The sequence below is a fragment of the Schistosoma haematobium genome, chromosome 6, assembly GCF_000699445.3.
Source record: "Schistosoma haematobium chromosome 6, whole genome shotgun sequence".
NCBI classification, from domain to species: domain Eukaryota; kingdom Metazoa; phylum Platyhelminthes; class Trematoda; order Strigeidida; family Schistosomatidae; genus Schistosoma; species Schistosoma haematobium.
The window spans coordinates 12670909-12784924 of record NC_067201.1 but is presented as its reverse complement, the minus strand read 5'-3'; the positions used below and the strand labels follow the sequence as shown (position 1 = coordinate 12784924).

At 33.0% G+C, this 114016-nt stretch overlaps 4 protein-coding genes across 4 annotated transcripts; 3 read left to right on the top strand and 1 right to left on the bottom strand.

Moving 5' to 3' along the window:
* Nucleotides 1-15054: 15054 nt before the first annotated feature.
* MS3_00011051 (uncharacterized protein) lies at nt 15055-21901 on the top strand (the record flags this gene model as incomplete). Its single annotated transcript, XM_012943720.3, has 2 exons — nt 15055-16504; nt 20976-21901. The coding sequence occupies 2 exons, from the start codon at nt 15055-15057 to the stop codon at nt 21899-21901; spliced, it is 2376 nt and encodes a 791-aa protein (XP_012799174.3).
* A 284-nt stretch (nt 21902-22185) lies between these two features.
* Nucleotides 22186-48751, top strand: MS3_00011050 (uncharacterized protein; the record flags this gene model as incomplete). The annotated part of the gene is made up of 3 exons (XM_051219457.1): nt 22186-22233; nt 44444-44617; nt 47561-48751. 3 exons carry the CDS (start codon nt 22186-22188, stop codon nt 48749-48751), a joined length of 1413 nt encoding a protein of 470 aa, XP_051065502.1.
* Nucleotides 48752-55885: 7134 nt separating this feature from the next.
* Nucleotides 55886-80680, top strand: DESI1 (Desumoylating isopeptidase 1). The gene is made up of 10 exons (XM_051216874.1): nt 55886-56106; nt 56145-56236; nt 58378-58487; nt 65944-66158; nt 66213-66274; nt 68225-68381; nt 72385-72581; nt 74419-74673; nt 77536-77623; nt 78827-80680. Exons 1-10 carry the CDS (start codon nt 56034-56036, stop codon nt 79186-79188), a joined length of 1611 nt encoding a protein of 536 aa, XP_051065501.1. The 5' UTR covers nt 55886-56033; the 3' UTR covers nt 79189-80680.
* A 2009-nt stretch (nt 80681-82689) lies between these two features.
* Nucleotides 82690-113318, bottom strand: MS3_00008542 (uncharacterized protein). Its single transcript, XM_051216873.1, has 6 exons — nt 113288-113318; nt 111718-112203; nt 98335-98435; nt 87105-87560; nt 84735-84951; nt 82690-83722 (listed from the first exon to the last, which is right to left on the bottom strand). The coding sequence occupies exons 2-6, from the start codon at nt 112043-112045 to the stop codon at nt 83511-83513; spliced, it is 1314 nt and encodes a 437-aa protein (XP_051065500.1). The 5' UTR covers nt 112046-112203; nt 113288-113318; the 3' UTR covers nt 82690-83510.
* Between the last annotated feature and the right edge of the window lie 698 nt (nt 113319-114016).

Here is a 114016-nt window from a genome sequence, read left to right as displayed (position 1 = left end):
GATCAAAATTATTAAAACGTTGAAAGTTAGTTCACTAATTAGTACAAAATTATTTGAGTTAGTATCTTGAAATAATAAAAACAATCAAATTAAGTTTATCAATATTGGGTTGAGGAGATGATTAAGATTTTGATTGAGATCATGAACCGATTGATGTTAGACCGCCATTGAAAGCCTAGAAGCACTGGACGGCCGTTTCGTCCTATTGTGGGACTCCTCAGCATCGCGCATCCACAATCGCGGTCGTGGGATTCAAACACAGGACCTATCGGTCTCGTGAGCAAACGCTTAACCTACTTGACCGCTGAGCCGGCATCCATCGGTTTTAATGTCTAGCCTCAACTAATCCACGAAATTACGCGGCCATCTTCTATTGTACTGAGATAGATGCCTATCTCTACCAGACACGAATTGGACTCGATTGCTCACAGCTTCTCTCTAGAACTCCGAGGATTCCCTCACGAAGCTAGTCACATGATAGATATCAGTATAGGGTTGTGGAGATTACTAAGTTTTTGATTGAGGTCATGAACCGATTGATGATGAGTCCCACTGCAGGACGAAACGGCCGTCCAGTGCTTCCAGGTTTTCAATGGTGGTCTAACATCAATTGGTTCATGATCTCAATCAAATTAAATTTTGCTGGAAGACAGGAATTAATTGTACTTGATAAGGAGAACGAACTAACTGCCCAATTTTCCTGATTTTAATTTATACGCCAAATATGACTAATCTACAAAGAGCACAGATAACAAGTTAAATCAGTCTCCATAAAATCATTTCAGCTAGAGGGTAATTGTCAACTCAATAATGAATTACATCAAAGTAATTCTGAGTTTCTAGTAAAAAGTCGTGACTGGTGGAGTTCAGACATGTCTTAGATATAGTCAATATCGTTAGTGGGATTGAATGATAGCCACTGGTACTCGTACTGTACAACTGGACATCAACTCAATGGTTATGATGGTTTAAGGTTCGTTGTGAGACCCAACTGTCTTGATTTCGTGAGTTCTCGAAACAAAGAAATTGTAAACGATGACAAAGCAGCTGTTCTGTGCTTTCTGGTTTTCAATAGTATTCCAACTAAGATTAATCTAGAATGAAATAAATTTATTTGTTAAAAGAATTCAGTATAGATTCTATTTTGCAATGATATTTGCTAGAAAAATAACTGAAAATTAACTTCGAGAATATTAAAATTTATTACCTAACAGATTATGATATATCACAATGTGTACAATTCAACCGTGTCACTATTGTTTATTTAAATTAAAACATGTTATTTAAACATTTTAAGCAAAGATGGATGGTGGCTAGTGGTGGAATTCAGGAAGCGCGTTTTGTCCTATTTGGGACTCGTCACCTGGATATATCTGCATCCCAGAGTTGATATTTATTCCAGAGCTCGAACCCAGTACCGTCCACTCCAATGTCGAGTCAATACGTACAGTATACGCATATGCCAATAAAAGACTGATCAATTGCAGTTTTAAATATCAATGGGAAGATTCAAGCAAACAATACCAAGTTAAGTTATTTAAGGTTGGAAATGTGAACATTTAGCAATCAAAATAAATCGTTTAAAATATGGTGTTCAACATAAAGTCTGTAAGTAGTTAGTGTGGTCATTGTCATGACTTCCTAAATATCTACTAGTACTTAGTCACAAATTGTGATGAACTATCTGTCATATGTTACCTGGTTTCTAAGATAGTTTACATCTGTGACAAAATTTTTTCATTCAGAATGAATGACTCTTAATTTCACTTTCATAATACTGAATATTCATCTTTTCATTCAAAGTACATAATATTTCGAACTTATGGTTTCTAAGACTTATAAGATCAAATAGAATTATATTTTTATACAAATATTTCTATACAATACTTTACCATTACCAAATAAATCTCTAATACTTATAGAAATAGAATTATACTACTTATAAGTAGCATGATATCATCAGTTTGTCATTTTAAATTATTGTTAACTGTTAACGAACAATTTTACTGTCTTATCTGTTTTATTGTTTATACAGAAAAGGTTTATTGTATGAATATTCCGCGTTAGGATTGATTCATATTTTTTGTTTAAGTAAAAATTTAATATCAAATAGGTTTTTTGTGGAGATTCTAGCAATTTCAATGGTTAAGATCATGAGTCAGTTGAAGCTAGACCACCATGGAAAACCTGGAAGCACTGGACGGCCGTTTCATCCTATTGTGGGACTCCTCAGCCTTTATGATGCATTACTTTATACCGATTGAAAAATTAATACTAAACACTATAGGGTGTTATTGAGTGTCATTAAACATGCTGCAATTTAGTCATTAGTACAAGTAATTCGACATCATGTGAAGTGTATTAGATGATTGAAATCAGTCAGTAGAATACTGACTATGTAGTTGGGAGATTCTAGCAGTGTTAATCATGAATTTGGAAAGAAATTGATTAACTACATAAGATATAAACTCAAATTGGTTAGTGACTAGGATCCGATTAGGATCAAGAATTATAAAAATACACGTTGTAGACTGATATTAATTGATCTATCCGCGTAACTATTTCAGTTATACAGTAGACCAGTTATGTTTCAAATAACTCTCTATGTAAACCAATCTCATACTATGATACAGAGTGATACGATTCTAACTCAGCAGATATTGGTTACCTTGATATTTCAAAACGCATTTTTCCTAAAAGGAGCAATCATCACTAAATCTTATGCAAGAATGTATCCTCTTAAATACTACTTTGAAATTTGGTTTATAGTGAAAAAAATTTCATACATTTAAATCCTTAAATTCGGTTTGTCATTTAATGAATGACTGATAACGACAAATGATTACTACAAAGTATGAGGATGAGATTCTTCATTCTTATGTATTTGGCTGTTTGGAGCAGCTAATTGATCTGAAGGACTATAATTGATCAATCTCTTTCGGAATACGTAGATCTCGTGTGGATTACCTCGATATTACCATTATGACACAATCATTTACAGCAGAAACAAACGATAGCTATCTATAGAGTCCTGGACGGGCATTTTGTTCTACTTAGGATTCAATAGCTGATTGCCACTGACTCATTACAGACGTTCATTCCGGGAGTCGAACTCAGCATCTCCCGCATCAAGCGCATTGGCGTTATACACTTAGCTACTGAGTCTTTCTCTACCTAAGATGTTTGTAACCTAATGTCAATATTGAGGTAATCCACACGAGATCTACGTATTCCGAAAGAGACTGATCAATTTTAGTCCTACACATTAATGGGCAGATCCAAACACTAAATATATATGAATTAAAACTAACTCCATTGCGCAAGTTGGTGGTTATCTGGACTTAGTAGTTAAGTGGATAATACCACGGCGTTTAAAATGAACGATACTCGGGTCGATTCCCGGAGTATTGGAATGTAGGCACATCCAGCTGATGGGTCGAACAGAGGATGAAACGCTCCTCCTGGATTCTATTGCTAGCCATCATTCATCTTTGCTTCAAATGAGCTTCTCCAGTATCAGGACACGTTGAATTGAATATCAATATTGTTTCAGTTTATCAGTACTATTCAAAGAAGAAATTAAAATGAAATTAATATTATTATATGATCTTGTAGTGCATCTTCTCAGTGTTCAGTGTATGTTTTTTCGTTCATTCAAGTGGTGAATGTTACATATAGGATCATTTCATTTGAAGTTTTAACTTTCATTGTATTTGTTTTTCATCCTGTAAATTAAAATGCACTACTGAGTAGCATATTCATAGAAAACACATAGAAATGATCTTAGATGATTGAACTGAAATATCGAGTAGAAATTATGCTTTCATATGCAGTACACTTTCATTAAATAAGCGGAAAATGTCCTCGAATATGCTTGAACACTAAGTCAGTCAGTCAGCTACAACGTAGGACCAGGCACATAGGTCCAAGTTGCCATACGTTATTAACACAACAAGATGAGCACCAAATCCATAGGAGTGGTTACTTCAATGATAGTAATGTATAAAAGAAAGATTGTGTATAAGAATATAATACAGGAAGAAAGAATTACTTCGTAGAAATAAAGGTACAAATTAATTTTAATCTCACAGTTTAAGGGAAGACAAAGTGTGTATACACCTACCGCATTGTCATCTATTCTGATCCATGTCACCCAAAGTCTCCAACCATTGGTTACGAGAGTCATGCAGATCCCAACCAAGTAGTATACATTTAACAACATGGTTTGAACAATAAAAGAAAAACAAAAGAATGATCATCCTCACTGTATCATTATTATGATTTGATTAGTGAATTTATTTACCTAAATAATAAAAAAAGAGAAAAAAAACCTGAGTTTTTGGAATATTTTGCTAATTTTTCTTGGGAATCAATAAAAAATAAGTCTAAAAATAGTAATTAATTTGCATTAGAATTACTTAAAATTATTATCTGGCAATGTCTTACTACTTGAATACTGTACTGAAACGATCATCATTTGTACCGCTGTAGTGTAATGATATGATCTCTGAATGCGTTTATATATATCTGTTAATGTTCTTTTCTTACTTTGTTCTCTTACATTACCTTTATTCAACCATCTTGTTTGTTATTAGTATATAGAGTTTTCAAGATTGTCTAACTTTAAGGTTTATATGATAGATGAATATTAATTAGACAATCAATGAAAATCTGAGATTACTGAATAATTATTTCGTCATAACGTGAAATTCCTCAACGGTTCAAATTCCCGATACCATTGAGGTTAGAAATGAACGTGTTAATATTTTGCCTCGAATGCCTAACTATTAGATTATTTAGTTGATATTTAACGATTTACATGATCAGTGGGGTTAAATATTAATAAAATTTACAATGTAAAGTTCTTTCTTAAACAGAGTACATAATTTGGATAAAGTTGTTTATTTGTTGCTTTCTTCCTGTTTCTGACTTATTATTTATTGAAGATATCAATTATATTGACTTAATATCATAGGAATTAACTCTTTCCATTATTTGCAAACACCCTTTAATGTTTCAGTAAAACGTTCAGTTTAAAATGTAACTGATTTGATTTCGGTTCATTTTGTTTAATACACACTATAAAATAGGTATTAATTAGTCATAAGCAACATTTCATGAAGTCATCAGTTATGCTTCAACGCTTTCAAAACCCAGAATTGAACGGCAATTTCCTTTCATATCTTGGCTGTCTCCAGATCTAATTGTGGAATAAGACTCATTCAATCTGATGTGCTCAGTTTCGTAATGTAAAGTTACCGAACAACTTTATCTCATTCGATTTTACGCTTATATGGTAAGAAAATATTAAGAATAATTAATTAGTATTTATATTTATTTATTTCTTTAGACACATAAACATTGGTACAAGGAGGAACCAAATAGATATGCTCCACATAAATCATTCGATTTGTGTGAGGGCTGGGATACTACGAAGGCTACACCCGGGGCCCTTGACCTAAAGGTCCGATCCACAAGGCAGAGGAGCAACGTCAGGAGATGCAGTTTCATGGTAGCGGTTAATCAATAGTTTGTTTATACACCATTTGTCCCTTCAGGATCTTGGAGTTCATGTGCACCATTGGTTTGGAATCAGGGATTTCCAACTCCCTTAGGTGAACTCTCCGTGTGCAACAGCTAATTATTATGGTGGAGTTCACTCATTAGTTGGTTAAAAGATTGATCGATCTGTGTTGACTAACCAATATGTATCGTCATTATGGAATTGTGAGGATTGTTAATTTTCATTGAAGTCACAATGCGATCTAAGTTAGACAGTCATTGAAAGCTACAAACGATTAGAAGTCTGCCTGGTCCTAATGTAGGACTTCTCAACAACACGCATTTATGACTCTGTAGCCAGGAGTCAAGCAAAGAACCTTCATTCTTGTGTGTAAATACCAAACGTCTAGACGGTTGAGCCGGGATTCAGCGGTGTACATCTAAATTTAATCATTTCAAAATGTTGTGCGACCATATTTTACTGCCTTCAGTGAATAGCTATCTCAAACTCGACATGGTTTAACACAACTGATCACGGTTTCTCAGTAGGATTCTAAAAATTGCCTCTCAAAGTTAGTCGCTAATGAGCACATGAAGTTCCAAATAAAATTTAACAAACTTCACAATCCTATACTGAATAACATTTTATTATTCAGCTTCTCCTTTGCATAGCAATCAGTTGTTTTTTCCATTTCTTTTGTGAATTATGAGTCATTATTAACTTGGGGAAAAAACTACTTTTTTAAATCCCTGTAGGGATAAGGTTTTCACCAGAGTTGACTAATGTCTACTATCGCAATGAAGAAAACATATTTCGTCCTATTTGTAATTCATTAGCTGAATATGCCTAGATCGTAGTTTTGATATTCATATTACTATTCAAACCTTGAGCTTTTCTCTTCAAACAGCCAATATATTGTGCATTGAGCTACTTAATCCAAATAACCACTAGCTTATGCAACGGGGATGAATTTTATTTTAATTGGTAGGATTTGTGTTTTTGTTTTTACTGTCAATGTTAAGAGCTGCAAGGTTCATTCTAAGCTGATGGCCTCGATAATACAATCAAGTCAAATTCTCTTAGGGTGTACATATGCTGAAACGGAATGATCAATCATCTGAGCAGTCCCACAATAGGACGAAACGGCCGTCTAGTGATTCCAGGTTTTCAATAGTGGTCTAACATCAATCGGTTCATGATCCCAATCAAAAACTTATTAATCTCCACAACCCCTAAACTGATAGTTTCTAGTATCAAAAACAAGAAAATATCAATTCTTCTATATACTCTCAAGAAAAAGCTCTATACAAAGTCAGTAATACCACAGTTCAATGTGAATAGTATCAATTTCCAATTATAAATATGAACTGCAAATTAACGACATCCAATTAATATTGATTTTTCCAAATGATGGAGATACTCCTTTCATAATAATTGACAGATTATTGAATCTTATGAAAAATATTTAAAGAAATTTCTCATATGAGAAACTTCTATGGATATAAATATAAACATAGAAAATGTTACCATTTTCAATTATTGATTACATTTTGGAAACATTTACATTTTATTTTGTAGTTCGTATGGAAAACTATATTATGGGTGAAATTTTAGAAGAGACCAACTGATCAGATTGCTTTGTGTATACTTTTCAATGAACTTTAGTCTTGATTTAAATCTATGAATCAAATTTCTTAGTATCGACCGCTAGTCGAAGTAATTCAATACTGAATGCATGATGCTAAAACGTTAAGTGATTAAAGGCAGTAGATATGAAATCTTACCAGATTTAGATTTTGTTCCATTTGGTATTCTTCAATTTAGTGTATCTTTAATCTTGATTGAAATGATTCCTCCGTGATTGATCCGATTTCTCTTTACTCAGCTTAACAGTTACAGTTTCTATCAGTGAATTATACAAGTCACAATTGACCTATTGCAAAGTAAACAATACAAAAGCATGAAAATGAAATTCTTTCAAATAAATATTTTGTCCACTAATTAGAAATATCTTCTTTTTCTTCTTCATTCATATTTCGAATTATTCATCGTTTTCTTTTTTCCTCTCTCTTTCTCTTTGTAACAGATTTTGGATGACACAGTTAAAATTCTATTTGGGAGAAATAATATCAATTAGACAGGTATGACATTCTTCATAGAAATAAAAAGGTTAATTTTGATATTGTAATTTACAAAATACAAATAAATGCAAATAGTTTGTTTTTTTTTTAAAAAAAAATATATATCTATTTTCATATGTATATCTCATTATCCAATCGAATGTTTGTACGCTGTTGTTGTAGGCGTTGATGTTGTTGTTGTTGTTAGTGGTGGTGATGTTGTTTTCTTTCGGTACCGTATGAAATATGGGTTTTCAATGTTTCAATACAATATGTTTTGTTTTACTGAATCAATCACATATATAAATATACATGTTTGTGTTTACTATTTGGAAACAAAAACATATAGCAGGTTAAACTATCTGCTTGTAGTTTTTATTCCAAGATTGTCTTAATCTGAGATTTGTGTTATTTCTGATTATTATCAATCATTTTCATTGTGTGCGCTTACTAGGTTGTTGACTAATGTTTTTTTCCGGACTTCCTCATCCATGTTACTCTGCGTACTCTTCTAGTACACAAAGTACCTTTTTGCTAGACGTGAGTTTATGCCTGTCAATTGGAAAAAAAATTAACGACATTCACATTTCTATATATGATATTTTGGATTGGCTTCCGAGAACTACGACGGAGTGTCCAGAGGCCCTAAAGGAACCGAAGAGTTTTCATCCAGTCAGAACATGATGGAGCTTTCTAGAATATCAACGTGGCATTCTACTGTCGGATAGCAACATGACATACCTCTTTGCGGACTGGTTGAATTATAATGCTGATATAACAAACGCTAATACCCATGATTTTCTGTACATTTCGATTTTTACCTAACAAGAACTTTCCAGTCTTCTTCTGTCATCTGATTTACGACTATGGGGGGTTCTATATGTTCGAATGCCGTAGTTGTATATCGTATTCTGCGGTAATGAAGTAGCGAACTTAACATGATATTCGTCCAATTAGGTTTAGTGTTAAGATGGGTGATTAAGTTTACAGTACGTGATTAGAGATAAAGTTTTACTTTACTTTTAAGATTCAGATAAAGGTTAGATGCTTAGGTTAGAAATCATCGACATGTTATATATTATCTAAATAGAAACATGTAAACATATGTTAAGTTTAAAATGACAATTTTTACACCGTAATTACAAAACTTAATATTACTTAATAATTTTTAATGTTTTAACCATAGCACTTCTCTTAAATTCATTTTCTTAATTCTGTTTGATTTAGCCTTATACTATAATTAAACTATGTGAGTAACTAATTGAGATGATATGGGAAGATTTGTAGTTCAGGTGGATGTTTTTGATGGTGTTTTGTTCTCTGAGCTGGATGATTTGGTTGTGAGTAACTAATTATAATCATAAATCTAGCTATACATTACGAAGTATTACAATTGAGAACCATTGTCAGATAAGAATGAAATTTCGTCTTCTGTACCGATAAATCAATAATCGATAGTTGTTTTTCAAGTTTATTTTCATTAAGATTCTGATATGACATTCCCCTATGAAGTATATTGTTTACATAAGGTCATAGATACAGTTTTTGAGGACGGGTTATTTCAGCTAAATGAAACAAATTTCCTTATGTTTATTTTCATTTATAAACACTACAACAATGACCAGTGATTGTTAGTTAGTCAATTTATTGAGGATATTAACACTTTTAAAGCCATATCTTTGACTAAATGAAGTCATATTTTAATTAAAGTATTTAGAATATTAGAAACTTATAATGTAAGTTTGTATTATGCTTAGTCATCAGCTTAATATTACTGTATTCATACTGATATCAGTGAACAATAATTTGTTAACTTAAAGATTTTAGTCCTTCAAATGTATTTTAGGACTATTTACACTCATTAATTTTCTTAAGGTAACTTGTGTGATTCTTCTTTGTCCGTTGTAAAATTTCTTACTTAATCACCGACTAGACAGAAACATAAGGTAGTAACAAAGAAAAGAGAATTTCGTTATGATTATAAATTCCGCAAAAAGCCTTAGATAATTCAATTATATATATATGTATACTCACCTATTCTTTACTTATTAATCGTCTTTTGGAATCCGTGTGTTGGTTGTCGTTTTTTTAGTGTTCAATCGTTCAGTTTAATGTGAAATAACTTTATATTAGATATGTTTATCATTTTGTCAGGAAAACAACACAAGTTGTAACCATACTTAACTATCTTTTCTCTACAAGGAAGCTGACTTTAAACCGTAATCCTCAGTTTGATAAATAGTAAAGTTCCATGATACATGGTTGGAGGTAGTATTTAGATAACCTTCCAACAAAATCTATGAGATTCAATAAAAAGAATAGATGAGTATGATGTTGTCCAGTTGCCTCTAGAACTCCATGTCTGTCAAGTTCAAAATAATTCTGTAAGCTCAAAACAAGGCTGTTAATAACACTGAACCTAACCAGTGATCCCGCTAACCAAACTACTAAACGAAAGAAAAACTATCATTTGGAATGGTGGGAAAGTTTAAGATTTGATTGATATTTGTATTTCATTACTCAATTACTATAAACTCAGATCAATTTTTCGAATTGTACCTAATGCCGATAACTAAACTACATAGTTATCCTTTAAACTTCAATCAATCTTTATACAAAGATAATTTCATATCATTGAATCAATCTGGATTAGTATCATTAATTCCATTTTCCATCGTACTTGTACAAATCCTTAGAGTTAGAGACTTAACTTTATACCGTTTGAATAAGTTTATGAGGTTTATGGTTAACAAGTCAAGTAGATAAATGTCTTACATATTGGAAATGACAATCATTGGGTTTGAGGATCACTGATAATATAAACACTAGGCTGTAGATTTATCAAGTTGACGAACCAAAAATGGAAAGCATCACATTCTAAATTCTACAGATATGTATAAAAAACATTGTTTTTGTTTTAACCTTTTGACAGAAGTAACTATCAAATTGCTTTATTTTTAGAAAGAAACAACTATTACAATTAACGGTTGATAATTATTGTTCTTTTAGTTTATTCTAAGTAGAATTGATGTTAGAGTTGAATTTTGACCAATATTCAAGTAGCTTAATGGAGCTTATAGAAGTTGTTTAATTTTATAAAAGCACTGGACAGTTATTTTGTCTTAATATATAACCCATGAACAGCGTTCATTCATGAATTTACAGGTTGATCTAACCAAATATATACTCAAGTCTCTCAACGAGCGCTTAACCTATAACTCACTGAGCTGGAACCTAATGTTTTATATCCTTAGGTACAACATTCAAAAATATCTGTGCGATAACGCAAACTGATTGAATTCAAATATACAAATCATGTAATGTTGTCTCAGTGGTCTATAGGCTAAGTGATCACCTCAAGACTCAAAGGTTTAGGCTTAGATCCGTATTCAACTTGTGAATGTGCACTAATAGATGATCTCATACTAGAATGAAACAACTCCCTGATGCCTCTTAATTTTAATGAATGTTTAATTCGTAAAATTTACTTGATTTTTTTTGGTTATGTGAAATTTATATTCCTCATATTACTAAATTTAATTACCTAGAATCGAATTAATAACACATGAACAATGCAATATACCAATAGAGTTTATCGCTATTCATTGAAATTTCATCCAATCTGTCAGGTAAACTTATATAAGATTGTGAGTGAAAAACGGTTGGAACATCTTAAAGTTGGACAAAACTCTTATCTGATTTACTCAAGTTATCTAAATTGAATGAAAATTTAACAAGTAATCATTTACTTATTAATTATTCATTTATATTTCATCCTGTCTTAACGTGACGTAGAGTAATTTATTCAGTTAACAAGGGGAAATTGGAAATCTTCAGTTATTTTTACATTGACTATTGTTATTATTTCACGTCATTACAAGATACGTTTTTAATTAGTTAATAACTGTATTATTTTGAGTTCAGTTAGCTAATTATTCATATGTATATAAACACTCTTCGTGGAGGAGCATAGAATGCACACTAGAATTCTCCATCGAACTTTGTACGGTGCAGTCCTTTCTAGTTGTTCCCAGTTGCTATTCATTCCTTTGATATCTGGCTCCGATTTCCGACGTAATATGTTCCGTGCTCTTCCCCTTTTCCTCTTCCCTTCAGGATTTCAAGATAGCGCTTGCCTCGTCATGCAGTTTGATGTTTCCCACAATATGTGTACTATCCATTCCCAACTTCTTTTCCTTATTTCCTCCTCAGCTGGAAGTTGGTTTACTCTCTCTCACAATAGGCCGTGACTGATTGTATCCGGTCAACGGACATTCACTATATGCGGAGACAACTTTTTATAAATACTCGAGTCCTTTTGATGATGGTTGTGGTAATTATTCACGTTTCACCTCCATACAATAGAAGCAACTGACTTGACGTTCGTATTGAAGATTCTAACTTTGATGTTGGTTGACAGTTGTTTTGAGTTCCATATGTTCTTCAACTGTAGGGATGCTACCCTTGCTTCGCCATTCCTCGCCCTTACATCTGCATCAGATCGTCCTTGTTTGTAGATGATACTCACTAGGTACGTACAACTTCCCATTACTTTCAGAGCCTGTACATCAAGTGTGATTGGTTTGGTGCTCTATGTATTGAATTTCCGGATCCCACTTTTTCTCTTGTGTACGATGAGACCTGGTGTTTCAGAGTTTGCTGCTACACTGGCTGTCTTTTCCTGAATTTGTTGGTGTGTATGTGTTAGAAGAGCCAGGTCATCAAGTCTAAATCGTCTAGTTGCATGAAAGCTGTTCATTGCTTTCTGTGCTTCCCATCAGATGTGGAGGTCTTCATAATCCAGTCTACCACCAGAAGACAGAGAAAAGGAGAGTTAGCAGCGTTGTCTAACATCAGTCCTTACTTGGAATGCGTCAGCTGTCAGCTGTCCTCCATACACGACTTTGCATTGTAGTCTGTCGTATGAATTCCGGATACATACATACATATAAATAATGCTGTTATTTTTCAAGAAATTCGCTATCACTTGTTTTTATCAAAATAAATAACTTTCCTTTGATAAACGTTTAAAGTATTGATTACATTTAAAGGTTGTTAGCATATAAAGAATTATTTAGAGATACCTTTCAGGCAGGAAACAACAACCCGATATATAGAAAAAAATGGATTTTGAATAGCAGCGGAATCCAGGACACGATCTTCATCCTATTTAGAATTCGTCAGCTTGATATAATTACATCCTAGCTTTGATAGACACATCTGTACTCGAATTCAACATATCTCACGTTAAATGCCGACACGTCATCTACTCAGCTTCTGAGTTAAGATATTCATTTACCTGCTTAACGGGCATGATATTTATATGATTATCAGTGAGGATATAAGTTATCCGATACTTGATATTCAAAGACCGAATTTCTGTCAATCTAGTTCTCGGAACCATACTACTAATAAAAAAATAATACAGACTAAAAAGGTACTAAGAAAGTATGGTCTAATAACATTTTAGTAAATTATTATTATTGTTAGTATGATATTTTTTTAAAACAGACTACACGCTTATTACTGCCTTGATGTCAAGGAATAAAGCATTGATCACACGCACATTTCTCTGTAATCAGAACTCCTCAATCGAATGTATTGTTGTTGTTCTAAATGTAGTTCTAATCCAGTACCAATCACATTAAATGTAAGCGCTTTATGAATAAGCTGCTGAGTCCAGTTAATCACTGGCTTATTCATTAGATCTGAGAATTCTCCAATTTGAACGAAGCGGGCATCCTAAATTCTACCGCTATCCATAATAAAAAAATATAAAAAGTTCTCTGTAGTTTTTAAGGGAATAAATATACCCTAACCATATATAATATATTCTATTGTTACTATCTGCATTACTTCATCTAGTATTATAATCTCTTTATTACAACATCATCTCAATTCATTGTTCGTTTGTCCTCATGGAATTAATAGAAAAATTCATACAAATATATACGATTCTACAGCTTGATAATAAATTCATTGAACAGAGATTCCTTTGCTGAATTTTACGTTTTCATATTGCTTAAATGTTGACTTTTATAAAATTTTCGAAGTATTGATGATGAGGTAGATACAATTGGATAATGTTGATTTTAGATAACAGCTTTGTTCAAATTATGAAATTTTAATTATTGCTGAGAAATTTGTTTTGATTAATAAAAATTTTAATATTTGAATTGATGAATCAACTCATGAATTTAACCATTAAAATTATACCAATCTTCACAAAACCCATTCTAATAATCATCATTATCATATGCTCACTAGTGACTGGTTTCAACATGTACTTCCTGAAGTTCTAGTGAGAATCCATGATCAATGGAGTCTAAACCGTTTCGGGTAGAGACAGTTATCTATCTCATATAATGGATGAATAAATGAGCAACAATTCATAGATCGATTGAATTTGGACATTAACACCGTTGGATGCTGATTCAGTGGTCTAGACGTTAAGCGTTCACAAATAAGATCGAAGGTGCTGAGTTTGAGTCCCTTTGGTAAGTGATCATGTTTGCTCATTAGTGGGGAGTTTCATACTAGGACAAACTAGGCCTTTCAGTACTTCCAGATTTTTAATGATGGTCTAGCTTATATCAACTCATGAATTCAACTATATTAATATCACTATAATCTCCATAAAACCCATTGTGATCACAAGAAAAATTTAGCTAATAATTCTTTTTAGAAACATCTATCTATCTACCTATATCTTTAAGAAAATATTCTATCAAGTTATTATAACGATTCTTTCGAAAAAAAATGAAACAATAACAAACTTCATAGTTCTCATATGTTATAATTATCTTTTCCATGATACTCTTTTCCACCCACTGTATACATTTCAAATAAAATAATAATAATGAACCAATAAGAATAAAAATTGATAGATTAGTTGAATTCATTCAAATAGATAATAGAGATCATTTCTATCAACCAATCATAATTCACGGGTCAAGGTTATATCGTAAAATTCAACGAATCATTGATAAATATAGGGAAAATTGATTGGGAAAAAAATCTTGTTCGTATTGAGTTATATATATATATATATCTATATCTCATTAATATATAAAGTACATTTGAGTAGTTTTTATCTCTTAAATGAATAAAAACAAAAGTAAAAAAAAATGATAAAAAGATTATTTATGATTATCATTTTTTAAAATTTTATTTGTTTTATTTATCAACATTGAACAATTTCATTTGTTTCCTAATAAAATCTATGAAACATTTAAACAATATATATGAATCATTTTAAGGACAAATATATCGGTATATACATGTATATAAACACACACACATACATACATACATACATACACATATATACACCCAGAGACTAATAACAACAATGTTGTCAAATTTATCTAAAAATTGACACCGAAAAATAAAATTATCTCAACAAAAAAATATTGAAAAGTTTACTTAAATATGAAAGATTTTAAAACTGATTATAAATTACCAACTAATTTACCTTATTCAACATCATCTTCATCTTCATCCTCAACCTCATCCTCGTCAACGACATCATCATCGTCATCATCATCGATATCATCATCTTCATCACCATCATCAGTAATGTATATAAACAATAAATTATCAGATAATACATTAAAACATTCATTTTATATCACTGATCATAATCAAAATAATAATAATAATAATAATAATACTAATTGTAATACCATTGAACGTAAATTAAAAACAAGATTAGAATCATTTCCAAAAATGTATAGTATCCAAGAGAACATTGATTATGAATTCGGTATAAAATTACCAAAAATGATTACAAATTATCATAATAAACAAACAAAATATTATTTAAATTTAAATTATAATAAATTTTATAAAAAACGTAAAACATTTAATTTAATGAATTATACAACATATAAACCAATATTGAATTATTCTTATAATAATGAAGAGAATGAAATAAATAAAGGAAATAATAAATTATCATTACAACGTTCACTTGTAACTAGTTGTACGAATACTACTATTACTACTACCACTACTACTACTGCTAATACTACTTATAACAATAATAGTAATCATAATAATAATAATACAAATAGTACATTTTATAAACGTTCTGATTATGGACGATTTAAACGTAGTAAAGATTGTGGACCATCTTTATCTGATGTTCCAATGAATGTTGATTTTAATACATTAAATCCATCATGTACATCAAATCGTTATCATATATTTAATTTTGAACAAGTGAAATATTTAGATGAAATAATGAATTCATTTATAAGTATTTCACCAAAGCCTTTGTATCAAAATTTTTTAGGTACAAATAATATTATATCAACATCATCATCATCATCATCATCATCATCATCATCATTAACAACTACATCATTACCAACAATCATTAGTAAACCATGTTCATGTTTCTGTACAATTGATCCAATTATTTATGATTTTATGAAACAAACATATACAAAACATTCAGATCATTTATCATCTGATTGTTTGATTAATTCGACTAATTTTAACAATACGGAAAATCGTTATAATATTGATAAAGTAATCTCTTCATCCGTTCCAACTACGGTACCAGTATCAAAAGGAAATAATTTAGTAACATCCATTCCTGACGTCTCTTCCAATAGTGAAATCAATAACACAAGCAATGATAATAACATAAATAATGCTTATCAACATCTAACAAATGATTCTTGCTTACCTAATCATCACAATACAATTTCACATTCTCCTATTCCGTTTACATTACAACAACCACTGAAACTACCAACTATTCGTACACAATTAAAGAAACTTATTAGAACAATACGCGATGGATTACTGAAAGAATCAATACCAGTTAAAGAGATACGCTTAAATGGTGAAGTTGCAAGTTCTATTATTATTGGTAAGTTTCAAACAATCATTTGTGTGTCTCTTGTCCTTAAGAATTGTTGTCCTAATGTCTATCTTGCTGATTTCACAATTTTCTTTTATAAAAGTGCGAACAATTACTTGTGAATGACTATATGAGATGATAGTAATAATAAAAAAAGATGTGGCTTATCACTCAAATCACGAACCGGTCAAAGCTAGACAATCATTGAAAAACTAAAATCCTGGTATGGAGTTACTTCATAGTGCGCATCCACGACTCCACAAACGTGTATCAAACCCAGAAAATTCGGTCTCGAGCGTGAACACCTAACCTCTAGACCACCGAGTAGCTATGCGACGATGTTGATATATAACATCAATTAATCTACAAACTCGATAACTTGTCGATGAAAATTGTCATGTGCTCGTTATTGTCTGGCTTCGAGAGGAAATATCCGGAGTCCCAGTGAGGAGTCGTGATCAGTGGATCTAAACAGTGTCGTGTATGAGGCAATTATCGACTAAGAACAATGAAAGATGGTCGGACTGATTGAATTTATGCTTGTAAAGCATTGGGTCCCAGCTCATTGGTCATGAGACTAAGCGTTCGCGAGCGCGACCGGAGGTCCTAGATTCGACTCTCATTTTAGGGGTCGTAGGTAAGCATTACTTAACAATTTCATATTAAGGCGGAATGACTATCCTCTCCTTCCATGTCTTTAACGGCCATTTCTCTTCGATCGGCTTGTGATCGTAATAAAATTTGACAATCTGCGCAATCCCATAATGACATCTGCGGTTTAATATGATTATTAGCGTTTGCTTTATTATAAGTAAACAAATTTTCATACCTCTCAATTTTGTAGTTCATAAACTTCTGGCCTAATAATATCAACAATTTTACAAATGATGGGATCGGTTATTATTATTTTAAGATTTATATAAATGCCAATAATTTATGCGATTATTTTTAATAACAGTGACCTCTAGTCAACACGCTATCTCTAATTTAGATTCAAATTTTTCGAACATGATTAAAGCCAGAGATAATTTGTTTCTCAGAATGATATATTTCTATGCATATTTTGGTGAAGAAAAACCACTCAGCTGAACATATTAAGCATATAATTCGATTACACTTAAACCAATTAATCTATATGGTATAATCCTGAACAAAATGAAATATAAAGAATTTGTTTAAACATGCAAATAGTGTCATCCATTTACCGAGTTTAGTAACCGGCAGAGATTTATTACATGTGTTTGTAAATATCAGTTGACAACAGTATAATAGAAATCTAATAATTACAAATGAGCCACATCTGGTGATTTCTAAACAAAACAAACAACATTTATATTATGTACCTGTTGAAATTTAGATCCAGTGGAACGGTCCAACGCAGTTTCATGCACTTGAGTACTGAACCAAAGTAGAGATCAACAGATATTGAACACAATGCAAAATTCATTCCATACTGCATTATGTCTGATTTGAGTTTAATTTATATCTAATATACTTATGCAATAAATGTTAGTATTATTTTAAGACATAATTGTTATCCTCAGTTTAAATTTTAGAATAACCTTAGCCAGACCACCATTGAAAACCTGGAAGCACTGAACAGATGTCTAATTGTAGTACGGAGTTACTTAAACACAATACGCAACCATGACCCTGGACTCAGAAATAGAACCCCAGATCATCAGTATTGTGTGCGAATGCTTGATTACAAGATCACTAGCCCAGGAAATAAAGCTGAATATATCTAACCTCAGTCAGTGTATGATTTAATCTATGAAAATTGTACAATCTTTTCAAAATAGCCCTCTATTATTATTAGGTTTTATTGTTACAAAATACAAACTATCTGAATGGTTATTGAGATCAATTTAATCAACAATTTACTAGACTATTCAATCAGTGATCAACCACTTTTTAGTGTAAAAATGTTTTGTTGGAGATTGTTTAATTGTATATTACATTGTTGAATGATTTTAGTCAAAAAATATTCAAGAACCAATGAGCATTAAATAATGGTCTCATCATAGTATAGAACCTAGCAATGAACACCCTCAGCAGTAGGAGGTAGCAAACTTTGAACTTTTGCTAAGTGTAAATCATCAGATGTCAGCTCTCAAAAAACCTGAAAGTCTTTGGCACGATTCTTTATGAAATCAACGATATACACTAAAAGTTATGAATGAGCATTGTTAATAAGTTCAGCATTTGTATAGTTGATTGAAATCTATGAGTTACTGACATACTTATTGCTGAGTCAATAATCTACCAATGATGTTGTATAGGAGCAAATAACTTACTGATTTTTGAATCAGTGGTTTGATTATCATTTAGAAAATCTATAGTTAAAACCTATAAAATTTCATCAGTTTATCATAATGAAAAGTGTCATCCTATAATGAAATGATTGTTTGATGTTAGACACTAACATAATTGGATGCCGGCTCATTGGTTCAGTTGGTTAGGCGTTCGCGCGCGAGACTGAAGGCCCTGGATTCGAATCCTGTGAGCGGGATCGTGGATGCGCGCTGCTGAGAAGTCCCATGATAGGACGAAACGGCCATTCAGTGCTTCCGGGTTTTCAATGGCTGTCTAACATTAATCGCTTCAAGATCTCAATCAAAAACTTAGTAATCTCGACAACCCCTATACGTATAATGAAGTGATTAGAGTTATTTTGTGAAAAGAACATTTCATAACATGACTTTCAGTTATAATTCAGATTAAATTGACGGTATATTCAATAAATAGGAAGTGATAATGTATCATGTGATTAGTTTAGCCCTTAGACATAATATTATCATCAAAATCATCAAATAAATGTACTGCCTTTTTGTAAAGAATACAATTGACGAAAATTTTTTTTCAATAGTTGAAATCATGAGTCAGTTGAAGCTAGAACACTATGGAAAACCTGGAAGCACTGGACGGCCGTTTCTTCCTAGTATGAGACTCTTCAGCAGTGCGCATCCACTCATGATTTCAACTATTGAAATTACTAAAATCTCCACAAAACCCCTTCTGATAAAAAATTTTTTGTTTATTTATACTTAAGTATATTTTTAAAATTGATCAGTTTATTCGTTTGTGTAGTCGAGAATGTACCATAATATGGGATTCCTATACTAGAACGAAACAAATGACTAATTCTTCTCTATTTTCAATGGTTATCAGACTAAAATTAGTTTCAGTATTCAATCGAGCTGAGATAGATATAAATAGATCCCGAATTAAAAGGTTGTAAGGTGATTTAAAAGTTAATTAAAAATTGGGAGATATAAATAATTTACTACGTAGTTTTTAAAATACGAAATCCAAGACCATTAAATACTCAATATTGAAGCAATTCATTAACTCTGTGCATATTTCTTCCGTCAGATATTTCAAAAAAATTCACATGAATATATGAATAGAATCCAATGGAGATTTAAAATCTTATTTAATCAAATTTTTATTAAATCACTAAAATTTCATCTTTATTTTATATTATAGTCAGCGTCTAGGCTTCTTGCTTTTACTGAGATCACGAACTAGTCTACACAGTGGTTGAAAACCAGAATGCATTATTCATTTCATGTTTCTTTCTAATGCGGGACTACTTACTAGTAGTATATATCCATAACCCTGTCACTGAGGTTGAAACTCAAGAGCTTTAGTCTTACGCATGAACGTTTAACCTGATTGTCTAATTTAAAACGGTTTATAACCTCATTTTTATAAGAATATGATCAATACTATGAAATAACTATTTATACTGATTACTTGGCTCGATAATGTTGAAAGAAATAATTATCATGAGCGAAGTAACCAATAAAATATTTATTAACCATCTTTATAATATACAAATTCAAGGGTGACTTTCAATAATTGAGATCAAGAGTCAATTGAAGCTAGACCATCATGGGAAACTTAGAAGAATTGGACGGGTGTTTCGTTCTATTGTGAGACTCTTCATCAGTGTGCACCCGTGACCTCGCCTTACGGGGTTCGAACTCACTTACTTACTTACGCCTGTTACTACTCGTGAAGGGGCATAGGCCGCTTACCAGCATTTCCCATCTAACTCTATCCTGTGCAGTCCTTTTCAGCTCCTTCCAGTTGTTATTCATGCTTTTCATATCTGCTTCTATTTCACAAAGTAATTTGTTCTTTGGCATTCCATTTTTCTGCTTCTCTCCAGGATCCCAAGTAAGAACTCGCCTCGTGATGTAGTTTGGTGGTTTGCGTAATGTATGTCCTATCCATTTCTATCATCTTTTCCTAATTTCTTCTTCAGCTGGAGGCTGGTTTGCTCTTTCCCAGAGAAGGGTTCGAACCCGAGACCTATTTATTATGTATCAATGAATGATAGAGTTAAACATTTCACCAAATACACTTCATTTCTGAATGATATACAATTAATCTTTACTGTATCATTATTCAATTGAATTAACCTTATATTAAAACGTATTGTTTAATGATGATATTATTTTCTCTTTTACAGGTTCAGAAAATAAACAAACATTTCATGATATAGAATTATTATTTTATGTTGATTTATCTAATTCTACAACATGTACAAAAATTAAATCAGTAATATATTCATGTATTGAAAATATTTTAAAAGATACAATTATTTTAGAAAATTTATCAAATATTACAAATCATTGTATATTTTGTTATCATTCTACATTACCATTGAATATATCAACAATACAAACAACACAGAATCCATCATCATCATCTTTATCATATAAGTGTAAATATTGTTCATATTATAAATTGAATCCATTCAATATACCGGTTCATTTAAATAAAGAAAATGTAGAAAATTTAAATCAACAAAAAATCAATAAAAATCAATTAACTAATTTCTATTTTCCTATCAATCAATCATTTATTCATCGTCAACCCTTACATGAAAATCAATTCAATACTATATCATATAATAATAATAATATTATAAAAGAGAATCCATCTAAATATTCTATGTTAAACAATAAACAAACAATAAATAATAATAATAATAATGATTATTATAAATTAAATCATTCATTATGTCATTATCATTCATTATTATCATCTATAGAATGTCCAAAATGTTCAACATGTTCAAGATTATTGAATCCATTCAATCAACATAGCAATATAAATTATAATAATAATAATAAAAGTAATAATAATAATATTATGATTATTAAACAATATATACAAAAAATAATACGCATCTACAAACCAACAAATACTACTTATGAGTCATGGTTACTATTTATTATTGGTTATCATACAATTAATAAATCGAATGAAAAAATTATAAAAATTAAATTTATTGATCGTATATCACGTGAATATGAATTTACAATTGATAGTTTTCATATAATAATTAATAATTTAATAAAATTTTATGATTTAAAAAAAAAAAAAAAATAAAAAATAAAAAAAATCAATAAAAATTATTATCCAATTATAGTAATTAAATCAGTAGCATGTAGTTATATAGAAGCATTAAAACATTTAAATAATAATATTATAGTGATATATAAACCAGAAGAAATATATGGTGGTGGATTATTAAAATATTGTAAATTATTAATAAATGGTTATAAACCATGTAAAATGATTGATATAAAATTAATGGAAAAATATATGTGTTCAAGATTTTTTATTGATTTTTCAAATATATTAAGTCAATATTATCAATTAAATGATTTTTAATGAATTATGTAGAAAATAATTATAAAATAAAAATAGATTATTTAAATGTAAGTTTATTGATTTATTTAAATATTTAATTATTTTTTTATAATTTTTTTAAAATTGAAAAAATTGATTAATGATTAAAAAATTTTTTAAACTTATTTTACGGTTGAGAATGTAATGACCTACTTTAATTAAGAGAAGGTGATTGGTACAATGTGTCCGAAAGTTCCATGTACCTATAAAAATTGTTGATCTGATTGTTAGAATGGGCATCGGCCTCGTGGCTTCCGAAGGAACTCGGATTTTACCAGGAGACGTTATAGTTCTTCTAAATGAAGACCTAACTCCCAAGGTAGAGTTTAAATGGTTTAAATTATTATTCGTGGTTAGCGTTTTTTAGCGAGTTAGTTTTCTACAAGATGGATCCGCTAATCCTATGCTCAATCCTCCTTCTTTATCCGGACATCCAGTGCTTCCAAGTTTCCATGGTGGTCTAGCTTCAATTGACTCATGATCTCAACTACTAAAATAGTTGTTAATAATGAGAATTTCGTGGAATTTTTACAAAACCATTTTAGCTGATAATGATTTTTTTTAGTTTACAGTTAAATCACTCGTTGTTCTTGTGGCTAGTTTGGTTATTAATAACACCTAGTGAGATAAAAACCATTTAATGACACATTTATGAAATCTAGATTATTTTACGATTTGAATGGAACATCAAATTAAGGTGATTATTGAACATAGTTAAATCAAGAATAAAAATACAGCTGAACAGACTTGATCAATCAGAATTACATCTATATGTAGATAACATTCAATAATGAAATACCTTTCTTTTTTTAATTTAAAGTGCTCCTTAGAAAAATATTTGCATATCATTCAGAACATTTAAAAGTGATAGGAAAACGTCTTTGAGATGGTGAAGATATGTGGCTCAAGTTGATGATTTTGATCGTTTCGTTCTCTGAGCTGGATGGTTTAGTCGTGGAGCTTTCATCGTTATTCTGAACAATATCATCGGCACAAACTTCAGGCAGAAGTGCTGATGATGTCGTTCAGAAGCACGTTGAAAGCTCCACGACCAAGCCATCGATCTCAAAGAACAAAACTCCATGAAAATTTCTTTTTATCGTTTTAGTGTGAAAATGACAATAATAAAGAAATTAAGATCTAATATTTTTTCCCTGCAATTCGAATAATCTTTCTCATTTCCCACATTGTCCGGATATTCTATGCACCTATAATAATTGTTGTTCTGATTATCAGAAGAGTTATCAGCTTTGTGACTTATAAATAATTTCGTATTTCATTATGATACGCCATAACTTTTCATTATAAAGATCCTTTGACTCCCAGGGTAGAGTTCAAATAACTTTTCTTCTAGATAGTGTTTGTTAAGAAGGTCCTTTTTTAATTATATTGGGTTGTTAATCCCACAAATAAACCTATCTCTATGGGACTTAGAACCTCAAGCGATCTTAGAACGGCTCTCAGTGCAGTTAAACGTACCAAATACGTAATCTTTTTATGCACAGATTTTAAATGTACTAATCAGTTTTCATTTCAGTTTCTTGTGTTCGTAGTAAATTCTCAAATGTATCACTTTACTAGCGGTTCATTGATTAATAAGTGAGTTGGTAAAATAAAAATAGTTAAATAGGAAACCGTTTTACACATGACTTTTACATAATTTCATCTTTTCAGCAAATTTATTAATAAAAATATTATAGGAGATGATCAATTTTCCATAAGATTATTTACAGCTAATGAAATAAATTATAAGAGAACGCATTATTATGAATAGATTGATACCCAAATCAATCAGGTTATATAACAATATTTCTACGGTAATAAGATAGACAAATTGATAATAAGCTGTGCAAAATGAACACTATCTCTCTTACTCTCTTTAAAACTGTTGAAACATCAGCTGACTATGTTACTTCTATAATGCAATGAGAAGACGAAGTTTATCAGAATTATGTGATATATTAGCGTAATACATTTCGAACAATCTGATCACACATATACTTGTTAAGAACATTTATATATTAAAATTAAAAGGTGAACTAGACAAGTTAAGGGTAAGTCTTCTCATTGCATTATCGAAATTTATCAAACGGACTAACCGTTTTATATTACTTCTCTTTAAAAAAACCTTTGAATTTATACAAACTTTCTATCGATTAATTGTAATAAGGCTTCAAGATTACTCAACTAAGTCAAAAGGAATTGAATCTTATCCAATAAAATATACTTTTGCCAGGATACAATTCTATCATCTTTAATCTCCATATAAGTTTGTAAATCATCATTATTGTTATTTTAAATCTTAACAAGTGAGTTACCAAGTAATATTATTATAAACTTTAATATAACTAAATTCTCATTCATTGACATTTTAAGAATTTCTTTTGACGTAATTAGAAACAAACATGAAATACAAGAAATCTTCTATGTAGTAAACCGCTTAAGTATAATTTGAACGATATTTAAATAATTAAATATAGTATAAATTGTAATGTATTGATAACAGATAACTTGGCAACGACACTAAATATAGTGAACCAGAACACAAAATTACAGAACATCTTGATAAAATCTGAGAACTATATCGTAAATACTTCATTTGCAAACTGTCAGTCAATCGTCTCAAACTTCATTGTGTTTGTTTTTGCATTTCCATACCAATCATTCGCTATTCACGTTCTCTTCTCTTCAATTTTCTTAACCTTCTACTTCCAGGCATTTCAATTTCAATTGATGATATATACTACTTATAATTATCGACATCAGTAGCAGACACTACAACTTTATGTAGGTTAAACAAAATATTATTTTATTTAGTATAAAGAACTATTCATGTTATATATCATTGATAATACCTAGGTATTCAAGGGATGAGTCATGTATTGAACTATTTCATTAGTAGAAATCTATGCCAAAACGGTCAGTGTAACATATACCATAATGAACAACTGTTTATTGTCATTACATAGAAGAAAGGATTATTAGTAATAAATAATCTTACCGAAATAAACTTTTGAAGTTGAGAAAAAATATATCTATTTAGTATGTTTGCCAGTATACGCTTGAATAGCGCGCTAGTTTTTATTCTTTTAAAAACAAAACAAAATAAAGATTATTGTTTAAATAGTGTAGTATACATTTTCTTTTAGTTAATTTCCTAGTGGTTTTTTAATGTTACATAAGAAGTGGGTTGAATGGAATGTAATCGTCTTGATTTAATAAAACTAAACAGTATTAATGTCAAGTTATTACGACTTGATCGCACAAAAAACTTCAATGGTTAGTGGTTAAAGACAAATGGATTACCAATTCAGATGGGATAATATATTGAATATTAACTAAACAGTTTACATTTATGATGCAAACACTGTTATATAGATTCTTTAATGGAATGTTATGTCCTTTATGAGTTAGAGCTAAATATGATGTTAGTTATTGTAATGGTTATCTTGCATTTAAGTTTGTTTTAATTGCTTGCAAGATTTTTTCTTGAAAAAACATATAAACAATGTTTGGTCGTTTAAATATCATGTAGTTCAGGTTGATATTGATAAAGATGTAACTATTTTATCATAACTCTTCACTGTAATATAAACATATTGTGATGCGTGCTACTTATATTGATATAAGTAGTATATAACGCGAGTCAGGAATGTAGTGTCTGGCAGCAGAAGATTGGGAAGATCAAGAAAGGAAGAACGGGAGTAGAAAACAATTAGTATAGAAATGCATGAACAATGAAGTCCGAGATAATTATTGAACACTTTGCAAATTAGTTATTATAGTATGGGTTTTCTATTTTGCCAGGTAACTCTGTAATGTTGGGCTAAATATAATTCGGCTGTCCTCCCCTGTGTTTTCATTCATTACGATATTATTACTATTATTACTATTAAAACATTAGAGTTTAATTAGGGTGGTGATTTAATGAACCGATTACTCATTTTGTGCATTCGATAACTTTGAGTCACTTGTTATCCAATCAGAATGCAGTGTTCAGTTATAAAAGAATCGACAACAAAATGCAATACATTTATAGTGGGTCAATAGTTTGAATATGAATAATCAACCCTTACATCTTGTAACACACAAATGTAAAGATAGAAAAATTAGGTTTAGCTATAAGGAGTTGAACTAAATTTATAAGTAAGAGTTAGGATTTTTTTATCATGTAATGACATCAGCTATAATACAATTATACTTTGCCATCCTTTTATTGGTAAAATTCCAAAACCTAGGATTAAGTTTTATAGCTATAAGTTAGAGTGGGAGACTACTTATTTATTACTTAAACATCCTTGACTATGGATTGAATCACATCAGATACTCCCATGGACAATATGTATCAAGTGAAGTTGTTTCTCAAAATTCAGCTAAAAAAGCACTATTTTACACTCACTTTCTAGTTCCATGAATGACATTTTTTGATTGAGATCATGAACCGACTGATGCTAGACCACCATTAAAAACCTGGAAGCACTGAACGGCCGTTTTGTCCCGTTGCGGGACTCCTCAGCAGTGCGCATTCACGATCCCGCTCGCGGGATTGGAACCCAGGGCCTTCAGTCTCCCGCGCGAATGACCGTCCAGTGCCTTCAGGTTTTCAATGGTGGTCTAACATCAATTGATTCATGGTCTCAATCAAAAACTTACCAATCTCCACAACCCCTTAACTGATAATGACATTTTTATCAATCATAAGTATTCTTGGAAACACATATTGACAGTTTTTACTTAGTTCGTGTTAAAGCATAAGATATCTTTCACTGAATTTTAAACTTCGTGGGGAAAATCAGTTTGGCAGTCTCCTGATTCTAATTAATTCACTCAAAGCCATTAACATAATATACGTTTACTGTTGTTTCTTTTATTGAATAAGTGTTTATATTCAAAAACAGTCTTCATTTTGTGATATAGAATTATTTAGCGTATCAGTGATTTTGTTTGAAATGTATTCATTAGAAATTTAAGGTTGGATTCTATTTCATTGTATGACTTGTTTGGTAATAATAACAAATGAGCTTTTAAATTGTGCAGCTCTAAATAAGACTTCTTCCATACTGACCTATATCATGTAGTGATCTGACTTAATGGAATTATAATCAATACTAATCTATTTGTATATTGTGTGTAACGTTGGCAACTTTATGAAATTCACATGTTATTTAAACATTTTCGTTTTGAAATCAGTCATAAGTACATTAATTTTCATGAGATAATCGGAATCGAAATAATAAATTACAAATAGGTTCTTTCATTTTAGCGAATATATACAGTAAAGGAACTGGAGAATAGAAAAAGTATAGACACTCAGCAAAAAAACGTAGATATAGGTTTCTTTTAAGCTAGCAGCCATCATCTTAATATTTGTACAATCTTGAAGGAAGAGACACTTTATGTGAGATTATAGCCCTCTTCACTTGATGTCACAGTTATAGATGTTATCACCAAACTATTCATAACTTGACTGATATCGTGTTAGAGAAACTGCATTAACTGATCTCTGAGTAATAATTCATGTTATTTTTTTTACCTAACCACTAAGTAAAAGACCTTTTGCTAAATGCTTTCAACATTCTCACAAAAAAAGTTTGAGAGGAAGTTTGACATTGATATTCCACTTTATCAAGTGAACTGTTATTAAACATCATTTGATAATGTCCACTCATCAAAAGCTTGATCAATCTCAATTTTGTTCATTCCATCCAATATGTGAGATCGTATACTTCTGCGAATTGATTTTACATAGACATTAACAGATTATTGTCATTACATACGTAATGACTGATCATTTATTCAGTGTAACTTTTTCGCTTGATACAACTATGCCTATGTATATGTGATAATTAGCTGGCATTACTCAAAAGATACTTTATTATTAAAATTACTATTGAAAAATATAATTAAACTGTGAATATGATACTCAACATTCAATAATCTCACAGAATTTAGTTTCATTGAAACTAACCTTTTATTTGGTAGTAATTAGTTCACTTAAAATCTACTATTTATAAAAGAACATTGTTTTTTCTGAATAAAATATCCGTTGAGATTAGAAAACAATCTATTTATTAAAAACATTTTTAAAACAATTTTATTCTATTCGTTTATTCTTTTAAAATAATCAATAAACAAAAAACTTGAAATTTTTAAGTTTTTCTAAAGCCATTTCAATGAAATAGTTAAGTCAATTTCCAATAAGATACAGTTACCAGCCTTAGTTTTACCTTGGTAACTTCTCCCTCTTATGAGTATTATGTAAGGCATTTATTCATGAGTTATTTCCAACTTCTATTCTTATATAACATCATTTGTTCACTTGCGTGGACGCATAGCCTCTAAACCACTGAGTTGGCATCTAACAGTGTTAATGTCTAACTTCAGTAGATCCATGATCTTGCACAACCCTTCATACATTGTCTGAGGTGGATAACTGTCTTCATTCGACCCGGATTTTCACTGGAACTTCAGGAAATCCATCTTGAAGCAGTTCACTAATGATTACATGATTTTTACCAGAATGAGGCTTTGTACAGATTGTAGTAATTTTAATAGTTGGAAATATTGGAGGGCTAGACGGCCATTTCGTCCAAGTATATGAGAAACCGTGACCAGTGGAGTCCAATCCGTGTTGGATGGAGACAGTTATCCATCTCAGACAGTGGACGAAGGTTTGCACAAGATTATGGATTGACTGAAGTTAGATATTAACACTGTCGGGTGTCGACTCAGATGTCTAGATGTTAAGGGTTCGCACGTGAGACCGAAAGTTCTGGTCCGGAATCTTACGTGTGTGATCGTTGATGCACACTGTTGAGGACTTCCATACCGTCCCATACGTCAATCTAAACGACAGCATCAGCACAAACGTCAGGTAGAAGTGAAGTTTACGAATTTCTCCACATATAACCCAAGGCTTGTCCTGTAGACCTCGATGATGATTGGCTGTTGTTGACGTTCAACCTGTGATTGTTTACTTTTTTATTTTTATTGTATTTCCGATCAGTGGTTTGATTCTTGGTTCTATATTTGTCCATAATTTTTATAATTGGTTGATAAATTGGATCGATTTCAATGCATTTGTTGATTGTTGATTGACTTGAGTGCCATGCTTCTACAAATCCTCTGGTGTTTTTAAAATAGCCTCTATCCAAGATCTCCACATTTTCCTGGTCGAATGTATGTTTTTATTATAATTTGAGAAATAATTTATTCCTTTTTCAAAATATTGAACTTATACATAAACAGTATACGTTATATTACACCGGGACTTTTGTTATGGAGAAAATCAGATTACTGTTTTGTATTTTTAGCTAATTCGTATTCTTTAATACTTAGAACTAGTGGATGTATAGAACATTCATTGCCTTCTATGATAGTTATCTCAAGCCTAGTGTGAATACATTCTGTTGGCTAAATCTGTTTGTAAAAAAGCATTCTGAAATATCCGTTCAAGATGAGCACTGCTAAACGTCTCATACTTTGATGAAACAACTATTTATGACACTATAAGTTAAGGAACTATTGGGAATGAAAGAGTACTAGATGTTTGTTATATTTTCAATGAAAATTGTTTATCTGTGAACCTCTCAAATCTCACATGAATTTATGCACAAAATTCTAAAGTTCTACGAATGATAGGATATCATTGTATTCAATTATCAAACGACAACCTATAGACCATTGAGAGTAGTTCATGAGATGAATATTTCGATTTACTATACGCAAATAGAAATAGAAAATCAGGGGCAAATAGATATCAATTCATTGATTGAAGGGTACTGTCACATTATTTATTCATAGGTTCAATCATATAAAAAGTTGTTGAATGATTCTCCACTTGAAAGCCATATCCTATACAACTCAACTGGAAATTATCGAATATGTCATCAATAATAATGACAGTATCAATGTTCAGATTAACTTATTGAATATTTTTGATAGTTTAAATGAAAAAGAACTCATCTGAAGTTCTGTTGATGAAATTTCTTCAATGAAAATGTTAAATTGAACAATGAATATCCAAATAATTGTTTTAGAAAAAAACACTTATTAATTTATAAATCAATAATATCACAGATTGAAATCATGAGACAATTGAAGCTAGACTACCATGTAAAACCTGAAAGCACTGGACGGCCGTTTCGTCTTAGTATGAGACCCCTCAGCAGTGCGCATCCACGACCCTGCACCCCGCGAGATTCGAACTCAGGACCAGTGGAGTTCAACCAGGTCTGTTGTGGGATATCAGCTCACTGAAGACAATGGTATATGGTAGTGCAACTTCGTGGATTGGTTGAAGTTAGACATTAATGCCATTGGATGCTGGCTCAGTGGTTTAGTTGGTTAAGCGCTTGGCGCGAGACTGATAGGTCCTGCGTTCGAATCTCGCGGGGGGGCGTGATCGCGGATGCGCACTGCTGAGGAGTCCCACACTAGGACGAAACGGTCGTCCAGTGCTTCCAGGTTTTCCATGGTGACCTAGCTTCAAATAACTCATGATTTCAATCCGTGAAATTTCTAAAATCTCCACAAACCCCTTCTGATAAAAATTAATAATAGTCTTTAATTATGACTGAATCGTCATATTTAATCATCGTTAACACAAAGTTCAGGATAATTCCTATGCAATGAATTCCTTCAATGTTTATAAATTTAAAAGTAAATATCATTGTTATCAGTGTGTTTCTCATCTTATCTTCTATTTGAAGAGGAGTAAAATGTATATACTTCATAACATATAAATATATATGTATATAATACTTAAAACAAATGTCACAGTAGGATAACTAATCAAAAAAAAAAAAAAACATTATGCTAATGTGAATAAATATTATATACTACTGAATTTGTTTACCAACAATATAGTTTTCTAATCACCTATCAAATTGATATAAATTTGTTGAATTTCCCTCATTTTAGGACAAAATTAAATTCATTTTGTAAATTGTATAAAATGATAATGAAAATAATAATTGTTTCCCTCAATTGTATTTAATCATTCCGATAATTACTTTGATTGTGTGTGTGTGTATGTACTTGTATTATTATTATTGTCTATGTATGTAGGTGTATAGGTTTGTAGTAGTTCATTAGAGTAAATTTGGCAACAACAAAAAAAATTATTATTCAGAAAATGTAAACATTATTATTATTATTATATGCCAAACTATGATAATTTATTTCTGTAAATGTACTTGTCGTAAACGAGTACATATTTTTTTTTAAAAATAATTATTCAGTAGATATTAAACATATTCATTATATTTGATTCTATTCCATAAATAAAGATTAATTCATTGAATTGACTTTGATTGAAGCTTATATAAATTATAAATTAAATATTTAATAATGATGGGTAGTGGCTAGCAGTGGAATACAGGACGCTCGTTTCGTCCTATTTGGGACTTGTCACCTGGACGTACCAATAACAAATTGATCAGTTGCAGTTTTAAACCTCAATGGGAAGATACAAGCCAAACAATACCAAGTGAATTTAAATATTTAATGTTTAGATAAGTGATAAAATTTGAATAACCATAGAAACCAACTACTTTTACTACTAGTCAGTAGTAAATTATTATAAATAGGTTGTTAATATACAGGTGGTTCAATTTCGGTCTAAATGATACTCACACAAGGAAGTGTCAGTTTAGTTAGGAGTACAGATATCAAGACAATGTTTATTTAACAAATTATTCAGTGTCAACACTGACATCTGGATGATTAATTGACTATGTTCCTACCTCTCTGGAAGAGAACAGTACACTGTGTTTGGAGGAGAATGTTCAAAGTCTCTACTGTTTCATGAAGGTGTACCATAAGGAGCCGTTCTTTCACCTCTTCTTTTCTCTTGTTTTTCTGTATGATCTGCCATATTCCACAGAACACACTTTGTGAAATATGCCGATTTCTACCTCTTTACATCCCATAGAAATGAGTGAGTTTTTGTCCCGTATTAAATGTTGGTCTGTTGTTAATGGTCTCATAATTAATCCGTCTAAATATCAAGCTGTTAACTTTAGCATGAGACATGAACGTAATCTAAACACCATTTTGAGATCCCATAATGCTTGTACCATTGGAGACTCTTTGATAAACACAGTGTCGAAGGTCAATTATCTTGGTGTCACCTTTTCCTCTGATCTCTCTTGGTCTCCTCACGTTTTATTGTTATCGAAGAAAATTTTCCGTCTGACTTACTACATAAAGAGATTGCATGCTTTTGGGATTACTCGTCATTTACTCTTACAATTTTTCAACTCCTGCATGTTACCTACTATTCTTTACTGTTCGCCGTTATTCTTTCTCAGGCTTTTGAGCAAAGACTGCTGTATTGCGGAGAGTGCTGGAGACAGTAAGGTGTGCGGTGAGCCATTCGAGGTCATAATTAATATGGTTGTAGGTAGACATCGAAAGTCATGCAAACTCCTGGTAGGTGTTATTTTATCAGATACTAACCATCCCTTACACTCATATCTTTCGCCTTGTATATCTTCTGGTAGAACGAGACATAATTACATTAAAATCCACGTACGCAAACAAAAGTCTAGAAGTCCTATAATACCTTACCTAGCAAATATACTCTGTGACGAACAGGCTGTTAGAGTTACCCTGTTCAATAACCTGTATTCTTAAACATGTGCCTAATTTGGAAAGTTGTACAGTGTCGGTTCTTTCACCTTTTCCATCCTTTTTTGTTTTTTTTCGTGTAAAACAAACTTGTTGAAATACCTTGTGCTGAGAATTCTATATTGTACCAAAATATAATATAGAATAAAGCCATTAATAATAAGAATAATAGTACACAAGATGGATAACTAAGTCTGAACTAAAACTTAGTTGACCATCTTGTCTTTAACCAGTTGATATCAGTTAGAACATACTTCATATTATTTTATGGAATTATAGAATGTTAAATTTTTTTATAGGTTAAGATGACCATAGATCAGTTATAAATGCAAATTGAATTGGGCAAACATGTTGATAAATGGTTGTTAAGTGATCAATTAATCCATAGTCTGATCCATTTTTTTTCTAACTCTGATGATCATTCACACTTTGTAACGCTGACTACTTAATCAAATTTTTAGTTGTGATATAAATTAGATGAGATTGAATGGGGTAACAATTCAATTATAGTACTGATTATACGATATTATAATGATAAGATTTGATGGAAACTACTGAATTGAAAATAGGTTAGCTCATTGTCTTCCCGTATCGGTTAAACGTATTGAAGTTTTGGAGAAGGTTGAAATTAGTGAAGTTAAACTATGTAACAACTGAAAAACTGGATCACTGTTGTCAATAAAATAACATTAAGTAGTAATAAGGATTGATTTAATTTTAACGTATGAACTATCAATATCAGTTTACTTTTGTTTAAGCGTGATGCACTTTACCCAAGATCTCAACTCATTTGTTTTGATCTCCGACTACGTTGTAGATGCATAAGCTTGAAGAGTCATATATGGGAAGAAAACATTTGTATACTGCTTCAGATTGAGTAATTTCAATAAATCTTTCATCGTAAGAATAAGACAAGTTTACTTTAACTTATAAATCCAAAGTCAGATAACAATGGATTTTGAATTTTCAATACAAAGTTTTACTACTAAAAATTTGGTTCATTTTGACCAATCTCTCCGTTTTCATTGCTACTACCCGCCTTACAAAAAAATTACTTGAATCATATTTCAACAATTGAGATCGTGAGTCAATTGAAGCTAGACCACCACGGGAAACCTGAAATCACTAGACGGCCTTTTCGTTCTATTGTGGAACTCCTCAACAGCACGCACCTACGACCCTGACTCGCGGGATTCGAACCCTATCAGTTTCGCTCCAGGCGCTTAACCAACTAGACCACTGAGCCGGCATCCAACAGTGTTAATGTCTAACTTCAACTAATCCACGAAATTGAGCGACACATCAACCATTGTCATCAGTGGGTTATTACCTGACAACCGACCCGATTGAACTCCACTGGTCACTGCTTCTCACTAGAACGTCAGGATATATCTCTTGAAGCCACTCACTAGTGAGCATTAGTATCAGAAGGGGTTTTGTGGAGATTGTAGTGATTTCAACAGTTGAGATCGCGAGTCAATTAAAGCTAGGTTTTCCATGGTGGTCTAGCTTCAATTGACTCACGATCTCAACTATTGAAATTATTACAATCTCCACAAAACCCCTTTTAAATCATATTATCAATCTTTAGCAAGTATTAAATATATGATATAATTTTCTCTCTTTATAAAAAAAACCTTGTTTATTTCAAAAAACAATTTATTAACCTAATCATGAATGCAGGAGACAAATCGTAACATTATTTACCTTCCTCATTGTTTGTACTACAATAAACTATACTTAAACTGTTTTAATATCTTTACATCATTCTTCATTGTAACTTAATTTCATCCCTGCTTTCTTTCATAAATCTAAAAAATGTTTAATCTATCCACTGATTATTTCCACAATCACTATGAATCAAATATGCATTCCAATCATATGTATAGATATATATATTCTTCTAATCTAATCTAAACAAATATGATGTACAAATAAATTATGGTTAAATCAATAGTTACCATAATAACTAACTGATTTTCTTCAATGATGAGGACAAAAGTTGTTCTTTCTTTTTTCTTTCTAAACATACGTTTATATCTAATCATAACCTATACATACCATTTATTGATTATTGTATATTACACATGTATTTTTATCTCATTTATATCAATATAGGTAAACATAAACTCAGATGGAAAGCAATAAATACATGTAGATTGAATGTATTTTTCTAATAATAAAGAAAAGTCAATATTGTCCTTATTATATGATTTTGATTGGTTTATTTATACCATTTTTTTCATTCATTTCAAGGTCATCATATTGGTAAATAATTTGAGTTTGTTTTAATAAAATTTTATTTAAAAAAATGTGTGGGTGAATTAATAAAATATTACAATGGATTAAATAAATCTATTTTATTAGAAGGGGATTTTGTGAAGATTTTTAATAATTTAATAGTTGAATTTATGAGTTAATTAAAGTTAGATCAACATAGAAAACCTGGAAGTATTGAATAACCGTTTCATCTTATTGTGAGACTGATCAGCAGTGCTCATCCATAATCCCGCTAGTGGGATTCCAATCCAGGACCTATTGGTTTTACGCACGAATGTTTAACCTCTAGACCACTGAGCTGGTATCAGACGGCGTTAACTTCAACCAATTTACAAAATTGCGCCACCGTCCACCATTGTCTTCAGTGAGTAACTGCTTCACAACAGACACGGTTGGACTCCACTGATCACGGTTTCTTACCAGAACTTCAGGAAATCCATCTTAAAGCCATTCATTAATGAGCACATGATGGTGGTTCAGTTTTATTTAACTCATGAATTCAACTAATCATTATTTCTTTACAAATAGTTTGATTAATATGAAATCATCAGTTATAAGTATTTCTTTCTTTAACATTAATAATGAATAGTTCCTTATTTTTGATCATTTTGCATGTCAAAACAATAATGTTAACTTATGTTAAATTTTTAACTACTGATTATCAATTTAACACTTGAGGAAGCTATCATTATTCACTTGGTATTGTTTGTCTAAATCTTCTCCTTGATGTTTAGGACTGCAATTGATCAACCTCTTATTGGCATATGTGCATACTATGTGTATTGCCTCGATATATTGCCACTGTCCATCTTTGCTCATAATGTTTATGAATTAAGGTAATATCGAGGAAATACGCAAGTGAATTTAAACTTCAGCCCATTGCATAAGCAAGTGGCTAGGTTAACTGAATAATTAATAATATATCATTATATTCATTCATTCAGACGTAGTATACGGCCTGACACAAATATTCGTTGGCCTAAGTTAACATACCGCATTATCACGACGAGATGTAATGAACAAGCTAAAATAATGTAGTAACAGTCATAGTTAGAAGATCTGACATTAAAAAGATTGATAATGTATTTATGAAATAATACTGGGACTCAAAATCTATGGAAATATTAATACTGACTACATATATGGCATTATGATAGATACTGAGCCAATGTTATCAAATGTTTTCAACCACATATCGTGACTATCATATGGGTCGTGACCATATACTCTACATTGACCAACATAGTTCAGAACCACAGTCCGTAACTTTATAGACATGTTTAGGTTTTACAGGCTCTAGCTTTCTTCCTACTTACTCTTATACCCGCAAATATGACATATCAAGATAGATAAAAGTTAAGCGTAGGTAATATATATCTTAACATTATAAGAATAATTATATTACAATTATGAAAATGTGGGTTATATGTACTTGGCCACTTTCCCAATACAATGTGATTGTGTAAAGATAGTGATTAGGGCAAGTCTAAAATCAACGGAAATAGTTATTCTTGTTAACATCAATAAATTCGTGGCAAACAATTATATCTATGGGATAAACTAAAATCTCAAAAGACCTCAATTTATTTATCATATAAAGATTCATGCATATCTATACGATTAATAAAATAATTGGGCAATCAATGAATTACTATACAGTTTGACTATGTTAACTACTAATAGGATTAAAACATGGAAATATGTTTGAATTATCATTATTTGAATTATTTAGTCTTGAACTAAATGAATGTATCCATATACATGTAAGAGAATTTGAGTTTTCTTATTATTAATATTCAAAATTGAATTTGATTCAATTTGTATTGGCCAATAATATCTTTATTATTGACAACAGGACAATACAAATTCTTAGGTATAAATAACTTTATATCTTAATATTTGACATCATGAGTCGATTGAAGCTAGACCACCATAGAAAATCTGGAAGTACTGGATGACCGTTTCGTCCTATTGAACAAGTTGGTAATTGTTTGAACTTAGTAGTTTAGTGGATAACATATTCAATAGTAATATTAAGAGAAACAATGGAATATGTTAGGTTCATTCATTTGGTAATTTCCAAATGATATAGATCATTCATTTCGATCTTTTATTCTAGTCACAATTCAACGTTGTTTATTAATTAATGTGGACATTTATAAATATTTGTATCATCAAAAACACTTTTTGTTGCTCATTTTAATTATTAGAATGAAAAATTAACTATATTTTGAACTTATCCATTTTAACTATTATCAGTTTTACAGAAATATGAGTGGGATTAGTTAGTTATTATAACCACGACAACAACAACAACAGCAACAACAACAACAACACCAAAAACCATGAACATTTTTAAGTCCCATAATCAATTGTCATTGATAAAAGTTATACAGACAGGTGAATGATAGACAAACTCATACATATATCTAAATATATTTACTCAATTGAAACAAACCTTAGATTGAAAAAAAGAAAACACGTAGAGTATCTATGTGTATATAATAGTTATGGGCAGATGTAATCAATGATAGATCATGTTTATCTAATAGATTTTTCATTGGAAAAGTTATATCCTTTTTTTTCTTTTCTACTTTTTCTTCTTTTACAACTATGATAAGATTATGAAATTTAAGATTATTGAAAAGAATAATTATGTACATTATATGTTAGTTACTTAAAAATAGTTGAATGAAATAAAACATTAAATTATGTGGGTTGATTGTTAAACTTATGTTAATATTAATGTAATGATATTATGTAAGAAATTTAGAGAATAAAGATGAATGTACATTTTTTAATTGTATACTCCTATGGTATATGCTACTGATAACGACAAATATAAGTAGTATGTATCATCAATAGAAAGTGAAATGCATAGAAGTAGAAAGTTGAAAACATTGAAGAGAAGAGAACTGGAATAGAGATTGATTGATAAAAAAATGAATGAACAATGAAGTTTAAGATGATTGATTGATATTTTATAAATGAAGTATTTATTACATGGTTCTAAGATTTTACTAAGAGATTCTGTAATTTTGTATCTAAATAAATTCACTAGTATAGGGGTTGTGGAGATTATTAAGTTTTTTTTTTATTGAGAGCATGAACCAATTGATATCAGACCACCTTTGGAAACCTGGAAGCACTGGATGACCGTTTCGTTCTATTGTGGGACTCTTCAGCAGTGCTCATCCACGATCCCACTCGCGGAATTCGAACCCAAGGTTTTCAGTCTCGCGCGCGAACGCTTAAGCAACTTGACCACTGAGCCGGCACCCAATGATGATAGTGTCTAACTATCACCATTGGATGCCAGCCGTCCAGTGCTTCCAGGTTTCCAAAGGTGGTTTGACATCAATCGGTTCATGATCTCAATCAAAAAAATAAATAAATTCAGTTGTCTCTACTGGTGTTGTCGTTATTTCCATGAATATTCATACAGTAAAACATTTCAAAATTACATAATCTATTATGTTGTATAAATTGAATTTTTTGCATTGTATGTTTGTACTGCATAATCACCGTAACAAATGTGTAAATTAAAACAATGGATTTTCTACTATAGTATCAAATGAAAGGTGATTTTATACCATTTAAAGACATTTTTCATCATGAACTTTTATCAACTGAAGATATATTGGCAATAAATTCTCTTGATCTATTACTGTATTCAGTATAAAGTTGATAGGCTACTTGATACCAAAGACCATATTAGTAGATCTTTAGTAAGAACATCGGGAAGTTGAATGAATTATTACAAGTGAACACAGAAAACTAATTTTAATCCTGAATTAACAAAAGTACAATACTATAAAATAGCATCAACGTGTCAATGCATGAACTGTGATAGTTTTTATCCTGTCAGTTAAAAATCTGTCCAGTCTATGTGGACCTTAATGTAAATGTTCAGGATATAAAATACAAGATGAGTTCGCAATGAATAAAAACAGTTTCTGTGCAAAAGAATTGTTAAGTAAATATATTATATATTGGACAAAGTGACGTATAACTTATAAAAGCACCAAGCTGTTAACAAAAACCTTATTTTGACTAGTCATAAACTCAAGTGAGATAAGATAGTAGCAAGAATTAATAGAAAAGGCATTGCAGTCGTGAGATACATATTTGTCGAACCACAACTATTTTCAGTTTGCAATAATAAATTACTATTATATAACTTGAAAGTAGATTAGTTCCTCAATGAAATCACATCTATTTACAATTAATTATGGTGGCAAGTTGTCATAACGGAAAGAATATCAAAGAAGTTGGAACTGGTTTTTTCAAATTATTGTCGATTATAATTTTGTTGTACACCTTCTGAATAACTAGATTATTATGTGTATGTATTCCTTTTAGCGTTTTAGGTTACTTGCAATCTTCTCGATTTACAGCCATTTTTAGTTTGTTCATGTGCAATTTTTATTTCTCACTTTATGGTTTCATGTGGTCTGGTATGCCTGTACTTAAATCTCACCTGTTTGAAGTATAAATATTGTAGAGGTTAGTTGCTACATTTCAACTTGAAGGGTGAGGATCGAGAGGTGCTTGCAAATAACGGATCATTGGGAGCTTACCCCCCGGGTCAAGATCACTAGCGCTTATCGAGTGTGTAACTGGTCAATTTGGGGACAGTAGGCTGACTAGTGACTTGGGAAGCGAAAGTGGTCAGCGGTCCCAAAACGTAACACAAGTTCATAGGAAGGGCTGAGAAAAATGTTTTCTGAAGAGTTTTTATGGACATGATCTTACAAACCTGTGTCTAAAAAGTCAAAAAAATGTTCACAAGTAGGCAATCAACATGTGTTAAGTAATTTACTGCATTCAAAATAATCAACTGACAACAAACACTACTTTCTTTCTACTTTGTAGACACCCTCGCTATCATGTGATTTTGTTCTACGCATATAGAAGCAAAATGTTGGTTGACCACTTTTGAGGTGGACAAGATAGTTTTTACAATAATGCGTCTATAATCTACCTCCGAACTAGCCATAATTAAATAACCTTTGAAAAATCAGGGAGCACTGAACAGTTTCTTCATTCTAGTGTAATTCCCTTTAAAACTGTTCATCCACGAACCCATCAGATATGAAATCTATAAATTTCAGGTCTCATTGTGAATACCTAGCTCAGACTGGTATTCATTATATAATATTATTTTTCTTAGCATTCTAATAACGTTCATCCAGTAAGTTAACTTCGATTATAAGTGTGTTAATTGGTTATGGAATCATTCTTTTTCTTTATTCGTAACTAAAACATCATCTTTTCACTGCTTAGTATAACAGAAAATTCCAAGAAATACAAATTTGTCACTTAGAATCCTATTTTCTTATTATTATAAGTTCCTAGTTCCATCTCATCTTTATTAATTAAGTATAATAAATATTCACATAATTATTATATCATATAATTATATTACTACTACTTATAACTCCATTCTACTTGAAGCTGATATGAAACCTCTAAATTAAATAATTTCTTTTACATTGATTAAGATCATGAACCGATTGATGTTAGACCACTGTTGGAAACCTGAAAGCACTGGATGGTAGTTTTGTCCTATTGTGCGACTCTTCAGCAGTGCGGATTTACAATCCCGCCTCGCGAGATTCAAACCCAGGGTCTTCAGTCTCGCGCACGAACGCTTAACCTACTAGACCACTGAGCCGGCATCCAATTGTGTTAGTGTCTAACATCAACCAATCCACGAAATTGTGCGACCATCTTCCACTGTACTAAGGTAGATACCTATCTGTACCTGACACACGCCCTGGGTTCGAATCCCTCAAGTGGTATCGTGACTGCGCACTGCTGAGGAGTTCAACAATGGGACGAAACGGCCATCTAGTGCTTCCAGGTTTCCATCGGTGGTCTAACATCAATCGGGTTATGACCCCAATCAAAAACTTAATAACCTTCACAACCCGTATAGAGGTTGATGTTTATTTTATTTTATTACATTATTTTTTTTATTCACAATATATCACCCTAGTTTTTGGATAAATAAAATAATGTGAAATGAATTAAACAAGGAAACAAAAAGAGAAAGGAAAAAGAAGAAAATTGATCTAATAACAGAATACTGTGTGCAATATATCGCGAATGATTTGTCAATGTTTCATTTTTTAAAAAAAAAGAAAATCTTTCCCCCCCCCCTACTGTATTTACAAGCTTTTCTTCCACTAACCTCTTCAAGAAGGTTGATGTTTATTATTTTTTATTTTCTGGTTGTTTACTTTGTATCATACCATATTCATTTCATTTTTCAACTACATAAAGTAAGGTACATATACATATAATTACAACACACACACACACACACATGAATTATTAGCATATTAACATAGATGTATATATATTTTTTCTAGTTTGCTTAACTAAATACTACCAATAACATTGGGACTAAATAAGATACTATTTCAAAATTGACACCAGGATAATGTGTAAGTGTTAAGTTAAAACTCGACTTGGTTTTGACATAATCTAGTAAAGAACATTGTGTGTGTGTTTTTAAAAAAGGCAACCTTTATATTATTATTTTTCTTTTGTATGTGTATTCATGGTTCGTTTATTTATCATTTTTGTTCCAAAATATTCTTTCAGTCTTTTTTCGTTGTTGTTGTATTTTTGCACTTTAGATCATGATTCCTGGACAACACATGAATAGACATATAGTAATAATAATAATAATAATAATAATAATAATAATAATAATAATAATAATAATAATGAAACGTTTCCTTTTTTAAACAATCAAATTTTATTTTCAATGGTTAAGATCATGAGTCAGTTGAAGCTTCCAGGTTTTCCATGGTGGTCTAGCTTCAACTGACTTGTTATGGATGCAGAATGATATACCAATCATTATCATGTTAAGTCTAATGATGTCCTTGGACCTTAAATGGACATTCCCTATTGGCCGTTAGTTATTTCACTCGTTAAATATTGTACAGATGTTGTTTTCTATTTTTATGGTACGATGTGGTCTGTTTGGTTGGTATATAAACAGAGTATGTTTGAAATATAACGATTCATAACTCAGAGGCTGTGACTTGCGTTCTAGACTCAACTGGCTGGGCTAGACAGGGAAGCGGGGCCAATCGGGACTCTAGGTCGTCCTTACGTGTTTTACGTGCCACTGAGTTGATCGATAAAACGCTGCTTATCAAACCTGCAGTCACCCGTTACAACATGACTCATGATCTTAACCATTGAAATTACTACAATATCCACAAAACCCATCTGATATTAATCAACATTCGCTCACTAGTGACTGGCTTCCCGAGGTATATCCTGGAGTTCTAGTGACAAGTAGTGACCAGTGGAGTTCAACCAGGTCTGTTGTGAGATAGTAATTCAGGGAAGACAATGGTGAATTTGTCGCTGAATTTCTTGGATTAGTTGAAGTTAGACATCAACACTGTTGGATGCTGACCAGTTCAGTGGTCTAATGGTTAAGCTCTAAGGTGCGAGTCTCGCGAGGCGAGGTCGTGGATGCGCACTGCTGAGGAGTCCCTTAATAGGACGAAACGGCCGTCCAGTGCTTCCAGGTTTTCCATGGTGGTCTAGCTTCAACTGACTCATGATCTTAACCATTGAAATTACTATAATATCCACAAAACCCATCTGATATTATTTAAATTTTATTAAAACGTTTACTAATAATGATATAATCATCAAAGCCTTTGAACAGTTTAGTACCCATCTGAACGTGATAATTCAGTGGATAATCGATTGGCATTTTACATTGAAAGATACTGAATTGATGTGTTAATTTTGATGTCAACATAATGCAGTGCATATATATCCGGCTGACAAGTCTTAGATATAACTAAATGAGATTGTTAGATTTCACTGATATCTACAATCCATTTATTTTGTGAATCTTTGTGATGTTGAGATAATGTTTTATATACGTAATTTGTGATTTATGTAATTTATGTACTGCCTGGATTCTTTATTGGACTGACTTGTAAATATGTCAGTAATTCACTGGTTGATCTTCAAGAGATAATCTCAAATACCTTTTCAGTCTTATTTTACAAGTGCTACGTTAATGAAGTGAAAATCTAAATTGTAATTTATCTACAGGTATTTTTGTCATTTAATAACCAAGTTGCTTTGTCGAGTCTTTGTAAGGTCTAATGAAACAATCTGTTAGCTTGACCAAGTTCAGTATAACGAGAAGTCAGCTGCCTAGCCAACTATCCTAATTTATCAATATATATTTCATTTTAATTTAAGTGTTCACCGAGAGTTATTGAATCCATAAAATTTATTTTTTTATTGTTGAGAACTACGACGGAGCCTCCAGAGGCCTTAAAGTTGTCGAAGAGTTTCCATCCAGTCAGAACATGATGGGGCTTTCTAGAATATCAATGTGGCATGCTACTATCGGACAGCAGCATAACGCGCCTCTCTGTGGACTGGCTGAATTATAATGTTGATATAACAAACACTAATATATGTGTATAAATACGCATGATTTTCTGTTCATTTTTATTCTTACCCAACAAACACTTCACCGGATTTTTTCTGTCTTCCGATTTGCGACTGTACGGTTCTATACGTTCTAGGATCGTTTTTGTATACCATATTCTACGGTAATCAAGTAGCGAACATAACAGTTATTATCTCAGATTATAAATTTCTCGAGTAATTTTAAGCGTAATCAAATTACTTTTTTTCACTAAAACTTAAACATAGAGATGAATATAACCAAAACTGTGGTGGATAGATCAACACTTTTTTAAAATTATCTCCTCGATAGATTGCATAATCCTTTAGAACAAAAAATGTATTAGCACACCAGATCAATTCCAAGACATGAAACTTAGTCTCACAACATTTACATTGTTCACTCATAGATTGAAAATAATAATAAAACAGGTTGTTGATAATCATGATAGAATTCTGATCAATCTTTGTTGAGATATGTGAATCCTTTGTGAATTGCCTCCATATAGATATTTTTTACCATAAATTATTTTACAATAAATGAATTGTGATTAATGGTAGAATTCATTACTATTGTTTCGTCAAGTTCAAGACTCTTAAGCGGAAAGGAACTTCATCTTACAATTGATATTTACACCAGAACTAGAACCTAGCACCTTTTAGTTTAAACAGCCGATGTTTAGCTGACGCGACCTAAATAAGACAAGACATATATCCTGGATTCAACTACTAGCCACAATGTATTTAAATCTATGTTAATAATAATATTTTTACGTGTAACGGTTTTAATATTTCATCTAAGATCAAAATATAATAATAAAACTTATTCTTAATTTGTTTCTTTATTTGTAAACACTTTAGATCTTATATGAAGTTGTTTCCCATTCTACAATCTGTTTAATGACACATGAAAGACAACAAACATTATGCTTGATTCAGATGTTCTTACGCGATGTTACTGAGCAAGAAAAACAAAATAAACAATCTGTTGTACATTTGCAAGAATTCTCGTCAAAAGATTGGGCATTAGATAAAGTATGTTATACATATATGTTTTCTTATTTTACATTGACTCGTAATGAAAACATATTTTAGGCTAATAATTATTACTAGTATAGAGAGTTTGTGAAAATCTTTTAATTTTATTGTTTGGACGTTGGAATTATTTAAGTTAGACAACCATTGAAGTCCAGAAAAAACTGGATAACTGATTTCTTCTGGTGTTGGACTCCTCAACTGTGTTCATCAACTATACCAATGAGGATCGAACTTAGGATCTTCGGTCTTGGAATGTTCTAGTGGTGATTTGTGATTGGGGCAGTGCAATCATGTCTACTGTGATACAGTTACCCATTTCACGCAATGTAAGATGGTTTCACAGTAGTGAGAATTAATTAAAGTACATGCACACCAGTGGACGGCTTCTCATTAGTCTCAGTGTTAATCAAAATTTGGAGGTTTCGAACTTGATCCCTGATGATATGGTTGGTGCTCACTGACGAGGAATTAAAAACCAGGAGAAAATATTTACCCGATTCTTCTTGACTTTCCATTGGTTGTCTAACGAACATCAGGTGTTATATAACTAGAAATTATATGTTAATCAGTATATTCCGTTAACTTGATACTAGTGCTCCCGAAACTTTTGCTGAAAATGGTTTGCTACTGATAAGCTATCGAGTAGTCAAAATAATATTACTAGAGTTTTGAGTATAGTTTGAGTAGTACTTAAGCAACGAACATTTTCATAGAATCTGTTAGCTGACGTTTAATAGTAATCGTGAAAAGAGGTAGAAAACAATCAACAGATTATAATTTATTTTACTATTCGCTGGTAATGAAAAATCTATGATGAGGCCTTTCTTTTATATGCAATGAATATCAATCAGTTATTGATGGCTTGAATAGTGAAAGAATACACCTTCTAGTAAGCTTTGATGATCGTATAACGAATGATGGTTTGTTACAGAAGAGGATGGCAAATGAGTAACGATGGGTTTAAAACCTAAGAAAAATACAAAATTAGATCAACTTATGTGATTTTCCATCATTTTAAATAATCAGCCACTAATTTTAACCATCCAGATCTTCGCAATTAGATTATTTACATTTCATTACCAGACTAAGGCCAAAAAACTGTTAATTTAATATATAGTAACCATGTTTTAGGACGATTAGCCAGGTTTTTCTCCTGAAATGGCCTTATCCTACTCAACTCCATAATTTAAGGAATACATTTTCGAACACACCATTATACATCCCTTGGACTCTGTGGTTGAATTGTACACAATAAATAATTTGCTCTCCGAAACGTTATGACTTGACAAAGTGTTGATACTGCCACTTCATTGTGGCTGTGGTAAAAACTGTTATTTGCTATTTATTCAGTGGAACAACACTGATATGGCTTGTTGTAAAAAAAGAACGTAAGACTAAATAATGATTTCTTTACTCACTGAACACTGATTTCACCAGTGATATAAATAACATCAGCGTATATTGAAATGTATGTCATTTTAAACGCCTAGGCAATAAATGAATTTGAATGTAATAAGCTATCAGTCACTAAGATTGTCTGATTTATAATATAATTTATGTGTATAATAGTATCACGATACATTTTCAATAGAGTGTTGTTGAGCTCAATGAAAGATTTAATAGAAGCCTAACTTCGATATAAACAGACCGGATTCCGTAAAACCAGTCGTGCACAGATCGAATCATCACACTTTGTATCATTGTTGAATGATCACTTGAAAGAACCTTTTACTGTACACCAAAATTCTTGACTATGATAGAGCATTTGACAGAGTGGATAGAAGAACACTATGGAACCTTCATCAACACTATGGTGTACCTGAGGAAATCGTCAGCATTAAACGGAATTCATACAATGAACTACACTGCAAAGTCGTGTATGGAGGACAGCTGATAGATACGTTCCAAATGAGGACCGGTGTCAGACGATGCTGTTTACTCTCTCCCTTTCTCTTTCTTCTGGTGGTAGACTGGATTATGAAGACCTCCACATCTGATGGGAAGCACAGAAAGCAATGAACAGCTTTCATGCAACTAGACGATTTAGACTTGATGACCTGGCTCTTCTAACACATACACACCAACAAATTCAGGAAAAGACAGCCAGTGTAGCAGCAAACTCTGAAACACCAGGTCTCATCGTACACAAGAGAAAAAGTGGGATCCGGAAATTCAATACATAGAGCACCAAACCAATCACACTTGATGTACAGGCTCTGAAAGTAATGGGAAGTTGTACGTACCTAGTGAGTATCATCTACAAACAAGGACGATCTGATGCAGATGTAAGGGCGAGGAATGGCGAAGCAAGGGTAGCATCCCTACAGTTGAAGAACATATGGAACTCAAAACAACTGTCAACCAACATCGAAGTTATAATCTTCAGTACGAATGTCAAGTCAGTTACTTCTATTGTATGGAGGTGAAACGTGAATAATTACCACAACCATCATCAAAAGGACTCGAGTATTTATAAAAAGTTGTCTCCGCATATAGTGAATGTCCGTTGACCGGATACAATCAGTCACGGCCTATTGTGAGAGAGAGTAAACCAACTTCCAGCTGAGGAGGAAATAAGGAAAAGAAGTTGGGAATGGATAGTACACATATTGTGGGAAACATCAAACTGCATGACGAGGCAAGCGCTATCTTGAAATCCTGAAGGGAAGAGGAAAAGGGGAAGAGCACGGAACATATTACGTCGGAAATCGGAGCCAGATATCAAAGGAATGAATAGCAACTAGGAACAACTAGAAAGGAATTCCCAGTACAGGGTTCAATGGAGAATGCTGATGAGCGGCCTATGCTCCTCCATGAACAATAACATGCGTAAGTAAATACAGAACCGAGAATTAACGATTTTTAAATCATATTTTATTTCAACAAAAATAGCTTCATCGAAATTACCCATGATTCTTTTTAACTTATCCATTTATTAAGGTATTTTACGGGACTAATTACTTTCCTAAACAATTATATTCAATAAATGATCAACATGAATTATATGAATTATACAATCCTCAATGTCAATTTGAATTCATGAATAATTCAAAAGATATAACTGATCAACAAAATTCTACAATTTCTAACTCATTTCAATCAAATATTGATTTGAAACATGTAAACAAAGTGGAAAACACTTCGAATGTTGAAGATGAAAATAATGATAATAATGATGCACAAAGTCACAACAACAACAACAATGACACCGATGACAATTACAATGATCATAAACAATTTACAAATGAATCACAAACTGATGTAAACTATAATAATAACAATAATTACATTGAGAAATCTATGGAAAGTAATCATCACTTACAAAAGACTGTTGACAATTCAATTTATATAAAAAAAACAATGAATGATAATGAAAATATACAGAACGTTTCACAAATTCACAATAAAATGACATATTCAAATCAGAAACTATTATGTATGAATAATTGTGCATTATGTAATCATCATATTCATTCTCAACTCTGTCATAATCATTATCATCATCATCAACATGATAATAATAATTATTATTATTATCATAATCCACACTGTTATCATAATCATCATTATCATTCTTGTCAATTTACTAATGAATTATATTATATACCACAAATTGTCACCTATTTTCCTGCTAATGAATATCTATTTCCATTATCTACAAATAAGAATCAAGCATTTTATTCAATGCCACATAGTACTATTCCAGATCATAATAATGGTACTACTTGTAATACTACTATTAATACTACTACTAATTCTACCATTACAAATAACGGTAATCATCCAACAATAAATATTCTATCCAATAAACTTCCACATTATCATGCAAAAATACTTCTACCACAAGATAATAGTGTAGAAGCAACAAATAATGGCAATATACGATATTATGTCGGTGTACCATGCTCTTATCCATCGAATATAATCTGTTCGAAATATTCTTCAAATAATATTAATAATAATGTTAGTAATAATAATAATAATAATAATACTGTACAAACAAGAGATGATATATTAACTTATTGTGGTGAACCATTTATTTATTATACACCAGATCAAAATTATTATATTTATTCCACACCAACATCAACTATTACTTCATCTATACAAGAAAATATTCCTATATTGTAAATTATTTACTAAATTTCCATCAAATTTATGCCATTCATAACTTGATTGATTTATACACAAAAATCTGTCTATATGCATTTCTTTATAAATGTGAATAAATGATTGAGAAAGAGAAGGAGAGAGAGAGAGGGAGAGCGAAAGAGAGAGGGAGAGAGGGAAATAAATGTCTAAAAATTTAAGATACAATCAGGCAGCAGTATTTTAAAATTTACATTTTCACAAAATTAATTTATTTATTTTAGGTTTTTCCATATAAAAAGAAGAAAATAAAAAAAATGAAAAAAAAAGTATTTGACATTATTTTCAATTCAACTCATATACATATATAGATACTGAAAAAAGAAAAGAAAGAAAAAAAAGAAAGAAGAAGAAGAAGAATTAGATACTCACTACGTTTTATTCATTATTCATGTTGTATAATTGAAATATTTATAAATTGAACTATAATTTTGTCCATTATTGTCCATGATTTTTGTGATTGTCCACTATTTATTTATTTATTTATTTGATTTTCTTTTTGTATACCTGAAATTATTTTATTGTATGTTTGTTAACATTCTGTTGTTTTTTTTGTTCTCTCTTTCCGAAAATTCTATGTCAACATGTGTTTACGTTGTGTTTTGTATTGTTGCTATGTATTGTAATTTTAGATATAAAGAAATTGATAAAGAATTATTATGTTGTGTGTGTTCTCTAATTTGTCATTTATTTCTATGGTTTATTATTAAAAAAAATAAAATTGATTTTTTCACCAATTGAGTAATAAACACTGTCGTTATGCGAAAAAAAATATCCTGGTGTTGAATGAATTCTATCGATTGAATTTACAATATAACTCATAAGCGTATAATTTAAAATCGGGTTGTATTTCTTTTCTCTTTTGTAAGATCAAGTGATCGAAAACAATCATGGAAGATCGTTGATAAACAAGATTTTATACTGCTTATCATTTGCATGTTTCCGAACAGAAGTATTCTGATTTATTGTAATGGAACATATTCATTGGTATCCATTATTACTTACAATAGTAATCCTTATTTGTTCGATAAGCAAATGTAAATAACTTTTGAATAAAATATCAGTGAACTGATCGTTATAGTTGCTATTATTATTTGAAATGCTTAGTATAAATGTCTGTCGTCCGTATTATTATCAAGTATCTATTCTGTTTATCTATCTTTCGTTATTTACGTAGAAGACCACCTCCATATTATCTGTTTGATGACTTAATAGTCCTGCCTCATTTATCTCTCTGCGTGACTCTATTCATTGTATACTCATAATTATTGTAGAATGATATATTGAGTGTACATAGGTCATCTGAGAACAAAATTTAGAGAAAATAAAATCACCGCCTTTAGATTCTAATCTGATTTCTTAGACTAGACACATAATTTACTTAAGAGTTCCTCTTATGTATGAATAGTGAGGATTCGATAACATTGATAATGTAATATGATAGGACCAAACATTATATTTCAAGAGGATACTGCCAACCATGCTCGAAAATGAACAAGAGGATCTAAAAATTAATGAAAGTATGTAAATTATTTTCAGACAATATTGATTCGCACAAACAAAATCTGAAAATTTACAATCATTAAAAGTGTAAAAATACCTTCGGTGATGCAAGTCACAAAAACACTAAAAATCATTGTTTTATCCTTCAAAAAATTGAAAAGGTATAACATCGATTAATAACGAAATAAGCAATTTACGAAAACAGTTAGAATAGTCCTCCACGGCAGCATAGGAATCTGCAGGAAATTTAATCCTTTTCTCATTATGAGCGTATTTTATAGCTTCCAAACTTTCATCACTAAAATATTTGAACTCATTTTTCTTCTACTTTCTAACGTATAGTGTGTAGGATAGGGCGTGGCTCAGGTTCCTTCTACAGCGTAATTTATGACACTGAAAACTTTGGAAAAGTAAAAGATACGTAGATCTACATCAATCCAAGCTAAGAAAGAGATATTTTGACAAATTAATCAATCATCCTACTCATGTGGGCTTGAGAAATAATAATATCCGTTGCATCACCAATGTCACCGGTTCATTAGAACAGTTAATCTTGCGTACCTATATCGTTCAACGCTCAGATTTTTACCGTAGTTGAATAGAAAGACAATATTGGAGTGATACAATAGGGATTATACATTTGATTAAATACGGCCTTATTTTTCCTGAACCATGTAATATTTAATCTGTTGATAGAATTTTCTATTGTTTAAAAAATGCCTAAGGAACAACCGCTTTCGAAAAAATTTATTAAGAAACATGGAAAAAGTAAAGACGAAAGGTCTAAAGTGCTGTGAACGGGGAAATAAGAAGCCCAGACAACTACGAAAGCTATTTTCTTGGGACGTTATTTCATTTCATTCAAACCTTGTAAAACACTTATATTTATTTTTGTCCCTATTTTATTTTACATAACATGAGCTTTCGTTCTATGTAGCATTCACTGCCGTACACTTTTTTGTTCCGAAAATATCGTAATTTAAACATAATATTTTGCATCTTATTTTTTACCCTATTTCCCAGTTTCGGGCATAATTGTATTTTTCCAAATTATCGTATGTTGTGGTCAGGATATTCACTTATTTATTCATGTACATTTTCGCACTAATCCGAATTCAGAGAATTCAGAACTCAGGGTGTTCCAACTGTCTTGTCTTCTCTCACTTGAGTGCTTGCCAACCAATCAGGTTCTAGAGTAGTTCTCTCTCTACCCCATCTCGAACTCACGTGTACTAGGCTCAAGGTTAAGCCGCTCAGCCTATCGCGCCAAGGTCATAATCTAGACTAGACAGATCAAGGTAAAGTCATAACAAAGTATCGACGGGGTAACAGCGATTCAAGGTCATAACATAAAGAAACCACAGAAGATAAAAAATTCCATTTCCATTCAACCTAGATTCGAAGTTTACGATGTTGAAGCGATGGAAAACAGAAGATTTAAAACCACACTAACCAGAACGCATCGTGTAGCCAGGCTGATTATCGTGGATAAAAGAATAAGATTTTTTGCTCCAATCAAAAAACTGAGAAATATTCCTTTTCATGTTACCACCAATTGCACTTACATTTGTCTACCAAACCAGTTAATTTGCTAGAACTGAAAGAACAGCTTATGTTTGATACCTGGAACACATCCAAACAGGCATCAGGTCAATAGGATTAAATGCTTTAAACTGTGCTATTGAAAAAGGATCTCCGCAAAGTAGAGTATTAAGTTTATACACTTAAACTCTTTTGATACCATCAATCGATAGTCAAGTTCACCGAAGCTATAATCATCAACCGCCTTTGGCCTGACTTTGTATCCAAAAAGAAACAGTTACAAATCTTTCTTCACCAAATTGTATTTATTGTCAGTTTGTTAAATCACTTTTGAAATTTTTTCTCTGTTATTCTGTTGTGTCACTGGATGTAAATCCATAATTTTACTTTCAACTTATTGCTTGTACCATTTGTACTAAATGATGATTCATTTTTACTTGATTATACGCTTATCACGAATTCTAAATGTAATACGTCCAGTTGTGCTCATCTAGTTCTACCCATGGTAATTACTTCATTTTTTCTCAAAGCAGTGGAAAGATTATTGCTACTTTTACTTCACCCAGCACTAAAAAACAAATTGATCTATATCAGTTTGATTACAGACGCCCCACCATTGATACTACCTTGACGTGATGTTTGTGCTAGACTATCGTGATGGACCAATCGAGCTATACTGGTTGGAACACTCGTCCTTCAAGTCCCGCCATGCCAGACAGGTTGACGAAAGAACGGTCAGACTAAAAGCAGCAGACCCAGGGTCCAAAGGTGAAGTCGTACTGCTGGTTGTGCAGAGGTGTTATCACAGTAGGGTGTTTCCTCCAGCCAACCAGCATAACAGCGGTGTTGCCTTCCCACAAAGAGGGGGGATACGAAAAGTCTATCATAAAACCGCACACCTCGCCTTATCCCACGGATATCCGTCTCCGTCGGTTAGGCCCAAACTTACTCACTTACTTACTTACGCCTGTTGTCCCTCATGGGAGAGCATTGGCCACCCACCAGCATAACACGTACTAAGTTAATACGAAAATTACCCACAAAAGGTCGTGTGCGACCGACCCCAAGCAGTTGTCCCTTGGATACCTCGATCACGCTCTCAGATCACTAAAACCATCTCTAATCCGATTTCCTTTTCTAGTACCTCCAGAAGAACCCTTTCACGATATGGGGAACCGGGAAGTGATAACTACCCTCATACCTCTAGCAGCAATCAAGACCACTGTATCCATAATCAATCTCCCTCTTCAATTCCTATTATTCCTCCCACCTCGACTTTCAATTCTTAACTTCCTCTTTTAACTTCCTTCTTAAGTGCCACCATGACCAACGATTCTAATGCACGAAAAGACTTCCCATGTCTACTGACATCTCGCTCCAAACTACACATTGGAGCCTTCAACGTACGCACCCTATATCAAATCAACTAATGGGCCTCCTTGGTTAAAACCCTAGAATCTCATACCACTGATGTATGCTGTGTCTCCAAAACACATACAGGATCCTAGTGTGGTCGTTCACTTTACCTCATCTTGCCAAAACGGTGAGCCGACGAGATAAACCCTTCGTGTATCTGGCGCCTCGATGGCTAGTTCTCGTGGACTGTGAGGTGTAGGCATAGCACTATGTACGAGGGCAGAACAAGTACTATTAAAATGGATCCCCGTTAACAGTCGTCTATGTGCTGTTTGCTAAACGGCTCTGTAAGAACTCGGAAGGATAGGGACACACGTCATTGCTTTTTCATCTTTTCTGCCTACGCTCCCATTGACTGCGAACCGGATGATGTGAAAGATGACTTTTACAGAAAGCTCTATGAATTTCTTCAGAAAGCTAAACGTTCAGACATAGTACTCGTAGGAGGTGACTTTGATACTCAGATAAGTAGCTTAAACCAAACCGAGAGACATTCAGTTGGGTCTCTTAATATTCCGGCTCAGCAGACAGATAATAGTGATCGTCTGTTGCAATTGTTCTCAGACAATCTTTTATTTTTAACAAGCATTAACTTTAAGCATAAGGGGAGACATCGTCTAACATGGAGACTGCCTGCACCAAAGCAACGATGGACTCAAATAGACCATATTGCCATCAGTCATCGTTGGGGAGGCCCAATAGAAGACTGTCGCTCTTTCTAGAATACCTGTTTGGACTCCGGTCATGCTGTTATACGAGCACGCGTTTGCTTGCACCTCTCTGGACACAGGGAAACCACATTATGAAGACCCATTAGAATCTAACTCAGTGACGAGGAAGCTAACAGTAGGTTCTAGGAACAATTGAGGCCATACTTAGGTAGTTCTGAAAACGAGGCTTACCCAGATGTTGCTTGGAAAGATATACAAGCAGCTGTGGAAACAGTAGTGTCATCTAATAGTGATTTAAATCAAAGGGTTACAAAAACCAGTGGATTTCTTCTAGGTCCATTGCACTGATGGATTCTCGTAAACTCATCCCATCAGGCTGTAAACATGATGAATGACGAAAACAAATCATATTTCGGCTAACCAAAAGTCTAGGGAACGACCTTGAGCAGTGGTGTGCATCGAAAGCAATAGAGATGTAAACGGCAGCGGCTATAGGTAACACAAGACAGCTCTCTAGACTCATAAAAGAAACTGGGACTAAACATTCATGTGTAAGTGAGAATGTAACGACCGAACTGCCAGTATTCGGTTTGAACGCAGGACTGACGGACCAAAATTTATTCGAATAGGCCAGACTACGTTCTTCTGTATAACGTGCGAAGCGTTTTTGAGTTACTCGTATTACATTATATCAAAACACATACTCTGTGCTAAATTTAAACGGTTCTAATTTAGGAAATAGAACAAATTATATCAAAAATACAAAATACCTCAAACCGTACAACCTGTGCTATACAGTCAAAAGTTTCTCTAACGCAAAGTTTAAAATACAGGACAGGGAGAAGAAATAAATAAATGACAGTACTGTCCAACAAAAAAGGTGTGGGGGGATTTTCATCGTTCTCTTTCCGTTACAGAGAGAATCTCGGAAAAAGACTACACTCGTATCTGCTCACAGTCCGGGTGTTCAGAACGATGGGCGGAACACTTTAGAGAACAGTTTAGCTGGCTTTCAGCTACTCTTCAACTACTCGCCATTCTCAGATAGTGTGAATGGAACATTGAAGTAGATCTCTTGACTCTAGTTGAAGTTCAAAAGGCTATAACTAATTTGAAACGAGGAAGAACAGCTGATTCAGATGGGGTGGGTCCATATGTCTTTAAGGATGGTGATCTAGTATTAGCGATTAGGTTGACTAATATTTTAGTTAAAATCTGGGAGTTGGTTGTAATCCCATCTAACTGGTCGCAATCATTGATTGTCCAAATATATAAGAAGGGGTCAAAATTATCCTTTGACAATCATAGAGGGACTAGTTTGACTAATATAGTATCTGAAATACTAGCCACAATAATTATCGGGAACCTAACAAAGACTCGTGAACTGCAAACAGGGGAAAATCAGGCTGGTTTCACACGTGGTCGTGGCTTCGCACAGATAATCTTACATGTACTAGAAAAGTGGTTGGTCAGAGGTTGTTGAGAAAACAAATCAGGGATCAAAGCATGTGCTGTTATATCATGAATTCCACTGGAGATATTGACAAGAAAGTAAGCCATATTTGTGAGACAATTAAACAATACCTTGAAATAATAGATTCTCGTCGCTGGCCCTGAGAACAAGATGACTGACCGACAGGTGCATGGGAAAGCTGCGTGTAACCTGGGGCAGCATAGTTCTCACTGGCTAATACCTTCATTTCATCAACAGATCGAACAGTTGACAGTAACTCACTGACCAGTTCAAATAACGGAAATGTCATCAAAGGCCGACTACAAAGTTTAGGAAGATAGAGTAGTCAACGAAAATCATACTCTTATTTATATGGTTTCGAAACTAGATTCATGTTATGCCATGTATTTGACCTGAATCAGTTTTGTACAATTACCGACCCGGTTTATAACGTTGTGTAAATTCAAGAACTAAATAAGACACCATGTTTAACCCGGATTCTCTTAGATTTGCGACGTTTCGAACGGTTCTACTTTAAATCCTCGTTGGCACGCAATCGTGAGTCGATACGGAAGTCCGGCAAGCGAACATTTATTCTAGTCCGTCCAAACCTAATTCCATTTGTTTAAATACCTCAAGTCTATGACTAAGACTTGGGTCCAATTTGTATGCTGTCGCTATGTCAGATGTTTTCTTGTACATTTATGATCTTTCAAGTGGCCTAGCTAGTGTTTTTAGTCCTGGTCTCTTGGGTATGCTAGATGGTTTCTTAATACTACTCCGAATTAAGGCAAGAAAATTGATGGAATATGGCATACTGCTTCTGTTTTGTATGATAAGGAATTTTTCTTTGGACAATCAGGAATTCAGTATTGTGAGCCAGTGAGTTTTAACCTAGAACGTGTTTATGTTCATTCAGTGAATTTAACAAGTCCTTTAAAGAAATAGCATTACATACTGTAATTCATCTACAAATTACAATATTGATATCTACGAAAATAATCAAGAATAATGTGCGTAACTTCGAGCGTGTTGATTAAAATCGTCTATTCACTAGTTACGGACTTTGATAGTCCAATTCTAGCTTTACGAAAACTTCAGAAAAGGCCGGTCGGTTGTATGCGTTCACTATTCATATCTGGGATCTGTCTAACAATTGACATCCTTATCCAATACATGTAAGGGAGTAGAGTAATTAAGAGATGGGTTTTAATCGATGTTTATTCACCAGAAAATACATCCAGTCTCATTATTTCGCGAGGTAGTTTTATCCTACCACAATAACTACCTGTAAACAGTTAATTTGTTACCCAATCATAACTAAAAGTACTCTAAATGGGTCGTTTGTATTTGTTTACTTTATTTCCTGTTTCTCAATATAATTGATGTGTAATAATTTTCCGTCCTCCAGTGTTCTGGTTTTCTGCTTCTGTTGGTTATATGCATCCTTGCTCTTGCAGTACAATGAATCAATCCACAAAATTTCGTGTCTAATTTCCATTATTGATACTTCGCTCGTCCAACATCCTTTTTGGTTTTAAGTTAGTTTTCCACTACTCATGTGAAGTTGGTCTTGTGTACTGCAAATCTACTGACCATCCATGTGCATACTGTATAAAAGGAATGATTTTTTAAAGATTCGACTTCAGAAACATGTAGTGGTCAGTATATTATTAAACTGCGGCCTCTGCATCTACTTGAACCGTACAAAAACTAATAACAGGGCGTTTTTTCTTCTCAGATGTAATTTCTAATCGCTTCCGGCGAATCAAAAAAGTGCCATCTCCGGACCCGCTACTATGTAATGTTATATCCAATAAAATTGTACTTGTCTCTTTGACGTATCTAATCAAAATGTTATTCACTACATGTTGGCTTTTTCCGATGTTTCGTATGAAGTGATTTTTATTCAATTTTGCATTTCCAGTCTTGAGGGTTTAGGGATCTTGTATGTAAGACAGTTATTTTAACGTTAGTTGTTTGTCCGGGGAAGTTGCTTAGGTGCTGAAAAATATATAAAACCCTTTAGAATGTTTTTTTTCTATTTAATAAGACCTAGGAGTCAGTGGTTCATGTGTTTGACTTGTAGTCACTAAGTGTCGGGTTGGAGCCCTGCCTCACCTTTATCTTCAAAATCTCGTTTTCTATTTTTTTTGTATTCTCTTCACTCAAGTTCATGTTCATCCTGATCTTCGTTTCCATCAACTCTGTTTTTGTATCGTTCCAAAGGATGGAAGGTTGGAATGATACATTTTGAAATTCTACATTGATATATTACTCTTACAGGTATATTTGTGCATTATGAGATATCGTTTACCGTTCACTTGTATAAAAATAAGTAATTTGTTTCAGGTAACATTGAATAATAAATTTGACCAACGGTAAAATCCATGAACATCTCATCCGTCGGTATACAACCTTATAACTGTCAAACTTTCACATTACGCTGACCACATCCTAGCGAAACAACAATCATTTTTGGGAGAGATGTGTGGTGACTCCCAAACATTTTATTCCATCAACTCACTTGTGTACCACTTGCTTTTATTGCCGTGATCAGGTGAAACTGATTCTGTTGCCTATAGCACCAACGTCTCAATCAACTGTATTTGTGTATCCATGCCTGTTGTCAAAGCAATAAATTTAGCTAGTTTGTGTTTTTTCACTCTGTTAATGCACTTCCATCAGTGGGCGTGAATTAAATTAGTTGTAAACAAAAATAATTTTAATTAAAAAGGCAATCTCTCGAGCTGGTTGGAAAGAACTAAATCACCAATAATTTTATAAAATTTGAGTGGTAAAGTTTGAGGATTTAGAAAAACCATTCATCAACACTGATTAGTTGGGATGGGACCGATCATCATGTTCAGATCATTTTTGGTTTTAACTTACAGAAGTAATTCATTATAAGTTGAACCTACTAACGTATATTTCTACTCGCGTAATTCACTTTGAATATGTTTTCTCGATAACGACACAATCGCCTTTTTCTGTCACCTCACTTTTCTCAATTTTTCTCCAAGTGCTCAACCTCTTTAGGAAATCCATTAAAAAAGCAATTCATGGGGAAGACACCATTGTCAGAATCTGAAATTTTCAATTATTTAGAGCGACTATCCAATACATTGTTCAAGTAAGTCACGTGGTCAATTATGAAAACACTTGTAATTTGATTATTTGGTTCCCATGTATGTTATTCATCAGTATCCTGCATAACTTTGCCTGTAGCTCTTCTAGGGCTACTGCCGGTCTCAATCCCACATAAAGGAGGTTTGGGTATGAAGTCAGCAACCCCATTTCGTAGAAAACAACCTTGCGAAAAAACACTGACCAGAATAAACCATTTAAACTCTGTCTTGGGAGTTGAAGGGAGAATTATGACACCTCATAATAAAATCCGAGATTCGTCGGAAGTCACGAGGCTGATGCCCCCTCTAACAACCAGAGCAACAAGTTTTATAGGTGCATAAAACGTCTGGACAATGTGGGAGACCAGAAGGACCAGTCAAATAGCTGAAGAAATGAGAAGATACAACTTGGCGGTTCTTGCTATTAGGAAAACCAATTGGAACCAAGCTGGATACAGAAAAACTAGATTCAGGAGAGGTGGTGTTGTATTGTGGTCATTAAGAAAAAAACACTTCGATCACAAGGAGTCCCGCTAGTGCTGTCTTAAGAAGCACATAATGCACTTATAGGATGGGAATCTCATCGATCCAGAATCGCCGAAGCATCCTTCAAAACAAAGAAGGGGGGAATTACAGTGAATATTATCCAATGTTATTCACCCACCAATGGTAGCAGTAACGACGATGAAGGTCAACTATACGAGAATCTGCAATGGATCATAGCGAAATGTCTAAGAAACAACTTGACAGCCCTGATGGGATAGCTAAACTCCAAAGTCGGAACGAACAACAACGTTTATGAAGATATCATGGAACGACATGAACTAGGAGAGAGAAACGAGAATGGGTAGAGATTTGCAAATCTATGTGCATTCAACAAACTGGTTATAGGCGGTACAATATTCCCACACAAATACATACATAAAGCTACATGGATCTCACTGGACCACACCACGAAGAACTAGATAGATCGAATTTGCATAGGTAAAAAAATCAGAAGGTAAGTGGTAAACTTGAGAACCAGGAAAGAAGCTGACATAGTTTCTGATCACCACCAACTGGTTGTGGCCAAGATGAAACTGAAACTAAAGAAGCATTGGGCAACTGAACAAACAGGATTACAAAGGTTCAATACAGCCTTCATTCGGCATACTGGTAAACTCAACGAATTCAAGGTAACTCTCGACAACAGGTTCCAAGCCTTACAGGATCTACTCAGCGAAGAGGAATCTACTATGGAGGACAACTGGAAAGGTATGAAAGAAGCACCAACTTCAACATGTCAGGAGGTTCTAGGTTGCAATAAGCATCATCATAACCAGTGGATATCTGTCGGAACCCTGGACAAGATTGAAGAAAAGAAGAACAAGAAGACAGCAATTAGCAACAGCCAAACAAGAGCAGAGGAAGTCGAGGCACGAGTTGAATACACAGAAGCAAACCAGCAAGTGAAGAAGAGCATTAAAGCCGACAAGCAGGAATATGTGGAAGAGCTAGTAACGACAGCTGAACAATCTGCAAGAGAAGGAAATATGAAGCAACTATATGACACGACGAAGTAATTGACAGGTAAATACAGTAGATCAGAGATACCGATCAAGGACAAAAAAGGTAAGCCAATCACTGAAATTCGATGACAGAGGAACATATTGGTGGAACAGTGTGAGGAACTCTTGAATTGACCAGCTCCATTGAATCCATGAGGTGTCGAAACAGCGCACCCAGACGTTGCTATAGATGTCACTCCACCAACGACGGAAGAAGTCAGGATGGCCATCAGACAAATGAAGAGTGGGAAAGCAGCAGGACTTGACAATATACCAGCCGATGCACTAAAGTGAGACTTAGAAGTAATGGCAAAAATACTCCAGTTCCTATTCAGGTAGATTTGGTAGGAAGAACAAGTGCTGATGGAGTGGAAGTAAGGATATCTGATCAAGATACCAAAGAAAGGAGATCTGAGCAAATATAAGAACGATAGAGGCATTACACCGCCGTCAGCACCAGGAAAGTTTTTCAACAGTGTTGCTGAACTGGATGAAAGACCCAGTAAAGACTCAACTTCGAGATCAACAAGCTGGATTCCGTAAGGATCAGTCGTGCACAAACCGAATCGCGACACTACGGGTCATCTTTGAACAATCAATTGAATGAACCTCGTCACTATACATTAAGTTGATTGACTATGAGAAAGCATTTGACAGTGTGGATAGGAAACATTATGGGAATTTCTTCGACACCATAAAGTACTTGAGAAAATCGTCAACATCATACGGAATTCATACAACGGACTATACTGCAGAGTGGTGCACGGAGGACAGTTGACAGACGCATTCCAAGTAAGGACCGAAGTCACACAAGGCTGACTACCTGTCCTTTCTCTTTCTTCTAGTGGTTGACTGGAATATGACAACCTCGACATCTGGGAGGAAGCACAGAATAAAATGGACATGTTGGATGCAACTAGACGATTTGGACTTCGCAGATGACCTGGCTCTTCTATCCCATACATATCAACAAATGCAGGTCAAGATATGCAATTTAGTAGTAGTCTCTGCACCAGCAGGCCTAAACATACACAAGGGAAAAAGCAACACTTTCAAATTCAACACAGAGTACACCAACCCAATCACACTTGATAGAGAAACTATGGAAGATGTGGGATATTTCACGCATCTGGGTAGAATCATCGACGATCGAAGAGGATTTGATGCAGACGTAAAGGTGAAGATTGGCTAAGCGAAGAACGCATTCCTACAACTGAAGAACATAAGGAACTCAAAACAATAACCAATATCAAAGTCACAATCTTTAATACGAACGTCAAGACAGTGAGTTATAGTGTACGTAGCTGAAACTTGGAGAACTACTACAACCGTCCTCAAGAAGGTATAAGTACTTATAAATAACTGTCTGCGTAAGATACTGAATATCCGTTGACCGGATAGCATCAGCAAGAGCCTACTATGGGAAAAAGCAAACCAGCTTCCAGCTCAAGAGGAAATTGGGAAAAGATGTTGGAAGTGGATAAGACACACATTCAGGAAATCATCAAACTAGATAAGGAGGCAGGCGCTAATCCTGAAGGGAAACGAAATAGAGGAAGACCAAAGAACACATTGACTCGGGGATTGGAGGCAGATTTCATAGGAGTGAATAGCAACTAGGATGGATTTTTCAGGACAGAGTTGGATGGAGAATGCTGATGAGCGGCCCATGCTTCTCCACGAGGGTTAACAGGTGTAAGTAATCCTGCATAGTTTTTGGGTAAACAAAGTAGGGCAGCTTTAATTAAATATCAACTAATTTTGAAAACAATAATAAAAAATAAGGTGACTCGTATTCACTTACCACGAAAAAACACAAACTATTCATTCGAAACAATCGTTAAGAAATCTGATTTGCAGCTACTGTGTCTGCTTCTGTTTGAGCAATCGGGTATTACTAGCCGTCATATTTACAGTATACGAATTTATGCCTCATAAACATGCATCCATTTTGATTTCGTAGAATACTTTGTTGTGGAAATTTCTTAGGATTGACAGTGATGAAGATGTGTTAGCTGTAGGGGCAGATTGGGCTATTACGAAACTTTACTATTCTTTAGTCAATCAGTTTGTATATCTGTAATGAACATATTATTATTATTATCATTATTGTAAGCTGCCATTTGGCTCGTTAATCATTGTTATGTTATTCACTGGTCAGAATCGTAGTCAACTTGATAATAAAACAAACTGTTTTAGTTACGTATATATTGGTACTTATATTCACCCATATTTAATGTCAAGCCTGACACAAATGTGCGCTAGTCCAAGTTGCCAAATCACATTAACGTGATGAGATGAATAGTAAAATAGTCCGAATCGTACAGTAGCACTGTTAGTGCGAAAGGCTAAGCTCTTTGAATATGGTTTGAAATGACAGAGCTCAAAGACATGTATGGAGGATTACCGAAACTCCAAATGTAGGGTAAGATAAAGAGTGGATAATTCTACATCATTTTGATCAATTGCTATCAGGAGTGATGGCTTGGTGTTTAGATCATTTATAAAAGTATAAAATCCTCTTCGTTTACTTTGGTTAGGATAACTGAGAGGGTAGGGGAAGCATCACTGATCCTCCCCATACAGTAAATTACGGTCAAAAACAGTATACATAAACTTTTATTTGGTAAGTACTTTAGCTATTTTGTACTCTATGAATCAGCCCATCAGATAACACCATTTTATCAAGGAATTCGGTTAGTCCCAACCACCTCAGTTGATGTCATCTTTGTCAAGTTCCCTATTGCTAACCACAGTGCTGTCTACGCGGTCGTTACACTGTGCGCCAGAAATGCTTCGAAGAGACCTATGATCAAGAACTATCATCTTATGTATGTCTTCTAGATTCACACATATTTTGCCACTACGGTGTAGGTGTCATTACCGAGATTCGACTTGGTAATTTAAAATAAATTGAGCAATACGTAGATAGTTTGTAGTGTCAGTCATTATTTTAAGCCCATAATATACCTTATTCTAGTTTTTGGACAAACCAATCTATTCATTCTACTTGAGTCATACTTTGACCTTGTCAATTATTCGCTTATCAGTCTTGACTATTTTTATATGAGCGTATATGTGTGTGTACACTTCATATCACATGTCTGTAGTTTATTTTGTCTGCCTATAAATATTTGAGTAACGCCTGGCTATCTCCAGTGTGTGTCATTTTGCTTTGTTCTATCGCATTCACTTTACATACAAAATATATGTATTCAAAGGCCATTCTCGTTAATTGACTTATCTAAATTCCGTAATATTGAATAACGTGATTTAAGTCGATGATTATATACGAGGATAGGTGATAACAAACATTCGTACGATCTAAATGGAGTCAGATCAACGGGCCACTAAAAGTTATTAGTAAAAAATAATATATTTGTAACATCCCAATGAGTAAAGAAATTAAATTTATAAATTTTCGGACGTTTCGTGACTCAGTGTAGGCCATTTCTTCAGAGAATAAATGAACAAATTAAACTAGCATAATATTAAATTGTACACAAGAACAAAGCAACAATATTTAGTGTGACTAGTCAAAAATAGGTCTTGCGAAGTCAATGTTATGTCATTCCGGTCGAGGTGATTTATGTGAGACATGTTTGTGCAGTTGTGTTTATATATGTTCAAGGATGAAAAAAATGTGACATTTGTGGTGCGAATGGGTAGTTTTGAATTTATATGTACGATAGTGGTGTGAGATGTGAATAGAATCAAACATAGTGGCCCGGATAGATGGTCCAAGTCAGATGGATGGTGAGGCTTTCTTTTCAATTGAAGGCTGTAGGATTAAGCAACATATGGAAAGCTTCAGCTACTCAACTTTCTTTGTAGTTGGAAAAGTTTTTTTGTATTATGTTGATGCTCTTAATATCGACTTGATGGTTATTGACAATGTCATGAACAGCTATTGTCGATGTAATTTGAAATCTTTCCAGTTCTATGGGATTGTTAGGCGATTTTTCTGTGCACCTAAGATGTTCTTTAGCTCGAGTCAAAATTTCACGAGATGACTTTCCAATATAGAAGGCATTGCAAACGAAACATCCTAATATGTAGACAAAATTCTGTGTTGATATAAAGGGAATTATTTCCTTTATGCGGACTAAAACATTTAGAAGGGTGTTCGTTGTTTTATAATATATTTTAATTTGGTTTTATTTTAAGGCTCTTTAAAATTCTGTTGTACCATGGCGGTGCGGTAAAACTACAGTACCAATCCATTGTATTTCATTCGGATTATTATTTAGCAGTAAAAGGTCTCGTTTTATTGCACTTTTAATAATCGTCATAGCAACATTACTAAATCGTAAGATGCCACTTATATGCTTTCGTACTTTTTGTCTATCCTCATCAAATATAATAGTCTTGTTTGCTTTTCTAAAGAGATTTAGGGCTAGAGAGATTTTCGCACCGAATGGATGTGCTAAATTGAAGTCGATATAACGGTTTAAGCGCGCTGGATTTCGGTAGATAGTTAGATTTAAAGCTCCACTTTGATTCCTTTTAACTAAGCAATTTAAAAATGGTAGCTCACCGTGTTCATTTTGATTCTCGTTCGTACAGAGAGAAAGAATTAGTTCGCAAAAAGAAAATCAAAAAGTAATTTTAATCTCACGGTTTTAAGGGAAAACAAAGAGTGTACACACCTATGCCATTGTGACCGATTCTGAGCCATGTCACCCAGTCTCCAACCACTGGTTACGGTAGTCGCGCGGACCCCAACCAAGTAATCTGCATCTATCAACATGGCTCAGACCAGAAGTTAGTGGCTTTATGGATTGATGCTACGTTTTGATTTGGCCGCCCCTAACATTCTTTCTACCGTCTCCAACACTAGTCAGCATCACAAGCCGTGGTAATCGGTGGTCGGGCATGCGTAACACGTGGCCCAACCATCTTAGTTGATGAAGGTTTACAATCTCACCAACTGATTTACCACCATTCTCCAATACCCTGCGTCTAACCCCATTATTACTTATCCGGTGATCCCAACAGATACTGGCAATATTTCTAAGACATCTGTGATCAAATACTAGTAACTCACGATTATCATCTACCCTTACTGGTCATGTTTCGCAGCTGTGAAGTAATAGAGTAGTACGGAGTGGGCTGAAATCTGGGAAAGTTGAAATTACCATGATCTATCAGTCGTGTGGAACAAATACAGTAACGGAGTGAACAAACTTGTTTTATTCACACGACAAACAAAAACATTGGACTAATCGGGTTATTCGTAATATTATCACATGAGATTGTAGTGATTGTTGAATTTGAAGCTTCTCATCACTAACCAACTTCGGTTAGACCTTCTCCAAAAACCAGGAAGCGTTGGACAGCTGATTCGTCACATTGTCGGTGCTAAGGCGACCACAGGTTGTCTACCTTCTGCCATTAAATGTTAGTTCATTCTCTAAAGGATGGCCTCGACAATGTTTCCGCATTAACCTCTTCTGTTAAATAATTGTTTTTTCGTCTAGTTTGCTAATTTTCCTATATCCTAAAGTCATATTTTGTTGTTATACATACAGAGTTGTCCCACTTCGAATTTTACCTTCGGAATATCAAGCTTATCCTGTTCTTCTGTCTTCTCTCTGCACCCCGTCGCTATGGCGATTATTGTTGGTGTTATTAATCAATAGCCGCAATTAGTTACTGTAGGACTAATCGCAAATTATAACAGAGGGACTCCTCTACAATATTCGTCCATGAATCAACCAGAGGTTGAACCCATGACCTTCAAACATTAAATGGGGTGGGGTGGGGGGGCGTTTAAACTTTTGAGTACTTAATTGATATCCAATGGTTTACATTTCTGACTTCAGTTCATGTTATTAAAATGTGTGTTGTATCAATGAATTGATCTTAAATTTTCAAAGAGATATGATTATTATTGCTTCATCTGTTTTTTTAGACCAGGCGATTATTCACTTTTTGAACATAATTGTAACACCTTCAGTGAACACTTTATATTTCACCTAACTGGACAGCATATCCCATCGTATATATTGAACTTACCTAATGAAGTTTTGTCTACATCATTTGGAGCTTCATTAGGTTCAGCTTTGAATGTTCTGTCGGTTGGAATCAATTCCAAAACACGTTTGAATAGTATTAAAGAAACTCCATGTATGTGTTGTGTTTCATTATTATGATAACTGAAATTTTAAAAAATATTTATAGCTAATAACGATAAACATACATACGCTGATATTATTAAATCTTTTCGACCAATATTTTTTGATGTAAGTGTTTTGTGGTTGATTTGTTTGAGCTTTTTTGAGTATTTTATTCATTTAATTGTCTATACTAAAATATCTCATGTAGTTGATTACTATCACTATACTGGCTCGATTGTCAGGTACGCTTTTGCGCAGTTGGCTTCAAACCGCATTATAAGTGCGAAAGATGAAGTTATTCTCTAGTTAACTAAATCGAAGTAGGTAGGTTGAATGGGATTTGAACCTGAAACTTAATAATTTAAAGTTGCATAGTGTAATCACTGAGCCACCGCTTCACTTGTAGTAAACTAGCGAAGTTCATGAATAAGACTGTTATAAGGTTGATTTTCAAAGTTGATTATAAATCTCACTTATCAACTTGAAACTTTATACACAGCCTTGATGTATATTGTTTGTATATGCGTGTGGGCGGTTGTGATACTGCTTTATTGCTGAAGAGGAAGTAGGCAGTGGTGAGAGTCTGAGCCTGGGTTTTGTGAGTTGAAAGTCGGGTGCGAAGTTGTACTGCCAGCTGTATTGGAGCGTGATGTCAGTAAGGTATTCCTCTCAGGAAACCAGGATTCCCATTGTCATTACTCTCTCATGACGGAAGGAGAGAGTTAGGGAAGGTCGACTAGAAATTGCACACCCCATTTCGCCCTACGGCTTTCTGTCGCTGGAGGTACGGGCATTCAAATACTTTACCTTTAGGTAGGCCACCATCTTCAATAGAATTAATCATAGTTAAAAATCAATAAACCAACGGTTTACTTAGGCTTAGTTGGTAATCAATATATCGTACAGTTTATTATTGTATGGAAAGTGAATGCAAGTTTGTTTTACTATTTTCACTGACGTTGAAACGAATGTGAATAATGAGCTTTAGCTCACGAGACCAAAGGTCATGGGCTTCATTCTCTGTGGCAGGGTCGTGGAAGCTCACCTCTGAGTACCATGCTAGGATGAAACAACTGTCCAGTGCTTCCTAGTTTTCATTGGTGGTCTAACTAAGAAATTAGAAATCTTTTGTCCGTAGACTTCATGCAAAGACCATGTTCACATTTTATATACTGCTAAATACTATTGGTAGATATTTTTAATTTCAATCAAATTTAATCAGACTTGATAAACAACAAACGAGCGGAACAACAGTATCACATAGGAAGTTTCAACACAAGTAGTTTATTGCGTAAAAAGATTCCAAGTATCTTGGTTTTCCGCAAAGCATCAGGCCCATAGCTCAGTGCATAGAAGATTTACATGGTTACCAAGGTTTTTTGTGTCCAATTTATCTGGAAATCCTCTGGTTTTTATAGATCTAACTATAGACAAGATTTTGATTTCTGGAATGTTTTTAGATGCTATATACTCTCATTGTTGAATTAATTGGTTAGAAGTAACGGGTTCACATGTAGTCCTAATGTGAGACGTAATTATTCAACAATTTATATATAGTAAATATTTACTCATTATTACATGAGAGTGTCTCGAAGTTGAAAATCAGATGCAGTAATAATTAATTAAATGAACAAAGTCATCCATGAGTTATTGATTTTTCAATGAGACTAAAAACCAATTGGAGAAATATCTAGTGTTAAGAGGGTTATTTATCCGCATTATATATAAACTGTTTCATGACATTTAGTTACCCTTTGATACAGTAGTTTATATCTCGGTACTAAGTTTTCAAAAACCTTGAATATCTATACCTAATACTGCCTTCAGTGATATATCACAATAACTTTGAACTAACGAATGCAGTTGATCTTGAGTTCTGATTAACGTAATCAAGTCCCTTAATTCGACCATAAGAGAAATTAATTGAAAACTGTAATATTTATTCATTTACTTACATGTTAGTTTCAACAGTAATTAAGTAGACAATGAATTTTGACTAGCGATAATAATGATAACATTGAAAAAGTCGTCCCTGTTTATCATATCTGTGTGTATGTATGTATATTTCCTTTTCAGGAACCTTTATCCTCAGAACTTCTTCCTCATCGTATATATTTGTTATGGCCAGCTGGGGGAAATTCAAGTTTACCAACTTTAGCTTCAGAGTTATCAAGAGTACTACTTCATGAGAACACGGAAGTAAAATGTGCTGAAGAATGTTCACCTCTACTTGGTGTGTGTTTATTTGTATACCTTGTTTCTGCGATGTTATATGTAATTCCTATTTTATGGTGTTTTGTTAGTAAAATGTTTAGATTAGTAGTTAGAGTTGATAATTTTCAGTGTCATGATATGCTATTTGTCCACAGTTTGAAGTAGAGAATCACTTTTCCAAGTCATGAAGGATAGCCAATGTGGGATGTTTTTGATACATATAAATTTTCCAGAACTGATTCTTGTAAATTGAATTGGAACCAACACTTATCTGACTCATTCAGACTTTTTGTAATGCTTTATTCTGGGTGCTGGTTTTTTAAAGTCTGTAATTTTCATAGAGGAAGAATGTATTTGTAAGATCTCAGCGAAAAAATTTGAAGTAAATCCAACGTTTCGTCTGGCAATCTGGTTCAAGCTTTTCCAAGGAAAATATAATCAGACAACAAAATTATCGAATATGAATGGGTACTGTATACTGAATAAGTCATCCAATCAACGTGAACAACGTTTGAAGTATGTATTTACATTAGTATGTAAGAGACATGTGGTGTGAAACGAAAAGTGGTAAGATAACAAATCGTGTGTATACGTAAGTGATGTGAGAAGAAATTTCATTCAACTATATATTGTCTTCGGTCTGTGTATATTAAGAAAACATATCATTTTATATATGAACTGAATCAAAAATGTCACAGCATGCATTAAATGATAAATAAGCAAGATAAAAGACTGAATTCAAAGGGGAATGTATTTGTAACTGAAAGTTTGTGTTATTTTAATGTTCCAGTCAATTGTTTAACATATTCAGATAAGATAACTGATTTGAACCGTTGAACCTTGAAAAATCTTGGACCAGATTGCCAGGCGAAACGTTGGGTTTACTTCAAATTCTTTCGCTGAGATTTTACAAATACATTCTTCCTCTTTAATGTCTCACGTTAACTCGGCGCCCAAATATTACGAAACCATTCGTTCAAATTTAGACGAAAGTTTTTATTTATCTGTAGTTTTCATGGTTTTTTAAATTTGAAAAGACTCATCACACAGCACGGATTCAGAAGGCTTGATCGGGTTTTGTGAACTTACGTTACCTACGGCGTATGCGAGATACTCGTCTTCTAACCAAAGGGTGAGTCTAATGCGCTGCAGTTTGCTTCGTCCTACTTTATGGATGTAAAATGTGGAGATTAAGAGTAGAGAATATACGTAAGTTACTGATGTTTACGAAACATTGTTCGTGTATTTTGAAATCACGGAGTAAGTCATGTCTGGGTTAGGAATAGAGTACTAGGTAAAGATACAAAATCGATCAATGGGGTAGTAAATCTTCATCAACTGAGGTAGTTGTGACATATGTTACGTATACTCAACCACCGCCTACCTCTACGGGCGGTAGTATTTGGTGTAGGAGCAGGCCGGAAGAAAGCTAGGGGCGGTCAAACCAAGACGTGGCATCAATTCATGAAGTCATTGACAATTGGAGTGAGACATGTTAATACGTCTAGACTATCTGGTTGGAGTCCGTGTTATTTTCGCTCAAAATCGTTTGGAATGGCACAAGTACATCCATTCTTTGTCTTCTTCCAAATTCTGAGATCCTGGATTACCCACAACTTTTTTTGCTTTTATTTCATTAATTTATATTTTCTTTTTGAGTCGTATCTTTGATGCCCAATCTTTCCTACTACCTCAACTATTTTGGAACTTATTCTGATAACTTCATCTTTCTGTACCGATGTACATAAGAACAGGGTACATCCTACCTGTGATATTGGTTCGTTATTTCTGTAGTATCACGAAAGCTAACGAATTTGCACTGAAGTTGTGACTTAGATTTCGGGACTTGATTTTCTACTATTTCATTACCGGTTCAAAGTTCATCTAACCTACTGCTATTCGTGTAACCTATTTGCGTTGTTAACCAAATATGTCCTCTAGCTTATTGATTGAGCCTACTGGTTATTGGTCAATTGACTGTGATAGTGATTTATTCGGTAAGGAAAATTGTAGTCAATATTTTTCGCACTGATGTTAAATTGCATGACTGAATTATGCAAACCAGTGGATACTACTTTACATGGCTGGTGAAATCAAAATAAATGAAATGAGCTTTAAATCTGTAATTCATTAGTTAAAGATTGTGTGCTTTAATCGCTAAATCACAATCCCACTACAGAATTTTCAACGTTACAAGTTCAAGAAGTTGGGTGACGAGGGTGGAAATTTCACATTGGCCATCATTTCACTAAAGATTACAGGTAGATCTTAGTGGTGAGTGCAAACTGGTACAAAACCTAGACCCCGTAGACTATCAACACAAGTTCTCAATAGTCATTGATATATATTGGAATTTAATGTATCAGTTAGAATCCTAATATTGTTTGCTTAAAAAGCATCTGTAAAACAATAATCTAGACAAACTAATGATCTGAAGGGTTTTTAACTTATCTTACTCTATCCATTACATATACATTTTGAATCAGTACAATTTTAAGACTTTGCATGAATTTTCATGCGTATTTAAAGTCTACTATTGTCGGTCTGTTGTTCAACACTCGAAATGTTTACTATTTTGTTAAGCAGTTTTTGTAACATTGAATGCTTTTCTAGCATACATCACTAGTTCAGATTAAGGAGCGAAGTACGGGAGATATTGGTTTTCATCACCTTAAAATATATTTCTAAGAAATGTTATCTCATGAGTATTCTCTTGTAATAAACCTAACATAAAACCTATTTACCATGTGCGTATTTGTGTACTGCTTGGCTCTGAGCCACGTTCTAACTGTGAAGGCTAGTGATACTATCGTCTTGCCTAGACTGAAGTAGGTGGGGCAGTGTCCGAAACTGTCATTTAGTGGCTGAAAGTTGGATTTCTTAACTATCGTTTCGCTCTCCTATAAGTAGTCACTACATAGTTCTGTGAATTTTTCAAATCTTTCAACGCAACCCAAAACCTTCCGATCTCTTAGTTAAGACACTGCTAACGAGGATTTTCCAGTTTAATTCTGTGCTATCACCTATCCATTAATATGTAGGCACTATTATTGAATCATTCTTACAAGGAACATATACCTAACTGTATCTGTGTAGCCATTCAATTCAAAGTTAATAATAAATTCTCTTCAATGAAATAAGAGGAGTGTGGTTCTCTGTCCATCACTGTCTTCACTTTGTTTACTCATTAGGGATAACCCTACCACTGTTTTTTAACCTTAGGGATTGTTTGCGATATACATTTTTTGGTTTATTTCTCGTACACGTATCTTCACAAATATTTTGTTATACTGATGAGTCAAAAGTTTGGACTTAACTACAATCGAAACAAGTAAAATTTAGTCATCAATAGTTTATTTCTGAATGGTAAATTGCTGTAATTGTTATAAGAATATGGAGTAGGTGTAGTTTAATCGGAAAAGAAAATGTGAGCTACATATATCAAACGGAAAGGAGGCAATAGGAAACCCTGGATATAGGTTTCATATTATTTGACAATCGTCAGCAAGGTGTACCTGTGGTCTTGAGGAAACTTATGCCCTCTGTCGGATTCGATTCAGTGTTATTTGATCGACAGAACTCAATTGGCGCTAACAAGGATTCGACGTACATGGCACTGGTCACTACTCACTAACCAATCAATTGTAAGCAGTGAGATAAGCACAAACAATTGAGTAATTACGAAAAACAGTTGTATATACTTACCAGTCGTAGTGTAAATCTACGACCCCACCATGTGGAATCGAACCCAGGTCCTTCAATCTTGCGTACGAACGCTGAACACCTAGACCACTGATCCGAGATCCAATGTTGTGTCTAACTTTAATCAAATGGTAATATTGTATGACCATCTTATTCTGTTTTAGGTGGGTAACTGCCACCCACTTGACACGTTTGGACTCCACTGTCCGTTGCCTATCATTAGAATTACAGGAATTAGTCACTGCAAACCTTTATGCTGATAACTCAATAAATTACGTTATTATTACCTAGTCCTGTTGTTATTTTTTTTAAATAAACAGCATTGGATGAATTGATTACGGGTGATCAATGTCGGGCAGTATGTGAATTATTTCGTTTAGCTATATGGAAAGATCCTAATATATTGATGAATTTGTTCACTGATCCAAGACGTTTATTGCACAAATTAAGTACAGTTAAAACACCTTATGTAAAACCATGTGAATTTTACGATATTGAAGCATCTCGTGCAAAATTAGTAAGTATTTTCTGTGTTCTAAACTGACAAATTTTCTTTATATTATTTATTTATTTATATTATTTAATAATCAGGGTGTCTTTCAATTTCCTCCCTTCCCCTATTACCTACTTCAATGAATTTTGTCAATCCAAGAAGAAATCGTTTTATTCATTATTTAATTTTATAATCAGGGTATAACGAAATTATTTTTAGTAGATTTTCAGCTACATTCACTGTATGTGTGTATTCTTTGACAATTGCCATATGTATATCGATTATGAAATGAGCATACATAAGTAGATATCTTTTTTGGTTATTTGTGAAATATGGAACTTTAATTTTAGCAAATGGTAGTGGGTTGTGTCACACGCTGGCAAGCGTTATGATCAACACATTAAAGTATACACTTTATCAGTGCGAAAAAAAACTGATCAGTTAATTATAGTATTCACTGTAATATTACGATTCTTTGGGTTTAATATCACTTTGATTATAGCGTTTAGTATTAACTACTGAGCTATTAATCACTCCTATGAAACCGTTAATCAGTTGCAAGCAACATCGGACGTGGAACATGTGAATTGATTCATGTTTTTATATCACATTATGAACACAGAAAGATGGAATTATGAAGATGGATACTAAATTAGTAGAAGTAGTAGTATCAATGACGATAGGAGATCGTTAAGGATAAAGAATATGTATCAAGTGTTATATCCCGTTAAGAATAATGAACAGAAACTGTTGGAATATATTTCTGAACTAATACTATACGTATAATTTATTGTATAATTTTTAAGTAACTAAACCACTCATATTCGTGTTCTTCTTACTATAAGCTTTATTATTATACCCTTTACCATTCTTGAGTTATGCTCAGTCTACCAATTACTATCTCCCACATTCACAGACACATTAAGCTAAATCTTGTACAAATGTTGTTTCCTATTTTATGGTACGATGTGGTCTTGTTGGCTTGTATATAAACCCAGTATGTTCGAAATACATGACTTATATCTCAGAGGCTGAGGTTGGTGTTCTAGACTTAACAGGTAGGGCTAGGAGGGAAGCAGGCCCGATAAAGACTCTTGACTGTTCGTACAGGTTTTATGCGTCATTGGTCCGATCAATAAATCACTACTCTCTAATAGGTGGTATCATTACGTTATACATTAATAGGGTTACCTTCGTTATCTTAAATACTAGTAACTTAGGAATATACTCTACTTTTAAAAATTATGTTTCGCATTCGAAGTGATATGTACTCATTAAAGAATTGTAGGTATATATGGTCGACTTTTAATCACACTTTGTATGAAGTTTAGTGATATCCTACTCGGTTACCACAGCTGAAGTGATTCAGGGTTGAAACCTGGAACATGTTTGATTGAAAACCAAGTGCCCAAACTACTTTGGTGGATTTTCGTTCTTTGAGCTGGATGGTTCGGTCGTAGAGCTTTCAAGTAAAAAAGCCAACAAACGCATCATCCTAATATATATATAAAAGACATCAGAAATCAAGAGATTATTGCAGCTGTTTAGAATAGGTGTAGCACACGAACCAACAAAGTCATTTTAATCAATCTTATGCAAATCAAAGGGCAAAATGATAAAAGAATGAAAACAAACCGTTCTAGTTGCAGAAAACTCTATATCGGACAATGTGGATGCTCCCTTCATCTTCGACTGCACAAACATCAGTTAGTGTTCAAAGGCCAAGACACATATAGTCATTTATATTAATACAGAGGAAAGTACAAATCTTAGTGTATAAACTAAATTTCTTTCTTTTTTTAGTGATCGATGTTTTCGCTTGCTTATCTTTTTTAACTATTGTCTCTGTTTTTCTTTTCAGCTGTGCAACTGTTTAGGTTTATCATTGAATTGGACAATTATGCGTGATGATGATATGAAGTTAGATATCAATAGTATTATGCAAATTAGTTTAACCCTGTTAAATCATGATGTTGAAAATCATTTATCCAAAGAGATTATGGGATCCGCTTCCACACCATCAACAGTAATAACACCTAGTTATTTACCAAATTTATTGCCAGAACATAAACTGGTCGGTTTAGCATTAGCCCACAATGTTTCCTTATATCCAACGGTGAGTTGCGTTTTTTTAAAAATTAAGATCACTAAACAATCTAAGTTAGGCATATATATATATATATATATATATATATATATATATATATATATATATATAGAGAGAGAGAGAGAGAGAGAGAGAGTTTGAGGTCAATCAGATTGTAGGGAAGATACCTCCACATTCTGCTGATGACCAAACTATTGCATTTTGTTTTTGCTGTGTATTTCCGTCCAATGATACTACCAGCCTGAATAATTGTGAACAGTTGTATAGGACCTAGCATAAATAATACAAGGACCTAAGTTGTTACACTTTAAATCATTGAAACGAATGAGAATAAATATAATTTCTAGCAAAAATATAACGTCAGAATAATAATATCAGTGATGTAGTGAGAAAAATTTGAGTGAACAGAATGAGATAAACAACTATCCAAGTGTTGGGGATGCTAAATCCCTAGAAATCACTTGGTAAACATCTCATTTTTACAATTTTATTTTGGAAATTTAAACTTCTCATTTCCGCCCCAAAACGCCCACTTTTACCTTCAGTTTGTATTTCTCACTTGGAAGGACTTTAATAAATGTCATTGCTTCGTTTCCTCCTTTAGTACACTATTTTGTAACGTTTTCCAAGGGCAGTTTTGTACTGTTTATATGCTCCCAAGTTATGTACTTGTTTATTCGTGTTTCCGGGTTGCTTGTAGAATATACATTTCCCTCGGCTGAATCTGGTCTTTTCCCTCTAGTTGGCAGGACTGAGGCGCAGTGGAATAGTTTAGCTTGTCCTATTGTTTTATTGCTGACTTTTGTTGAGTTTACCGGTTTTAGGTGATATCATAATCTCTTCAAACGTAGCACCAAGGTAGAAATCGCTTGTAAATCTACCTATATTGAGTGATTCTATTCATTTACAAGCCCCGTAACAGTAGATTTCCATTAGTTTATAGATCTTTACGTAAAACTTTGAACTTTTTGTTGGACTTCAGAACAAGGCAACTTAAATTGATGCCTTTATCTTACTTATCACACGTGGCATATTTCAAATAAGTCAGTGTACTCGAATTATATTTTTTATTTATAATATGTGATATCTTAGTTGTTGGTTAGAGACTTTAAAAGATATGACTCAAAATCGTTTGGAATGGCACAAGTACATCCATTCTTTGTCTTCCTCTAAATTCTGAGATCTTGAATTCCTCATAACTTGTTTTGCTTTTAATTCATTAATTTATATTTTCTTTTTGAGTCGTATCTTAGATGCTTAATCTTTCCTATTAACTCTGATGCTGTCACTACTTCAACTATTCTGGGACTTATCCTGATAACTTCATCTTTCTGTACGATTGGGGTATGGCAATCTGAACTAATGTACATACTTACAGGTTCTACGTTGCGACTGACTGACTCTTAGTTATTGGCTGTTACAAACTATCATAGTATGTTTTTTTCAGTAGTAATGAAATACACTTTTAAGGGTCTATTTTTTCGTTGATGGTGGGGAAGGATTTTAAAATCTTTTGGAACAGCTGGATGTCATCTATAAAATCATTTTTCCTGGTAGGCATATTTATCTACTAATGTTGTCAGGATCTCTACTACATAATTCAAAATTTATCTTAGCTTTGTAGGAAATTATTCATTCGTAGAATTAAATCGACACATCATGTCACTAGATAAACAATTGATTAATTAATTGTCAGTTTTTCTGAGTTACTCTAAGGGATTCTAGTTAGGCGTATTAGAAAAATATTAAATATTAACATACTTTAAGAGGTTAACTGGTCTTATTTCAAATTGGTTCCAATATTTCATCATTTTAACGCTGTTCGCTTTCTTATTACATTTGGAATAATTTCAAGGTGTGATTGTCTTATTCTAGACAATTACTTATACAGTTAGCTAGTTAACTGATCACTAAGGCCAAGGTAATCACGCTTTGAATATTCAATTCAATGTGTAATTAAAACAAATAAAGATTTCATTTATATGGTCTACTTGAAGCTAATTCAGTATGGTGAAAAGAAATTAAAAGTTCTTATTTCAGTTAACTGAAAAAAGGGTTACCAAGTTGTGTGCATTGCTGTTATGTATCAACATATACTTACAGTGTCCTTTAGAAATAGGATAAGAAAAAAAATTGAAGTGGTATTACATCATCCAAAGTGGATAAATTCAATAAGATAAATGTTTATTTGATGTTTTATTAAGTAAATTATAAAATTTTGAGGGTAATGATGTTTATGGGATTTATTTAATCATTATTATTCACGTATGCAGAGAGAGTTCTCATTATGAACTGATGTCATTTAGTGTAAAACCAAGGAGCCCAATAGACAGTTGGTTCGATATAATCATTCTGAGATGAGAACACACTTCATATTGTGAGCTGGTTTCTACAAAATCTCCCCAAACCAAATTAATAGCTGTGTGCTTGTTAAACTTTCCGCAACAATTCTTGTAGGAGGTCTTAACTGATAAAATGAATGCATATCAGGAGTAAAACTCATCACCAATGACTTCGTGAATGACAGTCACTCGTTATAAACTAGGGTTGATAAATATGGATCACTCTCTTGAATAGTAATATGGACCTGAGACGACCTGAATGTCTTCGCTTTTGTTCTCGATGTATTCATTGCGCTCACTAATGAAGAGTTTCAAGCTAGAATAAAACATATATCTAGTGTTTTTACTGTTTTCTTTTAAAAGAATAATTTGTAGTCAGCATCAGTAGTCCCTCTTGAGAACTCTATCTCTACATACACTAAACCGATTTCCACAACTATCCTTTTTATCTAAATTATTAATTAAATGATTGGTTTCCAACTTCTCTTTATTTTTTTCATGTCAATGTCGATTCGGATGACTATGATAGCTCAGTGAAAATGAAGCGTTAGAACTGGGAAGTTATTTGTTACATCTAGCTGTAACAAGTGAAAAATCATTTAAATATCCAATCGATAGTAAGTTAATAATTTTTTTCTTTTTTGGACGTGAGGGTTAGTTTCTTTTAAATTAAACATAGATTCTAACTTGAAGTGGAACCTATGACTTAATGGTTAAGGTGTTCAGCTTTCAATCACTAAGTAAGTCCTCACTCCACCTAGCTCGGTCCCGAGCAACCCGGTGCAGTAGCAACTAGCTGTCATCACACCCAGAGTGTGGTTCATATTCAAGTACCTATTGAGGAAGTTAAATATTGAATCTTATTTTAACTTGATATAATATACTGTAAAATTAATAAAATATTATTGACAGTTAGAAAATTTATACTGTTCTTGTTCTGGCATGGTAATACTATCTTAATCGATATAAAGCCTGGGACAGATATACTCATCAGGTTATTCTAGCAAAGGCGAACAATACTTCTAAGAAACCTGTGATTTGATACTTACACCCTACATATTTCTTTTATAGGCTGTTTTGTTTCACAACTATATTGTAATTCAGGGTGAACTGTTGTGCAATATAGTCATCCCAGACGGACATCTCGTACTCACCACATGTGACACAAGTCGGTAAAAGCTAAGGGTGTTTTACGAATCCATGTCGAGATTTAGTCAGTCACCAACCCTCCAGAGTTTATGAGATTTCAAAAATTAGTGAATCTACCAACACAATCAGATACTGCATTCCCTAAAATCAATTTAAAGGTTGATGAAGACCAGTCCTGAAACAGTATTTTGCATTCAGAAGGGGAGAAGGACATCCTAAACATGCTTGCATCGTTGCTTAAGGCTATCAGAAGACTGAATTTCGTCAGCGTCTTCATCAAACAAAACTATATCATCTTCATATTTTAAGTCAGTAATCTGATTTGGTAGGAGATCAATCCCTGAAAAGTCAGAGGAAGAAATCGGTATTTCTAGAGATTTTTCCATATAAATGGATAAGTAAGGGGTGTTGATGAACAACACTTGGTGCTATCAGTTCTGATAACAGCTCACTATAGGTATTTTCAGACAGCTCGTGCTGTATGGTCACATTACCAAGTATCGTCTATTCGACGCCTTATATCCTAATATACTTTGAAACTTGATTAATATTCTTAGAACCAGTCACTTTTATCCCTATTGTAATCAATCACTGATTATAATTAATAAAAACCCGATTTTTCCTAATTTAGATTTACTTCTGTTTTTATTTATTTAAACGAAACATTTTAGCAATTTATTTACTGCGTACAATCTACTTCTTAGCTGTACGATTTTCAAGTCTTGCTGACTTAGCCAAATGTTATGATATTGAAACATTTCTTCATGAACTCATTAATGAAAGACACTATTCAAATCATAATGTAATCCCGTCGTCATCATCATTAAACTCGTCAACTGTTCCAAACGAACACAAACACCAGGGTGACTACAAAATTAGTTTATCTCAGACCACAAGAACAAGCAGTCTTTTTCAACCTCCAAAGAATATAGAAAGTGGTATTGAATCAGATTCATTGACAACTTTCGACTTTTTGATCGCTTCAAAACTGCTGAATTTCTTATCAAGTAATTGTGAATCAGATGAGATATAACAAAGCGCCATTAATTTGTGAATAATTTCAAAGTGAATATACTATTCTTGTTAATTTTAGGAAGTGACTTTTTATTTTTACCGTTTTCAACACCATCAGCGCTATCATCATCATTACTGTCATTGTTATTACTTGAAAGTGATTTACGTTTATTTTTTCACCGATTAATTTTCAATATTCATTCTAATATATTTTATTCATCCTACTTTCTGTTTCCTTCTCGACGTCAATTAATTAAGTTCTCGTCCAATATTCATATTGCTCGTTTTCTTTAATGACATTGAGAATATTATATTTTACTATTGAAAATAGACGGCTTTTTTTCTTACATTTCTTCTTATTTACTATTGTATTTAATTGTTTCGTTTTGTGTGTGTATGTGTCATTTTACCATTAGTTGTATTAGTGATATAGATGCCGAATCGTTGTCGACATAATGCGGTTGACTTGGTCTTTTTCACGAAATATTTGGTTTATATGAGTATAAGTGGTTTGTAAATTAGAAGACACTGTACAGCTGTTTTGTCGTGGTATGTTAATCCTCAACAGTATACAGCCATGACCCCGCTTCCGGTAATAGAAGCTAGAACTTTCAGATCTCGCGATTAGCGATTAACCTTTAATTTATCAAGTCAACATACAGTGGTTTGTATTCTTAGTTTCGATGCCTGGTGTGGTTGTAGGTGTCTACTGCTGACGATTTCACAATATTTCAGTTTTTTAGAATCAATATTAAATAAATTGAGATATGGGCTTTAAAATTGTATGTATATATGGACGTATGATGAATACGATGTTAGAATAGCTATCCGCGATAATAATATTTGTAAAGACACCTCCTATCGACGACTTTGAGGGACTTATTAGCTAATCAAAGAGCATCAGTTACGTAAGAATTGTTTAATAAACAGTTTTCACATAATGGAAGAACATTCACATTATTGGATTATCTATGATAGTAAACGGAAAAGGGTTGAGATTTGGCATTCGAAGTCGGAGTAGAGCTATGAGACTGGGTTAGGAGTGCTAGAGTTAGGTGCATAGGTTAGGATGGAAGAATACTTTTTATCTACAAAAGTATCCTTTACTACTCATTGAGTCGCGTCAAACGCTCACAGATCTGTGTTAGAATCAGTTATTCTTTATAACGTAACTTAAGCACCATCTTGTATTTACTGTATTGTTGGACAAAAGATATTTTATTATTCTAAGAACTAGATATTGGCAGTTTTCAATCAGGTGTTAGCCCCTTGCCATTAATTTTTGAATTTCGCGCAACAACTCCATACCATCTTAAATCTGGTTGACTCGTGAATATAGCATATTTTTGCCAAAATATCTTCAGCAAAGCATAGTAATAATTAATAGATTAATCTTAATTCAAGTTGTTAGATATCAATATAACTGTATCCTAAAAGGAACGAATGTTGCTTACAACAGAATATACAAAACAAATGGATACACTGTTTCAAAACTTTGCTCTTGTTTCAAGTACCCTAACGTTACAAACTTTAATATTACTATAAATACAATTTTACATACTTTAATTCTAACTTTAAGAATGTAATTTTATGAGTTAGTATTATTCAAATTAATAAATACAGTATTGATGATACCTAACGAATATGTAAAATACACAGTATTAATCCTCCCTTAGATATTCTACATCGTAAACAATACATTTACAACCACTTTATATTTATGACTAACTTTCAATGTTTAATTTCTTGCTATCTTAAACATATTTATCGTAAAAGGTGTTATGCTAAAAGTTATGTTTTATGTAAAGTTAACATTTTAAATCTGATTGATAAATCCAAGTGACTATTATTTATCAATTTTGGGTTGTGCAGTTTGTTGAAGTATATTGATATCATGAACCGAACTAAGCTAGACTACTATTGAAAAACTGGAAGCGCTGAACGTCCGTTTCGTCCTAGGATGGGACTTCTTAGCAGTGCACACCCACAAATTCACATACGGGGATCGGACATAGGATCAATCACGCGCGCGAACTCTAGGCCACTGAGTAGAGATCCAACGGTGTCTATATCTAACTTACTGATATAGAATGCCTAGTGATTCTAGAACAAGTGAAATGACCTAATTTTTCATTTTACAAATCCAGATATGTATTATACTGCTGCATGGCCAGGCGGATCACATGTCTTCATAATAGTAAATAGGAAATGTAAATACAAGGGCCTATTGTAAATCAGTTTGTTAGGCGTCTGGACTAAATCGTTCCTCATGTAACTCATCATATAATAGGTATGATTTCTACATGCACTCACTCTTAACAACATAGCCACCCAATTCCCTTAGTCCTGTTTCTCTCGCATAGTTAGGCATTTAAGAAACGTTAAGTCGCTAAATCAGATTGTGAGAGAGAATGTATGACTCAATACGAGGATTTCCGTATTATGCTTAAATGGTCCGTATCAGAGGACGCCATAGTACGAGGGCCCGCCAACATAGTCGGTGTTTGGACATACTTAACATATATCCCAACCAACGCAGTTGATGACGATTTACTACCTCGTCAATCCGTCTGTCATATTCACCCAAAATACACGAGCGATGCTTTGAAGACGCTTGTGATAGAATACTAATAACCTAAGAATAACCTCTATTCTCGATAGCCATGTTTCATGCTCATGGAGTACAACAAAGCGAACTGTTTTCCATCCTTTTACTGCAGACACATAACTCGCATGCTCCACGACAGACGCGAATTGCCAAAGGTCAACCAAGCTTTATAAATCCGTGCCGAGATTTCGTCAAGACTGATAAGACTTTCAAGAGAGCTGATAAGAGAAATTCTAATTGTATTCTTAAATATATGGGTTATATCTGTTGCCATAAATAATCTAGTATACTGAAGTAAACCGTGATATATAAATGTTTCTTACAATGTTCTGCTCTTGTCTGCAATATTTGTCTCAGGATGTACGCATGAAAAATCCCGTATAAAAGACAAAGTAAACAAGTTAATTAGAATGTGTAATTGTTCTAGATTTCATGACAGATTTCGTGTGAAATTGGTTAGTTATATTAAATAATCACCCTATACTTAGAATTAGTCTATTATGTTAAGGAACAAGTTCTGTTGAACAGTTTTTGAGCATAATAAGGCATTCAGTCACTGTGCAACTGTTAACAACACGTTATTAAAGCTTAAATCTAAGATTTATTAATAAATAAACTGTATTGTTTTTAAGCAACATATCATTCAGGCGGATTGTTTTGTTTGTTTGTAAGGTCATCAACTTCTTGCTAATTTTTCTAGCTGATGTCCTCTTCAACGTTTTCTTTGTTCAGTAAGTGTGTTGTATCTAACAGTTTTAAACATATTCTCATTCGGTGAATGTTGAATGTAATTTTCATTTCAAGCGTCTAGGATTATTAATACCTGTTTAGTATGAACATGGAAATTTCGGGCATGACAACATACCGTATATATAGATATTTAGTGATAAATTACACTCTAATACACGAAATCAACATAAGACAATAACTGAAAGTTCTAAATACAACACGCTTATTCAACGTTGAAAACGCTGCGGATAAACTCAGCCAGTTTTTTTTTTTTTTCGTTTCTATGTATTAAAATTTACACATAAAATTGAATATTATTTCACATTTCACAAACATCAACAACAACAAATATATGAATACAAGAAAAACAAATAAAATGATTGTGAACATTTAAACAGAACACAAAAATAGTTATTGACATTTCACTTTCATTCAGTATTAGGTTAAGAGAAAAGGATAATGAATGATGATGATGAGGATGACGAAATGTATGTGTGTGTGTGTGTTTGATTTTGTAATGTTAAAAAATAATATTGCAAAAAAAGTCAGCCATAATGATCAGATCATTTGTGATGTTTGTGACAGTTTTCCCTCTCTCTCTCTCTCTTTTAGAAGTTATCAAAAATCTTATATGAACTAGTTGATTAGTGATAGAAACAAAATGACATTTATTGGACGCCTGAATATATGATTCATTAATAGTGTTTGAATTATGTTCCATATTTAATAATGATTGTGAAATGGTTACATCCAAATTAAAACAATTCACAACATACATAAATAGATGGAAACATTTTATGTAAGTAAATAATCTATCTAGGAAATTCATAACCGTTATATATATTCTTAATTTATATTTGAAAATGTAAGCATTTGTTTAGATAGTCAATATATTGAACATGAACAATAACAACAATAGAATTTATGTAATTGAACAAAATAATCAACATTACACACATGTAGTAGACATGTAATTTAGAATATAATAGGAATGAATAGTGTTATTAACTACAAGCACATCCTAAAACAATTAAATTATGTAATGTATGCATTTGTAATTCACGATTTGAATCCAAGTATAAAACAGACATACTAGTTAATTGAGTTGGATGACAACAAGATTGTACATCATCACGTTGAATATTTCCAAATTGTGATAAATTCTTACGTAATAATAAATCCATAACATCATAGTGTAGACTTTTTGTTGATGTGACTAGAAAATGAAAAAAAGACGTATGTCTGTGATAAAAAATCAAATAATAAATTGGATATATGAATTAATTTTCAATTTTTTTCGAAAATAAAATAATTCATATCAGAAGGGTTTTGTGGATATTATAGTAATTTCAATGGTTGAGATCATGAGTCAATTGAAGCTAGACCACTATGGAAGACTGATAGGTCCTAGGTTCGAATCTCGCGAGGCGTGGGTGTGCACTGCCGAGGAGTCCCACAATAGGACGAAACGGCCGTCCAGTGCTTCCAGGTTTTCTATGGTTGTCCAACTTCAATTGATTCATGATCTTAACGACTGAAATAAAATAATTGTTTAGACTAAACAAATTTTTAGGTATAGGACTATTGGTTGACAATAAGCAGTAATGCAGTAATCATTAATGTGTATCCCTACTATTCCCAAAAATCTGTTAGAAAGACTAACAATCAGATTTTATCTTTTCATTCATTGAAAGTAAGAAGACTACTGTTCGAATATTGGAGACTATGCTCTTATAGTCTCTTAGGAAATTGGAGTACTTTTCTTGTAAAATAGAATCATGCTACAAAGCATTAGATGTACTTAACAAGGAACATCTTAATAAATTCAGCACATAAATCTCTTCGTATCGTTGATGGTAAATCGATCAATTAACTAATAATACAAATTGCTAATATCCTCAATATTTATCTATTCGAGTAACTGAGAAAAAGTGGATCTGAAAATTTTATCTGGAACTACGACTAAAGATGATTATGTTTAGAGACGTCTTAGTATTTTTAGAAGGTCATTACCCTTAAAAAAGTTATCGGCTATCGGTATCCAGGAGCTTGATGTTTGGAGTGGTAAATACATAGTTTAGATCTCCGTGTGAACCTTGAGGTCGATATACTGGTAGGCCCAGTTGATGAAATACAAATAGACTAAAACGCACGTCTAAAGTTACGCTACGGATCTAAGAAAAATCTTGTTTAACATTAATACACAACTGAAAATTATAGTAACCTACCTTTGCAGGATCCTCGACAATAATTCGGTTCAAAACTTTTCGGGTGTATAATCCAATTATCCCAACCAATATCAGAAAATTTAACAGATAATGGTTGTGTACAACAACTATAATGGTGTCCATTAGAACGACATACATTATATATTGTCTCGTCTCCTTTAGTTAATGAACGCCTCTGTCTTTTTAAACGTGGACGATATTTAATTTCCATAACAACCTTAGGAATATATAGAAATATTAAAATAGAAATATAACACTTGATAAATCATTTATGTAATTGAAAATGAATATGAGGTTCTTGGTATAAGAGATTGTAGGATTTTCACAGTCTAAACCACGAGATAATTTTAGCCAGATCACCATTAAAGTAACTGTGGTCGCCAACGTAGTATCATAGAGGTTAAGCTTATATGATCGAGACTAAAGGTCCTGTTTTCGATCCTCGGACCCAGGGTTGTGAATGAGCACTGCTGAGTAGTCCCAAACTAGGACGAAACGGCCATTCTGTGCTTCCAGGTTTCCAACTGTGGTTTATCTAAAATCATTTAGTGGTTTAAACTATTGTTAAACATAATGATGGCTAAAGGGGGTATATACTTTTTGGGTTCAATGTAGTTCCAAGCGATGAGGGACTTATTTCAGTTTACGCAGAAGCAATCATCATATTGTACCAATTTACTCAAAAAATTTTAATTTCTAAGATCCTATAAATATGCTATATGCAAAATATTATAGAATAAGATCAATCTGTAGTTAGGATAAGTTAAGTTCGTTCCACAAAACACTACATTTACTCCTATTTAAGACACAGTAAACTCTTCTCCCATAAATTATGGATGTATATTCGTGAAAGATTTTTAAGTGGAATATTTATTGATATCGGTTTTCTTTTTACGACCACCATTTAAGCGGTTTTATTTTGTGACAAAAACTATGGTGGTGTCAAATAACTAAAAGGGGATCGAACTAGTTAACACAATAATACAATTTTTAGAAAAATGACAATCATTGTAAAGTGCAAACCTGTTTTCAGGTTTTCCATGGTGGTCTACCTTCGATTGACTCTTGAATTCAACTATTAAAATTCCTATAATATCCACAGAACACCTCGCTGATTATAAAATACAGAAATGTTAAGGTTATCATAACATCTGCTGAAATTCAGCAGCCTAATACAGGTCAACTTCGAAGCCTTTATCAATAGCATTCTTCTAATTTATTCTAATAATCCAACGTAAAGATTAAAAAAAATACGATGGTAGCTCACTTATATTCCCAACCATCTTACGATTTTATTGATTAAATGCAGTCAACACTAAGAATCCAAAAAAAACAGGACATTTATAAGTTTAGAAAACAAATATGAATGGTAACTAGTAGTGGAATCCAGAACATGCGTTTCGTCCTATTTGGAACTCTTCATCTGAATGTACCTGTATCTCAGAGTTAATGTTCACTCTGAGACTTAGGATGCATATATACTAATAAGAGACAGATCAATTACTGTTCTAAACATCAATCCAAAACTTCAAATAAACGATATAAAAATGATTCACTTGGTGTTGTTTTACTTCTATCATCCCATTTTTATTTAGGACTACAATTGATCAGTTTCATGTTAGCATATGTACATCCTGTGCGGGTTGCATCGATATCACCCTAAGTCACAAGCTTTTTAAGCACAGATGAATAGTGGCTAGCAATGGGATCCAGTTTGACGCACGTTTCGTCCTATCTAGAACTCGTCAGCTGGATGTACCTGTATCGCAGAGTTGATGTTCACTCTTGAACTCAAACCCAATAACGTTCGCTTCAAACGTCATCGTGTTATCCACTTAGCTACTAAGTCCCAAAAAAACAAATGAATTTGTAGGTAATATTTATTACATTTGTCTTTTTTTGCTAAATATTTATGTAATTTTACTAGAATACATAACTATTAACTATATGATCTATTCAATAGTGAGACATTTATCAACCTTTTTTTCTCTAATATACAATTCATTAATATTATTATCAGATGGGTTTTGTGGAGATTGTAGTAATTTCAATGGTTAAGATCATGAGTCAGTCAAAGCTAGACCACCATGGAAAACCTGGGAGCACTGGACGGCCGTTCAGTCCTATCGTGGGGCTCCTCAGCCGTGCGCATCCGTGACCTCGCCTCGCGAGATTCGAACCCAGGACCTACTGGTTTCGCGCGCGAGCACTTAACCACTAGGCCACTGAGTCGGCATCCAACGGTGTTAACGTCTAACTTCAACTAATCCACGAAATTGAGCGACATATTCACCATTGTCTTCAGTGAGTTACTATCTCACAACAGACCTGGTTGAATATTAGATTTAATATTAGATATCTTTTAATTACCTTTTTTGGATCAATAATATTTTGTTCATTATCACAATCATTACACATAATCATTAAATATCTTATTAATGGTTTATAGGCTTGAATTTTTATATGATTATATTTTAACCAATGAATCATACGATTTGTAATATTCAATGTTATCATAGATGTTAAATGCTTTTGAGGTATTATAGTTTTAGCTATTTCTGGTTTAATTAATTTAAACATTCTTTGGAAATCATTAGTAGATAATCTATATCGCTCATTGAATAAATTTGATGATTGAAATTTTTGATAATTTTCCATTTCATTATAATCATTGATATCAGTTTGTGGTAACGATTCAGCTGTTAAATCATCATTATCATTATTATTATCATTAATATCATTAAACCATAAAAAATTTGGTTTAAATAATGTAGGATGGATTTCCCATAAAGTGAATATTGAATTTGGACGAATTTCACCGTTGATCTATAAAAAAATGAATAAAAGATATTTAAAACAATTAGTCCCTTTAATAAATTTCGATAGTGTAATGAGAGGACAACTCCGCCTGGAGTACCTCCGAGGGCTACTGCTGGTCCCAAGCCCGGATAAAGGAGAAGGGTTGGGCATGGGGTTAGCGACCTCATCCCGTAGAAAACTAACTCGCCAAAAAACGCTAATGAGAGGTCGTAGTTTATCAGAATTATGTGATATATATTTGAGCAATACATTTTGAACAATCTGATCACACATTACATACTTGTTAAGAACATTGATATATGAAAATTAAAACGTCAACTAGACAGTTGAGGGGGGGTGATCGCATACCACAATGGTTGCAGAAACAAATAGATTCCAATGGTCAAATAAGATCACAGGATAGACGGACATCCTCCTCCTTTGCGAAGCATTTGATTGAACAACACATATAAGCGAATAATTGTTTTCAATTAGATCGTCATCATTTGATTGAGACTGCTATAAGGTTGATATCAAATAAGCATTTATAGTGGTGTTATATGAAAACCTTCATGGACGTATACTAAAGTTTATTGAAGCATTGGCTATACGGAAATCAAAACCCCCTTTATGTGTTCAAAAACAAGTTATCCAGAGTGGTAATCACATTTGTTTTTGTGTACTTTATTATTTTTTCCTTTGTTGTGACTTACCCTTAACCTGTCTAGTTGGACTTTTAATTTTCATATATAAATGTTCTTAACAAGTATATATGTGTGATAACATTGTTCGAAATGCATTGCTCAAATACATATCACATAATTCTGATAAACTTCGTCTAATCATTGCATTATTAAAAGATATTTAGTTCAAAAGTTATACCTATTTTGAGAATAAATCCACCTATAACTCTTTCAGAGTTACTGTCAGATTTCAAGTTCGGATAAAGGAGGAGAGTTGGGCATGTGATCCACAACCTCATCCTGTAGAAAATAACCTTTCTAAAAAAGAAAACCTTTAACCAGAATAAACAAAGTAATTTTAAATATAGTGATATTTATTTTTGAAGAATTCAGTTTGAATGTTATATCCACTGTTATATAAGATATTAGTTTAGGTTGACTGATATTATCTAACATAGAATGTATTGTGTTATGAATCTGATTGGTCGGTAATACAATTCCTCTTCAGAATTCATGCAAATTAACGCTAACGAATAAAATTTCTCGATTATTCTTTAAAGAAAGCTGGTATTCCCAAAAAGATTGATTAATTCTTCACTAAATTATATAATTTATGAGCTATGTCATTGAACTAATTATGCAAACCTTTATTAAAATAAAATGAATCATTGATTATTATGAAATATCAAGATTTTTCGATGTTCATTTAATTAACTGAATTTTCAACATGGGTTTGTTGAAATCATAAATAGATTGATGTTAGACTATCATTGACAATCTGGAAGCACTGGACAGCTGTTTTGTCCTAATATGGGACTCCTCGGCAGTGCGCACCCACTACCCCGCTCGCGGGATTCGAACCCAGGACCTTCGGTCTCGCACACGAACGCTCACCCTCTAGACCACTGAGCCGGCCGGCATCCAACGGTGTTGGTGTTCAACTCCAACCAATCCGCGACCATCTTCCATTGCACCGAGGTTGATATCTGTCTCTACCTGACATGGATTAACTCCATTATTTATGGCTTCTCACTAGAACTCTGAGAATTCCCTCACGAATCTAGTCACTGAATTTTATTAAAATGCAAGGCTTCTTGTAATTTTCAAAATGTCCAGTCGTAGAACAACATGGCTACTTTTTAATAACTATGAGTTTGTGGGTTGTTTAATTACTGATTATAGTCATAAATAAACCATAAAATATAAATTTTAAAAAAATTGATGTCAAAATCGAAGGTGACTTATGTAAGCTGTGCATGAAAATGTGTTACTTACTACTTATAAGTAGCTAGAGTATTTGCACCAAATTTCTGTCAAAATGAAAAGTGAATAATCATTTGTACCTTACTGACGTTACCTCTTCATTTTTATCATCATAAATGTATGTCAGATATTCCATAATGATATTCGTACAGAAGAACCCGATTTTTAAGGCCATAATAAGAAGCCTGAGTAAAAGAGTTTGACTTACTATAGTCGGTATTGAAATACAGCCTATATCAAGAGTAATTAATAGAAGTACTTATCCAAAGAATTCAAATTTGATACCAGGAAAAGTTAAGATTATAATGAGCATGCAACTGTCAGTAACTAGAATGAAATCATTTCACACGAAACTAGCATAAATTGATGGATTAATTAGTAATAATATTCATAGTAGTACATCAATTAGTAAAAGCTTGAATTATCCCGTTAGTACTATTATTTAGGAATGGTACACGGAATAATCCAAAACATTACTAGTAATGATACGGGCCTATCATGCCTATCATGATTCAAAAGCTCAGTGAATAACATATTGGGTGTTTAGACTGAAAGCTATGAACTTAATGTGAGTATCAATACAACTAAGACTTAAATCGCTCCCTATATTCTACTGCTAGCCACAAATTGTCTACCCAGAGAAATTATATTGTTCTTAAAAACGATGATTTCAGGTTCATCTGTTTGTAATTGAGCTTGGACTATAAAATTTATTTGCGAATAAGCCTGATATTGTCTTATAAAGTAAAACGGTGTCAGATTATGTCATCAAACACATTAATACTAGGGAAAAACCTAATTAGTACATTAAAGGAGGTTCGAACTCTGAGTTTGGAGTTTTATTCATAAAGTTTCCATTGTCCTACTGGACAAGGTTACTAGTAAAAACTCTACACAGAAGTGAGCCATTCGAATTTCTTTACATACAACAAATAACGTGTTCTATTGACGTTGATCTTGAATGGTTGTTGTTGATTCATGTCTGATCACTTATTGCATAGTTATTTCATTTGCACTTCCATTTAAAATGATTTTCGACCTTATAGTTGTCGGTGATTTTTCCAGTTGTTTGGTGAAATTGTATCAATGTCCATACGTTTATTGGTTGCTGATTGACTTGAGTGCCATGTTCCAAAGAAGTCTTTGGTCTTCTAATTATTCCATCTTTCCAATACTTTTACATTGCTTCAATCGAATATGCATCTTAAATTGTTTACATGCATTGATATAACCGGGAGTGTATCCCGGCTTTTGAAATGCTACAAATATCTACTATTGCCTTAATGAGTCTAAAACCATGTAGTACATAGCCTATCTATTTCAACTGTTATCTATCTCGACAGTTCAGCATTGATATTTTAAAATAGAGTACATCAGTTTGATATTTCGAAATCTTTAAATGAGATCAGTAGATCATCGAATACTAGTGTGTGGCCGTAAATGCAAACACCTTAAGCCCGATTTATGTACCGAAAAACAATCTTTTGTTACCACCATAATATTATCTTCATTTTATGACATCTTTTCTCTAACTCTTCTCCATTATTTTGAATCTATTATTTTCAGTATGTGGATTTGCGAAGATCGTTGTATTATAACAATTGAATTCACGAGTCGATCTAAGCTAGACCATCAGTGAAAATCTGAAGGTACTGAAAGATCATTTCTTCCCAATATGGGACTCTACTGCCCCACATTCGGGACTCGCGCGTGAACGCTTAACCTCTAAACCACTGAGCTAGTATTCAAGAGTGTTAATGTTTAACTTCAATCCATCCATGACCTTGCGCAACCGTTCATCCATTGTTTGAGGTGGATAACTGTTTCCAGCCTACACGGATTGGGCTCCACTGGTCACGGCTTGTCAATAGAACTCCAGGAAATCCATCTTGAATGGATGAGTGGTTACTCAGGACCATTTATCATTTTCATCACTTTATTTTTTTAAAATGACATAACAAATTGTGTTATACTTCATTATTATTATTAACCAATGCTTAGCTATTTCGTTGTGAACTTCTTAACTTAACTAACTTCAATTACTTTATTTTGAGTCTGATTAAATTTACTGGTATCTTCACTGAATTGTAATGATACTTATTCAAGTCTGAATAAATTAAAAATAATAAGTGTAATAGAATAAATTGGATTTACTTATTTGATGGGCTTTTGTTAAACTGCCTGCGATCTATATGTGATTTTAATAATTATTTACAATCTAAATATCTTATAACAATAATAATGAAGATAAGTAGACAGATAGGCAACTGACGAGAATCCACAAAACAAATGAAGAATACATATTATTATCTTAGGCTTTTTGCGTGAGACTATAATTTATGAACGAATCAATCGGTTATAAGATAACAGGTCTTGGATTTTGGCGCAAAATTCATTCATACATTTGGTTAATTAATGTTTTGGCATTTCAGCTTATGTCAGTTCGTGGTGAAAACCCTAAATCTAGTTCCTAACTCTAATCATCAACTGTAAATCATAATTCTAATCCCTTACACTGTTTCATATCATTCATTTAGTCCTAGTTATTAGGTGGACACTCTCAAGGTCACTTTAACACTACTCATAGGTCGTCCATAAATTATAATCTCACCATAATACGGATTGTATAGAAAAAAAAACAGTAGTTGGCTGGAATCTTAATAGAATACAATAAATTGTTTGATTATTCTACTCAAATATTTGTCTTTATACAATTTAATATAATAAATGGAATTGTATGTTTATAATCATCTCAACTGTCGTTAACTAACTATTTCATTCTTAGAAATACTTTATATATACATATTTACAATGATCAGCATAAACTATTAACATTCCTTTAAGTGTACTACTACTATTCAGAATATAAAAATATCAACAGATCCATTAAAGGTCACTTTCATTTGGGTCAATTCAAATACGGCAATCATGTAAAGAGAAAAAAACAAACAAACAAACAAATGAAATATTACTCTACTGTCAAAAATACCCATGATAATAATAGTAACAATAATAACATTCCTCCTCAATATTCTTTCTTGTTGTTATTGATCTTTTTTTACACATTTTCTTCTTACTTCTGACCTCTCTCTCTCTTTCAATTAATTTTTGCAATAATAATTGGTTTCTGTTATTGAAAGTTTTATTTTGCCTTCAATCTCTTACAGATTTTGTTGATATAAATAAAGAAAAAAACATTTAACTATTTAGCAAAAAAAGTAAACTAAAAAAAATAAAGAAACAAATGTTGTTCACTTTTTGTGTACTTTTTATTCAATATATTTAGTTATTTATTTATTTTATCAGTTTAGGTGTTGTGGAGATTGTTAAGTTTTTGATTGAAATCATGAGCCAATTGAAGCTAGACCACCATAGGAAACCTGGAAGCACTGAACGGCCGTTTCGCCCTAGTATGGGACTCTTCAGCAATGCGCATCTACAATACCGCACCCCGCGAGATTCGAACCCAGGACCTAACAGTCTCGCTCCAGGCGCTTAATCAACTAGACCACTGAGCGGGGATCCAATGGTGTTAATGTCTAACGTCAACCAATCCACGAAATTGCGCGATCATCTTCCATTGTACTGAGGTAGATACCTGTTTCTACCCGACACGGGTTAGCCCCACTGGTCACGGCTTCTCACCAGATTAGTTATTTATTGATTTTATTCATTAGACAAATATATTTTTAGGGAGGTGGATCAGTAAAAATGAACTACAGAAACTAATTCCACTTATTAACAATTATTTACTCGTAATAAGTTTATATACTTAGCATTGATTCAAATGTTTTGTTAAATGAATCAAATGTATTATTGACATATTAATAAGATTAATCAAACTGAATTAGGTGGAATGAAATTGGAATTTGTAATTTTATAATTAAAATTTAGGTACTTTTACCACTGATTATAATGAAAACGATTTTCTAGGCAAATTATAAGAAATTATTGTATTTGTAGGTTTTTACTTGTAGTAAATTAATCTAAGTTGTGGACTGAATGAAAAACAGGGAATACATAATAGTTATTTACATTTAGTATAAGATTATTCAATCGTGCTTACTAAAGAACTCACTAAGAATCATCATGTTATATTGCGCATTGAAATCATAATATTCGATACCAAACTGATGGCTTTAATGGTTGAGAATTTACCTCAAGATGTGAAAGTAATATTTACGGATTTTTGAGAGGTGCTTATGAATGGCTACTGTTGACTAGTCCCATTATAGAACGAAATAGCTGTACAGAGCATTCTATTTTTCAATGATACTTCAACTGAGATCAATCTATGATGAATACAATCTAAGAGGTAAACTAATATTCACGAAATGTTTTGAAATAAAATCATTGTATTTTTTTCAACTTTAGGCTATTTCATCTGTTCTAATATTGAGAAAAACCTTCAGATATGAGGAATCACTGAGATGTGTTCAATTTTGAAGATTGCTTTAATTACAGAATAATATGATCTAAGTAATCATTGAGAAATAAGGTAAATTTCAAATACATCAAACATCAATTTACATAATGTTCATATATTCACCTAGGACTTGGCTTCAAAGTGATTATTTTATTATTCGTAGGAAAATCCAAAACCTGTAAAGATTACGTTAGTTGTCAATCAATAAACCAATGATGATAATATTAGGTGCGAATCGCACTGTTTCTTGAACTGACTGATGTTTAAAATGTAAAACACTGGAGTTTAATTCAACTGATTCACTCTATTTTGGCTACACCAATATTTAAGAGGTTCAAGTCTGCACACAGCGGTAGGTGAATGCTTCAAAATAATTGCGAATTAGATTGAAAAACATGTAGAATTTCATTGGATACTCGATAGTTCAATATGTCAGTCTATCGCGTAAATTAACTATAAATATTGACTTTCTTAAACATTTGAATTCAGTCAGCTACAACGTTGAACCAGGCACATATATGCATCGGTTCAAGTTACCACAACTCATTAGCACAACCAGATGAATACCAACCCCATAGGAGTAGTTACTTCAATGATAGGATATATTGTGTATAAGGATATAATACAGGAAGAAAGAATTAGTGCGTAGAAAGAAGGGTATAAAGTAATTTCAATCTCACGGTTTAAGGGAAGACAAAGTGTATACACTTACGCCATTGTGACCGATTCTGAGCCATGTCACCCAGTCTCCAACCACTGGTTACGGTAGTCGCGCGGACCCCAACCAAGTAATCTGCATCTATCAACATGGCTCAGACCAGAAGTTAGTGGCTTTATGGATTGATGCTACGTTTTGATTTGGCCGCCCCTAACATTCTTTCTACCGTCTCCAACACTAGTCAGCATCACAAGCCGTGGTAATCGGTGGTCGGGCATGCGTAATACGTCGCTCAACCATCTTAGTTGATGAAGGTTTACAATCTCACCAATTGATTTACCACCATTCTTCAATACCCTGCGTCTAACCCCATTATTACTTATCCGGTGATCCGAACAGATACTGACAATATTTCTAAGATATCTGTGATCAGATACTAGTAACTCATTATTATCCTTTACCCTTACTGGTCACGTTTCGCAGTCGTAAATTAGAGCAGAACAAACTGCTGTGCAGTATACTCGTCACTTTATTGATAGACGGATATCTCGCCTTCACCATATGTGACGTAAGTTGGCAAAAGCCAAAACAACTTTTTGAATCCGTGCACAGATTTCTCCAGACACTAACCCATTAGGGCTGATCAAACTTCCAAGATAAGTGAATTTGTCGATGCATTCGACTACTTCACTCCCCATTCTTAGTTCAAGTGTTGACACAGGCCAGTCCTGAAACATTTAGAGGGGGAAAACAATCCATAAAAATCTTTCCAATTCTAACATACAAAATTATTCACTTTTACTGCAAAATGTTTTGAGATGTTTAGAGACTTGTTAAACTTAATTGATGGAGATTGGTTTCTTTAACACCATATTATAGTCACCCAATTTTACACTGATAATCCAGTTTATTTATTTAATAAACCGTTTCCTTACACCTTACTGGATGATCTGATTTAAAAAATATCCTGATTATTAGAGTTCGGTCATGCTAATTGTGAGGCAGTTCCCTATCAATGTTAATGAAATGTACTTCGTTTTATTATAAATCCAGTCATATGAAGTTAAACGTATAAAGCATTGAATGATAACTCGGTGGTCATAAAAACCAAGTAGTCCTGTGTTTACCCGAGGTTTTAAGCTCGATCTGTGGTGGGGTCGTGCATATAAACTGTTGTTGAGTCCCATTTTAGGATTGAAAAACACTGTAGTGCATTCAAATTTCCAATGGCTGACTAATTAAGGTCAGTTCATAATGTACATTGTAATATAGCTATGAGTAGTTCATCTGTCATTGAAGTGAATACTCAATTCAAGTATTCTTTGCTAACTCTTAATCAGTGAACAATTTTAATTATGAGAAAAGCCTAAGGATTGTTTATAAGTGAGGCAAAGGAAATAGATTTTTGTTCATTGAATCTTTTGAGAACGATGAAAAAATTGTGATATTGAAATATTAGTGGTAAATAACTAGATTCTGTGATACATTCAGGTTACGTGGTTTACCTCAAAAACTGACACTGTCTAAAGAACCATTGAGATCTTTTAATAATGCATATCCATAACCCTTCAAGTTATTGAACCCGAGGATAATCATGTCATGAAGAAAGAACTCAACCTTTATAACACTACATTGACATCCAATTGTTTAAATTTTTAACTTCAATCGATTCATGTTATTTCTGTGACCAGTGAAATTCAGTCATGTAGCGAACAAGCCAGTCACCCAGCATTAGTATCAGATGGTTGGGTAATGGCGCCAACTGACCGAGGTAAAAAATGCAAACCATTTCATGTTAACTCAGTGATCTGAAGGCTAAGAGCCTTAAGGATTAACAATTAGAAAACATTTTATGGATTACTTTCAAATATTTACGAAGGGCAACATTTATAGTAAGTTTACATGATTAACTGACATATTGAACTATTGAGTATCTGATAAAATTCTACACGTTTTTCAATCTAATTCGCAATTATTTTGAAGCATTCACCTACCGCTATGTGCAGACTTGAACCTCTTAAATATTGGTGTAGCCAAAATAGAGTGAATCAGTTGAATTAAACTCCAGTGTTTTACATTTCAAACACCAATCAGTTCGTGAAACAATATTCACTGCCTTAGAATCCTGCATAAGGATCGAACTTCTTTCCAATACTCCTCATCTTTCAATGATTGTTTCGAAATAGATCAATTTATGATGTAAAATTTGAAATTAAGTAATCTCCGCAAACCTTAACCCTCAAAATATTCTAGTTCCTTACTTCCTTGAATCTGTTGTAGTATGTTAACTTAGAATTCTGATTTTATTATTATGAAGAAAACCAAACGATTTCGCCAATCATTTATTATTTGTATGGATTGAACTGTTGAATGTCATTGTTTAGTGACTGAAAATCAATAAAATATCGATTGCATCATCATTTCTAATTACGTAACAATAACCTGTTTTTTTTAAACTACACATTATATTGAAACATTGTTGACTTTCCTTTCACTGCTTACTACATCACGTAAAATTATTTTCTAATTCAGCATTAAAGCTAATAACCATTGATTAGTGTAAGGATTTTTGTTTCCCCCAATATTCAATAATGAGTAACATCCAATTAACCGAGTTTTCTTTTTTTCGATTTTTACCATCATAAACAACAAAGGAAATTCACCATCATCATTATTCTTCGATTTATTAAACATACTACTCAGTGTAACATCAAATATTACTTTGTCATTACTGAAATAAATAATAATCATCGTTTATTTAATGTGATATTCATCAATTAGGAAAATATTTCACTTAAACAAATGAGATGAATAGTTATTGAAAAACATGGTAGATTGTTTCTCATTATTGATCGATATCTTAATTTTCCAGGTATTTCAATGTTATTTTACCAATTTAACTTTCATATATTTAGAACGAATAAACTTAATTCAGATTATAAATGATTTGGTCAAGCATTTGATAGTGTATAACTTCAACAAATGATGACATCATACGGTACTATTTTTTATCATTTGTAATGTATCCAGAAAGTACTTTTAAAGTTCTATTTCAACTGTGATATTTCAATCATTAAATTCAAGCTTTTTGTAATATTAAACAAAAGAATAAATGGTGGTTAGACGCGCGTCTCGTCCTAATTGAGACTCATCAGCTGGATATATCTGCATCCCAGAGTTGATTTCCACTCCGGCACTCGAATCCAGCATAGTTAGCTTCAAACGTCATCGCGTTATCCACTTAGCTACTGAATACTGATAGCCACTTGTTTGTGCAGTGGGGTGAAGTTTACATTCATTTTGTTTGTTTGAATTTTCCGATTGATGTTTAGGACTCCAATTAATCAGTCCCTTATTGGCATATGTGCTCACTGTGCATATTGCCTTAGTAATAGCTATCAGGACCCAGTAGGTAAGTGGATAATGTGATGACGATCGAAGCGAAAGGTATTGGGTTCGAGTCCCAGAGTGAACATCAACTGTAAGTTGCAGGTACATCCAGCTGACCAGTCTCAAGTAGGACAAAACGCGCGTCTTGGATTCCACTGCTAGCCATCATGCATCCTTGGTTAGAATACTTATGACTTAAGGCAATATCGAGTCAATCCGTACAGGATGCACGTATACCAATAAAGGACTGATCAACTACAGTCCTAAATATCAATGAGAAAATTCAAATAAACAATACAAAATGAATTTGGGTAATGATGTTTTTTTAGAGTATTCCGATGGATTATCATAAATTATGAAATGAAATATTTAATTATTCACCTCGACATGAAGAGTAACTCGGCTTATATGAGTTGGATCAATTTCTTCGGCAACTTTTAATGTAAATATATTTGGATTGGGCAGTTTCACTGGCGGTTGGTCTGAAAAATGCAAAAAAAAGAAAAAAAGGTTTTGAAGCTTGTTTTCATCGAAGCTAAAATATTTTTGTATTATACAATAAAAATGTGAAAATCATACATTAAGTAAATCATTTGCACATCTTCTTTGCATTATTTCTTACAAAATTCAATTGTCCTTTATACGCTTTAATATTCGTCCAATCCTGTTTTTATTACAATTACTCTTTGTTCTTCTATATATTCTGTTCAATTCAGTCCACTTCTGCCAGGCATTCCATTTCCGATTGCGGCTACATACTACTTATATCCGTCAGTATAAATAGCATACATTACTCCAAAACTTATGAAGTTACATTTACCTTCTACATATGTTATGCATCAAATGAACACTGATGTGATCATTTGTTAGAAATTCGGTAAAATTGGTTACCTATTACTTATCAGAAGTGATTGAAGATTGATATTGATTAAATGAAAGGTAGAATATAAAATTGAAGATGATGACTTCACTATGCATTAATAAATAAATCCATAATTAATTCAACCATTATTAATAAATAATGTCTTATTTATTTTTCTTCTAATACATAGTCGTATTTCAATACATTGAACATGAACTGTGCTTGGTAGGAAATAATCAACAATGTTATGGATTTTAATAGTTGACATCATGAATCAGTTGAAGCTAGACCATCATGGAAGCAGTGACCAGTGAAGTTCAACCGGGTCTGTTGTGAGATATTAACTCATTGATGGATGTGTCGCTCGATTTTGTGGATTAGTTGAAGTTAGACATAACACCATTGGATGCCTGTCGGCTCAGTGGTCTAGAGGTTAGGCGTTCGCGCGCGACACCGATAGGTCCTGGGTTCGGATCTCGTGAGGCGAGGTCGTGGATGCGCACTACCGACGAGTTTCACAATAGGACGAAACGACTGTCCAGTGCTCCTAAGCTTTCTATGGTTGTCTAGCTTCAATTGACCCATGATCTTAACTATTAAAAGTACTATAATATCCACAAAACCCCTTCGGATACTAATGTTATGCATGTTTACATTTTACAATATTATTAGGTTAAACCACATTAAATATTGTCCTCTTCTCAATGATAATATATTATAAATGTATATTGTTTATATTGTGTCGACAAACTAGTGAATAAGTACAATTCAATGAATATGTGTATTGAACTGCAACAGTTATATACAAAATAACGATGATATCCAACGTCATGGATAAAAATCAGATTATAGAATGATGAAGTGTAATTTCTATATCTTCAATGAAGAAAGATACAACGAACTGATCAGTTGAATTCAACTAAGTAATATTTTATTCCAGTTGATCGTTTATGAAATAACAGAATTACAGTTCAACTATTTCATTATATTTACATAATATAATCAGAACTATGATTTATGTGATGATATAATCCAGTCACTATACCATGATTATTATAAGGAGCTTGTGAAAATTACTGAATTTTATTGTTTACATCATGGATTGATGTTAATTAGACAATTATTTAAAAAAAACTCAGATGCTCTGGATATATGTTTCGCTCTAGTAAAGAATTTTACTGAAAAACTATGAGGCAGTTGCCTACTTATGACATTGAAAGGTAGTTGTGTAAAATTGCGAATTGACTTGAATTTATATTTATAAATAAGTGATTCTAAGGTTACAGCTTAATTGAGAGATCTAAAGGTTTTGATTTAGATTCTTTATGGAGTCGTAGATGTGAACTGTTGAGGAGTCTAGTTCTACGATAACACACCCAACCAGTACTTCCTGGTTTCGATTGGTAGTTTAACTAAGAAAAGTTCATAATACACATTAAACTATAACTATGAATAGTTTATCAGACAACAAATGAAGTGTCACTTCTACCTAACAAATCAATTAGGAACTGCGAAAATTCATTTCGGATTTCTTTATGTTGCATAAACAATTAAATATTCAATGTAAATCTTGATACACAACGGCATTATACACAAATATCACTTTTTCATATGAAGTGTAAATTATTTGTCGTATTTGCGTAGAGTACTGAAAACCCTATCTTTCTCAACTCTATGTATTTATCTTTCTTCTTTAAGAAAATCTATAATATCTATAATTTGGTCTAATTTGTCAAGGTTTTTGGTATCTGTGAAGTTGCATCATAGGTTAGAACTATGATATTTAAACTATACTTCAATAAATTACCCTCTTGAACGGTATATAAATATACATATTGTGAGTTGCAATTATGGCTCTCTAGTTGAATTACTTAATTTTCAACCAACAGGTAAAGACATTGAATATTGGTCCCCTTTCTTCTCTTCGATCATCCAGTTAGAATGAGTAGTACATATGCAACTGAAATAACAATCGATGTCATACACTCTTGGTACAATTTGTTATATGTCGAAAAATGTCTTAAAAGAAAGAAAATCTTTTGTTTTTATTTGTTGTGAAATCTTCATCTTTGAAAATAATAAGTTGAGTTGATTTAATACTGTAACATTGTGGATTAGTATAGGGTATATCCCATACCAATAGTGAAATTATATAAGCCTTAACGGTTTGACCATCATTTTTAATGAACATATCTTTTAAACTTTCCTTGCAGATAGTTTATTTATTTATTTAAACACATAGGCATTAGTACAAGGAGGCACCAGATATATGCAGATATGTGTCACATTTCGACGTTCGATATGTGTGAGGTCTGGAATACTGTCCGAGCTCTCAAACCGAAGCATATAGTTTTATTAGGAGGCCAATACGCTAGACTTTGACCGATGAATGGATGTTATCCAATGTTGTGCACCCACCAATAATAGGAATGACGACGATAAAGATGAGTTATATGAGAGGCTGCAATCGATCATAGCGAAGTGCTCAGGAAAGGACCTGATAATCCTGTTGGGAGATCTAAACGCCAAAATCGGAATGAACAACAACGTTTATGGAGATATCATGGAACAACATGAACTAGGAGAAAGGGCGAGACTACAATTTATGGACGAAACAATCACGTATAATATAACAGGTCTCGGATTTCAGATCGAAATTCATTCATACATTCGGATAAATAGAGTTTTGGCATTATAGCTGATGTCAGTTTGTGATCAAAACCCTGAATCTAATTTCTAACCTTAATCATCAACTGTAAATCATAATTTTAATTGCTTGCATTGGTTTATAACCCTTATTTGGTCCTAGTTATTAGGTAGATGCTCTCAAGGTCACTTTAGCACTGCTCATAGGTCGTCCATAAATTATAGACTCACCGAAGAAAGAAATGAGAATGGGTATAGATTTGCAAATCTATGTGCATTCAACAAATTGGTTATAGATGGAACAATATTCCCACACAAATGCATACATAAAGCCACATGAATCTCACTGGACCATACCACGAAGAAACAGACTGATCATGTTTCCATAGGTAAAAAATTCACATGGTCAGTGGAAGACGTGAGAACCAGGAGAGGAGCTGACATAGTTTCTGATCACCACCAACTGATTTTGACCAAGATGAAACTGAAACTAAAAAAGCATTGGGCAACTGAACAAACAGGATTACAAAGGTTCAATACAGCCTTCATTCGGCATACTGGTAAACTCAACGAATTCAAGGTAACTCTCGACAACAGGTTCCAAGCCTTACAGGATCTATTCAGCGAAGAGGAAACTACTATGGAGGACAACTGGAAAGGTATGAAAGAAGCACCAACTTCAACATGTCAGGAGGTTCTAGGTTGCAATAAGCATAATCATAATCAATGGATATCTGTCGGAACCCTGGACAAGATTGAAGAAAAGAAGAACAAGAAGACAGCAATTAACAAAAGCCGAACAAGAGCAGAGGAAGTCGAGGCACGAGTTGAATACACAGAAGCAAACCAGCAAGTGAAGAAGAGCATTAAAGCCGACAAGCAAAAATATATAGAAGAGCTAGCAACGACAGTTTAAAAATCTGCAAGAGAAGGAAATATGAAGCAACTATATGACACGACGAAGTAATTGACAGGTAAATATAGTAGATCAGAGATACCGATCAAGGACAAAGAAGGTAAGCCAATCACTGAAATTCAAGGACAGAGGAACATCTGGATGGAACAGTGTGAGGAACTCTTGAATTGACCAGCTCCATTGAATCCGCGGATGTCGAAGCAGCACACCTAGACGTTGCTATAGATCTCACTCCACCAACGACGGAAGAAGTCAGGATGGGCATCAGACAAATGAAGAGTGGGAAAGCAACAGGACTTGACAATATACCAACCGATGCACTAAAGGAAAGTTTTTCAACAGTGTTGCTGAACTGGATGAAAGACTCAGTAAACACTCAACTTCGAGATCAATAAGCTGGATTCCGTAAGGATCAGTCGTGCACAAACCAAATCACGACACTACGGGTCATCTTTGAACAATCAATTGAATGAACCTCGTCACTACACATCAAGTCGATTGACTAAGAGAAAGCATTTGACAGTGTGGATAGGAAACATTATGGGAATTTCTTTGACACTATAAAGTACTTGAGAAAACCGTCAACATCATGCGGAATTCATACGACGGCCTATACTGCAAAGTGGTGCATGGAGGACAGCTGACAGACGCATTCCAAGTAAAGACCGAAGTCACACAAGACTGATTACCCGTCCTTTGTCTTTCTTCTAGTGGTTGACTGGATTATGAAAACCTCGACATCTGGGAGGAAGCACAGAATAAAATGGACATGTTGGATGCAACTAGACGATTTGGACTTCGCAGATGACCTGGCTCTTCTATCCCATACATATCAACAAATGCAGGTCAAGATATGCAATTTAGTAGTAGTCTCTGCACCAGCAGGCCTAAACATACACAAGGGAAAAAGCAACACTTTCAAATTCAACACAGAGTACACTAACCCAATCACACTTGATAGAGAAACTATGGAAGATGTGGGATATTTCACGCATCTGGGTAGAATCATCGACGATCGAGGAGGATTTGATGCAGACGTAAAGGCCGAAATTGACAAGGCAGGGACAACATTCCTACAGTTGGAGAACATATGGAACTCAAAACAACAACCAATATCAAAGTCACAATCTTTAATACGAACATCAAGACAGTGAGTTATAGTGTACGAAGCTGAATCTTTGAGAAATATCACAACCATGATCAAAAATGTACAAGTATTTATAAACAATTGTCTACGTAGTATACTGAATATCCGTTGACCGGCTATCATCAGCAACGGCCTACTATGGGAGAGAACAAACCAGCTTTCGGGTGAGGAGGAAGCTAGGAAAAGAGTCTAGAAGCGGATAGGACATATCTTGTGGAAACCATCAAACTGCATCACGGGGCATGTCGTAACTCTGAATCCTGAGGCAAAAAGAAAAGTGAAAGACCAAAGAACACATTGACTCGGGAGTTGGAAGCAGATATAAATAGGATGAATAACAACTGGAAAGAACTGGAAAGTATCATCCAGGACAGCGTTGGATGTAGAATGCTAATGAGCGGCCTATGCTCCTGAGCCAGGAGTAACAGGCGTAAGGAACTAAGTAATCCCCACCTCAAGAAAGCAGTGAGTAGGACTTCCCTTCTCAGTGGCTGTATACACTTGGCTAAGTAAGAACATTTCGTGAGCGAGAGTGGACTCTCCCCGCCTTCTGCTTTAATAGGGCATTTTTGGAAGAAATTCTATATTTAAATTGTGCCCGATCAATATAATCAGTTTAAATAATATCAATCTCTACCAGTCGATCATAAAACAACTAAGTACTTATAGAATGATAAACATATCACAGTGATTTTCTCTGTTGTTTTTCTGTGCTCTCTATTTTGCCTTGTTTCTAGTTGTAAACAACTGAAGTTGCTGTATAATGGCATTGGAAATAATTCTAGTCCTTCTATTAAGAATTCATGGTTTCTATTTCCTGTTTCACATTGTATTGGTCAAATATCCTGAAACTGAATGAATTACATCATTTTAAGACAATTTAACCTCATATCTCTAATCGTCATTAGTGAAATTGCTTTCCGTATCAACTTAATTATACCTGTATCAGTTAATACCATGTGTAATGAAATAAAACAAATTATTACTTACAATTTGATTCATTGATAAATTTAAACAGGAAAAATAAAATGGTAATGTGGTATGTGTTACTTATATTGACATAAGTAGTATATAACTCTAGTCAGGAATAGAAAGTTTGGTAATAGAATGTTGAGAATATCAAGGAGTGAAGAACGGGAACAGAAAGCAATTGGTATGGAAATGCAGGAACAATGAAGTCTGAGACAATTAATGAATATTTTTTGTCAATGAAGTATTGAGGTATGATTTTTCTATTTTATCAAATAAATCTGTAATTTTGTGCGAAATATAATCAGTTGTCCTTACCTGTATTGTCCTTCACTACAGTAATATTTTATTTCAGAGCTTCGTATCAATGACAAACAATTTAATATTTTACGGATTAAGTAAAAGTTTAATATACTTCATTTTAATGAAATGGGATGGAAAATGATGAAAATATGAATAGAATAGAAAATATGTTTAAGATTGATGTATAAATCATCAAACTGCATCACGAGGCAAACCTTAACTTGGAATCCTGAAGGGAAACGGAAAAGACAAAGGACAAAGAACACATTACGTCGGGAAATAGCATCGAATATGAAAAGGATGAACAACAACTGGAAAAGATTGCCCAGGACAGAGTTGGATGAAGAGTGCTGGTGGACGACCTATGCTCCTTCACGAGGGGTAACAGGCCCTAAGTATTATTATTATTATTTTAACACATAGATATTGGTACAAGGAGGCACCAAATACATATGCGCCACACAAATCTCATTTGATTTGTGTGAGAGCTGAGATACTGCCTGGGTGCCCAAACCGAAGCAGGTGGCCACACCCCGAGCCTTTGACCTAAAGGTCTGACCCACAAGGCAGTGGAGCATCGTAAGGAGATGCAGTCCCATGGTAGCCGGTGACCAACGATTGGTTCACACGCCATTTGTTCCTTCAGGATACTGGTGCCTATGTGCACCATTGGTTTAGGATTCGGTTAAAGCGCCGGACATTCGCTTTTCCTCCTCTTATCTTCGGAAACATTACCCCGCCACGAGAAGGCAATGAGTAGGACTTCCCTGGCGGAGGCTATATACGCGTGGCCATGTGAGAGCATTTCGAGATGGAGAGCAGACTCTCCCCACTCTCGGCCGTACCAGGGCATTTGAGGGCCCCTAAGTAAGTAAGATTGATGCATATTTACATGTTGAAAAATAATAATACCTAATAGAAGAGATGTTGATATTATATATATATATATGTAATACTTCATGAATATAAAGTAAACATCAATATTGACCGTTAAAAATTAATAACAAACAATTAGTACTTTATGTATTTTTTAGAAAGGTCACTAATGCTTTCGACTTGATTTATGCATACAGTATTAAAAGGAAATAAACTTTTTTTATCCCATTTTGAAAATGATTATTATTAATTAATCTTCAATAATGTCTTAACTTTTATTTTCTTTTTCATAATTTTCTTTTCATGTTTTACAAGTTAATTTGATTTGTATGATAATTGTGTTGAGTAATTATACGATCTTTGATTGAAATCATGAGTTAATTGAAGCTAGATCACCATGGAAAACCTGGAAGCACTGGATGGCTTTTCCATGGTGATCTAGTTTCAATGGACTCATGATTTCAGTCAAAAACTTAACAATCTCCACAACCCCTAAACTCATAACTATACGGTCATTTTGTTATTTTGTTATTACGATTACGTAATCCCTATTCTCTTTACTGTGATTATCAGTAACTGTTGTCATAACCAATATGAGGTTGTGGAGATGGTTAAGATTTTGATTGAGATCACGAATCGATTAATGTTAGATCACCATTGAAAACTTGGAAACAATGGATGGCCGTATCGTCTTAGTATGGGACTCCTCACAATCCTTTCTACGAGGTACTATAAGTATTAATTTTAAGCGTTAATCTAAATTATGTTTAATCATATATTTTGTGTTTTGTTCCTTTTTTTATGATTTTTAGTTGCATTTCAAACATCCATTTCAACTCTTTAGAATAAGATTATTGTCAGTAAGGGGTTGTGAAGATTATTAAATTTCATTGAAATTATGATTCGATCTAGGTTAGACCGCAAGTGAAAACCTGGAAGCACTGAATAGTCGTGTCATTTGTAAGACAGTTACCAACCGAAGAAAGTGATAGTTGCTCATTCTCGTGTATTGATCGAAGTTAGACATTAACATCGTGGAATGCTGACTCTGTGGTCTAGTGATTAAGCGCTTACGTTGAAAACAGGCCAGGGATTCGATCCGCGCATATGGAATCATGGACACGAACTTTTTAGGAGTCATATACTTGGACGACACAGCCGTTCAGTACATCCAGACTTCCAATCGTAGTTTAATATTGATTGGTTCATGATTCCAAGGAAATTAGATAATCTTTTGTAAATTTGAGCTGCCTTGACTATTGATAAGAAACCATGGTATACAATCGATTCATCATATTTCACAAATCTTGCTATTCCTGTTCAGTCTAAAATTATTACCAACAAATATTAAGGAATGCCCTAATATATATATAACTCTTGAATGCATTTCAAAAAATTAACTTTAATTGTCTCTTGTCTAAATCTATTTACGAACGAGATGTATGAACAAAATATGCTGAGTTTTATTCAGTTTAGCTTAAGATCCTTAAAGTAAAATTCATGAGGTAAGATCTTTAGTAGTTAGGTTATTTTTATTCAGTGGAGATTAATTCAATTTCTGTTTACAACTCCAGATTTTTCATACATATATTTCCTTTTATCATCAAGAACAAAGATTCTAACAGAATAGAATGAATTTATTTCGCGAGCGGGATCGTGGATGCGCACTGTTGAGGAGTTCCATAATAAGACGAGACGGCCGTCCAGTGCTTCCAAGTTCGCAATGACGGTCTAACATCAACCGATTAATGATCTCAATCAGTTTATTTCATTTGGTTCTCGTCAGCCGCTTACAACCTGTGATATTTAAAAACATAATCACAAAATGGGTTTAAATCAGTTACGTGAAAGAGTTTAGTCGGATATTATTTTAAAGAAATCGTTATACTATGGCAAAAGTGTAGGCACATCTAATAAACTGAATATTGTAAGTACATACCTTAGGCAAAAGAACATTCTACAACACTGATTGTAACAAGAGTTCAAAAAGCCAGAAACAAATGGTTACGTAATGTGTAAACTCTGATAAAGATAAAATGAGTAAAGCTCAGTTAATAAAACCAGATTACTAATCTAGAAGACAGTTGAAATGAAAAGACGTTATAATGTAATTAAATAAAAGGAAGAGTTGAAAATTTTTTTTGAAGATGCAACGAAGGCATATTTGTCATCAAGGCAAGGAGAGATCAATAACAACCTCCTTTGGAACACACAAATCAAGTTTTTGATACCTGATAGGAACAACTTCAGAAGACTAAGGCTTGGCTGCTTATTAATCACCTTGAAAGATTTAAAGGTATCGACCTGATGTCCTGTCTCTTAGGCATTTCTCGACGTTCATCAATCCTTCTCCCAGTTTTTCGGTGATATATATCCGTTCTACACCATAAAACAGTGTTTTGACCAATGCTTTCTTGTAACTGAGTGGACAGAAACTACTGAAATTCAGGTAAAGACCATTCCAAGTACTTTTACGATAAATCGAACGTTGAACTGTCCCGTCTCCTCTACGTTGTATGGCAATATCAAGATGGTGTAACATGATATCCTTTTCGTGTTTCATAGTAAATTGTATATTGGGATCAACATTACTGAAGAGTTTTAACGGGCTGATTGCATGCTGTTCAATATTGCAGACAACAAATGTGCCATCAACATATATGGACTATTCCGTTGTGTCGCTAATCGCCTGTTTAAGTACTGTAGTTTCAAGATACCCCATAAAAATATCTACCATAATTAGGCCTAATGGACTTCCTATAGGTAAATCATCAATTTGACAGTATATAGTGTTATTGAACTGGTATTGAACGTCTTTTGTGCATAGATACTATGGTATTAAAATAAACTCTTTAAAGGCAAAATCTTGTTTTTCATAACTCACGGTAGCTTGGTATGGGAAATAGTTAAAGATGTTATCACTCTATACATTACCAAAAGGTCTCGTAGTATAGACACACGAACACATAATAGTCTGATTTATCTAACCAACTGATTTATATAAAATTAAATTAATCATAAGAGTAAAAGAAAACAATTTCGTGGATTGGTTGAAATTAGACATAAACGCCGTTGAATGCCAACTTATTGATCTAAAGGTTAAGCGTTCGCGCGAGGCTGATAGGTCCTGGACTGGGATCTCGCGAGACGGGATCGCGGATGCGCACTGCTGAGAAGTCCCACGGCAGGACGAAACGACTGTCCGATGTTTCCAGGTTTTCTATGATGGTCTAGTTTCAATTGACTCATGATCTCAACAATTAAATTAATTTAAAATTGTTAGAAAAAGGAAATTTGTTGAACCGATTGGGATTTTTAATGGATCCAATAGATTATTTAACATTAATATATTATGATTAGCTGTAATAAAGTGAATTTAAGACAGTATGTTTTAGTTCTAGTTATTTTTGTTCAATACAGTTTTTTTATTTCAAGGCTACTGACATGATTTATAATTGTATAAGGGTTTCATTCAACTGTACAGTTAATTATCTTACAATAAATATAACAGCATGGAAAAAATACTGTAAATTATATAAACACATTATTATCTAGACTTTCTGTTCTAGAGGCTGAAAGTTCGCGCGCGAGATCGAAAGATCTGGGTTTGAGTCCCGCTTGTGAGATCGTGAATGGGCATTGCTTAAAAGTCCCATACCGAGACGGAACAGTCATTCAATGCTTCCAGGTTTTCAGTAGTGATGTAGCTTACATTGACTCATGAGTTCAACTATTAAAATTACTACAATCTCCACAAATCCCCATTCTAACATAATTGTTACAATTTTTTAGTAACGTTAAATAGTATCTAGCTATGGAATTCAAAAAGTGGTTTTCTTTTTATTCTGGACTCATTAATTAGGTACACCAGCATCGCAGTGTTAATGTTCAGAACACAAGTTCTAGATTATACAGCTAGCCATTATTAAATTTTGCCAAAAAAAAAGAAAACAACAACAACAACTTGTGGTTCAACAATGATATCATAGTAGTGCATTAAAGATGTAAATATATCAAAAGAGGTTAAACAATTCTAATCTTTAATATCAATAACTTGCAGATACAAGCATTAACAAATGATTGTTACAGTTTACTGTCTATACAAATCAAAATCTAATGATTTCTTTTACATGTTCATCTATGTAATTTATAATGGTTTATTTAAAATATTAAAAATTTATTCCTGAACTGCTAACTTCTAACTGACAACCATTCAATATGTTATCTTCAGGATAGACTAAGTAATAAGAAACGCAAAGTTGTTGAAATACTTTATGCTGTTTATCATATATTTTACCAAGACTATAATATTGAATACTGCGAATAATAATAATAAAATGAACAGTTGTCAAATTATAAATAAATAATATATTTGTAATATCCCAATGAGTAGAAAAATTAGATTTTCTGAGGTTTCGTGACTTAGTATGAGCTACTTCTTCAGAGAATAAATAACCGAATTAAAATTAATCCAAGTTTGAATAGTACAACGGAACAACAAGTTGTTCATGAACATGGTTATTATTTAGTTTACTACTTATTATTGAATATCATATCGTAATAATCAGTAGTAGAAGAGAAAAATATGATGTCAACTTGAATGAAGTTAGTTGAAACATATGACTACTTCTTTAAAAACAAAACAATATGTTACATTGAACCAAATGGAAATTTTCAAATATATCAAACTGCTCATTCAAGCTTATATTACATCATATAATAATTATAAATATACGGTACAATCGTATAGTATAACTATCAAATTATTTATAATTATCAGTATAAAGGTTATGGAGATTATCAAGTTTTTGATTGAGATCATGAACCGATTCGTGTTAGACCACCATTAAAAACCTGGAAGCACTACGGCCGTTTCGTCCTATTTAAGGACACCTCGGCAGTGCGCATCTACGACCCCGTTAGCGGGATTCGAACCTAGGGTATTCAGCCTCGCACACGAACGCTTAACCTACTGGACCACTGAGCCGACATCCAATTGTGTCAGTGTCTAACATCTTTCGCGAGACTGGAGGCCCTGTGTTCGAATCCCATAGGCGGATCGTGGATGCGCACTGCTGAGGAGTCCTAAAATAGGACGAAACGGCCGTGCAGTGCTTCCAGGTTTTTGATGGTGGTCTAACACCAATCGGTTCATGATCTCAATCAAAATATTTATAATGAATTTAATAGTTTTTTTAATAGAAAATAAACAGAATTGCAAATATTATTAATATTGATTTCAGTAATCTATTTTGATATAATGATATGTGAAAAAATTTTTGTTTAAAAATGAATAAACAGGATCATAAACACCAATAAAATGTGTAACAGAATGGTTCATTTTTAACAGTTTCTTTCGTGCTAAAACACCAATGCATCAATTTCGATTTGAATAACCAGTTAGTATAACTAGCTTACATATTTGAAGTGTGCTTCATGGTCAAATACACAAATCTGTTAATCCTTAATTTTGACAAAGAACTTGAATGATAATAATAAAACATTTGAGTAGTCATTGTGATACTTCTTTAGATAGAACTTACAAGTGATTGTTCCTATTTTGCTTCAGCCAATCAATTACATTGAAATCATGAACGGATTGATGTTAGCGCACCACTGAAAACCTCGAAGCACTGTACGGTCGTTTCGCCCTATTGTGGGACTCCCCAGCAGTGCGCATCCGCGATCCTGCTCACGAGATTCGAACGCAGGGCCTTCAGTGTCGCGTGTGAACGCTTAACCTACTGGACCACTGTGCGCTGGAAGTGGATAGGACACACATTGAGGAAAGCACCCAACTACGTCACAAGACAAGCCCTCACATGGAATCCTCAAAGCCAAAGGAGAAGAGGAAGACCAAAGAAAACATTTTGCCGGGAAATGGAGATAGACATGAGAAGAATGAACAAGAATTGGATGGAATTAGAAAAGAAGGCCCAGGATAGAGTGAGTTGGAGAATGCTGGTCGGCGGCCTATGCCCCATTAGAAGTAACAGGCGTAAGTAAATAAGTAAGTAATCAATTACATAACAATTTCAAACTTACACTGTTTTAATAAAATCAGTGTTTCTTTCTCTTCATCTTGTCCAATTGGTTTATCAATGAATTGATTATTCACATCAATTTCAGCTTTTAATCGATTACGTAATATTATTGGTAATGAATTCCATTCAGATTCATTATTCACATTGACTTTTGGTACCATTTTCAAATGTAATTGATGTAAAATTTTATTTTTAAATTTTTCAATTATAGATTTTATTTTTTCATTATATTGAGGATTATTGAATTGTGGATTTTTATCATTTTCATTATCATAAGGGTTAACACCATGATCATTTGTAATGATATTAGATAAAAATGGATTATTCATTTGTTGTGTAAGCCAATGATTTGAATGATATAAATAGGATCTAAGTGATTGTTTTTGTTCATTAGATAATTGTAAATAATATCTTAATGGTCTATGATAATATTGTTTGAATGTATTAGTTGTTGTTGTTGGTGTTGGTGTTAAGATAGATGCATCAACTGTCAGATTCATTGAATGAAATAAATCATATTTTAATTGACTTTTAATAATAATCATTAATAAAATAATAAAAAATTTTATATTAAAATGATTACAGAAATTTTTTAATAATAATTCTATGTGTGAATGAATATAATATTGAAACTGTTGAATTGATAAGAAAGCGGAATTTTCAAATATCATAGATGATGATGACGATAATAATAATAATATATGATGTCCTAATATTATAATTCGTTTATAAACAATATTATATAAGAGATTATTGTACATATTACTTATGTATTAGAGAATTGGGAAACTTTTTCTTTTTGATTGTCAATGATCTATTGTCAATGATCCACTCTGTTGTTATATACATATATATATATATTAGGTAGAAATATATATGTAAATTTAATTGGACAATACCTATGTGATCTTATCCGGTATACAACTCAAAGGTATTATAATATAAAAGTGCTCACTTCACCGAATATCATATGAGATGAATTTGACTATAGACACTCAACATAATATTAGCTGTTATACATAGGGTGTGTATATATATATATATATATATATATATATATATATATATATATATATATGGGAAGTTGGAATGAATCTACCCTAAAGATATATATGTCTATATATGAACACAAATACTTATTATTGTCTATTAAATTATATGAATTTTTAACTAATTTCACTGTTACTTTTTCATTGTTTAAAATTTTCTCTTCCTTTACAATCTCCCTTTATTCTTTTTTTAAAAGAAAAATATGTATATATACATATTGTCTATGAACATGTTTTCAAAGAATACAAACTTTCCTCCCTTTCTTACAATTGTTGACATGGTAGAGAAGCAGTAATTTTGTTTCCAGGTATACATATATATATATATATATATATATATAAATGTATGGTTGTTAAGTTTTGAAAATGAACGTTTTTCGTCTGTTTTTTTAAACAATAGAAAGTAATAAGAATAAGAATGAAATTAACTTATTCATAACCTTGGTTGGTTAGTGATAATCATTTTTAAAATATTAACTATAGATAGATAGATAGATAGACATGAAAATTATTCCCACCCACCTGTCAATAATTATTGATAAACCAATAGGATACTTTTATTTATTTCCTTTTTTTGGGATCAAATATACACTTATCACATTTGAACTATAGAATTGTAGACTAATTATCTGTTTGATATAAACAAATTAATTACTATATGAGATTTATGTAGATTATTCAAGGTTTTTAATGTACATTATGACAATTATTTAAAATTGGAAAATACTGGAGAGTTGTTTTATCCTAGAAAATGACTCTTTATTGATTCAGATGGATGATTAAATAATAGATCTAATTGAAGACTTTTAGATCTTGTAACATGGGATTAACTTTAGATGAATCATCCTTTGAAAACACTAATATTGGGTGTAAGTACGTTTAGGTACCATGTTTCAAGATGATATGAAAGCCTGTTTTAATATCATAGTTAGAAAAAACTGATATGATGGAAAGAAAAGTCACTTTTTGATTGATTTACTCATTATGAGTTTTGTTCAAGATTACTTCCGTTTCGACTCAATGTAATGATTACTCAATGTAGTATTTGTTTTCCTTCTTCGTATGATATATTTTTCTGTAAAATATGCGATATTCTTGTATTTCATTGACATGAACTATGCTCAGTATATGGTTTGTTATAACTCTAAGTATTTTTCATATATTTGATTTCATCCCAATTATGAATCAAAGTGGTTGTACAATCAATATATAAATGAATGTATTTTCTACTACAGTTGTTGTCGTCGTAGT

What these genes read in the sequence shown, in the direction of transcription:
- DESI1 (XM_051216874.1), top strand. Translation starts at nt 56,034, where the DNA reads ATGTCAGATGTTTTCTTGTACATTTATGATCTTTCAAGTGGCCTAGCT. An exon ending in TAGTATTAAAGAAACTCCAT is followed by an intron (nt 66,159 to 66,212) that starts GTATGTGTTGTG and finishes AAATATTTATAG; the next exon opens with CTAATAACGATAAACATACA. An exon ending in TTCGACCAATATTTTTTGAT is followed by an intron (nt 66,275 to 68,224) that starts GTAAGTGTTTTG and finishes TTTCCTTTTCAG; the next exon opens with GAACCTTTATCCTCAGAACT.
- MS3_00008542 (XM_051216873.1), bottom strand. Translation starts at nt 112,045, where the DNA reads ATGAATAATCCATTTTTATCTAATATCATTACAAATGATCATGGTGTT. An exon ending in ACTGATTTTATTAAAACAGT is followed by an intron (nt 98,436 to 111,717) that starts GTAAGTTTGAAA and finishes TGCATTTTTCAG; the next exon opens with ACCAACCGCCAGTGAAACTG. An exon ending in GAGTTACTCTTCATGTCGAG is followed by an intron (nt 87,561 to 98,334) that starts GTGAATAATTAA and finishes ATTTTTTTATAG; the next exon opens with ATCAACGGTGAAATTCGTCC.